A 144,179-nucleotide genomic window follows, 5' to 3' on the forward strand; every position below is an offset into this window, starting at 1 on the left:
TAACTTCATGTAAAGTTAGTCAGACAATACCATGAACAATAAGAAAATTCCACCGCTGTTAGTAAAACGGGCACATGTGACATAAACTCTAAACCGAGAATTTAATGTCGAAAGAAATGAAATTGAAAAATATCTACTTTTTTTGCGGTAACTTCATACTTTATCCACGTAGGAAAAAATAAAACTAATGACAGATATATACGTACAAATTACAAAATTTTTGATGTCACATGCGCCCATTGACTTACACTTATATGGACGTCGGGTCCGCGCTAAAAAGTCCGAACTTATAGGGCGTTAAAATCGTATACAGAGCGTCAAACACGCTTTAGTCTTCGTTTGTTCGACTGACAGCGAAGCAAGCAGAATTAGACAGTACTGCGATGACATTACAATTTAAATTCAACGTTTTAGCTTTTTCATATTCCTTTACATGTCACTACGTTTAAATAGGTTGACTTGAGACATTTTTTTCGTGGTTTCTGTATTAGACCCGTCGTCCATTTATTTGTAAGTCAATGCATGCGCCCATTAAACTAACGGTGGCAGAATTACTCTACGTTTCGCTGCTTATTTCCTGTGTAGGTGTAATCAAAAATTCTTGTTTAACTGACAAAATCTTTGATTTTTGGTGTTTCACAATTTTCATTATCTAATTGGTAAATGATATACAATATTATAGCTTCGAAGAATTCAAAACAAGGCAGAAAAATTTACTGAAGCGTTTGAAAGGCAGTGTTAAAAAGCGCGAATAAAGGCAAACAGCTGCGGGTATCTCCGATTTAACTCCACCGTGTATTCTTCAATTATACATACGGCATTTTTAGTACCAAAAAGGCGCTTTCAGTTTACCTAAAATCCCTTTCTGATGTAATTTCGCGTTCGCAAATTCGCCTCCAACAAAGCTGTTTATGTAAATTACTCTTTGTTAATTGCTGTGCACGTAAATCTTTAGTAAACGAGATTATCCTTCGGACATTGCTATGCCGGACGCAATTTTATAATTTCACCAAAATGCCTTATTTGTGATTGAAACATTTTTCATCCACTTTGTAGGAAGAAACCACGGACTTGTTATCATTTTCATTTTATTCATTGCGCGGTCCGGAAAACATCCTTAACATTCCAGATTCCTGAAAGAATTTCATCTAATATTTATTCTATAGTTCGAATATTTAGAACACAGAAGGCATTTTCTTCTCACGTTGACAGACTACTCCCTTTGCAGATCTGATTTCAAGGCCCACGATTTGTACTATCATACTGGAAATTAATTCCTTTGAACTCTTGACCTGATGTTTGAACTCTAAACATCAGTTTTTACTATAGATTTTACTTATTATTTCACAGTTTTGTTGCCAAACTTATAAATTTCTATATTTTTCTATGATAATTGTAGACGTAATAAACATATGTAGCTTACTTTTTCTTCTAATCTGCAATTTATAGATTCCCAATCAGAATTTTGATGCTCGTTCGCCTTACGAATTTGTCTATCCATTCTTAATCTTGACTCAGAGTTTATCTGACTTCAATTGATCTGAAAATACGAAATCTTACCTTTCTAGTACCTTTCACACGTCACACTTGCGCATTGGCGTGATATCGAGAACGTCTACTACGCCACGCTAGACCTGTTTTTCGTCATTACGCTCTTTCTACTGGGACGTTTACCTTACCTGTATGAGAAGTTGTGATATGAAATCCATTGGAGTGTATGTGTAATTACGCGCGTGACACGCGCAACCGGACTGACGACGACGCCCAAGATATTACAGAATGCCACCTCTGAGTACAACTTGCCACTACACTTGCTGCAACAACACCACCGCTTCATAGCCTCGCAGTCTCGCCAACAACTTCGTCGGCCTCTAGTACTGCACCTCTATCTTTGGCTTCTTACTCTCGAAGGCAGAGTCCTCCACTTATATCTCTCCACCTTCTCCTATCTTCACCTACACACTTTACCAATCATCCTCCTGCAACAATCCAGGTAGATATATTATTCATAAATGTATTGTTTTTGATCTTTGTTCTTTAAATGTACGACAAGTTGCATTTAATTTTTTCAAACTTGTCTTGCATAAAGAAGCAAGCAACATTTGCAACCCTTTAAAGAACAAACTCTGAATATTCCATTACACAAATCTACGAGTCTCAAGTTCCGGTTTCATAATTCAACACAATGGTCTTAATGGTTTTACGTACCTACTTAACTGGCAAATGGTCTTACCCATTCGACTGGTAATAAGTACTTTAAATTATATTTACGACATGGCTGATCTTGGAGTTTTACAAGAAATTACTTCTAGTGACATCGTTTTACAGAAATTCTCATATCAGTAAGTATTTTCAATAAAATACTTGTGATAGTAATTTAACACATACTACGTTGTTGCATGCAATAACAGAACATAAACAATAAAAGAAAATTGCTGAAGTTTTATTTACGTTTAGTCTGAGTGTTTATGTTGTAGACTCAACATTTTACATTTCTATTGTGTTATTGATTTTATATAAGTTTGAAAAAAGGAACAACATGACAACTCCAATAGTGTTACGTGTTTTTATAATAATAACGTTTTTCGTAACGTTGTGTAAACAAAGTGAAGCAAGAATAATAAATCATCTTAACAATGTAATATCACAATTTGTACATCCCGGGTATAACTATGATGACTATGAAAGTAGCTCTGAAGAGCTCCAAGTCGTAACAAACAAAAGTGATGACATCGATAGACGAAAATCAATCGATTATAGTGAACAAAACACGTTCGTGTCGTGTGATTATGTCTTAGACGACGATTGCTACTTGTGGGAGTTTTCGTGAATAGAAGAATTTGAACATTGAACAAAAAATAAACTATTCTCTTTATTTTTAAAAATACATTAGTAACCAACCGTGTTTGTTCTACAATTTTGTTATTTTATTACAAACCATTTCGTGTTGAACGAAATAAAAATCTTTGCGTCGATCTTTTCATATCACGCACGTTCGATTACGTCACCCATTTTTTACATTATGCGTCATGTCAGTCGCCGGCGGCGCCGGAGTTGCTCTACAGACAGATTAATCTGTGACAATTAGTCCAAGCTTGATTTATGTCTGAATACAGTGGTGGCGGTTCATGGTACGTGTATTGAGATTACATTGACGGGTCTACTATTAAGTTATATCGTCGTCTCCATGTCCGTTGGAATCGTTCTCTGTGACGGAATGGATGTTGATTGTGCTTTTTGGAGCAGAATTGAGCTCAATCAGATATAATTTGTTAAAAAGTGTTTTATCTTTTATTTTTAATATTCATGTCACCAAAAAGAGCTGGTGTCATGAATTCTAATTCCGCATACCTATTGTTAATTTCTATTATTTATTTTTAAATATTTCTATTTTAATTATTTTCTAATTTTTTAACGGACTTCAAAAAAGATTCATTTTTATAAATAGCGCCTAGATTTTTTTATAAGGAGCAATTATTTTAATGGTTGATTTTGCTATTCTCCAATTCAAGGCGTTTTTCTCCCTCAATATACTTTGAGTAGTGAAAACCAATTTTTATTATCTCCTGTGTCAAGTCCCATATAATGGCGAACTAGGGGATGGATCCGAGTTTGCGGACTTTCCGGTAACCAATTTCAATAAAACTTGGAAAATAGATGTAATTCCACGTACTTTGGAGGTTTTTTTTTGTACTCTGTACTAAGATTGTTAAGTGTAATTTACTAACATAGTCCTAAGTATTCAATTATTACTAACAAAGTGGGTCAATCATCTTAAATAAATAAATAATTATTATTGTTACTATTTATTAAGACACGTTTAAGTTACGATAGCCAAGGAAAGCAGTACACCGAATTTTGGTAATTGATAAAGAAATATGCCTGCTGCTGCTCACGTTATTCGTATCAACGTGTCTTTGTGCATCATATTATTCTAAATTGAAATATGCAAAACACTTGTATAGAAATCGACTTACTAATTCTCACCCTAAGGACGAATTCAAACTAGCATGTAGCAATTTTATTATAACCCCAGCTTGTGTAAAATAGTAAACGGTCTGATTATCAAATATCCCACATTTTTAACCGACTTATAAAACGGAGGAGGTTCTCAATTCGACTGTATGTTCTTTTTTTTGTATGTATGTTACGCGATAACTCCGGTATTTGTGAACCGATTTTCGTGATTCTTTTTTGTTGGAAAGGGGGTACTTCCATAGTGGCTCCTCTTCATTTTGAAGAAAATCATCCACCTCTAAGGGTGGCTGCTCACACATGAAGTTTCATTTTTGTAAATAGCGCCTAAATTTGACTTAAGGAGCAATTATTTTAATGGTTGATTTTGCTATTTCTCCAATTCAAGGCGTTTTTCTCTCAATATATTTTGAGTAGTGAGAACCGATTATTATTATCTCCAGTGTCAAGTCCTGTATAGTGGCGAACTAGGGGATATTTCAATAAAACTTAGCAAATAGACGTAATTCTGTTGCGGTCGATTTTTTAGTACTCTGTACTGAGATTATTAAATAGAAGTTTTAATATATAATCGGGGATAGTGCAATTACGCTCAACTAGCATTGCATTACGAGTTTCCATTTCAATAATTTAATGGCCAATTGAAATTAACGTAATTTACGGGGATCTATTGTTACCAGTCCGTAGACAACATAAATTAATACTTACTGTGCAAGAATGAAGGGTAACAAAATAATAACGTTAAATCTCTCTCGTGTAAAATTTGGTCGCATACGCGCCCTTTACCAATACTACATATGCGGATTTGCACTATCCCCGACGATATGGAGGAAGGAAGAAAAAATATTGAGTATAGTTACTTAGACACACACTTGTTTTCCAAAGATTGTGAACAACTTTTGACATGCAGATCTCATCATCATGTTCTCCATCTCCTTTTGTATATGTTCATGCAGGCATCATTACTACTAAGTTTCAAGAGTACATAACTAGGAAATCAATGTTGTAAAATAAAATTAACCCGCTAATGGGCAGTAACGGCATGTACCGTACAATTAAATATCAGAATAGGATAGTACTATTTCGCTATGTGGATCTCAAAATAACCAACTATGGTCTCTACAGTGTGTTTTTCAAGTACTGTCTGTGTAATTTCCGCGTCTTGCTTTTTTTGTTGACGAATATCAACAACGTACTGACAAATTCAATTATTTACATTGAATATTTTATATTTAATCAATATAAACACTCAAAGAAATGCAGTGACATTTTTGTGTGCTGCAATATTTAAGTAAAGTCGAACTGGTTAAGAAATGCATGATGCAAAAGTACGAAAACGTTAAATATGCATTTTGAACGTGTGGTGGTCCATTGCGCATTCTCGTCAAATAAGACAAGGGCGCGTAGCGGTTTGATCATAGCAAAATGTAAGGGTACCTAACTATTTATATTTCGAATGTTTGTACTCTAACTACACAGGCAGGAAATGAAGAAGACCCTGGTAAAATGTCTTATTTTTCTGAATTCTGTTCGCTAACAAAGTATCCACACAAGTTGGTAGAAGCAATACACCGAAATGTCCACTTTGAGAATGCACATCTTTTCTACGACGTCTAGTTTTTACAAGGCAATATCTGCTATTGCATCCGAGTGCAGAATTTATTACAGTTACACGACCCACCGAGCTTCGTATTTATTTTCTGAGGCATAGAAGACCCCGACGTAGATAAAATTCTGCAGTGGGTTTATTGGAATAGAGATCTTGTTCAAATATTATATATGTAGTTGACATAACATGGTTAGTGTATGGCCTTTTGTTTTCTGTACATTAGATAGGTTTTCGAGTGAAGACGGACCAGATTCCAATGACCAGTTTGTTTTCGAATATCGTGACACATTACGGTACAATTTTGCTTGTTTAATATTATATACTGCAATGGTTTATATAATATATACAGAGACAATAATTTAATAACAAAAGTGGAAACATTTATTTAAAGAAGGATGGCGACATGCCGTGTATTTTGTGACACAGTGTTTTTGACGACGTGCATTAAGAGACCTATGACGACATGCATTAAGGAGACCTATCAATATGCGTGATTCATTATCAAAGCATCAAAAAAGCTAATAGAGTACAGAGCAAGAGTCTGTAGAAGCTGGGATTATAAAGTTGATATAGGTTATGTTTATAATATCCTCCTGTATTTCGCTTCAGATGTTTGTTTGTAGTAGCAAAAAACAATTTGTTGTCAGTTTGTTCCCAAAAATAATAAAGAACTTCCCGAATATTCCCAAATCTGCCACCTCAGCCACATTTAATATAACTTATCATGTTCTGCAGCAATGAAAATTAATAAAAATTAAATCTGCCCAAATGGCGGAAATCCGCCACAAATGGTCACACTGATCTCAATATCAATCTGACAGGATTCGCTCTAGGCATTTTGGAGGGAAAAGTGTCGTTTTTATTTTGACTTTCAATTATTTTGTGAAATCTAGTTTAAAGTGGAATAGGATAGTGCTATAGTGCCTTAATCGAAGATTAAAACGCGAAATTATACGAATCTAAACTAAAATACCCGTATCGGTCCGTTTTAAGGAATCCCGAGTCAATTCAAGCACGCCGCCGCCTCAAATTGCCCTCTTTGTGGCGGCCATATTTACAGAAACATAATTAAACTTCATGTTTAGGCTGATCGCTTTGCCAAAGCCTTAAAAAATTAAAAAAAAATCAATCTGACATTGACATTGGCAAGAGGTCTCTTGTCAAAACGTTCCTTTGCAACTTTCATTATCTTTCATTAAAATATTTTTGTCACATTGTGTTTTATTTTTTGCTTTATGCCATTACTGTTTAATTGATTATTTCATTAGGCATTTCATAGATTTGATGCTTTATGTGTGTACTATAAAATAACCAATACTTCAGGAAGGTGAACATTCAATCATGCTTAAAAATGAAACGTACGTACAAGAACGTTATCTAATCTATGGTCGAACAGAATCAATTGCGTTGTGTTCTTGCATCAACAATTGAATGATGAATGAAAAATACAATGTTTTACATTTTTTTATTCCCGACTTCTAAAAATATACAAAAATAGACTGACAAAATCATACTAGCAAAGCCCATGATCGGTTCCTTGTCGTTATTGGGGCAGCTTTCGTCATCCTTCTTTATTACTTCTTCTTGGGGTTCGTCTCCTTGCGAAGGTTGAACATGGTAATCTTGATTTTAAAGATTATCGCTCAAAAGAGCGTAATAGTACTGTAGTCGCTTGGTTATCGGGCGACTTTGCCTTTAGTGATAAGCTGGAGTAATTTGTACTTATTGGTTCCTCATAACGTGGCCGCAGTACGACATCTTCCTTGAATGGTGTTCATAAACTTCTCCTTTTTCTTTAGCTTATGGAGTACTTCTACATTTATAATACGGTCACACCATGATATTCTCAACGTACTACCAAGATACAACATCCCTCAATAAAATTTAAATAAAAAAAGATAGTTTTCGCGAAGATTACACATAGGAAATGAAACTATTTTTCCGGATCCGGATAACTGGTTAATGGTTTTACCACCTCAGTCAACCGTGACCATGGGACCTGTAAAGGGCCCGAAACAGTTCATTTCCTATAGATACTGTATATTACTATACTATTTAATTTACTACAGATTTTTGGACTTTCATATACATTATAAGATTACAGGTTTCTTGCTACGCATGACTTTTATCTTGAATATAAGGAGGGGCGTCAATAATAACTTCACACACACTCACAGCCACGCACTAGCGAAGCCCTGTTTCGCAGGTGCCATAGACGCACATATAAACAACCACAAATTACACCCAAACTCACGAGAAAAATATATGTAGGCCATACAATTTTCTCCCGACCTGGGAATCGAACCCGGGACCTCTGCGTGGCAACCCAGCATGGTACCCGTCCGGCCACGAAGGCAATTAAGATATATATATAGAAGAGAAAACAATATAACAGACTAGACACGATATGCCGCTCCACATTCAACCCGTGGAGTGTGTAACCGCCCTGAAATCGGATCAACGTTATTACTCAATAAGATAACTATTATGGAGTTTAGTTAATCTTCATTTTCACGTTAAATGACAAAACAAACAGGTTAATTTATTAACAGATAATTACTTTCACAAAATGTAATAAGAGCTAATATAACTTAGGCGACAGCTAAAAAAAAGAATCTTGCGAATGAAAGTTTTCGATCAAAACACACTGACACTGGATTAATGGAATAACCTTATACAGGGCTACGATGCAACAGGCAAACTTTTACCGTTATCTTCAAGAGGTGGTGCAATCAGTATTCTTCTTCCATAGCATCCAGCTCTAGCCACTCTTCAAACTTAAACAAGTACAGCAAAGTTGTCGCAAGACTGTACAACAAATATAGCAGTAAACAGGATTCGATGGATGTCCAAATAAAACGAACGCGGAACATTGTTTGTACACTGTTGCTTCTAGCTTTGGTGACAGTCAGTGGAATACGACGGGATCCTAATGTATCGATGGCTTCAAGACGATGGCGAAGGCGGGACTCTAAATTACGTGATATACAGCAGAAATCGACAATCCGTCTGGCCAAAGTCGTCAATGGACTAATTTATTAACAGATGTGACACGTCTGTAAAATCAGTCTTTTCCGCGCCCTAAATCTCTCAGAGGCATAGAGAATAGGCGTAATACCCTCTCCTTGTTTTATCAGATAATACACAGTTATTAATTTTGTCCACATAAGGCGATCTCCATCGCACTAAATCCGACAGCACTTCAAAAACTGTAATCACGAATGAAATTCTCGGTTAATGCAGCTAATTAAAATCGAGTCCGGAAAATTGATTTCTCCTATCAAGTTACAGCGTGAAATGACTAGTTCGGTCATTATTGCATTATAAGTTAACTACAGCATTGCTGCCACTAATGTTTTTATAAAATGACAGAGAGATGTCAACGGTTCCCCACATTAGAAAGTGCGCAATACTCTATCCTTATGATACGGACCTCAGGACCGCCTTTGCGTCTTACTATGCATACGCGTACTCTATATTATCGTATGGTGCCTTTTTGTGGGGGAATTAGATTAAATGAAATCCTGTCGACCTCACTTCGTTAAGAACCAAATATTGACACTTACCTCCATCAACATTCTTGTGTCTAAGTTCGTCAGAAAGTATCCACTATTCTATGCACCTCTAAATAATAATAAAAGAAACGACCGACATTTAAATAAACTTAGACTACCCTTCACCAAAATGGAATTAGTTGCGTCTGGGCCCCCAAACATGTTAACAAAAATTTAGAACCACATCCCAAACAGTACTAAAAACCTCGAAAGATCGACACAAATTTTGTAAAGTATTAAAGACATTCCTTATTGACAAACCTTATTATAATTTAAAAGAATTTTTGACGACTTCATAAAATTACTTTACCTTTATAAAACTTAATTAATAATTCGATTTAGAATACCTAAATGATATAATATTTTATTTATTACTATTTCAAAGACCTTTATTTGTGACGATTTGATAAAATGACTTTGTTTTGTAAAACAATGAACAACTATTTGAACGTATTATATTGGGTAAGGTATTTCGTATTCATTATAATTCAATATAGTATGTGTACATATGTGAGGAAAGTAAGAAAAGAACTCTGTCTTCAGCAGTTGCTATGCCCTTGCAGGGCGTCATGGGTTAACTGCCCAACACTGCAACGTCTAGAATTAGCAATATACGTGACATGCAATAAATAAATATGAAGCGTTTTGCTTCAACGTTTCTGAAGCGTGTGGCAAAGGTATGGATGGAATGCACAATTTGTGTGTTCACCACCCGGTGGTGATTGTTGTTGTTGATCGTGGAAATTTAACTTAAATTTCTAAACTTTATTGCCTAGGGCGGTCAGATTTGAGGGGCGGCCAATCGTGACAAAAAGTTCACTGATGATAAAAAAGAAATAACTCAAAGTACCTAAATATTCTAAAGGCTCACGCACATTATGGCGGGCCGCACTGCACCGCATCGCGTAACAATAGTCTTCCTAAAACACTTTCGTACATTTTATGGGTTTTATGGGTTTTACATATTTAGGTATGTTATATATCTGTAATGTAATGTATAATCACTACATCACTACATATTATCACTACCGCGTCTGTCTGTCTGATCGGATAAACTCAAAAACTACTGAAAGTGAATCGCGTATTTCAAACAAACCTTGTTTTGTTTGAAAAAACAAATATACGCGATTTAAATCCGGAACAACAGTTTCATTTTCATTTTCATTCTATGTGTAACAATCGCGAAAACCTAAGAACTCGATAACTACTGAAAGGATTTTCATGCGGTTTCCACCAATAGACAGAGTGATTCATGAGGAAGGTTCAAGTGTATAATTTATTCAGGGTTTGTCTAAGTTGGCTGAAATATGACGATAAATATTAAAGATATCGGAAAAAATCTTGCCGGCTGGGCAGTTTACTGGCGTGCGCACCGTAAACTAACACAGATATGTCAAATCAATGTTCAAGAAAAATATTAAATAGTAAGTTTTTGAATCGATTTTGATGGCTATAAACATTGACTTACAAATAAATGGACGACGGGTCTAATACAAAAAACACGAAAAAAATGTCCCAAGTCAACCTATTTAAACGTAGTGACATGTAAAGGAATATGAAAAAGCTAAAGCGTTGAATTTAAATTTTAATGTCATCGCAGTACTGTCTAATTTTGCTTGCTTCGCTGTCAGTCCAACAAAAGAAGACTAGAGCGTGAATGACGCTCTGTATACGATTTTAACGCCCTATAAGTTCGGACACTTTTTAGCGCGGACCCGACGTCCATATAATTGTAAGTCAATGGCTATAAAGTAAATTCATTATGAAGTCTACCAGTACATCATATATGATGAGTGCTGACAAAGGGGCGGCTGCTACTGACTACATGGCCTGGGGCCTTGGGCGGCCAAGACTGGAAATCCGCCGTCGGAGATCCCAATGTCCGGCAGTGGACTCCGATAGGTTATTTCTTGGCCTACGCGTATAATCGGCCACATTGTTGCTTAATATTAAGAGAGATTGTTACAAGCGTGTCTCTGTTGCCGGATAATGTATTCCATACCTTTGTCGCACGCGTCGTAAGTTTTCTGTGCAATGTAAAGGCAGGAAACTGTTTAACGTCCTAATCCAGTTAGAAGTTGGGTGAATAATTTACAGTTACTTTGAGTCTAGTTTCGCATTGCGAGACTGTGAGCGACTGGCGTTGAACGATTCACTTTTCCAATAACACAAATGTATTTGTGTGAAAGTGAATCGAAGTTTTTGTGTTTACAGAATGTATCGTTCGGACCTTCTGTAGAATAAAATTTTCTCCCTTATCCCTCGAGGGAGTGTGGACCTTGATTGTAGGCTTCTTTTTTTAACAAAGTTAACTTCAAAATAGTGTAAAACTTGTAAAATGATTAGAACGTACGAGCTGGTAGTAGCATTTATAAATTGAGAAGTCGTTGTTTGGAACCCTATAATTTCCAATCGGATGTTACGGCGCATGACTTTAATTTCTAAGTTACGTAGTTTAGCGAATACTTATTAGGAATTTCTCTCGAAAACGGCGAAGATAAATATTGTGGTGGAACCAGCATTTCGAAGACGTATCACAACACTTAGCATTGTATTAAATAAATGATATTTTTTTATATTTGATAATATTTTAATTGTTCCGTGTATATTAGTTGATGACACTATCATTATGTTTAAGCATACTAAATTAATATTTGCTGTTCAAAAATAATACTTGATCCTGTTTTTTATCAGTGGTCCTTTTTAACGTTTCTAACGTTTGTTGACATTTACAACCAGTATATCTTTTGATATTGATCTCCTGATAAATCTTGGTTGCTTGGTCGCACCCTTCATTCAATAGGTTAGGTTAAGTTAGGCTAACAAAAGGCTATAGCCTAAACTGTCCCCTTAGAGGATGCACGTGGCCAGCAGGTGGACGTACAATAGGAGAAAAAGTATCCAGACGACCAGATGTCGTCAATTCGTCATAATCCTTGTCGTTTGGAATTCTACGACGCTATAACAAACCGTACCGTAACGATAAAAGTCAACGTTGGGATCTAATTTGAATAATTCCAAGTTTCTACAAAAATGCCTATTTTAAGTAGTTTTTAATCGACTTCAAAAAAAAGGAGAGGCTATACGTTCGACTGTATGTACCTCAAATTGTAAATTTTAAAGACACTGCCATACCGATTTCTCCGTGAATTGTGGACCGATTTTGAAAATTCCCTTTATGTTTGAAAGGGTATACACTCGAGGTGGTCCTTGATACCAAATATGCTGTTCCGGCTATCACAAATCTAAAACATATTTTCCGCAAACAAAAGTTGACTTTTCACTTCACACGATACATGTAATCAACAAATCACCGTCACTATGACAAACAGAAAAGAGTATTAAATGTACAAAGGAGTCCAGTTGTCAGTCCCATTGTCACCAAGAAGTCAGAATCTGATGAGGGATCCCGTGGAAAGTATTATATATATAAATATTATTATATTATAATATAATATTATGTATATAAGTATTATTATATAGTAGAAGTATTTAAGTAGAACTATCAATGTCAAAACCAACAAGGTAAATAGCTAAAATCTTATAAAATTTAGTAAACAGTGTCTACTAAACAGTCTAATGTTTTTTTTTTACTTAAAGCCAGTATTTACAAATTGCCATTTTTCGTATGTCAAGCACGACGAATTTGTAGGATTTCTCACTAGGTACTTATTATTTAATTACCGACGTGTCAGTCGCCACACGATTTTTGCCACGAAAACGATTTTCCATTTCTTGATTTAGTCCATTCAAAAACCAGACATTAAATACAGCGCTTTTTGTTATAAATGTTTTTTTGTAATAGCAGTAGATCTTACCTATTTATGCCACCGAACAGTAATGTGAGCATTACTGAGTTTCGGTTCAAAAAGACAAGGGTGTTGATGAAATTACAGGCACATGGGACTTATCAACTTACGTCTCAGGGTCACGGGCGCAGTGGCAGTGTCCAGTTCCTTGCGACTTAAAGCTCTGAATGGCACTGCAACTGTTATGGATAGGGTGTCGCTTACCACCAGGCGCACAACTTATTCATTCCGTTACTTGGTATTATAAAAAAATGTCCATTAGTATTGCAGAAAAACAAAAAATCTTTTGAATAAATTCTAATAGTAAACCGGGAATATGTGTACACGGTCGCAACGTTATGTCGGAGCCATACTACCTTCTACGGGTGGAAAAATGTTCCGTAGCCGCTCGAACTAATGGGTTTCTTACTATCATTACTTCTTCATTCGACTCCACTACCCTTATTAAGTTTCGAAAATGTCATTCATTTGGTTATTAGATTTGCTCTTATATTTTTGTTTTTGTAGTCTCATGGTAAATATGGATACAGATGCAATATGATATAGTAGTACATTTTGTTACTGTACTCAATGATATCTCAGTTATCTAAAAATATGACATGGAATGCGAATTTCAACCTTATTAGTTTATAGTCAAATGTCGACCGTGTGGCCGCACAATGTTTTCCTGATTAAAAACTTTCGACTCCAAAAAGAAGCCGAATGAACGAAACAAGTTGTTTACTGTTACTGTTAAGTACTTACACACGGCGCCGCCGCGCTTAAATTCGGCGGCGGTGGCGACTGTGACTATGGAACGTATTCTTTAACACAAATCTAGTGCAGGAGCAGTAGTGGTCTGTGCCACATAAAATATTGTTTCTGCTGTCGTTTATAATTTATAATTGAAAATTCACCAGACATTGCTGCGGGCACTATTTACGTCTTAAAGGATATTATGACTGCATCGAATTTAAGAAGCCGTCCTGTAAAGTGCAAAAAGACGTACAACCTAGTGTAGTACAATACCGCGCGGTGCCGTGTGTGGCACACCTAACAATTCGTAAGTATCATTAGCATTTATTGACATGAACAATCTGGTTAGTTAAAACAGTTCTTTGTTTCAATATTTATCGAGTTTTTGAGTTTTGGTTTCCCTTTTTTTTAGACTTTTAATTTTAGTAAGTTTTATATAAATTGTGGAGTTGTCGAAATTCGTGCAGAAATTATTATAAATAATTGAAAATTGTCTTAAAGCCTGACTTAAAGTTATAGCAACTCTTTCTTCTCTAGAGTTTACTTTGATCTCAGTTTGTCGAGGCAAGAGATAAGTTCTCGTATGATCTTTTATGCGTATGCCAGTGACACATGAAAGCGCGAGCAGGCACGCAAGGGATTTTTAAGGCAAGTAATTATGGTCAGTCCCATATCATTCTACATAAGTGTTTTTGCTCGTAGTGCCCCTACCTTCAACTTCTTGGTTATGCGGGAAAGGCACTATAACCTGTGCGAGCTCGCACAGGAACATGTCTACCTCATCCTCTACTAGCGCTCCGGGCTAGTGCCGGAGATGCCAAGTGGCCATGTCCTGCGACAATGTCCGGACACCAACTTAAAGGGCAACTCACGTGCCCCGCGCGTCTCCTCGCCTCATGCCGTCAGATAGACCGCGAGACGAACGCCTCGGTCACACACTACCGGGGTAGACGAACGTGTTCGTCCCTGTAGCTAACCACAAACCCCGGCGAGTCCATACCCAAGTCCGGCTCCGCCAGAGACGCCCGTGAAAACTATAACTAGCGGAGGGCTTGGTCCGGACGCCCGCCGTACCCTGATCGGTAAGATCAGAAAACCGTCTCCGGAAAAGCCTATCTCTCGGATCGGTACATAGGGATATAGTAATTATGGTCAGTCAGTTTTTGGGTTTTCTTTAAACTAACCTTATTGGTGAAACGTTATACTCCTAGTCAAAAACCGTGGGTTAATTGTCATCATCGCTGCAGGTTCAATTTAGAATTATACTAAGCCATTATCCTTTGCCGAAATCATGTTCATTCTGCACCTTCGCGTTTATTGTGTGTAGTCATTTCGTTATTGTCTGGCAGGTAAACATTGTAGTTCAAGTGTTATATTAAAAGTTATAGAGTCGATAACACAGATTAACGACGTGTTATCGTCAACTGTATTGTTGTGGTGTAACTTTCACTTACAAGTTTAGTAGAGTTCCAAAACTAAATACTGCAAGTTGTACCTCCGTTTACTTACTCATAATATGTACTCATACTGTTTAAGGGCTGCATTAGGTCGAGGTTCTTCACAAACAACATATTACAATACTTATCACAGTTACGTTAGAATATGACTACTACATTTATATATTACGAAATCAATAAGATACCAGTTAGAAAGTATGCCTAAGTGGAAACGATATGATATTTTTAAACGTGCGTATGTAATGAATTTAGTAAATGATATTCGGGAAGTGTTTTGCCGTCGCGACTGTTTAGAGTAGCGAACTGTAGTGGAACAGGTTTCTACATAGATTAACGGAGTCGTTGCCGCAGACTTGTCTCCTGCCCTGCAAGAATTCGCTGTCGCACAACATCTGGTGTTCAATTTTGAACATTACAAGTCTCTTATGAACTGATAAAGTAAAGTAGGTGAGAATATTTAGGGAACACTTCAAAGTTTCTTGATACTCACATTTGTGTCTTTTTTCTGCACAAGAGACATGATGGTAATATTCAGATAGTTTGTAGAAAAGGCTTAGCTAAAAAGTCAGTATGTGCAAGTGGACCTTTCTAACCTGATGACGTAGTCTGTGGTAAGTTCGGAGAGCGGTCCACGCAGCAGCGCCACGGCGGCGCGCCAGCAGCGGCGGCAGCGGCTGGCAGCAAGGAGCCATCACAAACGCACGGCGGCCGCACCGCGCCGGACGTCTCCCGCCGCGCCGCACCCGCACCACTCACGAACTTTTGTTCGCTCCGACCAAATTGTTCATATCAATTTTTATATTTACAAAGTTCAAAGGTGCTCCACTGCCTTCTATGTGTGTCAAATTAGTGAATGTTAAGCAGTGCTAGTGTAGAGTTATAAAGCTTTTTGTACAAAATGAACGACATCGCCGTCAACGGAGACGCCGAAACGGGGATCACAGAAAGGATCGACAGGTTTGTAAAAGAACTTTGAACTTTTTTTCCTATTTAAACCGATCGCTGTCTAATACTAATTAATACGTTCACGTTAGTTGAGTTATACAAGTCATTACGACAGTTGAGCCGCGAGTTAATGAATAAGATTACCAAGTTCGTTAAAGTTTCTTTCTTTTCATTTAGCTTGATTAGCTCGCAGAAACTCGGGAGCACGGGCAATAGGTTCATTCCGGTGGCAATTATTGTAAACCGACATATCTAATAATTAATCACAAATTAGTGATAAAATGTAAAAGACTTAATCGACATAAAATTGTTTTCATTAATGTTGCGGCATTAACATACCTGCCTGCACAGAACAAATCACGCATACCAATATTATATCGATAAGTGCACCGTGAATAATGCGAAGAATTTAAATACTTTTTTTGCGTTTCTAGTTATTGGAATAAATTATTGGAACCATTTAATGTGTAAATTTTGTTTACGTTGCGTATTATTTTTAAAAGCTGAGTAAATAGTTATTCACATAGAGACGTAATTAAAATAGCGGGCGCCCGCGTTTTCGACACATCAATCGACGCAATGTTTGGAAACTCATCGGAAGTGAACGTTCCACGTCACCTATAGACGTTGCAGTGCAATAGCATGCATTAATGTCGTTCATGTAATCTAATTTTAATTGGTTCCGAAATACTTGGAATAAAGAAAAAAATTTTTCTTTCATTCACCACGAAAGTTAAAAAAAATTATCAAGAAAACTGATTTCAGATATTTACAAAGAAACATTTTCTGCCAATGCCATGCGAATATAAACTCTTCATACGTCCAGAACTTAAGGTCCAAAAAATTACGACAATGTCGAATATTTGTACAGAATAGGATCATTGTTAGGTCACAGACCGCTTCTCGAAAATTTCAATTGCGATCTTACCCTAGACCGGTCCTTGTATGCTTATTATCCATACTTAATTGCCCACCCCCGACGTCATCATAATATATCTCAATTCAAAATTATAATAACATAACGCGATAGAGTAGAGTCGATCGTGCGTCTTGTCTTGCATAAACTTATTTACAAATGCTATTTTAGAATCCCGTATCCACAATGTACACATAAAGGAACTTCAAATGGAAGGCCAAATAGCGTTGATTTATTAACATTTCCATCGCCATGTATACAGTCGATTCGTAAATTCGAGCGAGGTAGACAATGGCCCGAGGTGGGCTAACCTGCTTAACATTTCAAAGCGCATTCAGAACAGAATATCTACCCGTATGCTCTATATCTCATTGCTTATCGGGATAGCACAACAAATGCCGTAAATAATTTTGAAAATAAAATTATACCGTAGACTACAATTATTTATCTCCTTCAATAGCGACAGTAACGTGCTGAATAAACGAATATGTTTGCAAGTCTGTCTAATAGACTTTGTTTGACTATTTTAAAAGACCTAATAAAGAAAGGTGTCTCAAAAGCACCTCTCAATTCTATAGAAAATTTTTCAGACAGAATTGATTAAGTAAAACACTTAAATTTAACATTTTGGTGCGGTAACTTTTGTAAGTAGGGTTCTTTGAATACCAAGTTAGTTATTGTAACACTTGGGCTTGTAGCTAGAGCGCACCTTGCTTTGAAAAGCCAAATTTTATGCAAACGAGTATGAGACTTCATAAATAATGCTGTTATATTATATATATAGTAATTTATTTCCAAATCGTTTATTTCAATGTCTGTTATCAGTTATACAAAAACCCAACTTCGACTGTAGATATTTATCACAAATGGTTCTGGAACAATGAGTAGATATTGAAGTGAGCCGCATAATATTACAAATAGCACAAAGATAACCCAGAGATGAACTTTTACGTGACGCCTATGTCAACGTGTTATTATAATATTATAATTGTTGTGATTTGGCTGCGATGTATCTGCTGGCAAAGGTTGAATATCTCTGACAATGGTTGCGTAAACATTCAATTGAATAATTTATTCCTCGACGTTTTTTTCGAAATCTGTTACCTGTGTATTTTCGTATTCATCATTTATAAATATATTCGCAAATTTATTCATATTATTTAACTTAGTAAGAACTATTTGGCAATAAACAACTGTTGGTAACTCTAGCAAATATTTATTTGCTTATTCAACTGTAGACAAATTCAAACTAAAAGGACTGTACGTGAAGTACGATTTTGACCTGCAACCCGCCTCAATGTTTCTGTAATGTGTACATTTTAGTAGCTGTAGAAGTGGAAGAGTGAAAGAGTTCGTCCGTAGAAGTACAACCAGCTGACCTATTTCCGCCGCCAAGCAGTAACGTGAGCGTTACGGCGTTCCGGTTTTGAAGGTTAAGAAGGGTACTAGTGAAATTACAGGCACATGAGACTTGTCAACTTCTGGTCTCAGGATGACGGACGTAGGGGCCTCAGATGGGCCTCTGAGTGGCCCTGGGAATGCTATGGACAGGCGTGTCGCTTAGTACCTGTAAGAAAATATATAACGCACGGCGTGATCCCAGTAGTTTTGCTAGGTCAAATACGCAAAAGGCTAAAACGCGGCTGAATCCAAGTCGTGGCTTGAACTAATGGTAAGCTATCGCTAATTCCTTTAGAAAGGTTTCGGCTTCACGCACAGGTCATCTCATCCAGCGCCTACGTAGCTCCTTTTAAGCCGATGCCAACCTTGAGGACCCACGCGTGACTCGAACCGTCGATGTTAATGGTTCGCCCTAAGTAAGTAATCTTGTAGAACTAAATATCTGACATCGTATGAATGATGTAATAACACATGCTTCATTTATGTGTTTTGGAATTAAATTACTCGAAAAAATTAAAAACATATCGAGTTCTTAGGTTTGCGCGATTGTTACACATTGGAAATATAAATAAAATAAATAGACTTCATTCTTCAACACAACACGTACAACATTTACTATAAAACAATTGCTTAAGTATATGTCGCAGAAAAGGTAAAAGCCTTTAGCAATTTCCTGGCTTTTCAGGCTCTACCTGGCAAGTATTCACCGCTGAAAACGCCTTGGCATGTAGAGACGGGTATATTTTTGATTAAATATTTTACTACATTTGCTACAGAAATAACAAACCTTAAAACCTCAAGTGACATACCTACCGACTACCAACCTACAGTACAGTATGTACTGTAGCAGCAGAGAGTATTTTACTGGAACAACTTATTGTTCAGATTTAAATCGCGTATTTCTTTTTCAAACAAACTAACATTTCTAACCCTTTACAGGTCCCATAGTCACACCGTAAACATGTTTTTAAGACTGACTGGCAATCACCCGTGGAACCTGGTAAAAGGCCTCAAATTTTGTAAATCCGAAAAAATACTTTTATTTCCAAAATAAATAACACACATATTTTTATAACGAATTATAGAAAATATCGACCTCAAAATTTCGTGGAATTACATCTATTTGTCAAGTTTTATTGAAATCAGTTGACGGAAAGTGACCGAGGTACCCCCTTCCCAACAAAAAAGGAATCATCGAAACCTGTTCGCAAATGTTACATAATTTAACATGTAACATAATTGAACACACACAAAAAATGCATTCGCTTCTCAATGCGATCTATTTTTAAAGTCGAATAAAAAATGTTATTCGTCACAAACACATCGTAATCTGCGCAAGCACCATTTCCAGCTTCTTATTTGAAAGACAATATGCATTCAAATTTAAAAGTAAAAGGTACAACGTTCTCTCGTTCCCCAAATAACAATCCAATGAAGGAAACCAGACTCCTACAATAAGGCAAGAGATATCAAAATAATTGCTCATTCAATTCCAGGGAGACCGAGGAGAACGTCTAAAGATATGATAGTGTTTAAAAACGAATTATGAATCTCACGTTGTGTGGGATGCCATTAATTTTTTATTCGCTCACAAAGATGACATTGAAATTTTCGTTTTTAGTAACGAATTTTTACTAAAAACGATTTATTTAATTAAGGTAATATACAGGTAAGGTAAAAAAGACAATAAGAGCTTAACTACGACAAAGCAAAACTAGGATTTTTAAAAATTTTTAAATTATATGAATAAAATTGGGTCTCCGCGGTGCCCAAGCTGCTGGCAGCGTTCTCCCTTTGTATTGCTATGTCAATGCGTTGGGCAAAGTAGCTGCCGGCCCTTGGGTTTCCCAGACAGTCTATTAATTTTATCGATAAAATTTTGTACAGATGACGGCACTGGGACCCCACGGGCCAAGGGTTTGCTACTTGCTGTCGAAGTTGGAGATAATATTTACAAACCAGTATATACGAGTTTTTGTCAAAGCAAGGTGTTTGTAAGACTATGAAACCAATTTTCGAAATTACATTTATAATAATAAAATAACGCACACACTCAACGTAGCCCCGCACTATGGAAACCATTTATCGCGGGTACTATGTTAAGTTACGAGAGAAATAAATGTAGGCCATATAAATATTTCAATCCAGGTTTTGTAACCGTTCGGCCACGGGGGCATTTAAAAATATTACATACATAACGGATTGTTAATATAAAATAGTGTATTAACTCAAATATAGTATTTATTTCAATATACCGATGAAAAACGAATTACTCACTTCCCGTGAAAGATTATTAAAATGTTTGTACAGGTTAAAGTTTACTACAAACATCCAAACAATTATCTACTCGCCAAAAACATTTAAAAACAAAAGCGAAGAAATAATAATAATAACGCACATACCTATAGCCCCATACTAGGGAAAACCTGAGTCAGGGGTGCCGTGGACATACACATACAAAAAATGTTAAGCCATATATTTCTAAATATATTTAGACCAGCATGGTAACCGTTCGGCCACGGAGGCATTGAATATAATTTCATATTTTTTTAGTAACAACTGTTTTGTCCAGAAATTGAGCACAAAAGCTTTGTGTCATTTAGAGTTACGTGGATATCTTTTAATCTATGATAAGATAAATATCTCACAATATTCTAAAGACGGTTGTGTTGAGTGTAGAGGTTTAAATTTTGCGCGCAGAAACAGTATTATCTTGATTTTTTAAAGTTTTTTATTTCAATTTTTTTTTTTTTTTTTTTTTTATAAAATATAGGTGCGCATTTGACCTCCATCTCACCTGATGGAAAGTGACGATGAGGTCGACGATGGAGCATGCACACCTAAATAATGCCTATTCACTCTCGCCTTGAAAAGGTCCAAGTTATAACGTTCAGGGAACAAGTCTGCAGGCAGGGAATTCCACTCCATAGCCGTTCGCCATATAAATGTGGAAGCGTAACGCTTCGTGCGAATCTTTGGAATATCCACAACATAGGGGTGGAACCCAAGCCTACGCCTAGTCCCCCGGTGATGGAAAGGGGAAGGCGGAATTAAATCATGTAATTCCATCGCACACTCTCCGTGATATATCCTGTAAAATACCGATAAGCAGGCAACTTTACGGCGGTGTTCAAGGCTCTGCAGCTTCGCCTCCACTAATTCCGAGTCACCTATAAGTCTCTTGGCACGGTTGTCAATTGAATCCAAAGTGGCCAGTTGATATGTCGCAGAGCCATCCCAAAGGTGGCAGCAGTACTCCATGCACGATCGGACTTGTGCCTGGTACAGCTGGAGCAACTGTCCCGGTGTAAAGTACCGCCTCACCCTGGAAAGGATCCCAAGCTTCCTTGCTGCATTTTTGGCCGTGGATTCAATGTATCTGCCGAAGTTCAAATTGGACGACAGGTCCATTCCAAGTAGCTGGAGACAATCGGCTATCGGTATGGATATATCACGAAAAGTCGGAGTCAGCTCAAAGGGACTCCGTTTTGTGGAGAATAGACACGCCTGCGTTTTGGTAGCGTTAAATTTGACAAGATTGGCATTGCCCCAATCGGAGACTGCCTGGAGTGTCAAATCTAAACGGCTAACCATGGACTCTCGACAAGACTGGATTTCCTCTCCACTGACCCTTGCATTGGTCAAGTACCTATCTACAACTGTGCTGTCATCAGCATACGCAAAGGTACCTGGAATTAACATATCATTGATATGCAGCAGAAAGAGAGTTGCAGACAGTACGGAACCCTGAGGAACTCCGGCATCTATCGCCATATGTTCGGAAGAGTAGCCTTCTAAGACCACTCGAATCGAACGTTCGCTCAAGAAATCCGAGATCCAATTGCAAAGGTCAGTGGGAAGCCCATAAGAGGGAAGCTTGCTTAAAAGGCTTGCGTGCCAGACCCTGTCAAAGGCTTTAGAAATGTCCAAAGACACTGCAAGTGCTTCGCCTTGCTTTTCTATAGCCTCGCTCCATATGTGACAGGCATACACAAGAAGATCCCCAGTAGATCGCCCTCGTCGGAATCCGTACTGGCGATCACTGAGGAGATCGTTGTCTTCAAGGTACGATAGGAGACGGTTGTTGAGTACACGTTCCATAGTCTTGCAGAGTATGGAAGTGACTGAGATAGGTCTATAGTTGACAGGGTCAGCTCTGCTTCCCTTTTTTGGTACAGGTTGCACGTTTGCAAGCTTCCACGATCTGGGAACTACACCAGTCTCAAGTGAGAGGCGGTACAGGCGTGTGAGAACAGGAGACAACTCAGGTGCACAGTTACGAAGGACTATTGCTGGAATTCCATCTGGCCCGCTAGCTTTATTCACGTCTAGATTTCGCAGAGTTCTAAGTACCTCTTTTTGGCGTATGCGAACTGGCGCCATAGTGCAGCCAGCCTGAGGTAAAGTAGGTGGTAGGGTCCCTGCGGCATCTAGACGCGAATTTTCTGCAAAGAGTGAGGCAAAGAGATTCGCCTTCTCTTCCGCAGTATGAGCCAGCGAGCCATCCGGCCTCAGCAGAGGTGGCAAAGATGGGCGACAAAAGTTCGATTCGACCGCTTTGGCCAGGGACCAAAAGGATTTGCTGCCTGCTGGATAAGAGGCAAGCTTGGCTCCTATGCGGCGCACATGGTCGAACTTGGCCCTACGTAACATGCTTTTGCACTTCTTGGCGGCCTTATTAAAAGCTTTCTTCATGTTCTGAGTACTCGGAGTTTTGCGTAGTCGAGCATCTGCCCAAGCTTGGTACGCGGACTGTTTACGTGCTTCAGCACAACTACAATTAGCGTTAAACCATGGACGAGCTTGGGGTCCATTGGGTACATCAGAGTATGGAATGTAATACTCCATACCCAAACGCAAGACCTCGACTACAGCATCAGCACAGCTCGACGAGTCTCCTGAAGTAAAGCACGCCTGCCAGAGATATGACGCAAAGAAATGGCGCATTTCGTCCCAATCTGCTAACTTGTATCGCCACACCCGTCTCATACCACTAGGGCCCTGATCGGGTGGGGAGTATACGGATACAGTTTTCACCAGACAATGGTCGGAAGTACCCAGTGGGGCCTCCACAACCACAGAGTATCGGTCCGGATCAGTTGTCAGCAGAAGGTCCAAGCAATTAGCCGTATGAGATTCAACATCTGGTATCCTAGTGGCGCCACTGACAAGCTGGGATAAGCTTAGCGTTAACGCAAGTTTACGCGTCTCTCTCCCAGCGTGATCGGTCTTCTGGTATGGGAACAACCATTCTTGATGGTGTGCATTAAAGTCCCCCAGAATGACTAGTTGCGCCGCTGGGTACCTATGCTGAATCTCATCAGACGTCTCACTTAGATATTGGAACAGCTTGGTCGTCTCCTGATCTCCACTGTGCGATCGGTAAACACAGCAGTACACTATTTGTGTAACTCCTGTGTCAACAATAAATATGTCGTGATGTTTGACCGCCATGATATTCGATTGTTTTTGTAAAAATTACGTCACTAGTTTGTAATAATTATTAGTACGAACATTGAATCCTTAGAAAAAATTCCTTCGAGCCGGCTGGATTCGATCCAGCGTTTTCTAGCAATAGTGCCAGACGTAATGCCAACTAAGCAAAGTCTGGCATGGTTTGCAGGAAGACATTGGTTCGAATCCAACCGAATCGAGGGGAATTTTTTCTATATATTAAATTTGATTCTCCACACGTCAATAAAACCGTCGTTGGAATGTTGTAAGAAACAATTAAAATATAATATCTACTTAACTCAAAATGAGACAAACTTTTCGTGTGCTGGTTCTGGACAAAACAGTCCTTACTCAAAAATATTAAATTATGTTTTTCTTTTTATTTATAAATATATTTGGCAAGTATGAAATTATTTAGTTGTCTGTAATAAACTTTAACTTATACATACATTTTAATAACCTTTCACGAGAAGCGAGCCATTCGTTTTTCATCGATCCTAAAAAAAAATACACTTTTCGAGTTAATACACTATTGTATTAACAGTGTACAATTACATTGATATGAAATACAGTATTGTGTTTCCCGAAAACTGCAATTTGGGGCTATTCAAGGCTACAATGAATAGGCGTTTTTAAACAAACGCTTACAATTGTCGGTCACATCATTGCGATTGTGCCCAAACGTGTGTACATCTTACATAATAAAATAAATGTAATGTTGTAGATATGCACATTGTCACTATTGTTATATAGTTTTGTAGATATGTTAGAAAGTGTTTGAAAGCACTTTAGATACTTGATTTTTGATACTTACTTAGAATACAAAGATCTACAAACCGAGTCGAGCCTGGAGACCTTCTCCCGTTCTTCGTCCGACATCGTTTGAGACCGAACTAGAACAAAAAAGAGACCTACTAATTTCCGTAGTTTTACGCATTTATTAACATACAATAAGTTGAGGTACAATGAGTTAAGGTAAGCCTTAATATAAAAATGTATAATGGACAAAGGAGAAGCGATTAATGCTAAACATATTGCCTAACGACTTTATATGGAAACTATTTTCATGTGAAAATATGAAACAATGTAAAAACAGGTTAGAACACTTTTTATCTAACAATACTAGAATTAATTAGTCACAACGTAATATCAAATTTAAAAATCTCACTGGGAGTTGTTTACAATTTATTTTCATTAATTAAAAAGTTAATTCCCACACACACAAACACACACACTCCCTCACACACACACACACACGCGCAAACTCACAAACACACACTCTCTCACACACACTCACACACACACAACAAAATACTTGCCCTCTAGTCTTGAATTTTATTTATATTTATAATTTTTTGATTTGTATAAACTAAATTTTGGATTAACTTTCTCTCATAGCAATCATTCGTGACGCAGTCAATGTTTTATTGATACTTTATCCGCAGGCGGAGGCCTGGAGACCTATAGCAGAGGGTGTCCTAGTTTAGGCTCCAGCCTTCACAGACAACAAATGTTTTATTGCTTAAGGAAGTTTAATTATGGTTGAAATTGTGTGTGAAGGAAATAAATGTATTATTATTATTAATATTTTTTTCTAAAAAGAAAAAGCATTATGCGTAGGTCCTTTAAAGGAATTGCAGTATATAGGTAAGTAGTACCTATATAGTAGAACCACTGTAAGTTGTTTTGGCAAAAGACTGGTTCAAGGAATTTTTTTCACAAAAAATATATGAATATCGTGATTGTAAAACATCATAAACATAACTTCGTGTTTAATCGTTGCACCAGGGCCAAGACCCTTCCTGTTCGTTGTTCTGGGCAGGTGACAAGGTCACCAAAACGATAAAATGAAGTTACGCTCCCTAACTTGCTATTCTTAATAAGGACATAACTCTCAAACCGTTGCGTGGCATTATACCAGTTAGAAAAGGTTCTACTAAACTAAAAGAATAGTACTTCAGAATAAAAACTTATAACTCCTGAAAATCCAACTTGTTCGAAACTTTAGAGAGCAGTTTAAAAAGGGAAGAACTGCTCGGGTAGGTCTAAAAGTCGTAAACTGAGTAATAGCTCCGAGTTTGAAAATCGACTTTTCAAATATTCGCAAAGTATCCCAGGATTTAAAACTTATATATCCAAAACAGAAAGGCATTTTTTGTAAATACCGGGCTTTTAAGCATAATAGATTATGCCAAACTCCACCAATATAAGTATTGACTCGAAGAATACAGTGCACAGACGAAAGCTCTCAAACCGATCCATAATTGCCTTGGCATCAATTCAAGAATTGCCAATTTACAAAAGTTCAGTATGTATTGTACCATTTTACATACATTTTCTAGAATTATCTTACTAAGAAAGAAGTCTTATACGACGATATTTTTTATGATATCAAGCTTTAAATCGCAAAAATCTGCCATCGCCTTGAGACATAACAAGTTCCATATGCCTATAATTTCACCAGCACCCCTTCCCATCGAAACAGGAACACAACAATGCTATGCAATGCAACAAAGCATTACCTGCTTGGCGGCAGAAATAGGTAAGGTGGCAGGACTTTCCTGGACGAACTCTTTCACAAGGAGCTCTATTGTATGGACAACGGCATATCAGACTACCCATTTTGTTTCCAAAATCGCCTCCAGTGCAACGGAACAAGATACGTCAATGTGTAGCTTGATGTGCCCACGTGTACTTTCTGATCTGACACTGTACTAAAAGTGTTCCCCGGTTGCCCGTAGCTAGTGATTAATATTCCGATAAATATTCTATTGATTATCGACTGTATGTTATATAGTATGAAAGTAAGAAACTTAACGCCAGAACGCCTTAAATCTTGGTACCTCCGTGCCATATCAAAGCGTTAAACAGGACAGTTCCCAGTCATTAGCCGTATTGTAAAATGTGTTGCGACATGGTTCAGTTGGGTCTGATGCAATTGCCATGGACCTCATTAGACAGTGCTATTAGCACGTTCGTACATTTGCTTAACGGTAAACGATCACGTCCTATTGAACACCAAAAAGATAATACGTAGATTCTTTCTACGTGGCGCATTAAGAATTAAAAATGAAACCGTTCAGGGTTAACTTGGTGCTATAAAAACGTAACCTATTGCGTTAGCAGTTCTAAAATTCAAATTCAAAAGTTCAAACATGCTAATTCCTACGTTGTTCTGCAACATTCGAAACCGCCCAAATATTCGCTTGGTGGAATTCGTTATGACATTTGAAGCACAAGTCAGAGTTATCGTGTGCCAACCCTTATCACGTCACAGGCCTTCACCCTGTCCGAATTGTTTGCCCGACCGTCGTATGGCTTCCAGCCTTGAGCTATCACGCTCTTTTGCTTAATTGTTTTAACAATGCGTAAAGATACTGTTTCCATCTTCCGTACCATAACTGCGTTCATGAGTTTGTTATTCTCAAGGTTTCTTTTTTACTACATGTAATTTGAGCAGTGGAGCAATTTAATTTTTTTTTATTTCTGTGCCTGGACGCCTGCGTCAGTTTGCTGCCAGTGTTATTTTGGTTGAGCGATAAAAAACATTTCGTATGCATAACTGCTTACTACTCTCCCGTTTTTCTGTACTTTTTACACCTACAGAACAAAATTATTTTCTCCTTCTCGTCGTGTTTAAAGTTTATTTACAAAATTTTATTAACTCGCTCGTTTCCCCCGATTGGGTTGAGTAGCGTTAAAATGAACAGTAAAGATATAACCAAGAACAAATGGATAGCTACGCGCCAATGAATGAATTCAATGTAAGAGCAATGGGGACAATGAATTGCATTCATAACAACGGCGTATGAGTAAACGGCGTGTGGCGGCGTGACGGAGGCGACACGACTGACGGCCGTTGATGGAGCTCTGTCACGTCAACACAAGTGATGCGGTTGAGTGCCCTACTTGAAATGTACCCAGCACTTCGCTTCTAAAACACTTATTTTAAGATATAATATCTCTCTTGATACGTCTTGATGGATGTAATTCTTTATTATGTGTGTTTAAATAGAGTGCTTTGTGATATTTCTGGGTTCACTTTCCTGAATATATTATAAGTACGTAGTAGTCTCGGAGGCAGTACAAGATTTATGGAAATAAATCTTGTACTGCCTCCGGACCAACATTACCATTAATATAGAATACTACGAATCTTATATTACTTTATTTATTTCCAGTTAATTGACAATTCTATTTGATTATTATAGGAATAAGAATACTTAATAAAATACGTCATCATGAAAGCTTAACAAACACCGTCACAAATGTTAAGAGGGTTCTCAAAAGGGCTACTTATGGTAAGTTAAAAAAAATATTTACACAAATTTTTGCTTCAAACACCTTTCGGCATTTCTTTTGAATAGAATTGGTTTCATTTGTTCATAAACATTTGAACTTATTTCATAATAAATCACACTCTCACACAATCACCGTAAATCAAATTATTTCTTGTTCCGATTCTCATTTCTCCGAAACTCCATTTCATTAAAGTATTGGAAATTCAAAATTGGTGTAAAAATATACAAAAAGCATGCCACTAAAAAGCATGCCACTAAAAAGTAAACATGGAAGCTAGCAAGCAGGAAAGCACGCAAAAAAATACAGCAATTCAAAAAAGCAGCTACGCCACTAATTTCACACAGCTTTTTTTTACAAAAAACTAAGATTCAATCAAGACTCACTTAAAACAATTTTCTCCATTTCTTACAGTTAATTTTATCTAAGAATAATGACTTTGTCACGACGATAATTCTGTAATCTTAAATATTACAAAGAAAACAAACAGTTGGATAAATAGGAACAGACCAAAAAGCCTTGTGCCAAAACCATACATGCATATGCATAAGACACATTTCTAATAGTAATTTTTCAGACGAACTGTACGTATTTCGGCTGAAAGATATTTCGGTGTTACAAATGGATGCCAAAACAGTCGTCACACTAAATCAAAAAGTCAGTTTTCACAACAATGATATTCGGAGAAAATAATTCGGTGTTGTGTTATAACCTAACATTGGAATGTTAAAAATTCGACAAAATACAAAAATTAACACGCATCCGTATTTGAGCTAGGAATTAGAAGATCACAAATAGGCGTTTATACCGTAAATGCAAATGAACCACACCACAGACCAAATAAATGCTACACATTTAGATCTTTTTGTTACGATAATTTTAGTTTAAGTAATACCGTGTACATAAATGCTTAACAAGGTTAATGTCACAAGTCATCCTGAGCTTTTATGTAACGTTAATGGGCGTAGATGTACACAACGAGCGGAGTTTATTCCGGGCCGGTGTTTACCACTGCTTTGACCGATGCGATGTCCGTGATCCGCGGTTCGCGGTCCGCGATCACCTGACACGAATTACGGCTGGGTAACATGGTCTATATCATGGAATATCTGACCTAAAATTTCTCACACAAGCACTTTTTGTTTGCTTCTGAATTCTACTCAGACATCAATCTGAGTATATTAGAGGAAAAATATAAATTACTTACTACTTAACTTAATAGTTAAATTCTACAGAAAATGTTATATTTAAACCTTGGTACAGATCATATTACTTTTGAAATTGTGTTTTCCACCCGTATTATTTAAAATGTTAACATATCCTTGCTGCAAAGACGTTAGTGCTCTGGATCACCAGTCACCACGGTCTTTCCTGCCATCCCTTCTACAGGACACCAGCAAGAGGGCTGGCTCCGCGGCTGAGCTGCCGGAAATAATGAAAAGTAATAAATAGCCCGGCTCCGACCACCTCTTTACAGCATTTAAAGCCGAAACTCTTGTCCGTCCGTGGGGTCTCGGTGTTCTCCATCTGTACAAAATTTTATCCAAAAAAATTAATAGACTTTATTGGAAACCCAAGGGCCGGCAGCGACCTCGCCCAACGCATTAGCCGTCGAAAGCCAAACTCAATGCAAAAATCTATAACAGACACGTGGGCGAAATTCGTCGACTTAGTAACTCGACCTGTGGCTTAGTTGGTAAAGCAATGGGGACCGAATCCCGTGGTCACAGGTTCGAGTCAAGTCGAAGGATGTTTTCTTAGTGTTCAATCTTTGTGTTTAATAATTAAAACCATTGTTATCTTCATTACGCATGTGGAGGGCATAACAGAACTACTATTCATAGTTTATGAATTGACGGATGGCTTGCGTCTTCGCCAGACTACGACAGACATTATTGTGATAAATGGATGATACACCTGCGGAATGTTCTCAATACGCCGCTTTTCTCTCACCGAGTTTCACCTTTCAATTCAACGCGAAGTAAAAAAGTTATAACGAAACACATTTACACTAATCTTATAAACAGGAACAGCCTAAATAGATATTTTGATGCCCAAGACGGGTCCTGGCTTACAACTTTGAACATTATGCGAAGAGTAATGAAAAGTTATAGAAATAAATGAACATTATTGTCTCGTGCTCGCCACAACAAGCGCATCGTAAAGCAGACAACAAAACCTTACTGTTACATCGCATTGATGCGACAAACGAAGCCGCAGCTGCCACCGTTTCATGAATATGCAGAGGTACAAATCACAGGAGTACAAATCGACTCGGTTTATTCAATTCCCTAATATATTCCCTACATACACTGTTTGATTTCATTTATTTGGAGTTGATATATCCTCTATAGAAATTATTCTCTGGTGTTTATAGAAATGGACTCATTATCAAATCTCACAATCTTCATCTTTTATTTATACACTAGACTGATGTGTGGAATGTACGTACACAGACTATACCTACATTAAGGCGAGGTATTTTAGCGAGCCTAGATTTTAGGAGGCGAGGTATAGGGGGTCCTGCGAACATGTAAATTAATATGAATAAAATAAGAACAGACAGAGGAAATTTGACAGAGATTCGACATCGACAAGCGCCCAATGGCGACTGACGGGGCAGCAAGAGGCGCGGCGTCTCGTTGAACCGCTGAGCAATTTGGAAATTTTGGAATAAATGTGAATCTAATAACTATAAGGCTTCAGTTGGACTTCAAAATTCAGCAACTTCTCTGTCGTACCAAAAGAGAAATATTTCCATATAAAAATTATGTACCAAGTTAGATATTTATTCTTAAATAATACGTTTCACATGTTTATTTTAGCCTGCTTCAGGCTTTTATATGATCAGATAAAGTACCAATCGTGTAACGAAGAAGAACATTCTTTAGACAAAATCCTTAAGTGTATTTTCGTTATATTGTGTTATTTTTGTGAGACCGTTATTTATTAAACCTGAACCGTATTTGACCTAGCAAAACAGTTTTTCCCGCTTCACCTCCGGTGACTTGTCTATATGTTAAAATACCGACTTTAACATATAGACGAGTACCCGTCGGTCACTGAAAATTAAACTATAAAGCTGTTATGTTTGTGATGTGTACTTTCGTGTTTTCATTCGGTGTCCAGGTTTTTCTTCAGTTTAATAAGACTTCAATTATGGTTGGTAGCGTTAACCTGCAAGGTTTATAAGCGACAGATATATATATAATAAAAGGACTTATTCAAGACACAGTTTAGTATTCTGACGTACTTTGTACAAACGCATTTTGAGAAAATTACTTTTGCATACATTGAAATTTATACAGAACCGCGAGAAAACCCAAGATTTGCGTGTGAGGAAATTTTTTTCATAAGAATTACAGAATGAGCTTCTTAATCTGAAGCAAGCAAACAAGCGAAGAATATAATGGACACATTAGATAGTAACTATACTCCGTCGCACCATTTATTCAACTGTTGACATATGCATGCCTCCGAAGTTCGGTAATTATTGACACAAGACTAAAAAATGCAACACTTCCTGGACTTATATTTTTAAATTTTAGTGATGTGACTTGCTCTTTAGCTCCAATATTTATTGAGTCAACAGATTATGTAACGAAGATTATTCAAGTACACAAAATTTTGATAGTTTAGTTTTGGTGTCCAATGAAATGAAATAAATAATTATAATACATTTTTGTTCTTTATTATAATGAATCGTCGGATTCTTCTCCATATGAACAGGAGACAACTCTTGAATACTCATTAACATTAATTATTAATTCTTGAGTAAACAAATTGTCAAAGGCAACTTCACGTACCGATCAGACAATATCTTTTATTTGAACCCGCTCACATTCTCGATTTAAGCTTCTTCATAAATAAACTGGACTGTTATAAAAAATCGAATCGGAAACGCGTTAGAACATTACTAATTGATTAGAATTCGAGGTGTCAAAAGTCAAACAAATGGTTGGACGGCGTATAAACTATCAGAAAGTAAACCATCAGCGTAAAATGTTTGCTTAGTAAATTAAAAATGTACAAAGTTATTATCTCAGGCTGAATTCTATGAACGTAGAGCTAATGATGTTTATTCGGGACTCTCTGTGGCAAAAAAGAACACGGACACGTAGCACATGTACCCGTACGTCTGAATTAATTGTAATTTATTCCTTACTTTGTAAATGTAGGATACTATGTTCATACTTTAGTGCATATTTTACACATACGTGCATGCTTGGTATTTTTTTAGCCAGTATCTTTTCGCTAGACAAAGGCACCTCCCTCAGACTGTCAATTCTCTGTCTCAGCAACAATCCAGCCATTTAAATTATTTTTTTATTTGAACAAGTCGTGCGTCTGCGACATGCTTATCCATAATAGTAGTAGTTGCAGTCGCAGAGCTTCTAAGAGCTTATATCGCAAAAATCTTAAGGACACTTGTCACCCTGACATATAAGTTGACAAGTCCCATGTGCCTGTAATTTTAATATGCTTCAAACAGAGGCGGTGAAGTTTAATCAGAGAACTTAATTCTATTTGGCCTTAAATAAAAGCACGCAAATATATTACCTAAACATTTAGAAATTGAATGAACCGAATAAGATATATCATGACCTCGGTGGCTCAATGTTAGTGTGGGCGCTGGATGAGGTCTCGGGTTCAATTCCCGGTAGAACCAAATTGGAAAATGAACTTTTCTAAATTTGTTCTAGTGTGAGTATTGTGAGAGTGAGAGTGAATTCCGTAGCTTTAGTACTCATAGTACAGGCGATTTCCTAATTTAAGAGTTCGTCCAGGGAAATACCGCCGCTTTACCTATTTCTGCCGCCAAGCAAGTAATACTGCGTTCCGGTTTTGAAGAGTAAGGATTCTGGTAAAATTACAGGCACATGGGACTTGTCAATTTATGTCTCAGGATGACGGCGCACATAGACATACTATAATTAAAAGTTCAATACGTGTCTCGATTTGGGATCAGTCTGTCTGTTTATTATAGAAAAATCGTCGATCAAGTAGAAAAGTTTTTAAATTTGGCTAAAAAAGATGCGATATTTTATTTTATTTTTTAATCCACATATTGCGTAATAGTTTTCTTTAGAAACATTTCGTTTTAGGAATTATGCCTAGTACCACTTTGTTTGCGTTTCTTAGTCTTTTAACAGGCACGTCCTTCGCCAGAATATTTTTTCCTGATTTATCCAAATAAAACAAATATACCACGTTCGAGTATATTATATCGGAAAAAATGTCGCTCAATCGCCGCCTTCACCTCCATTTTTTAAAATTCTGACACCTACGAAATTTGTCTATAAATTATCTACCAAAACATGAATTATTATAGAAAGTACATAAATCCATTTAATGCTTCTCGGGGAGACGTGATGCCCAAACCTAAATTTTTCTATCGCGTAACGTTTAATGGAAATTCAATAGAATTTCCATGCTTATAATAAAATCCATAGGTATCGATTTTTAGGGTAACTGGTCTACGTTATAATTCAAAATAATATTATAAATGGAACAGTAACGCCAAAGCCGTTGAAACAAATTTGATGGATTTTGGTGTAGAGGTAGATTTTTTTTGATAACACCAATTGACGGGACGAACAAGTCATGCTTGATAGCAAGCTACACGCCTGTCCATAACAGTTGCAGTGCCACTCAGAGCTTTAAATCGCAATGATCAGAGGGGCACTGCCACTGCGCCCGTCACCCTGAGACATAAGTTGATAAGGCCCATGTGCCTACAATTCATCATGGGATGGAACCTAGGAGAAGGACATAAACTATCTTTGGTTTACCTTTTTAAGCGCTTCTGTGGCCGAACGGTTATCATGCTGGACTACCACGCTGAGGTCCCGGGTTCGATTCCCACCTTATAAATAATATTTATATGAAATATTTGTATGACCTACATTTATTTCTCTCGTGAGTTCAGGTGTCATTTGTGGTTGTCTATATGTATGCACCGCGGCACCCGCGACACAGGGTTTCCCTAGTGCGGGGCTATGCGTTATTATAAGTTGTTGTTATTTGTCACAGAAATAACTCTTAATGGGGTTGAAATAGGGAATGAAAGTTTTTATGAAGAACCAAGCACCTAAATAATTCAGAAGCTACTACTTATTCTACACAGACGAAGTTGCGGCCACCAGCTAGTAGTATAAAAAATAGTCAAGCATTTTTCACTTGCGTTTGTTGATAACTTTGATGGAATATCTGTAATGTACCGTCTTAGTTTACAAAACTTTGATTGATAGCCCAATTTATCTTCAAAAAGATTCTTTATGAATTTGTTTAACACGCGTGTACGAATAATTTACATCGACCGAAATAATTGACCACGTCATTCATCACTAGATGCAATTACCAAATGTAGAAAAATGATTATTAATAACATGAAATATTTATGTAGTTGTTTTCGTGTCCTTTTAAGAGAGGTGCTGCTAAGGGTGCTGGTGAAATTACAGGCACATGGGACTTGTCAACTTATGTCTCAGGGTGTCGGGCGCAGTGGCAGTGCCCCTCAGATCTTTATAATTTAAAGTTGAGCAATCCTGCAACTATTAAGGACAGGCGTGTCGCTTTCCACCAGGCACACGACTTGTTTGTCCCGTCATTTAATATTATAAAAAATAGAAGTCAATATTATTACTGATTGTACACAAATGTGTTAGAAACATAGAAATGTAAATAAATATAGGAATTAGAAACAGAAACAACGCTTATTTCTTCGATAACTGGTATCGCGACTTGTCCCTCACCCGCGCTCCCATTACCACATATACACATATCCAAACGTCATGAATTGCACATTATTTCAGTGCACACTAAGCGGGAAACACAAAGACGGGTCGGGCGCGAGTCGGTTCGGGACCGCGGCGGGTCTAATTCCGTGATTTATATGGACGACAACTCACCGAGCACAGGCGCGAGACGGGCGCACGTGAATGGGACCGACCCGACCCGCACCCGCTCTCTTTGTGTTTAGATTTTTATGATTAGAAAACAGTGGTGCCCGTATCTCTGTGGCGGCATATACCTACGACTTTGATTTCTATCTTACGTACATTTGTTAATGTTTAGTTTCGTAATACCACTCGCTGACTGTGGAAGAAAACAACGTGCGTACACGTCACGTCAAAGACGGGTCACAATCCTAGGGAAACATGTATAAAATGCCGAACATGGCTAAATAGTGGTCGAAGATATTATGATGAAATATGTCAGGTCAGCAAATTTTCTGTGCCATAATTATAATATCTTATTTGACCTGATGACCTCTTAGGAATGAAGCCCTGTGTAATACAGTGATGCCATAACTAACGATAATCTTAAGTTATGTTCCTGCTGCTTTAGAAATTGACCTCCCACTCTATAAATAAATTTGAAAGCTTTACCACCACGCATGTCTCTCATTGGGGTAGGCAGATTATGAACGTCTACCCGCTTTGGCCATACCTCTTTCTTTGTCCACTTGTATCAAAAACACTCGCCTGTTTTGCATTTTTTCTCTTTTTTTTACTTACAATTAATAATAACTCAACACACTCATAGCCCCGCACTAGGGAAACCCTGTACCGCAGGTGCCATGGATACACACATAGACAACCACAAAATACACCCAAACTCACGAGAGAAATAAATATAGACCATACAAATTTCTCCTCGCCCTGGAATCGAACCTCTTGCGTGGCAATCTAGCATGATAACCGCTCGGCCACGGAGGCAGTTACTTGTTAGTAAAGATACAGTTTTTCACGAATAACTGACACTGGTATAGATGTGGTAAGGTACTACAACACGAGGTCCTGCTTATGATCTTCACACACGCCAGGTCAAAACCGAAGTATCAAAATGATCCTTTAGATCCGGTTCGAAGGACCAAAACGTAGGGTGTACCCACATTAAATGATATTTGATAAATGATGCACTACATAATAAATGTACATAGATATTGATATAATGATTGATAACTGATTGAACTGAGTGTCCGATGCACACTGACCGAACTAGCTAGTAGGTTAATAACCATACAAAGTTGTTCGTTTGAGATATATTCCCACGTTTCACTCACATTCGACCTATTTTGTACTGTTGTTCTATTAACATTCATCCTTTCCATTTGCAATCTGCAATTCCTTAAAAGCTAACTTGCTCCTTAACTTTTATAACCTGATTCATGCCCACATATCAATTGAAATAAACGGTTAACAAACCAACGAGTATTTGCCTTAATTGTGCGCGTGTCACCGACAACATTGCGGCAGATCGTATTTAAACGCTGCGGCTTTAAGTGTAATTAAATAGTTGAATATAATATTGAAATAATTCATTGAGTTAACGAAATATTGAATCTAGTTGCAGTAGAGCTCAATTTTTTTCGCCAAAAGCAGTAATGTAAGCATTACTGTGTTTTTGAAGTGTTAGGGTGCTAGTGAAATTTCGGGCGCATGAGACTTGTCGACTTTATGTCTCAGGGTGATGAATTTTAAAGCTCTACGTGGCACTGTAAGTATCAAAGAAAAAGAACAAATAATGAGCTTGATGGTAGGCGACACGCCTGTCCATAATAGTTACAGCCACGCAGTGTTTGAAATCACAAGGATCTGTCACCCTGAGACATAAGTCGTCATCACCCTTATCCCTTCAAAACCAAAACATTGTAGTACTCGTATTACAGCTTGGCAGCATAAGTAGGTAAGGTGACAGTACTTCCCTGGACGAACTCTTTCACATGGTGCTACTAAAATATGTTCGTACTTAAATACATAACTTACCGTCAGAAACAACAGTTAAATGTCTGCAAATATATTTAACTGGCCATATATACATGGCACACGATGTATACATTTTGTTACTAATTACAACTTTCCAAATATTAATCGATCCCTCCTACGTAAAGAATCGTAAGCCTAAATTCCCAAATCCACATGCGACCGTTTTATTGTTTTGAAAGGACACGAACGAGCATAACATAAGCTATTTTCGAGATGGAGCAGCTATTGTAACGATATATCTCGAGACATATCTGCATATTATTTTTTATGTGTTCTAATTTTACTGCTGGGGGAATTTATTTATGAAAAGAACGTAAACCTATTGTAGCTTACGGCAGATTACGTAGAAGCAGTGAATTTGTACACCTTGTTATTATAGTAAAAGTGTTTAGAGACATACAAAATAATTTTTAAAAAACAACAAATAAAAATTTTAACAAATATCAATGTTAGGATTGAAGGAACAGAGCTATGTCAGAAGAGTGTTTGGTTGGGGGCATGACGCAATTCAATGCCTTTAGCCTAAAATATATTCACAAATAGTACAATAAAATAGCAAAATACTCGTATGATGAAATTCCCACTGGCGGTGAATTGAATATTTCAATCGGACGTAGCGTCATCCCCGTCAGCCATCAAATAGCATCAGCCTTTTGCAATGTTGAACTCGCAGTGTTTCGAAACAATCATCATGAGCCGATTGTTTGTGCATTTACGAAGTTGCTGTTCGTCTGTACAAAGTTAAATTGTATATCAATAATGTGTAAATGTAAATTATTTTGTATTGAAAACCACTGTGAGACTCAGCATATTAACTACAATAACGAACGACTAAGTCGAGTATTTAAGTCAAATTTTTGCTCGACATGTTTCGAACCAATTCGTGTCCTTAATCATGAGATTCTGCGGCGGTGACTCGACAGAATCTGCGCGTCAAAGCCCTTTCACTCAGTACGGCTGCGGGCGCAGGCGACGTCGGCAAGAAACTACCCTCGTTTGCTTCATTTTTATTAAAGTCATATGCAGGATTGCACCATGATTGCACACTACACTGACAACATCACTTTCTAAAGTCCCATCTACATTAACCTAAAACTGGTTTCGGTACCCCCCGTACCGACCACCCACTATCACGATTGATTTTTTAATTTTATATATCTCATGTAATCTATGTAATCTGCTTAGTAATGCCATAAGTTTGTGTGTGTCATACCCAAGAGCGAGGGCTTGGTGACTTGTAGTACAAGGTGGTAAGGCTTAAACGAGCAGAAGCACCTTCAAAATGCGAAAAGTGTCTTCAAATGTTTCATATTTATGAATTTTTCCTACTGTTTGTAATTGACGCTATGTTGAAAAATCTACTTTTTAAATCAATGCAGCAGGTGAAAAGAAACGCCAACAAAACGGTTGACTGGGGGTGCACTCCCGATCTCCATCCGACGTCCATCCGAAATGAGTAATGCTCGACCAAATTAAAAACGCATGATGCGAATGAAGCTTCACACTTGACATTGTCTTTTGTTTTGGTCGAGTGTTACTTATGATATGACTGTAAGGCTGCCTTTCCACCAGAGATGTGCGAGGTAGCCAGGCGGTGCGAGGATGCTTTACGAACTTTTTTCAGCTATGCGCGGGCGGGGTACGATGTTGTAGTGATATTTTAGTGTCAGTTAGTGTCATACTTTCGGTAGCTCTAGTTTCCTACACCGTTTTGCACACATTCCTCGCCCGCATCACTCGCACACATTCCTCGCCCGCAGCCCTCGCACCCAATCCTCGTACACATCTCTCGCTATTTTGTAAGTACAAATACTTAGCCCCGCTAACCCTTTTCCACTGGAACTGTGCTAACCGAAGCTAGGAAAATGAAGTAATCCTATTGGTGGATTTTTTCCTCGCACACTGCTTCGCTACGTCACACATCTCTGGTGGTAAAATAGCCTAATTGTTTCGGACGAACGTCGGCCAGAGAACGGGACCCCTTGGTTAGACCTGAATAAAAGATTGAAATTGTCATATCAATCCATTAAACATCCCACATCTAGGCACAGATTTCCTCATTTCAGTGCGAGGTCGTGAACTTAACGCATTTTCTCGTGGGCTGTCAACCTCATGATATCCCGGCATTTCCTTCCACAGTTAGCGGGAGGTATTGCTTCCAAACATTCACACATGTAAGCAGTTGGAAATCAAAGTCGTAGGTAATTGCCGCCACAAGGATTCGAACAGTTAGTTGTCTTCTGAATTACACTACGTTCACACCGCTTACATTATGTTCAATAGAAAACGGAAACAAGTAGGTGGACACGGTGAAAATAATTTTATTATAATGTAAAGCGCGGTTGTGTATGGTGTTTGAAGACTAATTTGTTTGGAATACAATAAGCGATAATTCAGTGAGTAAGCGCTTTGAGGCACGACAATGGTCACAAAGGCGCGCTTGCGTGAGCCGAGCTGGGCTCGTGTTTACTCACCGGCATTACTGAAACAAACACGACGTGTCTACTCACAAATAAGATAAAAACATTTTCACTTACGTCAGTACATAATGACTGACACCTACTAAGACAGACACTATTGAAAAACTTAACATTGGAAATGAAACAATTTTTTCATACATAAATCGCGTATATTTGTATAGATGCGACCCTTTACGGGTCCCATGGTCATGGTTATAGTCAAGGACTTTAGGAAATTTATTGATAAACAAATTTTGTATTTAATATTCTACTGTTCATTTTACATACTTTTACGGTAGGTGTGAACATAATTTTCCAGGTCATTACGGTCCTGCCCCAAATGAATGATTGATTGAATGATTCTATCAGTGACGTTCTAAACAAATTGGCCGTGTGTTTTATTGCACTATTCAGTGATATCATCACCACCAATAAACACGATTCCAGACGACTCATTAATCACGTTATTCCTACCACCAGGGACGAACTTGGAAGTACTCGTAATTGAGAAGAAAAATAGGAAACTATCAAACATGAGCGACAACAAAGACTGTTAATTAAACACAACAGATGTTAAGTCACTTTCTGACCAATAACTATAATAAAGAAAAAATAATTCTGTCTCTGCTTTTATTTGAATGCGTCCTTTAGTAAAAATAAAAAATATCGGGAAATTAATGGAGCAAGAGTCTGCGATTCAATTAGTTTGGATATTTCATAGGGTAATTAGCTAACGAGCCTCTGAACCATGTACTTTGGCGTACAAAGCTTATTTGTACGCTGTGAATCAACTTAATTGAACTCGTGTCTATATTAACGCATTAGTGGTACTGCCTACCTTTCCTATAGCCAAGCCTAATGTCAGCATTATTGCGTTCCGGTTTAGAAGCGTAAGGGTGCTGGTGATATTACAGGCACATGAGACTTGTCAACTTATGTCTCTGGGTGACATATCTTTGCAATTTAACTTACTTACTCTAACTAAGCTCTGAGTGGCTCTGTAACTGTTATGGACAGGCGTGTAGCTTACCATCAGGTGCACGACTTGTTCGTCCCGTCACTTGATGTTATAAAAAATCACCTTACTCGTGGAAATACAAACTATTTATAGTCCACTTGGACGGTGTGGAAGCACTTAACTAAATGTAAACAATCTTGATACATCTTTTTATTGAAACATATACTTTACAAATTAATAGGTATAAAAATAAGTATGCAATTTCATATGAAGCTAAATTATTTGAAGGTAAGTAAAAATCATTTTATAAATGTATATTTCATTAAATAGACATCTCAAAATTGTTTACATTTAATTAAGTACCTAAACAAATGGACTATAGTCAACAGATTTTCATTATTGTTCGAATACGTCGTTGGACATTTATCTAGAAAAACCTGCAAAACTAAAAATAATCTAGAATTTTGATTTAATAATCACTATTTACGTGAGACTTAGCGCGTTTACGCACTGCATCCGATTTGTTCCGAATCCCAGATATACGTAATCTCGTATCTAGAAAACTTGGATCCACTTCGGATGTCGTTTGTTCATTAAGTCCGAGAAAATGTGATTATCGCTGTATTTCGGACACCTGTGTAATTTCGGATCGTCATTTCTCGGATTCGGAACTGGTATGAATCGGACGTAGTGCACAAACGCTCTAAGTTGTTAATGTGTGTTATTCCATTGTTTCGTTTTTTGAAGTAAAAACCCAATCTGCACGTGATCATGTCGCAAAAGCAAATTATGCTTAGTTTTTCCACATTATTGGTTAAATAGTATTTTTTTACAGTTCAAAGTTTGTCTCTGTTCGCATATGTTAACCGAGGGGCCTAATAAAGTTATGATGTAAGCACGTAGGCAGTTGTCGCGCGACAGCGCATCGTTGTTTTAGGTTATTGGGACAATGTTAAGTATTTCGTCAACCGGACGATTTGTTTACGATGAAACGACGTCAACGTTAATAGAATCGTGAGAATAGTTATTGACGCACTTCTTTGCGTTAAAGATCCTTGGCTAGTTAGCGTCCTGTAACGAATTACATTAACGAGCGGAAAATTGATTATGTTCAAGTTTAATCTAGAACAGAAGTTAGCAAACTTTTTTTTTGTCGTAAGACACGTGCGATGTCTTTGTGTTTTGCGTAGACCAGACAGGGGCCTTTCTGACATTTATTTTTTTACAAATTCATTTACTTCAAGTATGTTTATGACAACTGTCACAATGCTTCTCGCTTTGATAAGTTTGACAGTACCCATATGGTACCCATATATTAAATTTTATATAAAAACACACGTCAATTTTTATACATCCATCTGACTGAATATCTTATTGTTCTGAAGTGTTTACTACTTGTAATTTATATGTCTATTATGAGAAAGACTTATATGTGCTCAGAGGTCGATCTGTGTAATGTGGATTATTCCATTTATGGAAGTGGGCTCCACTATCGTGGACACCCATTAAAGTCTCATGAACCCTTACTTTTTTTATTCGCTGACATAGACCCCACGTAAATTAGAGTGGACCCCAGTGGGGCTGGAAGCGCAAGACATTACTAATCTCCATGCAAGAATAGCATTATCTCGCGCTGTATGTCTTCCTCGCACAAGTCGCGCTATGTCGTGCTAGCCCACTGGAGGTCCATATTGACACTTTGGCAATCATCGGTCTACAACAATGCCTAATGTTAATAACGTTGAATGTAAAGGAACATAAACAAGCAGATATGAAAACCTTACTAATGTAAATATATTCTATTATGCTTATACAGTAACCCAGCCTTTGCCAAAGTGCGCGATAACGCCCCCTTGTGGGCGCTGCAGGCCTAATTCCTAGATAGGTAATTTTCGTACATAATAGACCGCGGGCAATCATGTTTCACCAAGTTTTTGTTAAATAACCCGATTTGTGCATTTCTGTATCAATCGGCTGGTTTATAGAATCCTTGTTCTTACTTGTTGAGTACGATTGAGCGTCGAATGAGATAAACGAGTTTATGCATATTTGTCTTATTCCTGGCGATGCGTGCTGCTTATGCAATCCTGTATAAACAACGTAATATTTATTTTATTTTCATTTGCGGTTTTGCGCGTAATAGATAAGCAGTACTTAAGTTCAACACTTACTTACGTATTTCTCAAAACAAAACAATATACACATATATATTAAATTCGGATTCATTGAAAATCCCACAAACCCATCGTCGCCTTTGTGGCTTCTATGTCTAAAAACATTTTCGAATGAAGCAATAAAGTCTTCAAGACTGCAAGATCATTTGAATAAAATGCATCCAGATAAGAAAGACAAGAATGTAGCATATTTTCAAGACCTAGAGAAGAAGCATAATACTCAGCCAAGTGTAGCAAAACTCTTTTCGGCGGCTGCTAAGCAAGATGACGACGGACTTCGAGCTTCGTACAATATCTCTTTGTTAATTGCTCAAAAGGGCAAACCATACAACATCGGAGAAGAGTTAATTTTGCCAGCAATAAAGTAAGTAATAACTAATGTGCTGCATAAACCGGCCGATATTATGCGAAAAATTCCTTTGAGTATTAATTCTGTGCAAAGACGAATTGATGAAATGGCTGAAAACATTGAAGAATCATTGTGCAATCGTCTGAGGACTAGTCAATTCTCAATTCAGCTCGATGACTCCACTTTACCAACTAATGAAGCATTGTTGCTGTCTTACGTGAGGTTTATTAAAGATGAGAAAATATGTGAAGAACTATTGTTTGCTAGAAATTTAGAGACCGATACAAAAGGCGAAACCATTATATTCAATACATTGGAAAAGTTTTGTGATGAGAAAGAGATTCCCTTGAAAAATATTATATCAGTTGCTACGGATGGCGCTCCGGCTATGGCAGGTTGGCATAAAGGCTTCATAACGTACTTAAAAAATAAAATTCCAGATGTCCTTGCTGTACATTGCGTTATTCATAGACAACATTTGGTTGCTAGAAATTTAAGTGAGCGACCATTTCAATCACGGCAATATTTCATCAAAGCAGACAATAAAATCCGTAACAGCTCTTTGAATGATAGATTATTTCATCAGCTTTGTGTTACTAATGACGAAGATTTCAACCCTTTGTTGTTTCATACTGAAGTTCGTTAGCTATCAAGAGGCAATTGTCTGACTCGATTTTAAAACCTGTTTGAATCTGTGATAGAGTTCTTGGAAACTAAAGATACAGAATTGCGCAACAAGCTCATTACATCAAAAAATGATATAGCTTACATGACAGACCTATATAAATTGTTCAACGACATGAATCTCCAACTGCAAGGCGATGAACTAAATTTAATTTAAAAAAAAAAGGCCGTTGCTGCTTTCGCAGCCAAACTGCTTCTACACAAAAAGAATATGGGCAGACGTGAGTTTCACAATTTTATCAGTATCCTGCAGTAACGACGACTTGTTTGCCTACTGCCAACATTTGGAAAACCTCCACATTGACTTCGCCGAACGATACCACCACGATACACCGCGACATTTTGAACTTGGAAATACCAGACTGGGTGTTGGATCCGTTTTCAAATGTCAACACAGCAATATCATCTCAGCTGGAGGAAGAACTTATAGAATTGACAACGAACGAGAAAATAAAAATCAAGTACAAAGATGGCTATCAAGAATTTTGGCTACAAAAACCGATCCCGCAATTGTAACCTGGATTGTAGTCAATCGTTCAACGATTCTTGATAGCATTCCCATCGTCATATTTGTGTGAAGGTGGTTTTAGTGCTGTGACAACGCTGCTTACTAAAAAGAAAAATCGTTTGCTTGTTACCGAACATGGTGACTTGCGGCTGTTCTTGAGTAAATTTGAACCTGGTATCAACAAACTTATTAAACAGCATCAGGTTCATCCTTCACATTAGTTTTTATATTAGACTCGATTGTTTGTTTTATTTTGAATAAAAGATACTCTGTCTGAATACTATAAAGTTGCGTTTCAATAATCATTCTCATTGGCAGGTGTAGCCCGTAAGAGTTAACTTGAGACCTTAGCGCCGTTGTGTACTACCTACTGCGCTCAGGTCCCAAGTTAACTCTTGCGGGTTATAGCAAAAGTCTCGTTTAGAATGAATGTTTAATCTCCGCTAATATAACTCACAATAATTAATTTAATTTGAAGTTATAGTGGTTTTTAATTAGGTGAAAAAATGGGGGCGCTAAAAAATCATTTATTCTCAAAGTGGGGATTAGACAAAATAAGTTTGGGAACCCCTGCCGTAACCGGTCTAACAAACGAAGCAATTAGCCGCTTTTGAGCTACGTGTATTAATAGACAGTAAGCAGTTTTATTTGCTAATTTTCGACCGGTCCAATCCAAGGCCGGTCATGGCTGACTTGCAATAGATCAAGATTTACAACAATTTTGTCCACCAACTCATTGCACAACAATACATAACTTACCTATGTATTGATGTAACCACGAGTTGACCTTTAGTTTTGTTGCTTATTTTGTCATCTATAAATAATGTATCGAAAGCGTCTAAATTAAAGTAAATACATAATTTTAAAACCACCTACTTAAGTTTCCAAGGAATTACCATAGGAATTTGTAATGAAAAACTTTGAAATATGGAATAACAAGAATTTATAAATAACACGAAATATAGATAGATACTTCTGGCGGCGAATAATTTTCCATTAGCATGTTTGTTTCTCATAATAACCGGTTGTACAGTTTAAAGCAGTGGAGTTATTATTTTGATTATTTATGTGTCCAACTTGATTGTTATCCTGCTTTTGCTATTATGTTATCCAAACACGCGAATTCAATGCTGTTATTTATATGAAAGTTTTATTCTTGTCTCAAGGCGATTAAAAGCTATTCCAAGTTTATCGGCTGAGCGTCACATCTAGAGACTATTACTAGTATTTTTGGAGTTAATCTCATCAAATTATTTATACATTTGAATCTAAACCTTTAATAAAGGCATACTTGTAATGTAACCTGCTGGAATTGTTGTCAACAGTGCTTTGCAGTTTATACTTACAATTTAAATTCAACTCTATCTCACTCACGGTAACAATGCATTCGGATTGTTATTGACAGTGCCTACTTACAGCAACAACAGCCACATTCGTGGTTAAGTTTAACTGAATTACTTTTTTTATATATACCAAGTGATGGGATAAATAAGTCGAGACTGGTGGTAAGCGACACGCCTGTCTATAACAGTTGCAGTTCTAGTCAGAGCTTTAAATCGCAACAATCTGAGGCGCACTGCCACTGCGCCCGTCACCCTGAGACATAAGTTGACAAGTCCCATATGCCTGTAATTTCACCAGCACCCTAGGTAGTAAATGGTAGTAACATATCATGATATTCTTCATGAAACTTTTTCCCTCCACCCGCTTCGCGCCCACCACTTTTATTTTCTCCATTCCCATAAAGCTTTCAAAAAGTTCATTTGTTCAAGTTACTTCTGATCTGGCCTTTTTAGGGACACCCTGAATCTGTTTTTTTTTTATAATCTCAAGTTGAGATCTGGTTGAGATATGTTCACACGTGTCCCTCCACATCCGCTCTATACATTTATGTTCTATTCTACTAATTAACATCCATCTGTTTTTACCCCAGTCATCACATCGTCTTTTACACCACACCATGCTCTTATTGTCAAAGTTAGGCATGTGCTTGTTATCAAATGTAGTATATTTACCTAAATTTCAGGGACACGGAGTTCATAATACCTCCCTCTGAAATTCCGAAATTATTAAAGATAAAAGGCAAAAAATCATATATATTTTATTCATTGGCAGATCGCAAATGCCGTTAAAAGAGCCGAGCAAAATAAACAAGACCAAAAAAACTGATTTAAATTTTGTAGAACAACACATGCAAAACCATAGACGATGAGTAATCGTTCTGTGTAACACGTTTTTGGTCACGTGGTGGGAAGCAGAGCGTATGAGAGAATGAACCCATAAATGAGAGTTTATGGTCACTCGCTATGTGATTTCACTGTTCGCTTCCCGAAACTTTATGATTATCTCTCGATTTGTAGTATCCTCTTCGTCACGTCATATTGAGTAAGTAATATAAACCCTTATAAGTACTTAATATCAATGAAAGAAAGCAGAAACATCTGGAACAATTTTCAATAGAAAAGACGACATACTGGCCGTCGACTTCGTATGAAAGGCAACCATGGCTAAGGACCACCGAGAACAAGTTTCATAAAACTCCATGTCTACCAGAAAAAGCTATACAGAGGACAGAAAGACGTTATTACATCAGCAAGAGCTCTAAAATATGCGAGGGAGAATTGAGAACTAGGTGTAAATATCAGGCGACAACAGTGGACTAAACATACAAAACACGCAAGTTTATATGTTTGTGTACGCGTTTACAAAAACTTTACATATTATTATAGGATAAATACTTATAACCAAATTAGTCATTGGTTTCCATGCATTTTTGGTTTATATATTTCTATTAAAAATCAGTCTTTGTACAACAATTAGAAAACAAACGAAGCCTAAATATCATAAATAATTCTACATAAGATACACATAGCACGCATATCGACACATCACTAGAACATTCGTCTTGTATTGTAGTATAATTGTTATATTGTAAGAAAATTTCATAAAACGTCTTAGCTATCTTTGTAAACATCAACAGCAATAACGTACGTAGTTAAAAACAAACGAGCAGAATCTGCTGTGAAATACAAAGTACACAAGACGAGTAAATAAACAAGCCAACAACGTATACACATTTGAAGCAGATGTTGCTTGTCCACCAGTCAACTTTAGTAAACAACAAACACAATACACATCCTACACAAGATTAATTTGGTCTTAACAGACTGTCTCATAAAGGGGCACGACACTTGAAAGCTAGTTATAAAGGCACATCATGTTTAGAAATTGTACACAATAAACAGAAAATGTAGACCCGATTGTACACCACACGTACACAGTATATAATATAAACCAACAGCGCCGTTCAGCCTTGTGTACCTTCCAACAAAACTAGCCATATGTCAGTTGGTCCTTCTTGAATTCTTAACAATTTATTTATTACACATTACTTGAATGAATTTTGCATCTGAAATACGGACGTTTTACAAATATTGTTCTCGTACAGAATAGTAAAAAAACCGACTTCAAAAGTTCGTGGAACTACATCCACTTTGCAAGTTTTATTGAAATTAGATGCCGGATTCATCTCCTAGTCTGCCAGCCATAGAGGTGGAATGTTTTCTTCAAATTTAAATGGAACCAATACTTTCCAAAAAAAATCACCAAAATCGGTTCACAAATTATCGGCCGGACTTTTAGCGTAACATACATACAAAAAAACAGTCGAATTGTGAACCTCCTCCTTGTTTTAGAAGTTTCTTTTTGACACAATACATTCACTGACAATTTTTGTAATTTGATACGATTATCGCAAAGTTTTATTTCTGAACTGAAACATTAATTTTATACAAAACTAATTGACATAAACAATTCAGTAAAACAGCCCCAATAGACTGTCGTTGTACATCAACACCGGTGACGTCACCTTCACAGGCGGTTAAACAATTTGTTCCGAGCGGGTTCGCAAATTGAAACGACAGCTTGTAGGCAGCTTCAGATAAGCGGTCTTAGCGCTACTGGAGCTTTGCGATCTCTAGTGGAGGGTAAAAATTGGCGCGGTTACGATTCAGTGGTTATTTACACGTACTTTTTAGGAATCATGTTGCGAAAACGACGCAACAGTATTTTTATTGGCACATTTAGCGATTTGTGCGCTGGCGTTTGAGATCAAATTTTTTTTACGGCTGCGTATGTAGTGCGAGTATTATGAGAATTAATGAATTCGACATCATCGTCGACTTTTATACGTCTCTCTGCGGGGATAGCAGAGGCCTCAGACCAGGGCAAAATTTTTAAACTTTAAAATTGAAGTAATCGCTGCAGTGTTTCGAAGCGTAGGTCAATAGGTAAGTCATGGGTAATTAGGAAATAATCATTTTCCCACTTGGTTACCACTGGCCTGATGTAATGAATGAAATAAATTAACACGTATCGAGTTGTTTGGTTTTCGCGATTGTTATATACAGGAAATGAAACCATTTTTCCGGATGTAAATCGCGTACCTATATTTGTTTTTTGTAACAAATCAAGGTTCAACCTATAAATTAATATGTTTTTATTTTTATTTATTCAGAAGCCGTGGTAGCGTAATGGTAGTGATTGGTGGGTTACAATCCGAGCTCGCACGTGTTAGTTTCTCGGAATCCATGTGCGAAATTATATTTGAAATTTATGAAAACTGCAAGTCGAAGAAGGTTCACAGCTCTCGGTAAACGTAAGAAGTTCCCAACCCGCAGTGGCCCACTATGGCGGACTATGGGCAAAACCCTCGCCTTAAACGCCATCCGTGCCCAGCAGTTGGACCTATTAATGGGTTGGTGACCGTGATAACTATAATTATTAATACAAAGATCGAACACTCAGAGAAAAATCCTTCGATCCGACCGGATTCGAAAATAATTGAATATCAATTCAATGAATATTTGAATACAATGAATAGCGACATCTCTAGCCGGGGCTGGTAGCTGTAAAGGTATCTAACTGGGTGCCAAAATATCATAGATTTCTCATAGATGGCGCTACGGCTAAAAAGTCATTGAAAAACCAAATACAAAGATACGACGCAAGCACATAGAAAAATTCGTGATGTCCGCTAGTTCGTTCCGTGGCTTAGTTGTTATAGCGTCTGGCACAGTATGCTAGAAGACGTCGGTTCGAACCCGGTCGGAACGAAGGAATTTGTTCTGAGCGCTCGATCTTTGTATTTATAAATTATAATCAACTAGCGGAGTAAGGTCACAAAAAATTTGGACTGTGATAATTTTTATTTTATTTAATATCATATTTTCATTACCATGATATCATTGACTTACAATTATATGGACGTCGGGTCCGCGCTAAAAAGTGTCCGCACTTGTAAGGCGCTAAAATCGTATACAGAGCGCGACACTCCGCTTTAGTCTTCATTTGTTCTACGGACAGCGCGATACTGCGATGACATTACAATTTAAATTTCGAATAGGTTGACTTGGGACATTTTTTTCGTGGTTTTTGTATTAGACCCGTCGTCCATTTATTTATAAGTCAATGCATGATATACATATTTTTTGCGAAAATACTCCACACCATTTTGTTCCTTCCTCAAATTCAAAAATTCCTCGACTCGAATCTACAGACCGAGTGAGATGCGGTCTCACGATAAAATGGGTGTATATACGCATTTATTTAGCCATAAAATGGAAACATGTTTCCCATATTTTAAACTGCTCATTGCTCATTGGCACCACGCCCCGCCAGAGTAAATCTGACCCGGACAATGCCGGATATACCAGGGGGCATAGTTTAAGGGAATGACACGCCCAGGATTGTGGAGAGGAAGACTAACCAGCCGCAATCGTTGGCCAGATTCCTGCAGGCTAGTCAGGGTAGTAACGGTCAGTTTTTGAGTAGGTGGTTAGGAATGAGCGTTGATAGCGTCGGCCTTCGTGCTACCGTAGTAGTTCATATATCCCATATTTTAATTCGCATATAGTTATTCGAAAAAGGTTTGCCCGAAATGAGAAAATATTCAAGTTATTTAAGTACGGAGATCGTAAGGATTGATACGGGCTAGAAGGTACCTGGGACAAAATAGGCTACGCGCCGTAATAACTTGTCCCAGCGATGCCTTTGACCGACAGATTACCAGATAAAGTTATTACCAGGGATCAAAATAGGCAGTGTAAATTTACCCAAACTTCAAATTATACATAGAGTGGATAATACGTCTTTGTGAAATTCCGGAATTATCAAAAAGATTTTTGCGTACAGTTATAAAACATGTTACGACAGAAAAGCCGTTTATTACAAGCTCGTAAGATCTGCTGACTCGGCCTGTAGCTCAGTTGGTAGAAGCGGCAGCCACGGTGAGGCAACAGACGCTGGTTCGTGTTTGTTCGTGGTTTAGTCGGATCCAAGGAATCTTTCTTTGTTTTTATTCGATCTTTTTTATTTATTTAAAATGCAAGTCTTGACAGTACACATTCCATTAGGTAAGTATTTATTGCTACGATACCTCGTATACTTAGTCGCTATTTTCACACATTGCAAAATATAATAATAAAAATACAATTTAGATTAAAATAATATATCATAAGAACGTAATTTAATCAAACAACTACTTAAGTTTGTCAATATAAAATTCATTTAAGTTATAAGAGCACGTGTCAATTAAAAATACTTCAATATTTCCAGTGAAATTTCGGTAATTTGTCTCATTTCTTAGGTACTCGGGACTATTCTGATAGACGGATATAGTACATTCTTATATCTAGACGGTTTTAACGAAGTGGGTACAGCAGTATTGAATTTTCATCAATAATAAAATATATTCATTATTGCACCAAATAAATACAACAGAAATATTACTTCATCAGAAGGTGAACAAAGGTGGACTTGTCTCTAAAAGACATCTCTTCCACTAACCCAGGGCTGTAAGAGCTAAGGTTATAAGCGGGCAACGGTGTGCAAGAAAGAATGAGAAAGAAATATAATAAACTACATTAATGGAATAACAAAAAATTGCCGTTACTTATAATAAACCATAACAAATAGTACACATACACAAATAAATTTGTAAAAAAATAACTTGATTCGAAAGAGAGCAAGAAAGTGCGCTGGCAACCTTTTCTTGAAAGAAGCGATAGACGAGCTGGACTGGGTGTGGGAAGGGAGTCCGTTCGACAACTGCCTGAGAAGAAAGAGTTAAAAAAGAAATTTGTTCTACAGCAGGACGAACGGCGAGGGGGAGGGGGTAGCAGCTGGAACCAGAGACGAATGTATGCAGGGAAGTTAGCTTCATAAAGTATGTTAAAATGGGTGGACAGGATATGCACATCACGGCGAAGGCGAATTGGGAGCCATTTTAACCGAGCGCGAAGTTAGAAGCTAATGGAGTATTTTTACTGAAATATATGAATATTATGGTAGTAAAAACCATTACGACATTCAGTAAAACAAATCTTTTAAATACACTGTCAGAGTAAAATAATAATAACGTCCCAAACAAATACACCAATTTCCTAGTCTCAAAATGTGATATGTATTATGAGTATCGGAACAACGGAATTTACTCCGGGGCACTAACTAAAAAAAGTTCATTTTAAAAATTGGTCCTACCGGGAATCGAAGCCAGAACCTCCTCGTCAAGCATCCACAGAACATACCATTGGGACACGGAGGTCATCAAAAGTAATTGCCAGTTTTTCGTATTAATAGTATAAAACATATTACTAAAGGTATCCACTCTTTGTGTATTACTTGCTTGAAGTTTAGATAAGTCTACTCGACCTGTTCCGATCTCTGCTGATTACGCTCACATTACTGTGGGATTAATTTATCTAGGCAACAGAATAAATAAGGAAAATAATATTCCAAAACAAAGATAATAAAGAAGTCATTCAAATATCATATTTTAAATTCTATAATTGACAAAGAAAAGACATAAAAACACAATGTTACAAAGGACACATACAAATAATCTAGAAGACATCTAAAAGAGATCTCTTTCAGTTAACTCTAGATGAGGTGAAGACAGACACTAGAAGAATAAAAAATGAAACTATCTTATAGGTGTCACGACCGGCTGAAACTTTGGTTTTTGGTAAAAAAAAGAAATAAAAGCGATTTAGGTCGGAAAAATTGTTTCATTTCCTGTACAACAATCGCGGAAAAACTAAGAACTCTATATTGTACAACAAATTTGTCAAGATAAAACATAAATGATAGATTGTAAATTCGAGTGACATACATAAACAAATTATATTTATAATTATTAATACAAAGATCGTACAATTAGAAAAAATTCCTTGGATCCGGCTGGATTCGAATCGACGTCTTCTAGCAAACTTCGAGCAAACAAATGGAGTGATTTCACAAAAAATAATTGAATATCGTAGTTGTAAAACAGCCTGACATTCAATAAAGACTTGATTAATTACATCTACTTTAAGAGCGGCTGCCGCGGTAATGCAACAGACGCTGCTTCAAGTACAGTCAGATCGAAGGAATTTTTCTTTCTGTTGTTCGATCTTTGTATGATTATAATAACAATATAAAATTTAATCTAAACAAATGATTAGTTTATACACATATTTTATTAGTGCCACAGATTAACTAACTGTCACTTTCGACAAGAAACGTTATTTTTATTTGCGTTTGAATGACGCTACCGACGGACTGTCGCATTCCGCATACGAGCTGCACAAACGGCAACAGAATTGTGGACAAATCTAGAATTGGATTGAGGAAATAGAAATACCCTACACATGCGATACAAACCGTTTTCAAAAGTGGATGCCAAAATATCTTGAGATCCTCATTTTTTTCTAAGTGTGGAAAAAGTGTGGAAAATAAAATTTAAATACTTTAATAAATATAAATACAGCCAATTCGGGTAACTTTGAATCGTGGTGTAACTTTGAACGTAGTTGCGTAAAAGATTTAAAAATTTATTTTATGTATGGCAATGTTTTATTTTTAGTATTGAAACTGTGTAAATTGGAACAAAATTGTTAAACTAAAGTTATGAAAGAAAAAAGTAATGTTAAATTGTATTTTTTTAAACTTTCGCGGTATTTTCTTGGCGAAAGTAGTTTGGTGTGATTTGTTGCTCAGTTTTAGAAATGGAATTAAATATATAAATCTGAATATGGACTGGTAAGTTTTGGTTTCCACACTTAAGTAGAGGTTTATATATCGCTTTTTTAAAGAATAATTTAATTTGGTTTTGTATTTACGCGTAAAACGAATTAAATTTTGACGACGTTACCAAACAGAGAAATTTGGGTAACTTTGAATGTGTTTGACTGTGTTTTTAGAGAAGAGGGTAGTCTGTTTCCAGGGAGAGTTCTAAAAGTTACTCCGTTGGAAATTACTGTCTCAGTGCTCCAAAAATGCTTTTTAGGAGGTTGGTCTTGGCCCTCTAACGTTGAGATATGTCAAGTTAATAAAGCCGATATTGTTAATATTATAAAAGAGCAACAGCTATCTAGAAAAGGCGGCCGTATTTATATTGATGACGACATTTTATTCAAGGAGTGGGTGAATAGATTTTTGTTATGTATTTACTTTGCCTAAAATAATTGTTATAGGTGATTCATTTTGATCTCGTTTGATAGCTAAATAAGCGTAGAATTTATTATTAAACAGAAAATTTTCATTTTTATTCGCATTAATTAAAAAATCTAGAAAAAAAACAAGTTTTCATTTCAACTAAATTAGTTCGTCTTGTTTTATTATGGCAATACCAAGTCAAATGTCGTTTTTGAACGCACTGTCAGGAATATTTGGACAGATTCACATCTAAAAAATATGAATATGTCGTATAATCTTACACAAACTGTAAAATATCTAGAAAATATACGGTATCCATATCGAAGGCTAATCTTATTCAAAGTTATCCAAAATTCAAGGCAACTTTGAATGTGACTTTTGGAGCAAATCTAGAACAGTTTTGTTGAATAATTACTAAATTCCTTCTATAAGAACGAGAAAAGAGCTTAAAAGAACACTATTCGGTTAATAAAGTAATTGTTAAGAAACATAATTAAATTTGAAATTATTAGAAAAACGCAAAAAATGTTCAAAGTTACCCGAATTGACTGTACTTATAATAAACAAGGAAAAAAAAAAACAAAATATAACTTTAAACCCGTTAAAGTCCACAGTCGGCATTTCTAGAGTAGTCGCTTGTGCTTCAATAGCTTTGATATGTAAAGAATATCAAAAATAAAGGACAACATGTACCAAAACTTTTTCATATCATTGTTTTACAATACCAAGTGACGGGACGAACGAGTCGTGCGCCTGGCGGTAAGCGACACGCCTATCCATAACAGTTGCAGTGCCACTCAGAGTTTTCAATCACAAAGGTATCAGGGGCAGTGCCACTGCGTCCATCACACTAAGACATAAGTCGACAAGTCCCATGTGCCTGTAATTTCACCAGCACCAAACCGGAACGCAGTAATGCTCACATTACTGCCTGGCGGTAGTCCAATCCAGTATCAATGGTGAAGCTTTCAAATCACTATCTCTGTAAATACATTAGCGTCCATTTGTCAAATGCTTTTGACTTGCAATCAAAATGTTAATAAAATGGTTTTGGTTTTCGAACGAAGATTGACATATCACACGCTCTAACGACTTTTGACAATAAATTATGCATTTTTATATTCACTGACATTTTTGTTGACCAAATAAATATTTATACTTTAAAAAAATGACAACTTGCGAATTAGGTTGACCTTTCTTCATTCAAGTTGAGAAATAAATTATAATATCATACGTAAAAAACTTTGTAACAATGTCGTTAGCAAGATGATCTTCGATATTTGTTGTAATCTTTTTTTCTGTTTTTTTTTATTATAATATTATTTATTTGAGAACACGATGTAACATTTATTAAAAGCTTCATCTCATTTATGCGTAGACGTAATTTCTTAAAAATGTTTATATATATGTAAAAGATAAGTGCTCATTTGACCTCCATCTCACGTGTTGGAAAGCGTTAATGAGTCGACGTTGGAGCATGCACTCGTAAACAATAACTAAGTCAGGTCAGCGAATAAGGCTGCAGGGAATTCCACTCCATAGCCATTCGCTATTTAAATGTGGAAGCGTAACACTTCGTGCGAATCTTTGGAATATACACATGGGGATGGAACCCCAGCCTACGTGGGCGGGGCGGGGACGGCGGAATTAAATCGTGTAATTCAATCGCACACTTCAGTTTTCATGTACGCTTAGCTGCAAACACGTAGGTGCTTTCATAAGTATTCTATATCCTACTGCATAACAAAGAGCTCAGTGCAGCAAACAATCCTTACCTTTTAAAGATTAAGATGAATTTTAGAAGAAAAACCATCCTCGCTTTTTGTGTCATAACGCCACTAGTTCATGTGAGCCTTGAGCCTTTGTCGGCGCCTCATTATCCGGTACTAAGCCACCAAAACTTGTTATCTCGACTTAACTCATGCGAAGCACAATACCCATTATAACTTCGGAGATCGTCAAATATCGACGTGTATCAGACTCCAGAACATTCCTTAATATTACGGTCAATTTTGACAAGCGCCGCGTTGAATTATTCAAGAGCCAAGACATTGCCGAGTTGGCTCTCTAAGTGAAATGTAAACAACTTTTGGTACATGTACACGTATACAAGAAGTGCTCACGTGGAATATGCTATGAAGTTTCAGTTAGTAATATATTAATAATAGTCCTGACATATAGAACAAGGTACAAGCGACCTGCATAAATGATTCTAGTACCGTAGTTAATAAAACAAATATGGTAACTCCGTACAAATGTATCAACGCTGCTGTAAAGACGCACACATTCGAAAATCTCGCAGTGCACCCGCGCTGCATAACACTAGTCGTCGCACGCAGCTTTCATTATTATGCGAATCATTAGTGCGCGTACATACAAGCCGCGCTGTTATATTAGTATGAAGTTACCATACTTGTCTTATGTTACTATGCCAGTACCTACCAAGGCGTATGGGTGAAATAAGACATAAAGGGACTCTTCATATGAAAATAAAGTTTAAATATGGTTTAAACTCTCGCCGGAGAAGTCAAAGTTTATTTAATTTTCAACAACATTTATATGTGACCTGACATAAAACGTAATAACATAATATTTAAAAGTCCGAAAACAGTAAATGTGTGCAGAAGTTTAATTTCAAAGGAAATTTAATTTAATTATACATATATTTTGGACATTACCCATCAAGTTCAGATACGTTTTAGAGTTAAACATCGTAACATCGGTTTACTTACTTGCTCGTACTTTAGCAATTGTAATGAATATTTATAGTGTGTACTAAACACTTGCCTAAGTCGTACGTAACTCAATTATAGGAATCAATTGTTACATTCGACCGGCGTCGCGTCTCACGCCGATCAGCCGCCGGCGCCGGGGCCGCCCCAGGCCAGTTTCGACAACGCGGGCAAGTGTAACCCTCGATACTCGATGGCTTGCTCTGGAATTGTTTAGAGTGTCCTTAAGTACTTAATTAAATATTCCATTAATGAATTGGGCTGACCACTTTTGCAACTTTTACGAGTACCTCGATGTAGGTAATGTACCGTCGCAGAAACCGAGAGGCGCTGTTTCTTGTTGATAGGTTTACTAGATTTTCTTTGAATGTGTAGTATCATGCAACCAAATGATAACTTTAGAAACGATTACTTTCAAAGACATTTTACAAATCGAGGCTGTAAGTTATGGATTCAAGTAAGAATGACATATTTGTATTTCGTTTGTTATCGGTGTTTCGCTTCGGATGTGAGCAGTGAGCGGCTTGCCATAGGCAAACCGGGTGCTTGCTTATCTTATCGCGCAGTCATGCTGCTGTGATTTTATTAAATGCCCATTATTGGCTAGTGCACTCTCCTCCACGCGCCCGTCGGAGATTGAATTTTATTATTAACTTCTTAAAATTAGTTTTCATATTCAAAAACTTAAAATACACACTAGTTTGTTATAATCATTAAACAAAGATGGAACACTTGGAAAACATTCACTTCGATCCGACCGGCTTCGAACCAACATCTCCTAGGAGCGAATAAACTGAACTCACGAATTTTTCCAAGTGCTTGTTGCAGATTTTTGTTTTGGTTTGCCGTAGCGCCATCTATGAGAGAGCTATGAAAGTTTTTCCTCACTCAGAGAGGTAGGTACCTTTACACTAACCAGCCGCTGACTAGAGATGTCACTTTAATAATTGTAATTAAGTTTTATTAAATTTCAGAATGTTTCACCACCACGACATTAGTTATTTTTTGAGAAATTGCTCGACTAGTTTGTATAATTATTAAACAAAGGTGGAACACTTAGAAAAAAATAACTTGGATATTTATTTACTAATTATAACAGTGGCGTTAATTCACAAAAATCTTTTTTAATACAGTTGCTCAAAATGTGGTATTTTTCGTACTACAAATCGTGCCGAAAGTTGGATTTTTCGTGTACTAGTGCTTTTTACTTTTCCATTTTTTTTATTTACTGTTGTTTCAAGTCTTAAATATAGAACTAAAGAGATTGTATATTGTACCCGTAAGTCGTCATTAAACCTTATATTTACTTACAAACATCTTATTTGTTTAAATTGCAAAGGTTTTTTATAAAACAACGGGTTACATTTAAAAATACCAAAATATTTTCCATGAAGATGGCTGATTGAGTATTAACAATGACCGGAGGTGAGTATTACGCGAAACCGCTGCGCGCCGCGCCACTAAAATAGTAATTTTAATGTGGCTGAATATTGGCAACAGTTGCCATTGTACTCTGAAATTTTATCAGACAAAGAAACAAAATGAGTTTTATTTTTAAATACTGTTTTATTATATTTTCAATGTAGTTTTTTCGCAAATGTATTAAAAAACGTCGTTTCATACACGTGCGGATTTGTCTTGACCCTCGCCTCGAGACTCGTGAATAATGACTAACTTTCCGCACTTGTATCAAAAATAACTATTAATATCATCGTGAAAACATCCTGACATTCAATAAAACATAATTAAGATAAGATAAGATAAGATAAATTTATTTCAATATGAATTAAAAATCAAATAATGTGTGAAAACGTGAAAGTTGAAATCAAAGTATATTATCAATGTTTTATAATATTATTGCACTATGACATTTATCACTGATGCTCTCAGGAGAGCTTTTGCTTGACGATTTGACACGTGGTTGAAGAGCTTTTGTGCAACTTTTCCAGCAGGTATTATTGTAGAGAGAGACAGGGAGGTACTTAATTATTTCTTTAACCTAATCAATAACGCTATAAGTAAATTGACAGCAACTTTGTATAAAATCACCAATGTTGGGTGTTTATAATAGGTGTGAACGTTAAACCAGTTTTTCCAGTGGCTTCTCTGACCTCCGATCCTCGCAACCTTCACCGCCACCACGTGAGGTGGAGCGCGGTGACACACGCACGGCTCTCCTAGCTTAAACCATATTGTTCTTATTTTATGATGTATTACTACTTTTTGTGAAAATACTCCACCAGTTTTCTGTTATTATTAACACAAAGAAAAATTCTCTCGAACCAACGACTTTTTTCGGCAAACCGGAGCTGTCGCTTATTGTTGTAGACATAAATTATAATAATTAACTGCCTCCTGGGTTCGGTTCTCGGGAAATATTTGTATGCTGTTTGTTTATTTATTGTTTGTTATTTCTCTCGTGAGTTTGGGTGCAATTTGTGGTTGTCTATGGTACCCGCGATACAGGGTTTCCATAGTTCGGGGCTAGGAGTGTAAAAAGAAATTATAGGAAATTAATAATATAGCTGTCCTACATCGAGTTCTTAAGTTTTCGCGATTGCTAAACATTGGAAATGCCACCTTTTTTTTATTTATTTAAATAGCCCTGCTGTTTTTTTCCGAAACGAACCTTCCATGCAGGTCCTATGGTCACGGCTGACTCAGATGGTATTGAATCTGAAACACTTTCAATTCCAATATTTGTCCAAAGTTTTTAAAGAAACTTCTTTTCATAAACCATAAAATTTCAAAAGCATGTCAAGCTTGACATTTCGCACTTTAGTTCTTATCGAATTGCTTGACTGTTAGACGGCCAATGTTAGGGTCCTAATTCGAGTGTTCAAATTTTTGCTTTTAACTTTAATTTGAAATTTACGTGCTACATAACTTTCTTTAGGCTTTAGCGAAGGGCAATAAATGGAATTGAGCTCGAAATACGTAATTTTATATTTAAAACGTAACATGACGCCGACAACTCTCGCCTAAAAATACGGTTAAGTATTGAAAATTAGTCTTACGCTTCAAAAACATTCCGTATCGATCATCACAATATGAGAATAACAAAGAAATGGATGACCTTTACCGTACATTCCTCACGACAACAAGTCAAGATCGATCGAATTCCCATCGAACTTTTAAAGTAATTTAATACTCTGCAACTAATGGATCGCTAATAGATAAATGAAGCGGTGCAGTATCAACAAAGATTGATGGCCATTTACTGGATCCGGGTGGATCGATAGATAATTAGAGGAAGCGAACTATTGTGTGCGGAAACTAGAACAAACATGGTGGAATACACTAATATGCCACTCTGTTTGCTCATGTCCTGTGTTGACAACCATGTTTAGGCTAACTGTGCCCGTAGCATGGAAGAATATGTGTTATAAACCTCCCCGTGATAATATTTAATTCGGTTGATAAATCTAAGTTTGCTTATTTGATAATGAACTATTGTTATACATTTTGAAGAACAAGGTCAACGATATTAAATTGCGTATATAGCTATGTTTAATCATCGTCGCGAAAACCATGAAATAAAAAATGTCTTTTCATCTCGTTTGTCGCACCTAATTTTTACGTTGATAAAATTACTGCGTAAATATTTTAAAATCAGCTGTAACCTTGCAGCCATGTTTGGCACTGTGTTAATCTTTTGCAGTCATTGGTCGCCGGCGCTCGCGATGACATAAAAATGTGACGATACGGTGCTCGCCATGTTCACTATTGTGATAAAAATTAAAATACCGGTTTATCACTCGAATTTGATAGCTAAATGTGGATATAATAGCATTATCGAGGCGGCATACTACGGGAGCAGGTGATGCTTTATGAAGGGCGAACCGACGTTATGTTTTTTTATTTGCAATACGCGCTTCTTATTGATGATCATAAATTGTCACTACCTTAACACAATATGTTAACGCAGAATATTGACTCTTTTTATATCTATTCAAAAGGTTTTTAGAGTGTTTATTTTAGTGTGTATATATTATTTAATTTAAATGTTGCATTATCATCTGAAGTTAATATTTCATAGTTAAGTACAAATTTCATTCGACCCTCGCTTAACTTTAAATCTCATTGTCCTTAGACGTAATTTAGACATAAATCTCCAATAATAAGCTCTTGGAGTCCTGCCACCCTAATATAACAGGAACCAGAAATCGAAGAAGAAAGAAGGGAGAGGGGTAGGCCGATAGCAATTTTCTACTTAATTGGTTTTCAATCTGTCCCGTCCCGCAAGACGAGTTCACTGTCTAAGCAATTTACGAGGAAACAAGTATACGTCTCACAATGTGTTTAGCTGAAGAATAGTTCAATAGTTCAAAATGACTATAAATTGAACCTCTACGATATTGCACTGATTTCTCCAAAAGTTTCTGTAGTCTATTGTTATAGCAAAAATCTGCCACTTTTGCGGCTCTTACTTAATATAGTCCCAAAGATTTGGACGCAGTTTGCTCTTGAAACTTCTTTTTGAATTCTGCGGGTGTTGCAGAGTTTGTTACGAAAGCAATACATTTTTCAATGACGATACGTTGCTCTATTTTAGCCTGTAAGGTGTGGGTGTCGTGTGTACATTGGGCGCAGTGATCTTACTTGCTTAACGCGAGTCGAGTAAAGCTCGATGGCTATCCAGCCACATCTCGTGGCGGAACATTTGATTGAACCCCATTAAATGTCCTCTATTTGGAATTAACATTTATATAACTTAAAGTTACTTTGATTGAGGATTTCATTCTAAATTTCTCTATTGAAATTCAGCTCTTTAAGAGGATGATAAGTACTTACCGATGAAAAAAAATAGAATGCGTACGATGGAAATTCTTTACGAAGCATCGTAAAATAGCGGCAATATTTTAAGGTATTCGGATATTTCAACATTTTGAAATGATTTGAGACACTTGAAAAGAATTGTGTAAATGTATTTCAGATACGCGCCTTTCTAAATAAAAAATAATAAACGCTAGGTAAAGCGCTCACATTCCTACACCGTATGTGGCTTAGCTAGAATTTAATTAATTAGGATTGTCAGACTAATAGAACTATGTTCTAGACGCAATTACGTCGACGCAAACAAAACCAACGCGCTGCTTGCGGTGTAAACCTAATTAAATAAAGGTTTGTTCGGTTGTAAATATACTTAGAGGTATACATTGAAGGTGTAAATAAGAAAGAATTTTGAAATTAAGCTCTGTTTTTAGAATTACAGAGATTTAAATGAGGTACGATTTTACTTAACTAAGGTTACATACACTAGATGCAAACAACACAAGACAGATCGTTGTACCGTTCTTTGAGGAGGCCTATGTTCAGCAGTGGACGTGTTTCGGCTACAATGACGATGATGATGAACCTAAGCCATTTATAAATAAAAACATGAAACATGAAAAACAAATACCTTTGTATTGAACGTTTTTATATTATAGCATTATAAATTACCAAATTTTTTAACTGTAGTGTGTGTGTGTGTGTGTTGTATCTTTTAATTAGTTAATTTTGATTAATTGGTGTAAATTTCATTAGAGCGAATTTCGTTTTAATGAAGTTTATAAGTACTTCAGTTACTTTTCATTTTATCATATTTTGACTTGAAAATTCTGATATTCATTTTTCACATTATATATTTGACATAATGTTAAATTATAATATTTCTTTGTTGGTATTTTGATGAATTTGTAGTTTGTGTATATCAAAATGATACACCCTTTTGAAAAACTTTGAGTAATCAAAGTTAGCGTACTCAACCTACAATGATTTATTAACATCGGAATCTGGAGGCCACATTCATGTCCCCGACAATCCATGTAAACTTCGTACTAATCTCCCCAACCACACCAGCTCGTCTACGCATTAGTATCGTCACACCTACGTGTGTATGTTGGTATTAATTCTCACTGATTTCAAGCATTTAATTTCTTTTTTCCTTACACACGCCGCATATTTACGTTTTGCTGAAACCATAACCCAGTTTTAGAAAATTTAAATTGTTTAATAGTATTCTTGCCGTACACCATTAAGGTAAATTCCGATGTGTCGGACACATTAACTAACTTTAACTGGTTTTAAAAAGATGTCGTGAAAATTTACATATACAGTAGAGGTATAACAATTTGTGAAGAGTGTGGTTTTGTAAGAGTGTTCTATTTGTAATGCAGTTTTTTTACGTTGGCACCGTACAGAGAATTTCCAAGTTATGGCTGTGTTAATTTGGCAGATTACATGACTAAATTGCTAATTAAATAAAACAAATCAGGTAAAGGCTAAAATATAGAGGGAACCGTTGATAAATAATGTTGTGTTGATTACCGAGTGAACCAATATCAGATTGTAAATAAACATTCAAAATGCAATCAGCCGCGCGTACACAAAACATAGAGAAGCGTAAATTGAATGAGATACCTATAGCCATTTCGCCATTGCAACTGAAAAGTTCAGCTATTAAATTCTAGGAATTAATTTTGTATATTTCGTGCTTTTATTAGGAAAAGGTTATTTCTGAAGACTCTCTATTGCACGGTGCTTTAATCTAAATTGGCTCTTTAATAAGACTTGACATGAGAGGTAACTCACGGTTTCTTAGCAAACCAGGTTGAAGGGAAAAATAACAATCGTTATTTTGGCGTATGACCGGACCGACGTGAAATCTAAAGCAAATAAACGTACTTAGACATTTACTTTGAAGAAAAATTCGCCATTAACTGTTACATTTTACTTCTTTTCCCTACAGACTAATAAAAACAATTTCCTTTCTCGAAGCGCGATGGAATACGGAAATTTAGTGATGTCAGTTTTATGTAGTCTAGACGCGCGTCAGTACTTTCCACGATTTTACTATCTGTTTTGTTCTAAAAACGCCAAATTAACTAAGTACCTCATGTGGTTAAATATTGAAAATAACTATTCAAAATAAATAACTAGGACAGTTGATTAATCACTCCAATTGAAAAAAGAGCAAATATTCTTATTTTTGACAGTCCACGTACTACCTACAACGTAGGTAAATAGGTAAAACTTACATGATTAAATACTGTGGAAAAGTCTTTACGCCAAGTAATGACTGACCAATCTGTCGCAAAAACAAGAGCCGACGGCAGGTGTTCTTGTCTAACTCACTTTGCAAAGTTCAATATCTACAAAGAGAAACTGTAGTTTATTACTCGTAAAATCCAAGAAACAAATTAAGACCTTGATGTATTCAAGACGCGATTTATTGAATTACTTTTTAAATTACTTGAGCAGACGAATAAGGTTCTAGACATACGGGTAAAAATGTTCGTATGTGTTGTAAACGTTGGGTAAAAGTTCGGTTGCACGGTGTATTCGAAATTGAAATGCGAGTACGCTTGTGGTAAACCTTGCTCATTGAACATTGTGCGTCGTCCAAAAGAAACGTCGTTAATTCAGATTAACATTCTAACGTTTTCCTTGTTTGTACAGAACCTTTCAACCTCAAAACCCAAATGTATACACACTTTACCTTATTTAAGTCTCAAAAGGGACCACAAATGTATAACTTTAGAAGATTTCGCTCACGTTGCTCAAGGCGGTTACAACTCTCTCAAGCATAAGCCAAAGCCAATTTTGCTTGCCATATCTGTCGTCTTGTTGCAAAGGTGTTAATAATTTTAATCCGAACTGGAAATAATGTTCCGAAAGGGAAATTGGCCTTTATAAAGTTTACAACCAAATTAGTGAGTAGACGATGACGTGATAAATTTATGGTATTGCTGCTGGATTGCTTAAGAGAAATTGTTTCTCTCGTCTTTACTGGATTTTAGTAAGTAATTAAAACTATTTGTTGCCTTAATCATTACAAGGAGTTAGGGAGTTTCTAGTGAAGGACAAGATCAAAACTGTTTGGCTGACCGCGTTTTGCTGCGTTTGGAGATTTTTTTTTATATTACCAATTGACGGGACGAACAAATCGTGAGTCTGATGGTAAATGACCCGCCTGTCCGTAACAGTTACAGTGCCACTCAAGACTTTAAATCGCAGAGATCTGAGGGGCACAGCCACTGCGCCCGTCACTCTGAGTCGTAAGTTGACAAGTGCCTGTAATTTCACTAGCACCCTTACACTTCAAAACCGGAACGCAGTAGTGTTCACATTACTACTTGGCGGCAGAAATAATATAAGGTACTACCTGGACAAGTTCTTTCACAAAGAGCTCTACCGAAACTGAAGGAAACGAGAAATGTCTCATGCGCTTTTTATTGCCATAATTGTTGTCTTCCACCCTTACTTGCTAGAATAGAAACATAATCATTTGTGAATATTTTTACTCTGTGCAAGGAAATAAACCAGATAAAATTAATGTCCATTTGAAAGCATTGCAATGTAAGAGGAACTAGTCCCTCCCCGACTCGCTTGTTTCGCTGTGATTTCGAACACTCCCGGGATTCAGGGAGAAAGCCGATTAATAAAAAGCAGCCTCTCCCCAAAGGCTGTGTAGTTTTGCCTTGTTTCGACATGCGAGCTCTATTTGGGATAAACATGGCCAGAAAACATGAAATGTATAGAAAACAACCACTATTAAGAAAAACACGTTAATTAGAAATCCATATTTGTATCTTTATCTTCAGAGAAATCGAAAATGAAGGTTAATTAATCACAAAGCGTTTCAAATTTGTTACCATTATTCTGAATTGGAAAGCGATAGTGGGCCAATAAGTAAGACGGTTCCTTCCCAATTTAAATTCAGATTTTAATTTCTAAATTACGTATATTTGTTAATGTTTAATAACAGTTGATGAACCTCCATGTAGAAGAAGATTTCACGACCCCTAGAAATAGTGTAAAGTCTCCGACCCACATTGAACCAGGCAGCGAGGCGGACTGTGGCCTAAACCTAGCTGAGGGATGTATAATAAAGTTAATAATATTGATGTTGGTTCCAATCCAATAAAAACAAATTATTGAGTATTGAACATTGAAATAATTATGTTACACCTACCAACTAATAGGGGTTAAAGTATGAAATTGCCGATTTGTACTGAAAATCTAAATTGTTTCTTTTTTAAATTTTTAACAAATTTATTTAATCAAAATAGTTGCCATTATTATCTATACATTGCTGCCATCTAATGGGAAGGTTATTAATGCCTTTGCGATAGAACTCCGACGATCTAGACTGCACAAACTGTGTGAAAGCATTTTGTACTGCCTCCTGGGAAGAAAACTTCTTGTCACGTAGATAATTGTCCAAATCACGAAAAAAATGGTAGTCCGTTGGAGCAAGGTCTGGTGAATACGGAGGATGACGAATGGTTTCTAACTGCAGTTCCTGAAGGGTCAAAATGGTTTCTCGTGCTGTGTGAGGTCTCGCGTTGTCGTGGAGCAATAATGGTGAAGATCGATTCATGAGTCGGGGCTGTTTTACTGCTAGTTTTGTATTGAACGCAGCAATAGAATTCCCTCCATTATGTTTGACAGCTCATGTCTATATGTGCTCTCTGCGTTTTGTTAACTGAATATACCTAATACACGTGTTTCCATCTATTTTATTACCAAGCCAAAACCCTTCCAATTGCGCACTTTTTGTCAACATGGTTCGGTGTTCGGCACAATAGACATCTGCCGTTATTGCTTGACCAGATCGGAGAAAACTATAGTGAATAACACCATGCTGAGACCACCAAACAGTTACCATTACCTTTTTATTGGTAAGTTTTGCTTTAGGACACTGTTGTGGCATTTGACCTGGGGTCAGCCATTGCATTTTTCTTTTCCGGTTATCATAAAGAATCCACTTTTCATCACATGTTACAATTCGATCCAATATTCCTTCATTTCTGTACCGGTTCAACAAAGCAACACAAGTTTCAACACGCGTTTCTTTCTGCAGATCAGTCAAATCATGAGGCACCCATTTTTCGTATTTTTTTATTTTATTGATTTGACGCAAGTGAGTCAATATTGTGGGTATGGTAACGTTAAACCATGCCGCTAATTCCTGGGTAGTTTGACTAGGATCGGCTTCCACTATCTCTCTTAATTCATCGTTATTCACCTGTGTGGGCGGTCTTCCTCGTGGCTTGTTCTTTAAGTCGAAATTTCCATCACGAAAGCGTTTAAACCAAAATCGCACGGTGCGTTCATTAGTAGACCCCTCTCCAAACGCAGCATTGATATTGCGGGCTGTTTCTGCCGCGTTAGTTCCGCGTCGGAACTCGTATTCAAAAATCACTCGAATTTTCGCAGTATCCATCTTTCTTGTCTAAATTGAATAACAAAAACAATTGAAAGTCGATATTCAAATGTTTCACATTTAAAAAAAAAAATCACAGAAACCATTTGAAAAAAGTTTCATTCGAAAACCTCAAACCATGAAGATTCTATGAAAATTCAAAGAACCTATTGCAATAAAACGGCAATTTCATACTTTAACCCCTAATATTTACAACCAAAACGCTATGTACTACAAAACGCCCGGATAGATATAGACGTTTTGCATTCGTTCCGTAATGTTTTCAAAACAACATCCTCGAATCGCTTCACCGGTAATTCCATAAGTTCCATAAGTTAAGTTGTTGCTTATAAATTAAATGCTGTATACGCCTGTAATAGGTAGATATATGTACAAAACTAATGTAAAATCACACTGTTATCTAAGAGTTTATGTGCTGTTGATGTAACCTTAACCATAAAACAAATGCATAAATACGAAATCCAAAACTAAAAAGACTGTGTTCTTCTTGTCTTTTGAAAATTTTACTACATTTGAGACAAATGATAGTAAGCCCGCCAAAGCATCAGCTCTAAGTCAGTTTGGTGGCCACAACGTAAGTGGTCACGACACTGTGACCACAGTGATTACCGTCAGTGACGTCAGCGCAAAGTGTTGTGCCTTGTAATTTGGCCCACAGCGGGTGATACCAGCAATAAACTCAAAATGATAGCCTCCTTGTAAGAATCCGCCGACATGACGCGTACCGCTAATGTTATGAGACAACGTGACCGCAGTGTCGTCATCTGAAGGCTCAAGGCGTCGTACCGTGAAATATTTTCACAAGCACGCTTCCATGGACGCCTGTCACTCAGGTTCTGAGAAGCCTGTAATATAAACTGATCTCTTAGTTATTATCATGCTATTTGTAACATGATATGTCTCAAAATGAAGGGACCTCATTCACGTAGACGTAAGATGTGTTATTATTGTAGGTGGTAGGTATATTCATACGTGTTTATGCCGCCGAATAGTAAATGTGAGCGTGGAACTACGGGCATGTTGGACTTGTCAACTTTGCGTTTCAAGATGTCGCCGCAGTGGCATTGCCCCACTCTGATTGGCATCGCAACTGTTACGGGTGTTGCTTGCCACCAGACTCACGACTCGTTCGTCAAAAAAATTTCGTGTATTCACGATGGCTCCAGGTTTCACTTGAATATTCGTCACAGCATTTGAATATTCGTCACAGCACACAGCAGGGCGCATTCTTACCTAAGCACCTTATGTCTTACCATAAGCGTCATAGTGTTTTAAAATAAATTTTTGGCTTTCGTACAAAACAGTATCACCCAAAAAGCATTAACACCAACGGAAAATAAAATTATTACCAACATTAAAGTTTTGAGCCATTAAAAGTTTCCTTTTACAGCGAACGGTGGTTATACGAATTCCCGGCAGATTGTTCTAAAACATTGTTTCAAAGGTTTCAATGTTGCGGATTTTACTTTTCCAATAAAAATATTCCAGAATAATACTTCGCGACCTTCCAAAAGGTAGACTATTTTGGGGAGAAATACAATATAAATAAACACGCATTTTATTTTTGTGTGAATTGAGAGTTTGAAGCGAAGCGGGTGAGACATTGAGCTAAGGGAATGCATATTCATGAGTGGCGTTTGCCCGCGCGGCGAATCAGTGGAAACAACCGCCCGACAAGTCGGTGCTTTCCCGATCCACTCAACTTACGCAAACCGTAACACATTTCTGGCCGAACTGTGAACCGTCTGAACAGAAAACAAATGTATGAACAAACAGTGCGGATATCCAACCAAATGTTCGATATATTAAATATAAAATGCTACTTCATTCATTTCACCACATGGCACCCTCGGTTGCGGGTGTGAGCGAACAGACACAACTACACGTACGCTTACAGCTATTCTCACTCGTGTATTCACAACACGTGCATTTACATGTCAAATAGCTTATCTTAGATGCACTATGTGTATATAACTTGACTCATTGTCGTTTCTTATATGTTTAATCATCAATAACTGTAACATTTAGTCTCGCTTGTCAGCCCTGAATGAAGAGCAGCCCCTTAACCGCTATGGCAAAATCGCACGTTTAAAACAATACCGCCATTAAACGAAAATCTCGCTTTTACAAGTGTATATTTGTTTTCATAAACTTTGAACAAAATTTTCCGAAAGTAGACATTTTCTTTTAGGTTCATTTGAACGTGCGAAATGATTTTGATTTTAATATTTAATCTGCATTCATGTCATATTAGTGAAAATAAACTGTTTATTTATTTATCTATCTAGCTTCAGCGTGTCTGGCCTGTAAACGCTAAATAAATCCTGCCACAAGTAATAACACCCGTACTGTCTCATGGGATTAGATTCATTAAATGCGGCGATAGCGTTTTAAATGTACTGTATTTATTTATACCCCTTTTATACGATTAGGTCATTGACTTACAAATAAATGGACGACGGGTCTAATACAAAAACCACGAAAAAAATGTCCCAAGTCAACCTATTTAAACGTAGTGACAAGTAAAGGAATATGAAAAAGCTAAAACGTTTAGTTTAAATTGTAATGTCATCGCAGTACTGTCTAATTTTGCTTGCTTCGCTGTCAGTCGAACAAACGAAGACTAGAGCGTGAATGACGCTCTGTATACGATTTTAACGCCCTATAAGTTCGGACACTTTTTAGCGCGGACCCGACGCGACGTCCATATGATTGTAAGTCAATGGATAAGGTACAAAATAGTGCTTGTTCAGTCGCATATGTACGAAATGAATAATGAATTATGTTATAGTTATTTTAGTGCCCATACAGAATTCATGTGCTGGAACGGTTTTTTTTTTATCCACACGAAACAATGAATAAATGAATTATGAATCATTTAGTCGCAAAGCCATGTGTTTGGTTTACTTTTCAATTGGGATGCGAACAAAGCCGTGATTAAGATCTAGTCTGTACTGTATCAACAAGTAAATTGACGTCCCTGTGATGAACACGGGTTTCAAATTTCACGGACTTGTGAAGTGCCTTATTAAGCTAAGTATGGCAGGGTGCGATAAATAACAATACAGACGAAGATATGGCAGTGGCGCACGACACTACACAATAAACTCAATTTACAGCCGCTGCGCAGGCGAGCTCTGATTCTGTGGCGCAATACACGGTGTTAAAGTGAAAAGCCTAATTTCGTACCCTTAGTATAATAAAACCACATAAAAATATATAACACCAACTAAATTTTTTTTATAACGTCAAGTGACGCGACATGATTTAAGCTAAACTGCCTCTGTGGCCGAACGGTTGTCATGCTGGACTGCCATGCAGAGATCCCGGGTTTGATTCCCGGGCCGGGAGAAATATTTGTACGGCCTACATTTGTTTCTGTCGTGAGTTTGAGTGGAATTTGTGGTTATCTAAGTGTGTGTCCATGGCACCCACGACACAGGGTTTCTCTAATTAGTGTGTGCCAAAAGAACAAGCACAAAATGTTTTGTAGAGTCTTTCAATCTCTGTCCTGAGAAGTTGTCATTTTGCATACGTGGCCTTATTAGACCAGGGGTCCAAATTGTAGATAAGTCCAATACTAACAGAACAGACGATCGTGTGAAAAAAAACTTTGAAAAATGATTATACCTACTTAAATGAAAATCGGAGAGAAGTATTTTAGCTTTATCAAATGATATTAAGACGTTTGGAAGAAGCGACCATTTAATATGACATGCAAGTACGCATATGTAAGAAATGTTACCTTACCGGTTATTATTCAATTTAGGGGCGCGTGTGTTTGCGTTGTGTCATGGCAGCTCATGACCAAATAGGTTTATTTGGGCTTAGCACATTTTGATATTAGGCAAGGTGCGTCAGTCCAGCCGATCAGCCTTGAAGGCTAATGGTAAGCACATACAACACGTGCGTCTTACCTTTGAATCTGACCGGGAAGTTTTTCCTCTAGTACGAGAGTGGTTGCTTCTCGATTAGTCGGTCGAAAGTCCCTGTGACGTCATGTACCTATGACTAATTCCTAGATTATGTACATTTGTTTAATAACAACACTTTTTTGAATTTGCACTTCTAAGAAGGCTCACAACCCGTATCAAGTCCCCTAAACCCTCTCTTCAGAGGAGACCTTTGCCCAACAGTGGAACGTACGATGGGTTGACCATAATGATAATAATGATAATAGTAAATAATGAAAATTAAAATAACGCATTTGCAACTTTTGTGTATATAGTTTAAAATAGGGTGGTTTGGTACCAAAACCATAAACCACCTCCTTTTTGTGTTCTACCAATCATATTTCATAAATTTAGACTTACTTATTGTTACTTTAAGGCAACACAATTGACGGACGTAACCAGCTTCCTATAGATACCCTGGTTTGGGAGCTGGACACATTTCTGTACCTATTTTTCTGTATTTTGCAATAAAGTTATTAACTTTCCCATATTAATGCACATAATTATTTGGATGTTGACTTTACCGTCTCAGTCGGCCGTTTGTTGGTTTGAAAAAACAAATATACACGCCGTTTAGATCCAAACTTGTAGACAAAGACAATATTTATATGATACATAGTGAAGAGATCAACGAGCCGTGCGCCTGGTGGTAAGGGACCTGTTCATAACAGTTGCAGTGCCACACAGAGCTTTAAATTGCAAAGATATGAGGGGCATTGCCACTGCGCCCGCCACTCTGAGACGTCCCAGTTAACAAGTCCCGTGTGCATGTAATTTCACCGGCGGCCTTACCCTTCATAATCGGACCGCAGTAATGTTTACATTACTGCTTGGCGGCAGGAATAGGTAAGGTGGCAGTACTACCCTGGACGAGCTCTTTCACAAGGAGCGCTACTGCTAGTACACACTAGTGTAGTAGCAATTAATGACACGACTTGAGTTCGTCTTATGAAAGTATAGTCTGAAATCCCCCGATACCTTATTATATTATAATGTATTATTAAAACAGCATTGTAATTCCATCGACTAACACTAAATTTCCTCCGCCACGTCTCCTGAACAAATACCATCTTGCTCGAGAAATTTAATACACTCACAATTTTTCCTGCGCGAGGGGAATATTAAAATAAGCTTACACGTTCACGAGAAAAATTAGGACACAGACTAACCAATATCGGTAAATTGTTTAATCAAGGATAAATTATGTTGTCATGTTGATATTGTTTTGTTCTAGAATATCACTTCTAAGTACAACAGAGACTGGTGTGATTGGGTCCTACTGTTTCATAATACAGAGAAATATATCGTAGGTGCGAAAACCGTTTCGAAGAATTTTCTTCCCTTGATGTTTGTTAGGTACTTTTCATTCCTTTTGCACTAGTGCTCAGCAAAAAGTCGCCCGTAACACGTTGCGTACCTTTGAGAATACAAAAACACCGAAATAAGTGAGCAAGAGTATCGTGCGATAAGGGTGTTTGCATGTAAAGAGCAAAATTTGCCCCTGAACCCTGACTTCAAAATATACGGAGTACAATTTTGCTATCCGAATTTCTGCATACAAAGCCAACCGCTAAAGGTTGAATAATATAGCACAAAATTAGCTTAAGAGAGCATGTTCTGGAATCGGCTTACCTAGTGTTGTAGTTGTAGTGTTGAGTAACTATACAAATTAAAATTCATTTATTTCAGACAGATACAGTTCATATTATTATAATAGTTACACAATTATGTATGTAGTCCCATCAGGATCTACCAATATTCAAAAACAAAGAAGACAAATCCTTAAATTGAATGCGAATGCAGTCTCATACAATGAAGCATGATCGGGCAGTGAACCCTATCAGCCACAACGCAAAGAACGTCATTTGACCTGCCACGGATACGGATTAGCAACGAGGCAGCTCTCTTTCTAAGAATAGCATGAAAGCCATCCGTCTGGGCTTCTGCGAACATGCCTGATGCGCTGCAGTACCGCGGCAACCCCAGCAACACTCTAAATGTATTGTTGTACTGAATGCGCAGGGCGTTAATTGTCTTCTGCGGACAGTTGACCCACAGATTACACGTATAAAAAGTTTGGCAGAATGCTTTGAAAAGTATCACTTTAACAGGTACTACTGTACACCGTGCAAATCTGCGAGCCAACATATTGCTTCTAACGGCCAACGCCCTGCGCTCTCTCTCAATGTCCTCATTATCCGTGAGGTTCTCCGAAATCCAGTGGCCCAGATACTTAAATCGCGAAACTCTATTTGATTCAACACAATTCAAATAGAATGGGTGATCCTGTGACCACGAGACTGAAACATCATGAGTTCACTTTTTTTTACATTATATGTAAGGCCATGGGCCCCAGCGTAATCCTCACATATCTTCAGTAGTTTCCTCAAGGCACTTATCGAGGGAGCCAGCAAAACCATATCGTCTGCATAATTGATGTTATTTATAAGTTTACCATCTATGGAGCAGCCGACCTGAGCCCTGCCGAGTTCCTCGTTAAGTCCTTTAACATACAAGTTAAAGAGGTGAGGTGAGGTTAATCCTCCTTGTCGCACTCCGCACCTCATCCTGTACGCGTCAGATACGACTCCCGCCCACTTTACAACGTTTATTTGGTTTTTATATCAATAATCAAAAATGTTTATTACTTCACCTGGAACACTGATATCGGTCCTCATTTTACTCCAGAGCAACTCATAGGACACCAGATCGAAGGCTTTCGACAGGTCCAGAAAATAGGCATGTTTTTCTACCTGTATAGAAGCGAACAGTTTGCTTTAGACACAGTATAGCAGTCTCTGTAGACAGTTCAGACCTGAATCCAAACTGCATCTTTCAACTTCAGATTACTGCCTAAAGTGCGATGAAGCTGACTGTCCAGTACTTTCGCCACGATGGTAGCTAATGAAATGAGCATATAGTTGCTATATGAGCATATAGTTGCTATAGTTGCAGAAGGATCTCCAGTCTTATTTTTGATTATTGGCACAACCACCGTTTTCATACAATCCAAAGGCAGGTACGAGTGATGCACACAAAACGTAAAAAACATTGAAAGAGCTCTAGGTAAATGCACACCCGCATACCACAGGTGCTCAACACTAAGTCCATCGTGCCCAGGGGACTTTCCCTGTTCAATTTTTTTAATTATAAAGGCAACTTCTTTTGCTGTGAACTTAGTTAGTGAACAATATTTCTCGTCCGACCTATCTAGGTCTTGAATCTTCAAGCACCGGCGCCATACAAGTTTGAGGTGAGGATTCTACCTGAAAATGATTTTTAAAAGAGTTCGCAATCTTATGGGGCAGCCATCACACCATCCACATTGAGTAAATAGTAGGCCTCGGGTTTAACTTCCTTGTCCTTTTCCAGAAATTTTAAAAATTCTTTTCATTATGTTGCGACGCCAATATATCCATTCTTAACTGCTCCTTGTTATTTTGGCACCACTTTAATTTTAATTTAAAAATACGATGAGAATCAGGTCCGCTCTTCGGACTACCGTTGCAACGCCAATTTTGAAAATGTGACCGTGGCCTTAGCATGAGCAGCCTGAACATGCATACTCCAACCCACAACAACACCATCCTTAGAATTATAACATTTATTTGCAGTTTGCACACACAAAATATGTACTATATCTTTATATAATTTATCTATAACTCAACGATGCTCTACGTTATGACATATATCATCACAGCACTGTGACAGCTCCGACGGAAAATTAATCTGGCGGAACTGATCATTACATAATTTAGTACACCTGAAAGGATTGTAACCCTAACTAGCCGTGAACAGGTTCACATCAATGAAATGGGAAACTTCCGGTCCACAAAATTTATTAAAGAAGTAAAGTTTAAAGAAAGGGCTGTAACCATAAAAAGGTAAATGTAAAAAACAGGTACAACAGTATAACACACTCCCTATACTTTATTATTAAGGCACTTACCCCTAAATGGGCCGAGTAACTGAATTACAGATATAGGTACATGAAGGCTGCAGACTTATAAATTATTACACACGATTTAGCTTATTCAATAATTATAAACGTAGTAAAGAATCAAAATTAGGGATTATTCGCGATGGAATTTGGAGCAGCTCCGACCGTTGTGGCGGTTGAGCTGGGAGTGACCGTGGTACGAAAACAAAATGAGAAAGTGAAGGAAGATGGAACAATTCAAATTTAAATTGTAAAATAACAAATGATAGGACACAAGCGGAGAGAGGCGATACAAAGAGGTGAGATAACGGCGTAAGGAGGTCACACCGTCACAATACCCGGGGGGCCGGAGAAAAAAAAATCATTCAGGATTTTTTTGAAGTATAATGGCAAAGTGAAAGAATAATAAAAAAAGAATAAAGTAACAATAGTGGTAGAGAAGGGATTAGGCAAGTGTAAAAGTAAGTGTAAGTAAAGGAAGGAAGTGTGTTGTAAAGTTTATTTATTTATTTATTTAAACTTTATTGTACAATACACTGACGACGACGAAAAGCAGAGATGTGGTCATACTTCCGCAGACCAAAAATAAACCTAATGCAGTTGTTAAGAAGACGATCTAATCAATTCAAAGAGACTTGAGAGATGTTACTGTAACACACGTCAGCATAATCGATCACAGGCAACACTAGAGCTTGAACAAGGAGAGTTTTGGTTTTAATTGGAAGAAAGTTCTTAAACCTATATAGAGCTCTTAGTGTGTCTGTAACCCTACGACAAACGTCACACACCTGGGAATCCCACGTAAGGCCTGTGTCAATAATAAGCCCCGGGTTCTTTACCTGATTTGACAGAGGAATCACTACGTTCTCAAACATTATTGGTGGCACGCACGACAGATCACAAGACGAAAAAAGGCGTGAGCTTCCAAGGATGACGGCATGACACTTGGAAGGGTTAACATTGATACCAAACCTTTGGGACCAAACCGAGACGCGATGAAGGTCATCATTAATTAATACATTTAATTAAAAACTCAAAAAAATAAAGTTGACTTAGAGGACTTCGTCACATGTTATGTGCTTTTAATTAGAGGAAAATAATTAATAAGGACGGTTATGATGGGTTCATAAGAGACGGAGAAACCGAAAAAAGAAGTTTGTGAAATAAATACTAAATTAAAGTATGTGATCAATTTAAGAAAACATATGTGTGATATTGACAAAAGTGTCAGAAATAGCTTACAGTAGTAAATTTAAGTAACTGGGCACTAATATTTTAGTAAATATTAGCCGAAACTCTTTCAGGAATCAGAAAAAGTAAGGGTGTTTACTAGAAACGTATGATGAGAGATGAAAATAATAGGGGTCCGTAGTTTCACACTACATTATCCCCATGACCTCAGAAAATTTTGGAAGACTGTTCAAGAGGTAACCAGGAAAACACAGCTTCACACATACATACATCAACAAACAACCAGGTATACCTCCTCATACATGCTGTCATCTGCATTCTGATAAGATTGGGGTCATATTCTAGGACTACCACTTCTAGAAGGGTGTTTTCAAATGACGACGAGGCTTCTTTGAGGAGTTGTCAGCCACTCCTAAAGTGGAAAAAGAAAAAAGAATGAATCGACTGAGGGCTCATTTAAAGAGTCGTCTGCCGCTCTTGAAGAAGAATAAAAATTAATGGATGGACCAAAGGCTTATTTTAAGAGTCGTCTGCCGCTCTATGAGAATAAAGATTAAGAGAGGTAGACTTCAAAGTAAATACTACAAGCGTTAGGGCTCGAAGCGAAGATACGCCTAAGAGCGGAAAGGCTCGGGGCAAAAGTAAAGGCTAGGAGCGGTGGGGAGTTTTATATGTTTTGTTTTATAACTTGGTAAAGAATCAAAAATAAGACTTTAGTAAATGGAATTTGGAACAGCTCCGACTGTTGTGGCGGTCGAGCTGGGAGTGACCGTGGTACGAAAACAAAATGAGAAAGTGAAGGAAGATGGAACAATTCAAATTAAAAATTTAAATACATGTAAAATAACAAATGATAGGAGACAAACGGAGAGAGGCGATACAAAGAGGTGAGATGACGGTGTAAGGAGGTCACACCGTCACATACCTTTGTATTTGTTCCCCATTTCTTTCTCCTCATACAACTCTATTATAATAATTTTCCGCCAAAACACGCTGAGACTTCGAAATACTTAAATTAATCTTTGTTTCTAGAGGTATATGATCAGCATATCATCATCATATATCATACACAATGGTCTAGCCAACTCAAGCTGCCATGTGCGTCACTATTAAATGTGAAAGTGTCACTGCCTATCTCTAATTTTCTTATGTCTGCACAAATCCAGCTTTGCTTATTATAAAACTTTAGAAGTTCTCTACCGAATAAATCACTGGGATTGGCATTAAAGTCTCCTAAAATAAACACAGATGCAACCTCACTGTTGTCAATTATTGCACTTAATTCGCTAAGTACATCTGTAAATTCCATACCGTAAAGATTAGAAAAGAGCGATCACACACACTAACTCTAACCGCCGCAAGACGCACACTACTGCTTGGAATGATTGTCACTGAATTAAACTAAGACACACAAAGCAAGCCGGGGTCGTGTAAGGCCCAGAAGGAGATACCGTGACGAGTTAGATGTTCATATAAAGTCTTGTCCTGATCGGCGTAAATCGCGACGAGTGGAAGAAGGAAAGGGAGGTCTTTGCTCTGGTGTGGGATAGTAACAGCTGAATAAAAAAACGAAATTGTCTGTTATTAAAGAAATAATAACGGCTTAGAGGTGGCAAACGTTGGATGTGCTATGCACAACGGGAAGTGAGCGTGCCAACAGCTGCGGTGCCTGTCTGGAACATAGGGAGGGTTCTGTCCGTGCACCCGAGACCGCTCTCCCGAAGCACTAGCCCTTTGAGAACCGGATGAAGTCCGTGACAACGGTCTGTGACAACCCTGTATACGGGCTTATCTGGGTTCAGGACCCTTCTCTTATAACCAAGAGGTTTTGATAGAGAGAATCACTATAAACAAAACTTAAGTAGAAAGGTACGGGACTGTTACTAAAGAATAAAAACAAAATGCTTCTATTGTAGAATGCACTTAAAGTTCATCGACGTTGATAATAGAACTTGGAAATAAGATAGTCAGATGGAGTTTCAAAGGAAATTACTTATAACCCGTTCGCTGCTCCTATTAAAGATTCCTTTACAAATTCTCAAGACGTGTAGCTGAAGTTCAACATTACGCAATGAAGAACTTTGAATTTTGCCAAAGTTTTACATTTCAGATGGCAAAGGTAATTTGCAATTTGGTAGGTACTCAGGTATACTCATTTGGTGGTTGTACACTTGTTCAGGTGGCGAGCGTACAGGCACATGGTGTCATAAAAAAACATAAATCGATTCCGAAGATTTCTGTACCAACCCGTATAAGTTTTATTATTTAGGCGCGTCATTTGTTTTACACAGAGTCACCGTAGTATCTGAACATTAAAAACATAAAAAGCTAAAAATAAAAACATGAAGATCAGTAACTATGCGCTTGTATAATAAGATTTCGGTTGACATTCAATTTTGCTATTTACGAGTTTTAAAACTAGTCTTTATAAAGCTTTTTATACAGCTTCCATTATATGGACCCGTTTAGCTCTTTCAGATTACTGACATGAAATTTGAAATAAGGTATTGTAAATGATAAACGTGTTTTCTATTTACAAAGACCAAGCTCTAGAGTTAATTATGTAATTTTGTCAGGGGATTCTCTCTTACCAATGAGCAGTAGATTTTAATTTTCGTGACAATGATTAATATGGATATATTTGAGAAGTATTTGCAACGAATGATTAGCACTTTTAATTATTCTTTCATAATTCTTATTTACACTAGGTGGTATAAAATGTACTGTCATAATAAACTGTAATTTACGTTATTTACATAGATGAAAAGAGGACACAAAGTGTAATGGGCCGGAGCGTCTCAAGTGTGTAGCCAATATTTATGTACACTAATAACGCTGTGCGGCTATGGACATCCGATATTCATTGCTGTAACATACTTGACATCTAACTGGAGATAAAATATCGATAAACTAATTCGAGTATACGATTTATAATATAAAATATACTACCATATTTGCAAGTCAATGGTACCATTGAAATAGAACAATTTTCTTCAATACGACTTTTGTAATTTATTTAAATGTTTTTGCACTGTCATGGAAGCCATCATTGCCTCTCTTGAGTGTGTAAAATTACATATGGCAATCACGTCTTAATCCGTAATGTGTGTTTACTATTAATGAATTGTTTTTATACGTATGTACCTATATGCCGTTTCTTTTTTTAACTGAGACAGTATGGGGAAACCTGAAACCATAGGAGATACAGGAAACCTGTTTCAGAAACCATTGAATCTTTTTTTGTAAAGATTACCTTGGCATAGTAAATTTCTTAATCAAGTGTGGGTTGTCCATAAAAATGCTTGTTGTTTTTGGGGAATTAATAGTAATAAATCACAACAATTGATCATTCCTAACTTTACTCCTAAGGTGACAACAAAAGTTTTAATTTTATAAATAAATTTTGGAACAAACTATCAAAAACGATGAAAAAATTGTTAGATGTCATTTTCGCAAAACTATGGCCATGTTGGTTGACAAGTTTTTGCTTAGCAGCATCCAAAAAAGAACAACTTCAATCGATTTTATATTTCTATTAAACTTTCTAGTACACGTGGCCGTGGTTCATTATGATTCAAGTTGTTCTCAACATTTCTCTACATATGTCCATAAAGGCTATTACTTTTACGCCTAGTGGACAATGTTCGCTCTACCAAGCTGTACACGATCGTACGTGAACAGTTGCCACAGAAATGTCAAATGCGATAGTTACTGATGAGTTATTCCAAATGAATTTGGATTTAATCAGAATTGACAAAATACTCGGAATTGACGATCATTGGATTTGGCGTATCCTCCGAATTGAAATTTTACCTGGAATTGGAACTTTTGCCCTGACTTGAGCCCAATCTGATATGACCCAGCGAAGACGAGGCTCAATGCCTATATACTAATTAATGAACTGTTAGACTTGGCGTATGCCTATTTTATCCATAAAGAAAAAGATAAATTCACCATGACTTGGCTGTACGGTGTTAAACCTTTGCCTTTTCCTTTGAAGGAATGGAAAAAACAATAACCATAAATTTAAACTGAAAAAGGTATGCGAATTTCAGAAAAGCCTTAATAATTGTTTAAATATGTGTAATATGTTAAAAAAACCATGAGATCTAAAACAGCCCGAAACGTTGGTTTGTTTGATAAAATTAATATACGCTATTTTGATCTGAAAAACAATTTAATTTTCATTCAATTTCATCGTATAGTGATTATAATAGTAATAATAACGCAACACACTCATACCTAGGGAAACCCTGTGTCTCGGGTGCCATGGTGTGTCCATGGCATAGACAACCACAAATAACACCCAAATTCGCGACAGAAATAAATGTAGGCCATACGCATACTTCTCCCGGCCTGGGAATTGAACCCAGGACCTCTGCGTGGCAGTCCGGCATGGTAACCGTTGGGCCACAGAGACGGTTAAAGTTAAGAGAAAACGAGAACATTGCATTTCTTTTCCATGTTCCCTTGGTTCACTCCGGTTAAGGTTCGAAATACAAACAAATTGATCCGAAAATAATCCACCGCGAGTGTAAAAACAGTACTTGTCAACATGCAAGAACACTATTAAGTCCAATTCAGTTTTGTCACTAATTCAATTCCAATATCAAATTGCTTTGGATCTTTCACCTTCACCTTTAACAATTATCGATGTCATTTTCTATTTTATTGTATTAGGTACGTGTTGAAACAAAGTAGAGTCATTCATATATTTGACTAGTTATAAACTGGTTAAGTAGAACTGATATTATGGATTGATTTTATTAAATCACATGACCTTTTACTATTATGATATTCATACATTTGTTTTAAATAACTCCACTGGTTTGTTATAATTATTAATACAAAAGTCGAATACAAAGATGTCGTCGGTGTTTTGCAGAAAGAGCGTAATCGAAATTTCGTAGATTTATCAGGGGAGAATGTTGTGACTGACTGAATGACTTTAACGGCTGTTTTAAAATGTTTACATTCCGTTTTATAATGTGATTTTGGTTTTAATTAAGTTGAAGTTTTAAAATTGAATGAATAAATGTTTTAAAATATACATATTGTGATAAAGGTGCGGTGAGAAGGTCATTCAAAAATCACTCACTAGATGTCACTAGCGGCGACCCATGCCGATAGCCAGTACACATAGGAGAATTTCGACGATTCGGTTAGTGGACCCGCGGCTCAGTTGGCAAAGAGCAATGCTCGAGTTCGGTCTTTGTATTTAAATTCATAACAAATCTAGTGGAGTCATTTTACAAAAAAAATGTCGAGAAATATATTTTAAAACAGTCTTTAAAACGTAAAATATGCTCCCCTGAAACATCTACGAAATGTCCCTTACACCCTTTCTACAAAACACTGACGATGACATGTAGTAAAACATGATGATATTCAATAAAATCTATATTACAATATTATATAGATTTTAAGGCTTTCGTGGTTATTCACTAAATGATTATCACTAATTTCAGGTACGACTTCTTTTTATTTTCCCGATATTTCGGAACGGTTGCACGCTCCACGGTCACGGGTTGACTGAACGGCAACAGACGACAGCTTTAAGAGCAGACATATCTGTCTACCCTCTTGCTAAAATTATAAATAGTAAAAATCTAATATCGGGAAAATAAAAGGAAGTCATACCGTGGTAAGAAACCTGAAATTAGTGATAATGAAATTATGTAATGTAATGAAATTAGAGATACTGCTATTCTCGCATAGAGATCTGGTAGCTGTAAAGGTACCGGCTGAGCGCCCACAGGCGTCGCTTACGGCGATAAAAGCCAGAAAACCCACTACAAAAATCTATAACACACTTTGTTACCTCGATCTGCAGGAATTTTTCTTTGTGTTCCATCTTTGTATTTATAATTATGATGATGTTATAGTAGCTCCACCTAGAAAGGAAGAACAGAACCCTTCAGCTCGCATCGCAGTTTGCCACCAAAACTGAGTGTTATGGAAAAATATGGCGCGTGCAATTGTTCTGCCGACACGTTTTCGCTTGTAATCTTTTGTAGTGTGAACTAAATACTTGTTATGATCGCTTATAGACTAATAAATATCTTCATATCTTCATTGTCACAATCCGCCACGTTCTGGCCTAGTGGGAGTTGGGGACTTCACACGTTCACCTGCAGGTCTCATCACCTTTAGCGAGAGGTATTGTTTGTAAAAATTCCTAAATGTATGTATGGATGGAAAAAAAAATTGGAAACAAATAAATTGGCATTTATTTTTAATTTTTTTATAATAATAAGTGACGGGACGAACGAGTCGAGCGCCTGATGTTAAGCTTACACGCCTGTCTATAGCATTTACAGTCACACAAAGCTTTAACTCGCAAAGATCTGAGGGGCACTCCCGCTGCGCCCGTCACCCTGAGACATTAGTTGACAAGTCCCATGTGCCTGTAACTTCACCAGCACCCTTATCCTTCAAAACCGGAACACTGTAATGCTGACATTACTGCTTGGCGGCAGAATAGGTAAGGTGGCAGTACTTAGCTGGACAAACTCTTTCACAAGGAGCTTTACTGCTACCAAAACTTACTGTTAAATTTATTACTTAGCGGTATCAAATATTCAATAGACGATTGTCACTAAACACCGTAAAATGTGGCTTGATTATAATGACAGTTTGGCAAAATTAAGCTACAAATTGAACCTACCTTTTTATGCATCACAAAATTAATAATAATTTTACATATTTACTTTACCATTTAGAATTATAATACATTAATGAATGTTTTTTTTTACTTCCACTTTCTGAATGTTGACAGTAAAAATTAATTAGAACTTAATCCTATTCAACCTTAAACAAAAGCATGCGATATAATAATAAACAATGGGCTATGTGTGACAATTTCGAGAAATAATATAAACGTAATATTAATGTTTATTTTCACACAAAACACGACGAAGGTACGGACGGAGAAAAAATTGCGATGAGACACATCTAAGATATAGAATTAGTCAACTCACCTAGTCGAGAAATATTTAGGCGGTAACTTTTAAAACGTTATGTGTTTTGCTTTGTGTTATATTTTTGGCTAAATTGTGTATTCTTTGGTGAGTTTTTTACCAATGTGTACCCTTATATTATTATTTAGGCGTGGTTGGTTACATTTACGAAAATTAGTTTCAAAAGTAACAGATACTGATGCCCCTCTTCACCTTTATTTGTCGGCGGGCCCTATTAATGAGTAATATGAATTAATTTCAGTTATTGCCATTGACTTACAATAAGTCAATGGTTATTGCCATGCAATTAATAATTTTAATATGTCATCCGTCAGTCCATATATTTTAAATTTGGTTCTTGACTTCGTTTATAATGTCCCGTCACTGTTTTTTGTAGTCTGACATGAGTCATTGTAATCAAACTAAATTTTACAGAGTTGATATGGAGTTCTTAGGTTTTCGCAATTGTTACACATAGGAAATGAAACCATTTTTCCGGATTTAAATCGCGTATATTTGTTTTTTCAAACAAACCGACGTTTCGGGCCCTTTACACTTCCCATGGATCCATGACCGTGGGACCTGTAAAGGACCCGAAACGTCTAAAAATAGTTTCATTTCCTATTTACAGAGTTTAATTAAACATTTCTTACGATGTTTGTAACGTTGTTTGGGGAATTTATTGCTCCCCTAACAAACAATAAAACGGCCTCATGAACTTTGTGAATTATACTTATAATTATAATTATTTTGTTTCGAGGTTTTTACAGGATTGTATCAAATCGAGCAAACAATTTGCGATCGCCGACATGACAATATATGTAATAAAAAACTGTCAAACATTTACGGCAAGTGTGACACTCTCCTTGGCGACTCTCGTCCAAAGAGACTGCCACAGCCAGCCGGTGATAATAGGCGGCGTCTAAAGCCGCCACAGTTGTATTCTTCGCTCCATATTTTTGTAGCAGTAAAGCTTCTTGTGAAACAGTTCGTCCAGGGAAATACTGCCACCTTATCAGACGTAACTTTGGCATTAGCTACTTAGAAATCCATTTTCCTATATAATACTAAAATCTCATCAGTTTTCGCTAATCGTACAAAAAATATCGAATTGTGCATAACGTCATCACAAACATTTCTCACAATAAACCTAATTCAAACAACTGAGGCAAAAGTTTTCACAAAAAAGCCATACTTTGCTAGGGGTATTAGATCGGACCTACAAATCAGTATCTTAATGATATCAGTACAGAGTACTAAAAAAACCGACCTCAAAAGTACGTGGAATTACGTCTATTTGCTAAGTTTTATTGAAATATCTCCTAGTTCGCCATTATACAGGACTTGACACTGGAGATAATAAAAATCGGTTCTCACTACTCAAAGTATATGCAGAGAAACACGGCTTGAATTGGAGAAATAGCAAAATCAACCATTAAAGTAATTGCTCCTAAATTAAAGTTAGGCGCTATTTATAAAAATGAATCTTCATGCGTGAACAGCCACCCTTCGAGGTGGATGATTTTCTTCAAAATGAAATGGGACCACTATGGAAGTACCCCCTTTCAAAACAAAAAGTGAATCATGAAAATCGGTTCACAAATACTGGAGTTATCGCGTAACATACGTGCAAAAAAATCATACAGACGAATTGAGAACCTCCTCTTTTTTTGGAGTCGGTTAAATAAGGTCCATCCATCATACCCACGACACTTTCAATACGAGTGCCACCTTGTAATCTTGTTCACTTCCTATGCACTTTAACATAAATAATGCATAACGATAATGCACTCCTATTGTACCGTAATAGCGTAGAGGAAATAATCTAATAATTATCATAGACTGCAGGCCCTTGCGCTCGCCCGGCGCTTGTTGCGTGTCCTTATGGTCTGGCTAATAACAGCTCGGGACAAGGTTTATTGCTAAATAATGCACGTGATTATGCTTCAGTTTAACATGGTTAAAGAAGGGAAGCTTAAGAGGTAAAGGTCGGACGTATAATTAAATAGCAAGCAAGTGTCTTACTGCCTTTTAAATTACTCACTGAAATGCATTTAATACTGTTATGATCTTTTCTGTCGCCGGCCGACCAACTAGTCGACCACTCAATGGACTGATCTGACAAAGATTTAATATTGTTAAGACTTTACATTGTACTTATTATATGATGATGATATACAACATACAGTCGATAATCGATAGAATATTTATCGGCTGCAATCACTAGCTTCGCACTACTTCGTACTACTTGTATTCGCCCACATACTCATAACGGAATACTTAGATTTTTGTGCATCAAGTCAAACCGTACAATCTACGAACGCGAATTACCGGTCGAGGTCATCATCACATCTGATGTATATGACTTTTGGCACGACTATATACAAGTAGCAGTTTCAGTAGCAGAAGACATCCTTGTGAAAGAGTCCGTCCATGGACGTGACAGTACTTCCCTGGACGAACTCTTTCACAAGAATCTTTTTATTCTCCTTACCTATTTCTGCCGCCAAGTAGCGATGTCAGCATTACTGTGTTCCGGTTTTGAAGGGTAAGGGTGCTGGTAAAATTACAGGCACATGTTACTTGTCAACTTTTGTATCGGGGTGACGGGCGCAGTGGCAGTGCCCCTAAAATCTTTGCAATTTAAAGCTCTGAGTGGCACTGCTTACTGACAGCTACACTTATGGACAGGCGTGTCGCTTACCACCAAGCACACGACTTGTTCATCTTAGTATTATAAAAAAGAAATACGAATTTGTATTGGTCATAGAGAAACCCAAATTAGAATTTCGGTCTGTGTGTGAAAAACTGTGAAAAAAAAAACAAGAAAGACGCTTCGACATGGTATCGATATTCCGGCTAGTCAGTAGTTCCAAGTACTTATAAGTAGTTACTGAATTAGAATAGAAGCCGTACCGTGATAAACTAATAATTAGAGATCATCTTTTATCATCCTGAGCCTCATACATATGTAGTCCACTGCTGGATTTTCGCGGTGTTCTCCTTCGGCGTAAGCAACTCATAATTGGTACGAGGTAATTAAAACTAAATTACAAGTTTAAAAAAAGTAGTTTATGTGACGGTTACATAAAGCCATTAAAACATCTCACGAGTGTTTTAATGCCTAATTATGTACAGTTACATACACTGCTTTAACTACACACTTATTATAAGCTCTCTATGATGTGTTCAAGAACCGCATGTTACGACTGGCGAAATGTATCACGAACACTTCAGCATGTTTTACTTGATTGAAATTTTTATTTAATATTCACAACGCGTTCAAAAGAAAAAGTTAACGTATTATTTACTATTTGAAAATTGGAAAATCTCTTTGTGAACGTAGGAAAGTAGAAATATGCGGTAGTTATTTTCGAGGAATGTAAATAGACGGCTGCTAGAGCGAATACGAGCATAGAAATTTGTAACGGCATAATGCATTTTATGAAGCGGCACGTTTTATAACTTTAGGCATATTATGTCACTTTGTCAAAGTATGTACCTACACAATAATGTTGGCAATAAAAATGATTGAATTTGCACACTTTTGAAGACAATTCTTTTTTTTATTGATTGCTGTATGTTGATTACAACAGCTATTACATGTTAGCAGCAGTAGAGGTCCTTGAGAAATAGTTCTTTCAGGGAAGTACTGCCACCTTACCTATTTCTGCCGCCAAGCAGTAATGTACCGCTCAACTCACACTGGCGCAGAGTCGAAGCGTCGCAACGCGTCATGTTTTTCGCCTATAGCATATTCATCTCTATTTTCCCATTATTAAGGTACAAATTTGTGTTATGCAAATATGCAAACGCGCGTCGAAGCTTGGTTGAAGTCGAGCGCTTTCGCGCGGCGCCGCGCGTTACTTGGGCGTAGTGAGGCGTCAGACGCCGACCACACAGCGATCCGGGCGCACTAATACAAGCGTCATCAGGCGTTGTAGTTGAAAAACACGACGCGACGTTTCGACTCTGCGCCAGTGTGAGTTGAGCCTTAGCATTGTTGTGTTCCAGTTTCGGTGCTGGTGAAATTATAGGCTCATGGGACTTGTGTCTCAGGGTGACGCGCGCAGTGGCAGTGCCTCACATCTTTGCGATTTTTAGCTCTGAGTGTCACTGCAACTGTTATGGACAGGCGTGTAGCTTAACATCAGGGTCACTTGATGTTATAAAAAAAAAGCTATTACGCGGACTGAAGTCGGCCGAAGCAAGGAGAGCATGCAGGACGGAGAGCGCATGTATTTGTGGTGTCTCTCCCCAGACTACTGCGCGTCGTCTGTCTTGTCCTGCGTGCTCGTACACCTGCACACGCGGGAACCTGTACAACGCCACTTATAACGCTGTGTCAGTCGCTGAGTACTAGTCCTCACAAATATAAACATCAGAGTCGACACGCGAAGAAGAAGACAACAGCTACTAACCAACAACTACGAAAATAAAGGTGTTATCTATCTATCTATCTATCTATGTATCTATCTTACGCTCGGCCGTGTAGCAAATATGCTTACATTGTTTGAGAAAGCTTACGTTGAGTCTATTGAACAGCTGCAGTAGATTTCCTTGTCAAAGTGCCTGCTCGTAACCACGTAACACGTTAAGTCACTCAAGGTGAAGTACTTCCTCAACACCTTCTCAATGTAAGTTAATCCTCACTTATCCCTTATAGTGTAGGCCATTTACGCCGAGACCGGGCGATGGCTGTGGCCGCGGCCATTTGTCCAAGGCGCAGCTGTTAACAGGACCCGCTGAGCAATGAGGTCAAGTGTGCTCTATGCACTACCCCAGTGCCCTGTATTACAGTAGAAACAATGGATGTAACATATTACTGACTTTAAAAAACGTTTTCAAACTGGTATCAAGTGCATTTCCGAACAAAAAATACAGCTTCCCAGAATTATTATATGGAACTTTTTTAAATCAACTTTTTTTTAGATTTAAGCCCTAAGCTCTTATCGATCTGATAAACGCCATTATGTCGTCAGCAAGGCGTTTTCTTCGACGTCTTACTACGATGTGGTAATCACTTCTCCTTAAAGTTGGTTATAGTAACTTATTCTCAGTTATTTTCGTTGCTGACTTTCGACTTCTTCTTCCATAAGCTTTTTAATAAAATATATATATGTCGGAGTGCTGTCACCGCAGCGACACCATATGTGATTTTTGACTTAATTATTTTAATTTAATTTAATTACAACGCCATCAAGGTTACATTACAAGGTTCGTCTAGGGAAGTACTGCCACCTTACCTATTTCTACCGCCAAGCAGTAATGGTCACATTACTGTGTTCCGGTTGTGAAGGGTAAGGGTGCTGGTGAAATTACAGGCACATGAGACTTGTCAACTTATGTCTCAGGGTGACGGGCGCAGAGGCAGTGCCCCCAAGATCTTTGTAATTTAAAGCTCTTGGTGGCACTGCAACTGTTATGGGCATGCGTGTAGCTTACCACCAGGCTCACGACTTGTTCGTCCCGTCACTTGGTATTATATAAAATATAAAAAAATATCTAGATTTATCGATTGTAAACGCCAAGCAGTAGGCTTGGGTAAGGTCAATACAGAGTTGGCTTGGATGAAAAGAAGTCCAAGCACGCCACGTGGTGGCGGGGAGAGGAACCTTTTTTGACGTTGGAAAAACGAGCGTGGAGGTGTGCCATTCTGTGTCGAACTTGCCGCGTTTGCAGTTTAGATCTTTCGATATCGAGTTAATCTAAGAAGATAATTGTGTTAAATTAATTGTAATCACACAATACATTGTTATACTGTTTGCAAGTGTTATTATTTCGGAAATCCGCTATGTCTGACTCGCAAAATTACGAACCGCCGAAAACCCCTATTGAACATGTTCCGTTATATATAATATATACGATCAAGCCTATCTTCCACTGGACTAGGTAGAGATCTTGAATGTCCACTCGCTTCTCCTTACAAACAAACCTGTTCGCCTCCTCCACTCGCATCAGTCCCTTTATACAAGCTCAATTAATTTATCTTCCATCGTATTGTAAATGTGCAGACGAGAAGAGCCTCAGTCTACCAAGTAAGCAGTCTGTAAGCCTTAAAAATAATAAAAAACCACAAAGGTGTGCGTTAAGGAAATGAGACAGCCTTATAATGGATCAAAGTACACACAGCAGTATAACACTGTGACGGACTGGGACCTTTCGATCCCCGCCTTAGGCATTTACGATCGCCGAACCTTTACGCGGAAAAATTAGTTAACAATAGCTTAGCGCTCTCGGAAAGGTGATACAAGATTTAGGGTTATTGACTGTCATCATTTCAAAGCAGACGATGAAACGAGAACTGGAAAGCGTGTGTCTTTTACACCAAACCTACGTATATCGTTTTATTGACTTCACTAAATTGTAACATTTATTCAATGAACTGTAAACACGTGTTGTCAACCAATCCCATCTGCTTACAAGAATATAGAAAAGACCAGGATAGGGCATCGTTTTGAAGAAAAAGTTACGATTAGGACCTTTCAACACATCATCATTCCTCAATATTGTCATATTAAGTAAAATCATTGCTACATGCGGCCATAGGGATTCGAAGCATGGATCTCTAAGTTGAGAAGTAACCGCTCTACTATCGTCATCGTTATTTCTCTTAGGAAATACCTAGTAAACGTCTGTGAATTATTAAAATTTGTTTATCTCAACCCTAACGCACTGGCGCCGGCGGCGGCGGTGTTTATTCATTGAATAGACTGCCAGGCCGTGGGTCGTTCCGTCTCAGTGCCTCTAAAGGGCTAAAATTAACCCGCTTTTGCTTGGTATGCGCTGAACGATAATAAGCAGGTAATATTTTTATACCACATTCACATAATATTGAACTTTAGTTGCACTACTTATAGCGGAACTTACCCCCTTCCAGATAACGGTACCTAGACGTCTTTTTCAAAGATAAGATCACTTTATCCAGGAAACTGATGGAACACTAAACTTGAAATACTGACATGAAATTTCTCACGATTTGTAAATAGAGCGATGCAGGAAATAGTACTAGGAAATTAGCTGAGTATATGCTCTACTTAAATCAATCAAAATGTTTAAACGAATTTGAAGTTTTCCTTTACCTTTTTACAACTTTATGATTTAATTAACAGTAGTAATTAGTAATTATAAAAATTCGCATTTTAACACGAAAAATGTCGTTGACATGGTCGTGGAGAAAAATTACATTTACTGATATGTGGTCTGTATTAATTATTCAGACAACTACTTGAATAAACATAACGCTAATCGCATTGTGTATAAGTCGCATAAAATAAATTTACACACTAATCACACTTCTATTTACTTTTATTAACAGAAAATTGTTATTGATTATTGAAATCATTAAGAACTATGTTAAATTACATTAAGTTTAAGGTAGAATCAAGAATTAAAACATCATGTTTCTATAAGATATATTCTTATACAAACAAGGATTAAAATTTTAAGCTTTGACTTTAGATATGTACGGAACAAAAATTTGTCGTATGTTGATGAACATGTACATAAACATTAAGTGCATCGCTTTTTTTAAGTAATGATGAATTATTTCAAACAATATAATTTAAAAAAACTAGGTTCCAGACCCACAGAAAAACATATATACTATAAATAAAAAATACATACATACATAACATAATTGTAACTATTTCATCGAAAAAAAGACCTCCCTCAAAAGTTTGCCTAACGGCTTTTGTTGGTTTCCATGGGATCCCCTCATCAGATTCTGACTTCTTGGTGACAATGGGACTATTACGGACTCTTTGTACATTTTACACTTTTTTTCTGGTCGTCTTGGTGACGGTGATTTGTAGATTGCATGAATTGTGTCAAGTGAAAAGTCGACTTTTACTTGCGAAAAATATTTTTTTTAATTTGTGATAGCCGAAACGGACCCGGAACCGCATCGTCGGCATCAGGGACCATCTCGAGAGCGGACCGATTTTGAAAATTCTTATATGTTAGAAAACAACTTCACACAAAAAAGAATTTTGAAAATCGGATGAAGAAATCGGTAGGTAAAATAGTATATAATAAGACGATTTCCTCGATTTCCATGAATCCCTTCTTCAGATTCTGACTTGGTGACAATGGGAATACTACGAGAGTGCACCCTTTCAAACAAAAAAAGAATTTTCAAAGTTGGTCTACAACTGACGGAGAAATCTGAAAACATAGGTACATACAACCGAACGTATAATCTCCTTATTTTTTATAAAAAATTTGACGATCGTGTTTAATTCTGTTGTCAAACGCTGACAACCAGTGTGCGTGTAGTGAGATAGAGGTAGTATATATGTTTTACCATTGACTTACAATTATATGGACGTCGGGTCCGCGCTAAAAAGTGTCCGCACTTGTAAGGCGCTAAAATCGTATACAGAGCGCGACACTCCGCTTTAGTCTTCATTTGTTCTACTGACAGCGCGATACTGCGATGACATTACAATTTAAATTTCGAATAGGTTGACTTGGGACATTTTTTTTCGTGGTTTTTGTATTAGACCCGTCGTCCATTTATTTGTAAGTCAATGTGTTTTACAATCTTTTTACTAGTTTAGTTACTCTTCATTTTATTTAACTTTAGGTACTGTTACGAAATATTTACACATAATTTATTGTAAATATTAATATAATTTATATTTTACGGAAATATTCTGTTGAAAATATATTAACAAAAAAGCCGGTACTTCGTATAATAAAATTCATTTTCGTCGCGCCGATTTTACGCCAATCTAATTCATCAGCGACATTTGGCTCGTCGCACATAAAATATCTACATCATCCCATTCTACCTTATCTATAACAAAACGTAGTTTTATAACCGGAAACAAGAGTCATATAGTGCTGAAAAGCTCTATTTACTTTTAAGTCTGTTTATCGTGTACATAAGTTGTTGTTGGTGCATAAACCGGGAGTGGTTTATGGATTTGCATTGAGCATTATTAGGGTTTAAGAGGATCAAACTGTTAGCAAATTAGTTGTACCTATCGATGTACCGACATACTGTGGGATCTAGAGGGCTTACAAGATTAACATATGTTGGAAACTTGCATAACCAATGTACTTAAAGTTTGACGACGGATAAATTATCGTGCGTGTAATTTGTATCTGGATATTTTTAAGTTGTGATAAAGAAAACTTAGTATTAGTAAAAAGTATTACTTAGGTACTGATAGAATACATAACGCTGGCCGTCAGCACTTTTCATGTCAAACGGCTGTCGCTGTCTCTAGCACTTGTTGGGTTTTAGAGGATGTAAAAGTTTTTCCTCCAGAAACACATGCAAAAAATATTGTTTTTTTTAATAATGTTACTCACTGTATTTTTAAAGTTTAAAAGGTACTAAGCAAATACCTAAGTAGGTATCTAAATATTTATTCTTTTACTTAAAAGTATACCAATTATAAGACCGTCTAAGCAAAATTTAAACTCGTCATTACCTCAAAAACAAAGTTGTGCTTATTTTACAGCACAGAACACGGATTTAACCTCACACATTTCTTTTTTAATAAGGTTAAGTTTCAATTGTTACAGGCATTCTGCTGTCGACGTGGTAGGCGACACCAAAAGAGAGGACACAAGGTGGCCAGGCAACGATGGTACCAGGTAAACCACACCTAGTGTCGCATTCCAGAACTCTACTCAATACTCAAGTCAGGACTTGAGTATTGCAGTGAGCACTGAAAATCATACTCAAGGCCTTGCCATTAGAGTCGTATTTCCAGTGCTTGAATCATTCTCAAGTCTGCTCAAATCCTGACTTGAGCATTGAGTAGAGTTCTGGAATACGAGCATTAGTGTTATTTGCTTAAAAAAGCCACGTGTGACAGGGTTTTAAGTGACAATTCACCAGTCCATGATTTATTACACGAAGACATGATAACTTAATAGGAGCCTCGTTTAAAGTGTAATTTCGAAACAATTTGCATTTAGAACAGCTCGCAAATTAACCTGCCTAAACAATAATCATTATCGAATAAATGGAGCCACCTTGTAACAGAAAATATTTACTATTTTATTTTCTCTCGAGCCTTTCGTTGACAAGAAATAGAGCTGCGGCCTTTAAGAGTATTACCGGAAATTATATTCTTGGTAAAGCCTAACCTAACCGAGTATTTTGTAAGACAAACTTCGTTATTCATTGGATTGGATAATTTCACTCAATTGGGCAAAGGGCGGAGGAGCTCACGGTTCATTTGGCACTAAAAGATTCAGAGAATTCTAATACGAACTTTAGTCACAGACCACGGCGCATGAAAACGAATACATTTGCTTTATGCAATATAATAATCCAAACGCTTTCATTCCGGGAATATAGATGTCGAAACTTTCGTGAGTCTCGACGATTTTTTAAACCTTTTCAAGACTCAACTGGTGTTTTCACTCCCGAGAATATCGATACTTATTTAATAAAATCAACAGACTTTATTTATTTTGGACACGGACATGGTGACACTGTAAAATGCAGCTTAGCTGGAATCTGTAGAAATCGAAGGAAAATTGTAGTAAAATTGTAGTTAAACGCCCTTTGTTTCTTGTGTGCTCAGCTCACTGTAGACAAGAAAAATAACTTTCGTAAATAATTTTCGTAAATTATTTTATAATTTGAGTTAATAAAGAACTTGATTAAAATATCGTGTTTTGACTGCCTAAATGCTTAATCGTAAGTATGGTAACCTACTTTAGAAAAAGTCTCGTCTTACCCCGGACTTTGAGGCCATATAACATTCAAATTCACAGAGTGACATGTTTCAATTTTATTTATTTTTAAGTTACGTCATTGACTGTTATTACGCTAATCACGCGATGTCAAAATTGCGACAAATTTGTCGCTGCGAATTGTATGTTCGGGATGAATGTGATTGGTATCTCTAGGCCGTCCACATACTCACTTGCGAGCGGAGACAGATCAGCGCTACTACGTTCGCATGCCGCGAAATCAGCGGAGTGCACAGCGGGAGCGGGGTCGCCGCGCGCGCGCCGCCTGCCGCGCGAGTCACGCCGCGTCTCCCTGGCACAGGCGCCGGGCTACGTGCAGCTGAACCAGTACCGGCTGCTGGAGCCCATCGGACAGGTAAACACGTCATAACCATCACTTCTACGAAATTATCGAATAATGAGTTATATGTACGAAACGGTTCCCAAAATCTAACCTCTTAGATCAGCAAAAAAAATCCAACACATAAACATAAATAAATATCTCTGGAGTTACATGACGTTATAGGTGTTGAAAATAAAACAAGAGTGAGAAACACTGTACGACTTCAAACTGTCGTGTCTCGAAAGTGACTGGATGTGCATTGGATCCTTTTTAACAACGTCCAAATGATCTTTGTGGCTCCTCAAACACTTAACGATAAATGACAAGCAAAGAATAATGTTGGTGATTTGTTTGCGTTCCAGGGTTCATACGGTATCGTTAAGTTAGCGTACAATGAAGAAGATGATACACATTATGTAAGTAATACTCGTAACCTAAAAAATTTAATTTTCAATTTACAATAATTAGACTACAACGTGGATTGTTTAATTACAACTTTTTTATTACTTCCTTACAAACTCCGTAATGAATTTTTCGTAACAGGCGATGAAAATCCTCTCAAAGAGAAAGTTGATGCGGAGAGCGGGCCTTTTCGGGCGGGCGCCGCCCAGAAGGCCTGGCCCTGGACCGCCGCCCGATCCCTTGCAGAGAGTCTACAGAGAGATCGCCGTGCTCAAAAAATTAGACCACCCTAACGTCGTCAAACTGGTTGAGGTACCTCAGATTTCTTCAATTAAAACTTGTAATGGTTTCCCCCTCAGGTGGTCATGAATAATTCAGCGCAAAAAAAATGGCGACGTCATAATGAAGGCTCCCCCAAAATAAAAAAAACACCTACTGTAATGAAAAAAGTTTGAACGTACGCAGCAAAGTTCAAAAATAATATCACGCCTGCATGCAAAACCTTAAGTAAAACTTCTATCTCAGTTTTCATATCTAAAGTCTTAATCTCGCTTTCAATTTGTGGCGTGGGGTCGTTTAATCACGCTGAAGCGCGAACTTGTCGACGAGACAAATAAAATTTTGTTAATCACGCCGTCCCATCTAATCTTTTCGGCTCGACGCCGGTCGGTGACGCTGTCAGAAATAAGTGAACTTATCTTCTGAGCCACAATTGCTTTTTGGTCTTCCGTAATTATGTTCGATTTTAGTGATTTAGAAAACAAATCGTAGCGGAATAATTGGTCTAAAATGTGAAGAGCTCAATTTAAGTACAATTAAGTAAATACGTTTTAGGCATGGGGTCTGACACATTAGAGTTTAGGCGAAAACGAAATCAATTAATACATTACAGTAAGATTTTTGGAAATGATATAGATAGCTCAGTAGTACTTCAATCTGTTCGTTTGTTTGTCCCTTGTATTTGACGCCGACTTTAACTGTTTGCGTACCCAGACGGTGTTCGCACGAACCGCGCCCGCAACTGCCCCACGCCTTGCTCAATACTCTCCTGGACGAGACCCGTTATGCCGATCTGCTTACCGACAAGTTACCGAAACTAATATATAATTTTATCATTTTTTTGAATACTACTTGCCATGATCATAGAGTGTAGTACTTAACATTATTGATTAATATTATTTCATTGTTTTATTTTCTTTCTGTCTTATTGTTTATTATTTTATGTATTGACTTATACTTATGACTAGCATTGTGAGTGCTTTGGGTGACATTGTAAACTCTCAATGTATATTTTTAAATAAATAAATAATAAATGTGTTTCCAAAAATGTGATACTCTGTTGGCAGGTGTTGGACGATCCTGCAGAAGATCACCTATATTTAGTGTTTCAACTGCTAGAAGGTGGGCCCGTCATAGACATCCCCACCGACAGCCCTCATTCGGAAGAATTGTCCAGGAAGTACTTCAGAGACGCGCTTTTGGGAGTAGAGTACTGTGAGCAAAATTTTTCTCTAACATCCGTTTTGAAGAAAATACAATCACGATACTTAAATTGCCAAATTGTTTTGTAACCTTCAGTGCACTACCAGAGGATAGCGCACAGAGACATCAAGCCGGCGAACCTGCTGCTGGGCGAGGGCCGCGTGCAGGTGGCGGACCTGGGCGCGTGTGGCGAGCTGGCGGGCGCCGGGAAGCTGGCCGGCGCGGTCGGGACGCCTGCCTTCCGCGCCCCGGAGGCTATGGCCTCGCCTGACAATTACAAAGGAGAGGTTAGTACCTACTGTTGTAGAGCGCATTTAAACCCACCCTCACCCCGTGGTGAGGGTGGATTTAAAAGTGGGCTTAAAGGAAGAAGAAGGCAGAAGTCACGTCACGCACGGGCGTGACGTGACTTCTACCTTCTTCTTCCTGATTTTACCTCTTCCCATTGAATGGCGCATAGTTTACGGAATGTTCTCATATCAGTAAACCATTTGCGAACTTTCTCTATGAAATTCATTTAGTTTTTATTAGCCAAGGCGAATATGTAATATAGTCAACTAATACAGCATGTCTTCCTCCAGCCTGCAGATATCTGGTCTTTGGGCGTGACTCTGTACGCGATGTTGACGGGTCGAGTGCCGTGGACGGCGAGCTCGCCCGCCGACCTGCAGCGGAAAGTACAGAATGAGCCACTGCTATACCCCGCAAAGCCTGTGATCTCTCGTAGTGTAAAACACTTACTGGGAAGAATGCTCGACAAGGACCCTAGCACCAGGGCTACTATGCAGGAAATTAAGGTTAGCCTTCATTTTTTTGGTTTCCCGGAAAAAGTTCATAGGCACAGAAGCTGGCAAATTTACAGTACTACCTCTAGAATATTACTTATCCGAGACTCTGGCTCAAACGCTTCTAATATAAAAAAATTATCAAACCCGGCAACTTGTTGCAGGAGCACGAATGGGTAACGGCAGGCGGTACCGACCCGCTGCCGTCGGAGCAGGAGAACTGTCGGCTGGTGGAAGTGACGGACGAGGACATGGCGCAAGTCGTCACGTCCATACCGAACCTTTCCACCCTCATACTCATCAAGACCATGCTCAAGAAACATAGCTTCCAGGTACTCGCAAATGTTCTCTACAATTCCTTTCCGGTTTCTTCTGACCTTTTCCTTTTGACGATTTCGATTCGCTCGTTCGTCGTTCGATACTTAGGCCCAAGTTCATATTACATTATGCTCGGTTAAAAAAAAGGTGGAATTTTTCGGAATCAGTTTTTTTCTAAAACGAGAGGGCAACGAAACGAACGGTCATTCAACGGACCGACGCTCGCGGCGGGGCTGCCCTGGACCGCGTCCGATCGGGTCGGTGCCCCGAGCCGGCGGTAAAGGCGCGTGCGCTGTTGGCAGAACCCGTTCCTGCGCAGCCGCGAGGGCAGCACGGCGCGGCGCGAGCCCGCGGACAAGGGCGCGGGCGGCGCGCGGCGCGGGGGGCTGGCGCGCGCCGGCCGCTCGCTCTCCGCGCCCGGCAACTGCCTCGGCGACAGGTGAGGCCGCGGCTCGCGGCGCCTCGGCCGCCGCACGGGGCGGCGATGTGCATTGTACAGTACACGGGATACTTGGCTCGAAGAAGACATTCTTCCGTTTTCAATAATAAATAAGGACCTGACTACCGCTCGCCTCGGCCGGGAGTCGAACCCGCCGAATGTTAAAAAGAATACAGTTGTATTATTGCGATGCCCGTCGAAAGAATCCATTCAAAGTCAAAGTCAAAGATTATTTATTCCATAGGTAAAATAAATTTACACTTGAAAACGTCACATTTAAGCTACTGCTCGTTCACTACGCTGACCTCCCTGAGAAGAACGAGCAAGAAACTCTAGGGATTGCTCTTTTCAAATAAACTTAAATGCTATGGAATACACTTTGAATCAAATTTGTGTGGATTCTGGAGCCATGTCGTCTTTCCATATATCTTTATCTAACACGTAGTCTTCAATTTTGTAATATGATTTTTCGATCAACATATTTTTAATGTAGTTTTTAAACTTAGGAAATGATAAACTTAATATATGCTCCGGAATCTTATTGTAAAAACGTATACAGTTCCCCATAAAAGAGTTGTTTACCTTGGTTAAACGAAATCGTGGTACCATGAGTTTGGACTTAGCTCTAAGGTTAATGTTATGGATATCTTCTTTCTTATTGAAATTATGTATATTTTTACGGGCATATAAAATATTTGAGTAAATGTACTGCGATGCCACAGTCATGATACCAGTCTCCTTAAATTTTTCTCTGAGAGATACCCGAGAGCCTAGACGGTACACAGAACGAATCGCTCGTTTTTGCAATACAAATATGGTTTGAATATCTGCCGCTTTACCCCACATGAGAATCCCGTAGGACATTATACTATGGAAGTAACTAAAGTAAACTAGTCTAGCAGTACTAACATCGGTAAGCTCACGTATTCTGCGGACTGCGTATGCAGCGGAGCTTAATCATTATAGGGATTAACTCCATTTACGTAAACGTAAAATCTTAAATTAAAAAAATACCTATTCGAATGTAAACGCGTTTATTCCGGTTTTCAAATGTTAGTTAGTTAAAAGTATCTGAGACGGTATTTATCAAATAACGGATCATTTGTGAAATTATCAAAATACGATCCGTCTTCGTGTAGGCAAATTCAAAATCTTTGGTAGATATTTTTTATCTTATTATGGTAAATTTTCGAAACAATACCCGAATCCCGTTCTTCACTCGCACATTGTCAAATTAATTCTTGTGTATTAAACCTTTCACAAATACCCAGAAATCGAAATCTAAGAGTGTCAGGTCTGAGGGTCTCGAAAACGATCATTAAGAGACTGGCTGTTTATGTTATGAATCGAAGCCCTATCTTGAAGTATGAATACCGAAAGTAAAATGCGTTGTAATTAATTTTCCTGATTTATAAAATTCACAGTGTCCCTTTAATTCAACATACTATTTATTTAAAAGGTGGTGACGCTATATCTGAAAAAGTTTTGGATTCGCCTTTAATAGCTAGGATACGTGACCTCGCATGTAAAAGGAAAGGGAGACCGTGCTAACACCAACCTTCAGATCAGATGTCCAAAGCTCGACGTCCACACTTGCGGACGGGACACAAATAACGCCGCCACGAATTGCGTATCGCGGTTCAGAGGCGCGGGTAGATGATAAAAGTTGCGGAGAAAACACTGTTTTTTTACGTCATTGCGTCATTGCGGCTGGTGCGGCTTTGGCGTAACACAGATTGGTGTTTGGGAAGGTGCACGAAAATTAATTTGTGAGCTCAAACGTAAACTGTAGCCTGATGAAGTGAAGATAAATGTATGACGTTACCAAAAGGAATTAATACTTATAGATAGACAGCTGAACACTTTGTTCACTAATATGACATAAATACAGATTAAACACAAAAGTGAAAACATAACATTATGGTCGTAGCTGTGAAAGGGCGCTGACTCAGCATATGTCAACGTTTCCTAATGCGCTGGCTTTCGGTCAGGACCAACGAGACGGATTAAGTTATTTGTAAGCAAAAATATAACTATGAGCAAAGTTATGCGTTGAAATAATATACATAATAAAGTGTAGTAAATTGTGATTGTAAATAGGTTTTAGTGTTGTATAATGTATTTACTTTAGTCTATACAATATGAATAATTCATAGTAAAGATTTTGCACAAATTTTACACAGATTTTTGAAGTGATATAATTGACCCTTTCTGTTGGCATCATAAAAATGCAGTGTATTTTTTTCACATTTGGTGATTTTTATTCTCAGGCATAAGCAGGTCAGGCAAGCAACTTTTTCAAAAACATTGAACGCTGTATAACTATCTTTTGAAAATAAAATAATGTCTTCATTAAGCAGAACATCCAATCTACAATATTTAAAGTACTTTCCTTCCGTGTGGCATAGCCGTGGAACAGCCTGCATATTTGTATGTACACTTTTTGGCAAAATCAAAGCTAAATTCAAAATCCTTACCGCTTGAGGGGGAAGGTTCGTTAACATAAACAATATTTGTAGAGGAGACGTCATATGAAGCAGAATTTACAAGTTTGATATATTTTAACAGACAAGCGTCATTCGACATCAACCTGGAGTCGGTGCAAGAGTCGCGCGACCAGAGCATAGACTTGAAAGAAAAAGATAAGGAGAACGGGGTGGAGCGAGTCTCGTCAGCGCGGTGATACGACAAGCCGGGCTTGGCCTGGCTGCTCTGCGTCCGGACCAAGCCCGCTTCCCGCACTGCGATTTGAAACTGAACCTGTGGTATTTACTATAAAACGTTGTCTAAATTTAATACTTATACAAGCCCGCTTACGCCTATTAGAGGTAGGTTGATCTCTCGGACGCCACGTCTCATTGTCAGTCTCACCGCGTCAATCGCCGACGCGCGCAAGTAATGAAGCATGTGTTGGAGCATTGGCTAACTTTAGACAATTTTCTAGTGAGACCTTGTAGTTCTTAATCACTTCTGTGTTCTACGTACAACTTTCATGGTCAAAGACTTTCAGCTTTCGAAGCGGGCAATGTCTGATTGCTCTGTACAATCGATAGGCATCTGACCTTTACTTGTAAAATTTCTTATAGTTAGTGATTTGCTATAAATACAATTTGGTGCATAAGGTGATATTCAAGTTTTCGCATGGCCAAGCCATTGACTAAAGTCTGGGAACGTCGTTGTATAAAAATATTCATGTGAACTTGACCGTTTGTCGTTTAGTAAATAGTTTGTCCTCTGGGGGGTTTATTTTTCACCATATTTTGTAAATTTCAATTAACTCCTGCACAAAAACAATTAAGTGGGGATACGATTCAGCCGTGAAAACTAAAAAGTAATTGCTTCTATTAACTGGGCTGCAAAAAAAAATATTAAAAAATATTAAATTATAACATCGGGGACGGCAGATAATAATATGATTTGATTTTATTGCTTTTAATTGATTGTTGATTTTCAAAACGTTAAATTATATTCTTCTTATGTACATAATGTAGTACTTTCTGAGATGATTTTAAAAGCTTTTAACTGTATTAGCACACTTTTTTGTCGTGGCTGCTAGCGGTAAATGCTGTCGAAACCGATTTAAGTGCATTTGTACTTAAATCCGTTTCGGTTGAAATCGGTTTGCGAAGTGGCTAGTTGTGCCTGAAATTCCTTCAGAAATCGAATTGAGACCAAAACTGATGACCAGTAAAGAATCTTTTTGGATAAGAATCACTTTGGTTCATCCATTCGAGAGCTTTTATACCGCAAGCACCAGGAAGACACACAAACAATGATGTCAAACTTGAATCATCCATCGGGGGTTTGAAAACGCCAAACCAAATAAAAAGTACTGTTTGTTAAAATTTCCAAAAAACTTTGTCTTCTAATTTTAGGGACTGGTAAAAAGGAGTAGGGTTTATGTATTAAAGCTTTTGGGAATTGAAAGAATATAACTTAAATTTAGTGGTCGGTGTCATCAAGCGACGATTTCTTTAGTCGATAACTCCGATAAGTTTGTTTTATAAAAGTCAATTTAATTTTAAGCAGCAGGGAAAGGTCTGACTTAAGTGTAATATTTACGTAGTATTAGAGTAAAAAATAGGTGAGGTAGAATAAATAACGTACCTTGGTGACATAAAGTGAGTTCTAGCGTGATGCACTAAATGATATTTTTATATTTTCGCCTATAGTTAGATTTTATAAAATTAACGTTTTAATATTTTCCATTCCTCGACTAGTCGTCAAGTCGTTTATGATATTGTACATAAGTGATTTTAAATAAAAAATTTTGCCCTTTTTACTAGATTAAAAATGTTTCTGCACTTGGCAAGTTTTCCTCTTCTTCTTTCGGTTATAGAGTTGGTCTAATGTTATTCTATCAGAGTTCTTTATTTTATTAAGGCGTTATCGTCTAAGAACACCATTATACAGTGCCTTGTGTTCAACCACATGTATTGGACCTTCTTTGACTTTTTCAACAATATTCAAATAGCTGCACACCTCCTTCGCGTTTTATCTGTTATTAGCAAATAACTATGTGTTGTTAAATTCAATTGAATTGCTCAATCTCAAATCGAAAATCATGTATCATACGCATTTTCAGGTTTTGTTATTGTGAATCATTATTTGTTTTTCCAATTCTCTCCACGTCTAACACCACCCTACCAATTAAGTGATGACCAATTTTTATTGTCAAATTAGCTTTATTTATATGTATTTCTACGTATAATGTACTTAGTTTTAGAATTCGTGCAATTCCATTTTAACGTGTCTTTGTAAGTAAAACTCAAATTTGAATGAGCGTTCATAATTCTAGTTTCATAGCACGTACGAACTTTGATATCCCTTTTACTTTCGTAGGTACTTAATTTCGATTGTAATAAAATTTACAGCAAATAACTGAGTAAGTGCCTCAACAATAAATACGTGTAATATTTCGTTGACGGTATTCTATCCTGCTACATTAATGTAACTATTTATTTCGAATTAGAACATTTTCACATAGGTACTTTAGCATAACGTGCAGGGTCCCTACTCATCAGTCATTTAGGGGAATAATGGATTATTCCACTAAACCCTTAACGTCAACAAACAATTTAATACTCCAAGTCCAAGCAACTGTTTGAAACAATAAGTCTTTAGTTTCCTGCAAAGAAAATCATATCTCGTTAATATAAAAGGACCATAGTCCTTAAAATTATCTAGTTGGTTTAAACTGGCAGATAATGGCAGTTGTAGGGCCTATTGAGCTTGGATGAATAACTGTCAACGTTAAGGATATTATAAATTATAAAAAACTTGTCCAAGCTTAGCATAGCGCAATTTTGTAAGTTCAAGTTTATCTGTTGCAAGCGAATGGTCCAAATGTTACATTGCCTTTAAATGTTGTGATAGACGAATAGGAATCGAATGCTTTTAAATATAAACATTAATATTGATTGTAAATATTGTAAATCAAATTTTATCCAGTCACTGGTTTTGTAAACGTAAAGTTTTATTCAATGTAATTTTAAGAGAAGATATCGTCGTGTCGAATTTTTAAATGTTCTTTCTTAATGACTGAAAAAGAGTCTGTAAATTGATGACAGCTAAAAATCCTAAAGAGCTTTTAGTTTTATTGCGAATTCAAATAAACACGACTATTTCTTGGCTTGAAGCTACCTAAATAAATACACTTGTAATTATCGAACTTAATTTTATTTCTAGTTAATTTTCCAACCAAATACTTACACGTCATGATTTCATCACGCAATCAGCACTGCAGTCCTTCAGTCATAAGTTCATGGTTGATTTGTTTAAATCGAAAAGAATTATTATGTAATAAAGTTTTATCAAATCTAATTGTTTCTTTTACTTCGTAGAATCAATTCGGAATCCTTTCCTGGATAACGGTAATGCTGTCGCAGATAAACATGGATGTATTAATGACTTGAGGCTAACTTAGAAACGTTAACCTCTTGAATGGTAAAAACAGGGGCTTTTGTCACCCACGTGGCCACAGCCTCGTCTTATGCGGGGTATAGGAATACCCGGAGGTTTTTAGTGTAGATATGTTTTTGTGAGTAAGAGTCTCACATAACAACCGCGCCTCCCCGTGACGCAGTGATATCCATGACGGATTTTCCCTAAAATAGTTAAAAAACAGGAACGTTAACCTATCACAAAAACGAACTTCTTTTTTCCGAAATCTCATTATTCATTCGTGCGACAACTGTTTTGGTATACCTACATTGGTAAAACAAATAACTTACAGCAGAAGTATCGTTTATCCGAAAAACTATTATTAGAACTTTGGTCAATTCATGTTCATATAATTGCTGAATATTCGTTTCAACAAAATTATTATTCTTAGATAAAATAATACAGACATAGCAAATGAATCCAAAAGTACAATCCCAGGGCACATGTAAGGCGGAGTTGAGAATCGGGAAACGAATAACTTCGCAATGTGCTAAAATATTGAAGCAACATGGTCTAATGAAAAAAATCTTATCGAGTCCTTAGGTTTTCGCGACTGTTACACATAGGAAATGAAACTATTTTTCCGGATTTAAATCCCGTATATTTGCTTTTTCGAACAAACCGACGTTTCGGGCCCTTTACAGCTCCCATGGTCACGGTTGACTGAAAAAAAATCTTGTAATGAGTTTTCTGTGTTTTTGAAAAATAAAACAAAATCTATTCAATAAAAGCCGAAAGGCTTTCGGAGAAACAAAATAAAGTAAACCATATTTCTAGCTTGTGGTAAGTAACCCCTTAAAACATTGGTGTAATCAACTTCTGACACATGTAAGCGACTCTAAAAACCTCTCTCTGTTGAGAATTATAAACGGAAGATCGAACGTTATAGTGTTAAAAATATGGTATATCTGTGGCTGAGTATACGGTGTACTCGGAACATTATACCATTCCCGAATTTACATCAGGCTACATTGTGTAACCCACGGGAAATCAGCGGAACATGAGCACGATGCGGAACACGCCGGGGACTAATGTCGGGCTCCGTCGCGACGAAGTATCAAATGGGCTATATATTTAGAACTTATAACATGTCATCCGATCCGCGAAACTAGGAATCGGATGGCGCCAACCCACACGGTTGGAAACTTCACTATGTATACGCTCTGCAAATTCTTACAAGGATTATAAGAGTATTTTGTTTATAAGGATTAAAAGAGCGGTGGTGACCCAGTAGGAGAACGGTTCGAAAACGATTTAGAGCACATGAAACTTAACACTTGAGACAAATTCAACTCTACACCTCTTTAAGTTTATAAAGTTTAGGAAACGTGTCTCTCTAGCCCGCATTGTGCCTGAGTGGTGGAATAATGTCTAAATCTCCTTAAATCCTAGCTCAGCAGTGAAACCAATAACGCGTTGACGACGCTGTTGCTGATGTACAAGAATAAAGAACCTAAGTAATGATGGTGTTCCAACAGGTGTACATGGCTGTGATGTTTATCGTCTTGGAACGTTCCATATTCGATCTTACTAGCTAATGTTGTATTTATAAGATATTCTCCTTATGCTCTGAATAACGTAATGTGACACGGGCAGCGTTAATGGAGTAGCTGAGCACTCGAGGGGAGTACTCTCTCTTGAAATTGTCAACGAGACCATTACCGGCTTCACTTTCAAAATCAAACACCTTACACATATTGACGTGTTCCCTCTAAGTATGTACTTTTTATACATAAAGTACTTCTAACAATTTTTAAAAGAAAATTATCAAAGGTTCCGAAAAACAAATTAGCCACATAGAAGTAAAACTAACTGTAACACTAACAAAGCTGCGTCAAAATGAGTTACTGAAAAATAAACACAGAACATTCGGAAAAAATAATCAATATCACATTTAGCAAAACAGACGGACGCTTTTTGAAATTACAATTCTACGCAAAAGAAACAACTGTACTTTCGAAAAAAATACTAACAAAAAATACATATACTTCTATAAAAACGTTTTTACCACACTGTACGAACCAACTTAGTTTATGTTATTGGTTATAGATTTAGTTTTTGACTCTAAATTTAGTGAAAATGAATACGCATCGGCGACCTCGCGCGACTTTGAATCCATTTTGAAACGCGACGCCACTTTGTCAATTTTTTATCGAGTTATCACTTTCAAAATTGTATATAAACGGGGAAGTCTTTTTGGATAGAAACAAATATGATCGATATAGGTTAGAAGTCTAAGCCTAAGTTTTCGTAGTTAGTCTTTCTGGACAGACATTCATTTCCTTCACCTCTTCTCATTTCCCAAGCACTAATGGAGGGGTCCATTATATCACATTATATCACTTTTAATTTTTTAAATTTATTTATTTAAACTTTACTGCACACAAAATAGTACAAAAGACGGACTTAATGCCATTAGACATTCTTTACCAGTCAACGATTAAGTAATTATAACACGTTATTAAATATACTTACATACAAATATTGTAATATAATAGCCATACTACAATCCATCTATATGTACACAATACATACACTATATATGAATAAATGGTTCGAATAATAATTTATTTTTTTTCAATACAATAATAATTGATTAGAAGTATGTTTTGATATCTGTTAGGAGTTCTCATGTTATCACTCATAATAATATTTCTGTACGATGTGACAAGCACCAAAGTTTATGAAATTTACAAGGTCGCTTTTAAATGTACATGGTGATTTACGATAAAAATGGTTAACAATAGTTTTCAGTAAAATATAAATGAAGTTGGCAGAGTAGCACTGCGTCAGCAAGATTTTTTTAATCACTTCCGTATTTCATTCGATTGTTTCCGTATTTTTATTTTCACAAAAGTTTTCGGTTGTCAAATAAATAACGCAGTAATATTCATATTTTCAGTAAACTAATTTATAATTTTCTTTTCGAAGCTTTTATTTCTACCGTTTTCGAATGTGATATGACCGCGCAGTCGTATGCCGGATATGATATGAACATAGTAGAACGTAGAACGTTCCTGGTGAAAATTTTGATAGAATTTTGGATATTATAGATAGAAACTTTTATTCCGGTTTGCATATTTTTCCATTATCTTCGTTTAAGTTTTATTACGTAAACTTAAACATTCAATGCACACATTGATTGGGGTTCGTATAAACAAAAATATCTGTTTATTTATTAATATAAATAAATTAAATAGTAAATTGATAAATTAAGCATCAACTACCTCTATAGATTCCTCTCTCGGATAAGTCTCGTCATTATCACTAATTTTCTTTTCCGTTTCCTCTTCTTTTTTGTCGGAATTTTCCTCTTTATCTTTCAGCGAATACAGCACAATATTTGGTTCAAGTTGTGATTGCACAATAAATGGTATATTACCAGCAGAGTTCAGAGCAACCAGCTTATTAGGCTGATTATTATTAACCGCAACCATATTATTTGGTTGGTTATTCAAAACAACAAAATTATTCGGCTGATTGCTCACAGTTAACATATTATTACGCTGATTATTGTTAACAGCAATCACATTGTTGGGCAGGTTGAAACGGACTAAATTATTTGGTTGGTTGCTAACATATTGGTTCCCTTGGTTGTTTAAAGGAATAAAATCGGTCGATTGACTGCTCAAAGTCACGTAATTAGGTTGGCTCATCAATGGTACGTAATTATTCGGCTGATTGATATGTAACTGTTGGTTAACAAAGTTGGCTGGTTGGTTGGTGATAACATTGCTACCTAAATTATTAATGGGTACCAGTGTATAAATTTGCGAAGATGTCTGTGTCTGAAGACCATTGTTAAGGGGTAAACCTTGAGTGTTGCTTACTAAGTAATATGAATTTGGTATATTATTTAAAATAGCATTATTGGATATAGTTGCATAGTTGTAAGCATTAGGTTGTTCATTATTGTTGACTGGATTTTGAAGAATAGTTAAAGGAACAGCTTGAGGCTCTGAACGGCGAAAATCGTCGTTGGCATTTGCAGCCTCGTTGTTGTGAACGACTAGACTAGGCGCTGAATAACCATTACTCGCAGGATTATTTGACGCTACTGGATTGAAAGCAGGTGACACCTGATTCAAAGGTTGAATGCTGATTGCAGGCACAATCATATTACCAACAGGTAGAGCAATAGTGTCCAACTGTCCTGTATTTAAGGGAACAACAACATGATCTGTGCTTTTAGAAAGCTTATCACTCGCGTCACTTGCTTCTGGTTTCTCATTGTCTTCGTGATTCTCATCTCTTATTGATGTTTCGTCAATTATTTTTGCATTTTCCTCGGAACTTGCATCAATTTCTTTTTTACGAGATTCATTATTATTTTTGATGGTATCTTCTTCAGGCGACTGGGGGAATGGTTCGGGAACCTTAGTACTAGTAGTGCTATCGGTGAACTGTTCTGTAGTAGTTGCTTCAGTTGTAGGTTTGTGATCATTGTAATGATAATGGTGATGTTGATCATTATTTGGTTTTGATTTATGCCATCCGAAGAAATTGTCATAAAAATTGTCATAGTCAAAGTCGCCAGGATAATGTGGTGTGAACATTCCAGAGAACAGCGAGTAACGTCGGGGCAGTCTTACAGGGTTTCTGTTGTATTCATCATTGGTTTCCAATACTTGGCTTTCGGATATAAAAGTGCAAAAGCACAGGATAATTATCTGAAAATAAATGTTATTGTTTTATATCCATTACAAACAGTGGTAGTTTAGTAATTGCAATAATTTCACTGCGAAAAATTGGTACGCTACGTCACAGACTTTTTTCATTAATTTCAAAATCTATAAGCCGATGTATCTTGTATTCTTGATGTTTGCAGTGCTCGTTTCTAACGAAAATTTTCTAAAGACACGATAGAAATAAACTTACATTTACAGGTTGTAACCTAGATCGATTCAATTTAAACACTGAAACTGGTGAAAATTTCTCAGAAAATAATGAAAACATTATAAATGTATAGACATGACGTCTGACTAAACCTTTAAAACGTCAAACTATATGCAGTTTCTCGGTTTGCGAATTAGGTAGATAAGGGCTACGTCCATTGGTTTAATCGTTCTAAGTTAAAACCTATAAACTGATTATAACTATAAGATGTAAACGGATTATTTAATCAAATAAATAATAAGGAGAATATTTAGACATTAGTGTGCTGCGGAAAGTTTGAGGGCGCGCCCAATCGCGCTGATCGCTCAACAGAGTTTAAATAATGTGAAGTTTGTTGAGGTTAATCAATAATAAAAATGAAAATAGTCACCTGTGTCAGTAGCCCCATGTCGAATCAAAAACTGAGCAGGCAATTAGGAATAATCTGCTTTAAAAGTAACAAAATTTTGGGAAGTCCATCGGCTCCAAATTATACTACCCGGAATCGTCACGTGGGAGCAATTAATTGCCTTTTAATTAATATAATCATTAAGTTATGGGTAAGTACCTATTGTCATTAATGACATTAATATTCCGTCTCTTTGTCATAGTGTTTTGTTTTTTTTCTACTGCGTACATGAAACATTGATACAACATTCCACTGACATTATTCAATTAATACCTACACTTCCGTAGTATACGGCAGTTTAACTGCTTAACGTTGAGTTTATAATATGTGATCACGACAGTACTCGATATGTATTTTAGTGAAGCACTTTACTGAATATATACGTGGTAATTTATGTATTTTAATTTCTACATACCAGTTAAATTGGAGCACAGTACTAGCACCAAAAACGCACTAAAACTTGCTTTACATAAAATATAATAAATATATATCGTAATCATAATCGTATAAAGGTCGGTCGCGACATTACAGTCGTAACCTTGTGTTAGGGGATAACTAATCATTGTACAATACTCTTAGGCCTGAAATTTTGAAGATTTTGCAACAGTATATGCAAACAAATTTAAATTAATTACTGTTTTTGTAACAAGGAAAGCGATAGGGTTGTTTAAGTGTTTCGAACATGTAGAGAGGATGAATTACATAATGACGGAACAGATTTATATGTAACGCGAGTGTGACGGTGAGAATCGACCAAGATTGAGGTCAGGTCAAAAGTATCTTTAAACTCAAATCGGAGACACTACAAAACGAATGCATATAGGAATGGAAGCATACGCTGCGGATCCGTTTCTTATGAATGTTTACGATGCCAAATAAATGCTACTACTATTTCTAACGTGTTTTTTTTTTTCAGAACAAACTGACTTACGATTAAGTAAACTAGTAACTAACAAAACAAGCTGATTTCAAACGAGATTATATAGTCCACGACATAAAAACACTTGTTGCTTAATTTATATCAAACTACAGGTTCATCAAACCAGACAGCTGTACATTATCAAAACTTCAATGCATACGTTAAGTATCTTAGTAATTAAAGCCTTTAAACCTTGTTCATTGAAATAGAAATGCAGTGAAGTGCAGGTTAGCCCGTTTGCCAACAACTCCAGTTCGTGCATTTCAGTAAATCATTACCTTTCTTTTTTGCTTTTGCTGCAGCTGAGTCGAAGCTGTCTAGACTAGAGTGGTGGTATTTCTATGTGCTTTTTATTACGTATTATAAAGATAAGACCTTATGTAAAACAAAATCGTTTTCGTATTGGGTTGTTGCATATGAAGGGCAATTCAAGGTGCATGAGAGCGGCGGGGCGGAGTCCGCTCCTTGCTCCCATGCCCAAGCAAGGGACCAAATTCGGTGTAATGACAATTGGGCCCGCCTCTATAAAACCAGATACATAATGAATACAGAGTTACAAATACTATTTATTTTATTTTGATAAAAATTCGATGATAGATAGAGTAAGTAATTCGGGCATTGATATTTTATAAACATCTTATTTGACTTTGGCCTTCGCTTCCGCTAACGCCTCTGCAACCTTCAGGGATTGTGCCATCTCCTATTCCTCCAGGTCACATCCCGCCTGCTGTTGGCCCAGATCCCCCCGAGTTCACATTTCCAGCTCCTCCTGAACTGTCGGCGGTAAGGCCAGGAATACCGGGCATTATAATTTTGCCCATTTGGCCCAAGAACTCTCCCATTTTGGAGGCGCCTTCGTTTAACGAGTCTTGCCATGAACATTGGACCGCCGCAAAGCACAAGCTCGCTATTAAAATCTGAAATGTGAAGAAATTTTTTTTTGGCAAAGAGTATAAATAAAATATTCAACAAACACAAAAACAAAATTATACGAATTCTATCCTTTCTAAGATACATTGATATTTTTTTTATAATATCAAATGACGGGACGAACGAGGTGTGCGACTGGTGGTAAGTGACACGTCTATTCATAATAGTTGCAGTGACACTTAGAGCTTTAAATCGCAACGATGTGAAGGACACTGCCACTGCGCCCGTCATCTGACATCTGTAGGTAAGGTACTTCCCTGGACGAAATCTGTCACCAGGCTGCTACTACATAATTGAATATTAAAAATGGACTGATTTTCTGGTGACTACTGTTTTTACCTGAGTGAACCACGCCATGTCGACAAGGGAGCAAAGACTGTAGTGCTGGTTCATCAATTAACAAGTTTAATTTATAACAACAGCGTATCGAAATGACTGGGAGGAAAATTACTAACTAATAGACAGTACCTATTAAATAAAACTATGAAGTAATATATTGCTATTTAGGCAGATTGATATGTAATACCTTTAAATGCCAATGAATTAGTGTTAATGGTTTTGAACAAGTCGTCCATATCAATTGTGGTTTCTTACGAGCATTACTGTATGAAATCGTAATCAAATATGATGAGTATATAACAGGTGCGTTGGCCACAAACAGAAACATACAATGTAGCAGAATTCTTCCTTAATAAATTGAAGTTATTGTCAATTCGTCAAATAATTAAATTGGACTTTTCGTCATGTACGAAACGTGCCTGAAGACCCGTCTCTTCAACCAATGTGTCCGACTGAAACATGGACTCTTGCTAAAGAAACTGCACCGAGTCCAAATCGCACCAAGGGCCATGGGGCGCACCATGCTCAGCATCACACTCCTCGATAATACGGAAATCCGACGTCAGACGCAAGTTCAAGACGTTGATGACCTGTTATACACTTTAACTGGAGTCGGGCAGGACACCTGGTTAGACGTAGCGATGGCTAATGGAATAAAGCCTTAACGGAGTGCTGGCCGAAGAATTGGACGACCCGTCTAAAGATGCGCTGGGTCAATGACAATGGTCAATAGTTTCGGGCAAAGCCTGGACCAGAGACGCACAGAACCGGAAACTTTTGCAGGAGTAAAAATGGCCTGCACCCAGCAGTGGGAGATACATGGCAGAAATTAATTAATAAATTTGAAACGTTCGAACGTTACAGTTCAAAAATGGTACAGTTGCTATTTACAAGGGGATACGAATTTGATTCGGGATGTGAGTCTCGTTGTCTTGTCCTAAAAGGGATTGCAGCAGCAACACTACAATTGATTACACAGTCATTGAACATTCTGTAGATGTATTAAAGAACGATCTTGTGTTTAAAGAACGTTTATAATGTTATAATTTTCACGACTATTACTATATAACTCCGGTGTATTTAAAACTAGAATAACATATTATAATAATAATAGTTTATCGTTTTAATGATTTAGATATGACAACAACAAGCTCCCATATCTTTCTACGTTAGTTTTGATTATAGTGACCCTGCCTACCTACCCTTAGGGCGTACGAGAAGGGCACTATAACCTGTGCGCGCACAGGTACCTTATAAGTTCAGGTTCATGTGACAACAACAGTATGGTACGGTGGTTTTAATAGCAGTAGAGATCCTTGTAGTAAAGTTCGTCCAGGAAAGTACTGCCACCTTACTTATTTCTGCCGCCAAGCAGTACTGTCATAAGCACTGTGCTACGGTTTGGGAGGCTAAAAGCTCAGATTTCAAAACAATATGCAGATGGAGCATACGCAACGAACGATGTGAAGCCACTTTTCATTTACTGTGTGCGTGACAGCTAGGAACCTGGTCACTGTAGGGACATGCGCATTTTTTTTAATTAATAATTTTGGCTTGGATACAAGTCCTTTGAGCCATGTCTTCGTTTAATTATGTATCTGTAAATATGGCCGCCACAAAGAGGATAGGCAATTTGAGGCGGCGTGCTTGGATTGACTCGGGATGCCTTAAAACGGGCCGATACGGGTATTTTAGTTCGAGATTCGTATAATTTCGCGTTTTAATCTTCGATTAAGGCACGATAGCACTATCCTATTCCACTTTAAACTAGATTTCACAAAATAATTGAAAGTCAAAATAAAAATGACACTTTTCCCTCCAAAAGGCCCAGAGCGAATCTCGACTTGCGCATTTGTGTGCGTGTAAGATTGCCAGATGCAGCGTACTCCCGCATTTTTTTCTGTTGTACTTATAAAATTGTACTTGTTGTTGTTGTAATTATAAAACTTATGTAATATTAGGATATCAAACAAATTATATGCAATATAAGTTAATATTTATTTGATTCACATCATACAAAGGAAAAATGTTTTATTAAGATGGTTTAAAATTGAATAACTTATCAAAATATTTATTACAATCACCGTTCTTAACATCCTTTATTTTGTACACATTTTCTAAATTACTACCACTTTGCGTCTACACATCGAGCATTTGTTTCTAATTTTGATATGTACCGCAATCTCACCATCAAATACTTTTCTATTAATGTTTTTATTAAATTACCTTGTTATCAATTCCATAGCATTGACGATCATCTTTTAATTTGACAAAAATTGTTTTGTTCCCAAATGAAATTCTTAAGAACCTGTGAAGTTACGTATATTGTACTATAAAAAATTATTTATTATAGTACAATGTACATAGTAATCAATTTTTGATTTTATTGACACGTTTTCTTTCAAAATCGCTCTGTTTACATTTATGACACGTGCACATAACAATGAAAGTTCTTTATATCTATAGGGCTAACATTTTAACTGTTTTTGAACATTTCCTTTTAGTGTACCATGGTTTGAGAACAATTTAGGTAAATCTGAGTTACCTAAAAAACAATTTTGGAACGCTGTAAATTTACCATCCTGTATGTGTATGCATGCATTATTTAATTCCTATACAAAAGTATCACCTATGCATATTTACCTAATTTAAGGCAACTCATTTCGATATAAACTGGCAACATATACGAATTTATGTCGAGGTTTTGAGTTCCTTGTGAATCTCAAAAAATATCGAGTAAATAAATGACAAAACAGTTAAATAATCAATATTATTTCCCTGTGAAAAGATATTCCATCCTATTTTTTTGTTTTTGGGAACAACAATGGTTAAAGACACGAGATAGCATTTTTAAACATAAAATAACGAATCACTCGTGACGAACAAACAGTACGACGCTGTGCTTAGTACTGACTAGATATGTGTCGATCGAGTTGGATCGAATCAAAATGATTCCAACAGCATGTGTGACCTTAGAGTTTCATGGGTCATGCGCGCAATATTCATTTGTCACTATAATTTTCAAGATTATTCAACAATTCACAATGTTATTGTTGTCTCGTTCACTCTCACGTGAAATCACCACTCACGACACGATTCGCTTTCTCATTCTTCATTTGGGTCGAACATTTGTTCGATAGAGTACTCGTTCGGTAGAACCTTCGTTAGATCGAACTAAAAGGTCGAGAAATCGATCGATTAGCGGATCAATGAGTCTAATCAATCATTCATCCTAATTGCTCCGTGGCGTAGTGTCCATTACGTGGTAATTTTGTAAGTTTAATCTGTTTTTCGGTATGTTGTGTGCAGAGTGCACTGGCTATTATTAAAATATTAATGAATAATAAATTAGTAATTTTAAATGTTCATAAGTTTTTTGTTTTGTAACACCGTTACTTTTCCTAAAAAGAAATTTTAGTGTCCTAAGTATGGTTTATTAGTGATGCATTTAACTATAGATACATTGCCTATCAGCAGAAAAGAATAAAAGCTAATTGAATAATTTGACACTTTTAAACGCCATGTGGAAGTATCATGAATTTAGCGGGATATTTTAGCGGGTCACCCGTCCACACTACGCTTGGGTCATGGGTCATGGGATCGATCCGGGTTATCAAAAATAATCTACCGACACAGGTCTAGTACTGACGCGAGATTGTATTCGCTTTTGAATTTGTATTTGCGTGAGTGGCTTCATCTGCCTAATGTTTTGTATTCTGAGCGTAAAAGTGCTGGTGAAATTACAGGCACATGGGACTTGTCAACTTATGTCTCAAGATCAGAGCCCCTCACATATTTGCGATTTAAAGCTCTGAGTGGCACAAGCGTGTAGCTCACCATCAGGCTCACGACTTGTTCGTTCAGTCACTTGATATTATAAAAGAAATGCTGGCGTCCGCAGCTCGACGTCGTGGCGTCTATGTTGAGTGGGATGGGTGCAGGAATTCAGGAATTTCAGCGTCTTCCTGAATATGCAGACGACTTTGGGATGCGAGCTCGACATTCCATTGTCTGCAATAACAGTAATAAGACCCCCTTCTAAACATAGCATTGCCTGCGATAGCATCTATAACCATAGCTTCGTAATGTTTTATACTTAATCTTAATAGTCGTGTAAACATTTCTGATTCTCAATAACGTGTTACAGACATATAATTTTTTTGAATGTATTGTATGAATACTGTGTCTATGCCGCTAGTGCAATGTAATTTATTGTGTATATTGTGATTAATATTTAATGTTTTAACTTACAATGTAAGTGTATAAGAGAGCGTGAGTGTACTGTTGAGAAAATATTATTATATGCATCGGCGAAGTGTCTCAACTTCCTCAAATTTAAGGATATATACATACATTATAAAGGTCGAATTATGATGACAACGTTCATATGAACCACTGGGTACATACACCAGAACGTTTTATTTGAAAAAAAAAGTTCAACCGATTTCAAAAACCACAAAAAGTCACTACACTACAAAGTAAAAAATAACTAAGTACAGATTTAATCCAAACGTTTTCGTTTGGATTAAACAAAGCACGTAATACTTTAAATTTATTTTTGTCTTATTTCGTTGTGTACACAGTATTACAATCACTTATTAATTAATCTATCTACATTTATGGTTTATTTATATAATTACAACATAAAAAAAAGCTGAAAGGTTTCACGGGTGGCTTCCCCGCTACTTGGGCCCCCAACTTCCCACAGTCGGCCAGCGGTGCACCATGCTTCGGATTTTCAGGCCCGACCTGCTAATGGCAAGCCCCAAATACGAGTCGGAACACGGTAAAAACCATTTGACGACTCGACTGCGTCGGTAGGGTGGTGATTAGCCGCGGCCGAAGCCTACCATCAGTAGTTGTTGCTCTTTAGCACCAACCGGGGGTCACTCGTATTGTCTCGAGGGTAAACCTACGGAAGCGAGCCACATCAACCCCCTAGCTTTGCGCGGAGGGGATTACGAGTGTCGAAGAATTACGCGCAACTACTCAAACGCTTTTTGCCTCCTGATTGGTTAAATTGGCCTAAAAGTCTTGCAACCGGGCCATAAACCTTTCTAAAAAAATATTGGTTAAAATCATAAAGGATGAAAAAAATTAAATATTAGCGGTACTTGGCGTATTTTATTCCATCCCTTTGGTTTTTTGTTTTATAGTTGTTTTGTAGCGTTTCTTTGGCTGTCGTTCGAGTTTGTTGGCATGGATTGTTAACAAAATATACATTAAAATATTGCTTGTGTTTTACTATTTTATTTGCTCGTAGAAAAGGTATTGTATGCAATCATTGCTTAATTAGGTCTTAAAATCTTGTACGTATTACTCAGGCCGCTCGGCAAAGCCACGTGGTACTCAACTCTAAGAACCCTCAAATTCAAATTCAAATTCAAAATAATCTTTATTTCATAGGTAAGCATTATTACACTTGAAATCGTCACAATGGTTAAACTCTACCGCTCATTCGTAAGGCAGATTCCCCTGAGAAGAATGAGCAAGAAACTCTAGGGGTTGCTCTTTGTAAATAACATTTACAATATTTTTTTTTTTATTTGAAACATCAGAGATCGAGACTACCTCCATGAGCTAAACGGGTTACTACCACGGATTTTTGTCATCCAAGTACGCAGAAGTTGTATAATAACCTTTAGTATAAAGTTTTTGTTTCACTATAGTTTTAAACCTCGTGAAAGGCAAATTTTGTATATCAACCGGAATCTTGTTATAGAAGCGTATACATTGCCCCTTAAATGATTGTTTGACTTTGTGAAGACGACTATCAAGAAAAGCTAGTTTATTTTTATTCCTCGTATTAATGTTATGTCTGTCACTATTTTTCATAAAGAAATTACTATTCCTTTTAACATAAATTATATTTTCATAAATGTATTCTGAGGCTAGTGTAAGAATGTTAATTTCCTTAAACTTATCTCTCAAAGATACTTTGGGGCCCAGATTGTAAATTGCCCTAACTGCACGTTTCTGCAGGACAAAGATTCTATTGATATCGGCGGCATTACCCCAAAGCAAAATGCCGTATGTCATTAGACTGTGAAAGTAGCTGAAGTAAACCAATCTAGCGGTTTCGACGTCTGAAAGTTTCCTTATTTTTTTAATCGCGTACACTGCAGAGCTGAGCCGTTTTGACAACTTACCTATATGGGGACCCCATTGCAATTTAGCATCTAACGTTATACCTAGAAATACAACTGTATCCACAAGATTCAATTTTTCGTTTCTAACTACAATGTTTGTAACCGTCTCTCTAACATTGGGTAATGTAAATTTCACACAATTTGTTTTTTTCTCATTAAGAAGTAGGTTATTAACAGCAAACCAATCAACTACTTTAGATATAGCATTGTTCACATCGTCATAGGAACATTGGTGCCTTTTAACTTTAAATAATAAGGAAGTATCATCAGCAAACAATACTATCTCATGTTTTATACCCTCCATAAGGCTAGGTAAATCATTAATATAAACTAAAAACAAAGTTATGTAAAGAATGCATAAAATACTATAAGCGCAGAGTCGGTTCTAAGGACGTAGATATAACTATAATTAATGCACATAAAAATGAAACAAACAACCAAGAATAGCACTAACAAGTAGGCACTGTGAATTTTATTACTGCAATTGTAGTTTCAGAAGAAACGTCGTTCAACCCTCGGTCTCTGGATTTTTATCTTCTTCGAGACGACGCTGCGGTATTTGAGGATCGTGGACCTCCGCACCTTCCGGCTGGTAGACTTCCTCCATAGCGCCCCCTTGAGGTGACGCTGAGGGACTCCCTTCAGCGTCTTCGCTGAACATGCCGTACGGGTACGGAATTCCCATCCAGCCCATGCCCATGCCTGGCTGTCCCATGCCCATGCCTAGCTGTCCCATGCCCATGCCTGGCTGTCCCATGCCCATGCCTGGCTGTCCCATGCCCATGCCCATGCCCACGCCAGGGTGATAGTGGCTTAGCGCCTGCGATATGCATATCAGCGACAGGCACACAACCAATGTCTGAAATATTTTTTTATATTAGTCAAGAAAAAAGTGATGATAGTCTGGTGGGAGAACAATTGCTTCTCGATGGAGACATTGAATGTCTGTGGTAGCACGTACCTCCGACTTTAATGTCTAAGTTACGTGCATTTGTGAACGTGATGAAGTGACGTGAGACCCTCTAGTTAGAGGTGCGCAACACGTATATCGAGTTGACGATGATAAAACACAGTTCTTCTAAAATGGAGTACACAAATATTTTTTTTTTAATTAAAAGAATGCTTGGGGCAATGGCTGTGAAAATTACTAGATTACCAAAATAGAGTTCTTAGGTTTTCGCGATTGTTACACATAGGAAATGAAACTATTTTTCCGGATTTCAACAAGTCTGCAGTCTGCGAGCATATCATGGATAAACCTACACATTCAATGAAGTTTGACAAACCCCAGGTCCTTGCAAAAGAAGTCCGTTATCTACCCAGGATGGTGCGAGAGGCCATTGAAATTAAAAAAACATCCTAATTTCAACAGGGAAGATGGTTTCTCCGTGCCACCAGTTTGGGATCCAGTATTTCCTCTAATGAAAAATCCCACACAGGCATAAGACTGCAGTACTAATTAATATGTTTTAGTTTATTCTAATTTCTATTATTAATTAATAATAAATTGAACTTAATAAAAATTCATTCAATAAAATAATTTGTAAAACTTAATGTAGCGTAAATTGGAATGTTTCTTAGTAAAATTAAAAATAAGGTATTTAATAATAACTATTGTAACTATAGTGAAAAAAAATAGGGTGATTTGCATTAATATTAGACATAACTGGTTGAAGACTGTACCACTTCAGTCACCATGACCATGGAACCTGTAAAGGGCCCGAAACGTCGCCGTCGGTTTGTTTGAAAAAACAAATATACGCGATTTAAATCCGGAAAAATAGTTTCATTTCCTACCAAAATAGAATCAAACTTTTTTTGTGTGAGCCTACTCGCAGGACTGTCCATTTAAAGTTAAATATACGAGCCATATGCACAAAATACGCACTATTTCCTTCGGGATTCTAATTTATGTTTCAGAACTCACCTTGGTCAGAAACGTCATTTTGGTGCCGAGCGGTCGCACAATGAATGTCGTTTTATTTCGGCTTCTGCTTTTATAAGCACTTAGCACACTTCATTTTAGGCAGTTAGAAAAAACCGCAAATGAATACAACATTATCTTAATGGATAACAATTTATTTGGTTTCCAGAAATCATTTACCTGCTAATTGAAAAGCTTGTTTAGAAAATTAAGTTAATACCAACATTGATCTTTAGAGTTCCAAAATAATTTACTGACCGACGACGACAAATGCCAGGTTTCTGAATCGCTTTTTATTCTTCTCCCGATGCGAGGTCACGGGTTGAGTCAAAGTCACAGCGTGGTAAGAATCTTGGAACTGGTAATAATCGTTAACGAATATCAAATTTAAATTAAAGATTTCCCGCTCTGCGCAGTGCGAACAGCCACACATAAGCAATTTTCCTGCGTGTCTTCCTTTATGCCAACGACGTAACGTTAAATAGGTATTAAATATTTATATCAGTGTCCATAATACAAACTGTAGACAAATACAACCAAAATAAAATTTCAATTGGGCGTAAAATAAATATAAGTAAAATAAATGTGCCTCATGCTAAGATTTATAGTTGTAATTATAGAGGCGTGTAAATGTCTTCCTTCTTGAGTAGTCTGTAGCCAACATGCTGGATGCTATCCTCAGTGATGGGCATGCGGAGACCTGAGGCTCTTGCGTATCTCTTTTCGAATCCGAGGCCATGTCTGCCTATTCGGCTGTCGTAATAAACATCATGTTCTGGCGCGTAGTACTCGTTCACCCGCTCGGCGTCTTGGTACTCTTTCCCCCTGGGAAACATCTCTACGGGCCAAATGTATGAATCTTGGGCAACTAGATCTTTCCCCCAGCAAGCTATAAGCAAGGAAGCCAGTACCTGCAGTGGCAAATAAGGGAACTTAACTGTAGGCAGTTTTTGATTCATATTTATATTTTTTTAATAGTAATATCAATTAATAATTAACGAACGTTTTTTATGTACACAACTGATTAGATGAACATTATTTTCAACACAGACATATGAAGTTCTTACTCCGTATTAGGTAAACGTGAACTAACTCTCTTTTTAGAGGAGACCTTGGACCCAGCAGCTGGACGTATACAAAGGATGTACATGCAGTACAGTACAGATAATATTTTGTTCTAAAAATTAATATAAAACAACAAATCATGACTAACATCTCTTGTTTCATACGTCAACACAAGACATATTATGATTTCGTGAAAATTATTAATTGTCTAGTAAGTGTATAGAGCAAAATGGGCTCACCAAGCAGCACTTCATGATGATGATGCGATCTCTATCGTTTACACAGGGGCAAAGGTGCATGTGCGCGGGCGCATGTGTTTATAACAATATCACGGTAATTGGGCTTACGTGTAACATGCAATAACTTCAATCCAACATTCAGTCCGGATTATTTAGAGCTTTGCTTTTTAACTTACTCTTTGTTTTTATAACAAATAAGTTATATTTAGTTGTAACAAGAACGAAGGTCCATGAGGAAGGAGTTCGAATAACGAACTTAAAATGAAGCTGGGCAGAACGTATTGCGAGACGCGGTCAAGACAAATGGAGTAAAGCAACAACCTGTAGTGAGATGAGTGGACGATATCGTCAAAGTTGCAAGTCATAGATGGGTGAGACTAGCACAGGATCGCGGTGAATGGCACAAAATACAGGAGGCCTATACCCAGCAGTGGCTGAAGTCGGGCTATTGATGATTCCGAATATCGCATAAAAACCACGGAACTCATCGCAGATTATTCAATGACAATAACATTATGCTAACGCCTTTCTGTGTGAGACCTGTACTCAGCCGTAGAACACAAAATTGACTGAGGTCTAGATAGCGATGTCTTTATGGTCTTGTTATTGCGTTTAAATAGATTGTGACAAAAAGTACTGGTTTCTTATTCGATAAGTTCTTAATAAACATACGGTTTAGATAATGTTCGGGCAACAGCATACTAAGCTTTACGCTTTGAACCATTCATTCTATTAAGTGTCCTAAGACATTTGAAATTCTGAAATCTGTGGTGTAAAGTCGAGGGTTGAAATAAAACAAATTATTTGTAGAAAGGTTTGATATTTATTCAGTCTCATGAAAAGTTTTTTATATGTACATATCTACAGTTATAGCTAGTTGACCCGTTATCCTAATTAATAAAATTTTATTGCGATTAAGCACCTCGAATGCAGAACTAATACTTTATAATTGCTTACATAATAACATGCAATTATAACTTAAACACGCTATGTTAAAACTACAGAGTAAATTAAATATAAATCGAAATCCATTTAGCATAGCCTAAATCTGTCCAAAAAAACATCGAATTTATGTAATACAGTAAATAAATAAGTATATAAAGATTTACATACTTAGTTGCATTTCAATCATAGATGGATAATGTATGTGTTGTTTATATAAATATCATTATTGTAGATAGTTTAATTATTACTTTTCCGTGTAATACACATGGACACATAAAATATGTTTATAAAAATGCTCATTTAGAAAGAAGACACTAGGAAACTATGATGGTGTTAGAAAACAAGGACCGTCTACTGATTCAATGGTACAAAATGTCCTTTGCATTGAGAGCATGGTTGGGCGTAATAAGGTTTTCGTATTAGAGCATCTATGTCAAGAAGGCTGTAAGTCTCCTGGCAACCACAAGAGCGCTTAGCAAGTTGCGTGGCGTCCCCTGAAGTAGCCTGAGCCATTGAGACATGTACAGAGGACGGAGTCCATCTATGGCAGAAAATGCGCAACATTATTATGCTTTTTGGTTACGACAATCTTAGGGGAAACATTGAGACGGTCTGGGCAACACGATAGAATTTTGGAATTTGTAGAATTTTGGAAGTTACTTTCCAAGTTTCCACTTAACGGCTTTTAATTTTTCTGCCTGTATACAAGACGACCAAACTTTACGGCCCTAATTAAACAGGAATTTATAACCGTACAATAGATTGAAGAAACAATTAATTTTAGCGCGATAATGAAGAAATGATTTCTGAATTAGTATTAGTGATGCTTCCCCCTCAATTCAGAGTATGTGCCGGTGATGAACCTACTTCTTCGGCTGACCTCTTAGTCGGGTGGCGTCGGTGAAGCGGATTCTGCACTCGCGGGTGGCCATGTTGGCGGTGACGAAGTCAGAAAGCGAGTTGACGCCTTGGCGGCCTACTCGGTCGAACGGGTAGCCCATCGCGCGCTTGTCGGGGTAACGGCGGTCGCGAATGCCGCAATAAGACGACGCATCATTGCATGCACCCACAAGGTCTTGGTCGATCTGCAACACAAATTCGATATGAAGCACGAAAACAGTCTGCATACCAACCTAGGGCAGATGCTCGACTACGCAAACACGGGACAGATGTTTCAGCTGTACCAAGCACAAATCCGGTCGTGTATGGAGTACTGCTGCCACTAATGGGATGGCTCTGCTAAATACCAACTGGCCACCTTGGCTTCAATAGACAAGCGTGCTAAGAGGCTTATAGGTGACTCGGAACTAGTAGAGGCGAAGCTGCAGAGCCTTGAACATCGCCGTACAGTTGCCAGCTTATCGGTATTCGACAGGATATGTCACGGAGAGTGTGCGATGGAATTGCATAATTTGATTTCGCCTTCCCCTTTCCATCATCGATAGACTAGACGTGGGCAGGGGGGGTTCCACCCCTATGTTGTGGATATTCCCCGGATTCGCTCGAAGCGTTTCGCTTGCACATTTGTATGGCGAGGAGCTGGGTAGTGGAATTCCCTGCCTGGAAACTTGTTCACCGAACACTATAACTTGGACCTTTTCAAGGCGAGAGTGAATAGGCATTATTTAGGTGTGCATGCTTCCTCGACCTCATCGTCACTTTCCATGAGGCGAGATGAAGGTCAAATGCACACTTATTTTTTTATAAAAAAACAGACCGTCAGATTTGACCAGACTATTTTTTCTTCCCTGGACGAACTCTTCCAAAGGGAGCACTACTGCTGCTAAAAATACACTAATTGTTATATATAATTCATTAAAGATATTAACGCTAAAACATACTTATGGGCAAGTATTATGAATCAAAATAAAATTGAATTCTAAGTGGGTTCTAACTTTAATAATAGTTCCTTGAAACTTCATACCTATCTAACGATGTTATTATTTTTAAGAAATATCTAGACAATTTGTATAGATTGTGTATAAAGAGCAATTATTGCTAACTTAGTTATTACGAATCATGTATTTTTACTTGGTAATGCTATTTAAAAATTTTACCGTGTCATTAAAATGGTAATTGCAACTAATACTCTACGTATTACAAATGAATGTTTTATGCCGTACGTATCGCACGTATGAACAACATGGAAAAAATCACAATTTGATCTTACTTTAATGAATTCCCGTGCACTTACCCTCGTAGTTACACTTTATCAAACATGTAGATTTTGAGTTACGAAAAGTCGTAAATAACTTGAAATTGTTCATGTATAATAATACAAATATTGTAGTAGTGTGTGTAAACAAATATTACATGAAAAAGGATATTCGCGTTTTGTGAAGCAGGTAAATTTCACTTTTCCCACCTTGTCCTGATCGTAATTGGAGACCATACAGAAGAGCACAACAGGATATCCCCTCTGAGTGCCCTTCGGTATGAGCATGTGCTGGGGCCAGCCGCAGCCGCAGAAGTCAAACTCGGCCGCCTGCGCCGAACCGGGGTCGCCCTGCCGGTCCGCCTGATTTCGGAATGTGCGCTCGTACGGGATGGTCACGGACGAGTCCACGGATCGGCGACGGATTGTATTGTTACCAGGCCTTACTGCGATTCGGACATATCCAATTTATGTTAAGAAGTCAACACAAGGGACCAATAGCAAACAGAATTACTAAAAAGAAATTGATAAGCAGAGCACAACTATGAGGAACGGTGTGCAAATTGGATTTACTTAAAAATTATTGTAATTTCAATTAAAATGGTTGAGATAACTTACATAGGTAATTTGATAATTTTGAGTTCGTTACAGCGAATGTTTGAGCGACATATGTACGAGATATTGTAGCCTGTCACTACTAAGTACTTTGATTGTACTCACATCCCTGCTGGAACTTGTCGAGCTCTATCATGAGGCGGCGTTGCTCCTCGAAGGCTAGCGGTTGGCCACGCTCGTCGGTCGTAGGCGCCATGAAAATACGGAACATGCCCGTCACCGATTGTCCGTTGTTGTTGCTCACTTCGATTCTGTTTATGAAAACATTTCCGTCACTCGCAGAATCGTTTCACTTTGAATTCTTAAATTTAATTCACGAATTATATTCTCAAATTAATTTCATTACCAGACTAATAAGGCGTACATAACCTTCCCGGCTCTGCAATGGAGTTGTTGCTCCAGAATAGCAATACAGTAGACAACTATTAACTCGATGCATGAAATGCATACTAACACATAGTCAAACTCATCATGCTGCAGATGAGTGAATCGCGCGAGCACTGATCCTCGCGGCGTGAAGTCGAGTCCGCGGCTCAGCTCGACGGTGCTCTGCTCCCACTGCGTCCCGAATTGATTCGCCCCGGCCGACCCTTCAACGCCGAGCGATGACACGCGGATGCCTGGGAAATCCAGCTGCAAGCAAGCAAAATAACGTCCTCAAACTGATTGGTACACGTGAACTGGTGTCCACTGCTTAGTAAAATAAAGCACCTGTCCGGCAGAGTAGGGCGTAAGTTTCTTCTTGTGCAAGACGAAAATGTCGTCAACGTAGGCGTGCCAGCGGTAGAAGACGGGATCACGCATCGCCGTAGCCGAGTCGCCCATCACGCCGAATTGCTCCTGCAAATACACACAAACTCTGTTACCACTTCTGATCTGCAAGACCCGGATTAGAATAATCTTAATAAGTAATTTTTCGGAACTGTCATTCAGTGTTAACTGGCAATCAATAGAGTGAGCCAAAGCATTCGAGAAAACCCCCCTCTTGAATCACTTCAGGACCTTACCAAATGGCGATTATCGGGATCGTGGGAGTACGAGATGGCGACGTGTCCCATGTTGTGCAAGTCGCCGTAGTAACCCTGGTTGCGGCTAATTATAGAGGCCTCCATCAGGTTACCAAGGATGTCAATGCCACGGTTTTCGTCCAAAGGCATTGTGCGGTTGTCCGGCTGCAAACAGTATAAGGTATTAACATATTATTATAAACGACTCAAACGACACTGTACTCTTGATTTTCGCAATGTCGTAAGCCAGCTCGCAGGCTCTTACAAGGTTCAAGTGCAGGCTGGGGATGCAAGTTGTGTTGGATATTCCGCATTAGGAAATATTCTCGGACATATTGCGAGAATATTTGTGAAATTGCGAAATTTACGTAAAGAGTTGATTTTTTATTACAAAATCATTTTTTTTTTCAGATATGACGAAATATTCTATTCGTAGCGTAGCTTGCTTAATACATTTTATTGATAGTCAATACCAGGGAAACCCATTTTGGTGAAAATATCTTCAAATTTCTTAATTTCTTTCCAGAACTTTTATTAGAAAGTTTTCAGAATGTATTATGGTAATATATCTTAGTTTCTAGTTTTATCAACCATCACCAGCATTTCAACTGAAAAACGTCTGCATGATGATTATTTTGGTGATGATGGTGTTGATTGATGATAATCATGGTGATATTATGATGATGGTGGTAGTATTGGTGATGATGATGGTGATGGATGATAATATGTGCTAGTTTACTACATCGATAACCTAGTGAACCGGTAAACCAGTGAGTTCCCTATACTACTCGTATGAGAACCAAAGTAATGATATCACTATGAGAGTATCACCCAGAACACTCAGAAACTAATTCAGATAAGTTCATTTCCCAAATTGGTCTCACCGGAAATCGGACCTGGGACCTTATACTTTAAGGATGTCGAAGAGCTATGTTTCAGAATTAAATTTGTTTTTTTACTGATTCAAGATGTCGCCCTCGTAACTATTACATTAACTAATACATAATAATATTACCGCATAGAAATAGTAAAATCTATAACATTGAATATTTGATATTATCAAATATTCTATTTGAGTCGTTCTGCTGATGCATAGACATTTCCAGGAAACTTTCCATGCAATTTACGGAAATTTAAGGAAACATGAAAAATTATTCATTTTTTCAAAAACAGTTTGGTTTTACAACAATGCGATAGAACTATGTGATACGTAAAAATAAGCAGGTAAATATGTAAATCTCTAAAATTTCCTATTTTGGGAATATTTTAAGAAGTAGTAGACCTCCTTGTGAAGGTGTTTGTCCAGGGTAGTACTACCTATTTCTAGCGCCAAGTAGTAATGCTCACATTACTGCGTTCCGGTTTTAAAGGATAAGGGGTGGTGAAATTGCACTTGGGACAAGACAACGTCTCAGGGTGACAGGCGCAATGGCTGTGCCCGTCAGATCTTTTCAATATATAGCTCTGAGTAGCACTGCAACTGTTATGGACCAACGTGTAGCACCACCAGGCGCACTTGATATTATAAAATGAAAAAATCCGAAATATTTCAGGAAACTTTCCGACCGGAATTACGTTTTTAAGTCAAATTATAGAAAATCTGTATTTATACAAACGCACAAAGTACTTAACATATAGACTAATATTATCACTTTCTTACTAGCAGAATGGCCCCATTCTCAATAGCCTCGAGAAAACGCTCGCGCCAGGTCTCCAGTGTAGATATATCGAGTTTGATCGCGTCCACCGGACGGTCGATATCTTTTATCGTGGTCTCGGCAAACCTGCAAACCGCATATTTGCAATATAAAATAGATATCCGAAATATTAATAACAAATAAACTAACAAAACAATAACACTACGACCAAGCTTTACGAATGGGTTCATTAAAACCAGTAGGTAGATATTTATTGTCATTCTTCAATCACTTAACCACTTTGCAGATGGTCAAGGTAAGGAACACTGCTGACAAAGATGAAACAACTATACATATTTATATTGTATTAGCAAGGATACCTATCAAAAAAAGTTTTATAAAAGAGCCGATTGTGTAAGTGTACGCACCTAGGAGGCCATGAACGGCTGGCCACTTGCGAGTCGAGCTTGGGGAAGTAACCTTCTAAGATTGGAGTGCGGAAATCATTGAAGCGCACGATACGGCCCAGGGCATTGCATAGACGCTCGGTTTGATATCTGAGAACAGAATACTTTCTAAATTTTAAAAGTTTCTTAACGTGGATTATTAGTAACTGAATAATGATAGTTTCTAGATGCTTCTTAAAGAGAGCACCAGTTCAGTCGTGCACGGGGTATTGCTGTGTCGCCTGGGAATGCTCTGTCCGATACCAGTTAACAACTATATAATCGGCTGAGCTTAAGCAAAGTGACTAATTGGCAACGACTCTCTTGTGGAATCGAAATTTGCAATCACCGCAGAAACGAGGCCAGCTTGTCGATTTTCTGTCGAACACATTTCGGAGAGTGTGTGCAGGAACTTTACAATTTAATTCCACGCTCATACTCCGTTCCTCCATCGGTCTAATATAAAGTCCGGAAAACTCCATCATTAGGTCACTGACTCACCACTTTGTTTCATCCTTCCTTATGTGTACGACAAAAGAATGGAACACACTGCCGGTTTCAAAATTTCCCGAAAGCTGAAATTTAGGGCTGCCCAAGATTAGAGAAAATAAGCATTTACTAGACAAACTCTTGTTGCACTATCACAGCTATACAACATTTTTTTGACCCAATTTTATTTACTTAATCTGGCTCCCTAATATTCAAGCTATTTATATCATATGTTATTTCGATTCTTGTACAAACAAGTAATACCGTCGGCATCATGTATCTAACCTAGCAATGATTTGTTGGTGCATGTAGTAGAACAGCTCGCCACGACGGTCCTTATTGACAATTGCACGGTCAGAGGCATCGAAAGGATACACCAGATGCCAGTGCCAGTGATGCAGGTTGATCCCGATGTCTTCGCGGAAGTAAGCCACGCGCTGTTCCGGCTCGGCGTCTGATGCAGTGTAGTTTTGCGGGATTGTGATTGGCATCTGAAAATATGATCTCATTACAGCGGAACCATGTGGATCAGTCGTGAAAACACTTACGCTGGAGAACTCATCGAAGTTCATAATAAGTACTCATAGATGTTATCATAATGGGGAGTAACAGCACAGACGCATCAATCCTTCCTCCAATTTACTCTTCAAAAAAAACTTGTAAGAATTCTGGAAAATGTAAAACAGACCGACAGTTGCACTAGCACACCCAGCAACCGTTCTTCCAACTGGACAAAATTATCACTTTACCGTGTTTATGTAGGGGAAAGTCCCCTAACGCCGGACGGCACCTAACGTCGGACACTCGTACTATCTTGATATCTCGCAATGTGTTCGATCAAAAGTGGGTGAAAAGGGCGCGGGAGAACATATCGATACAGGATCGCGAGACAAATTTGCTAGTGACGCGCGAGACCATGATTCAAGGCACTGAGTGAGTATTACTTCTATTTAAGTGTTCATGGTAATTGTTATTATACGTAGTGTTCTATAAGTATTCGAAGTTTGTAAAAGTTACTGTAAATTTTTAAAGAACTTTTGCTATAAAATACGAAATTATAGGAATTTTCTGTCCCCTAGTACCTGACACGCAGTAGTTTTTTCACTAGTGTATCCTTTAACACCGGACACACATGTGTTTTTCTCATAAATATTTATTTGTTTTTTATAATATTTGTTGTATATTGTTTTAGAGAATAGAAGAACAGAGGGAACTCGAAATGGAAGACACGAAAAAAAATAGGATCAATCGCCATACCAAATTGCTGTTGAAGAAAAAGAGAATGGAAAACATGTTAGGGACAAAAAGAAAGAATTGGGTAGGAAGTTCAGAACGGCAACAAGAGAAAAAAGAGAAGCAGACCAAAGGAGTAAAGACCTAAGGAAAGAGTGGATACAAAGCAAAGAAAATAGAACCTTAACGGTTCTTAAATATCTAACACAGAAACTACTTTTTTTATGCAAAAATAAAATTTTTACCTCCAGCTCACCTGATGGAAGATGAATGTCGATGATGTAATGCATGCAAACATAAATAATACCTATTCACTCTCGCCTCGATAAGGTTCAAGTTATAGCGTTCGGTGTTCGGGGAATAAGTCCAACTACTTGCTATGAGAACCAAGACGAAGACTGGATACAGTGCTCCAGTTGCTGTGAGTGGGCTCACGAAGTAAGTGCAGACATTCCTGAATGTTCCGAAATCTACATTTGCAATCGGTGCACGATGTTTTAAAGACATCTGGCCCTGGAAGATTGAAATTAAGACTACCCGGTCATAGGTGCCACATGCAGTTATAGCCGTTTTTGTTACCAAATTTTGATTTGTGTTTTAAGTACGTTTATGGAGAGGTTGTATTTTGTTCGTGTATTTTGGATTCTAAAATTTGTTGACATTGTTAATTGATAGATAAAATTATATTTCTAGAACCAGTTCTTTTCTTCAATGTCTTATAACTTTACATTTCCGCCACTAGGAGACTTCACCCTATATCCAAGAACTATGTAACTTCGTCCAAAAAAAATCTATTTAATTACTAAACGCGAAAATATTCCGACTAAATATTCCTGACGACACTAAAGGTCGTATTCTAGAACTCTACTCAATGCTCAAGTTAGGATTTGAGTATGGTTTGAAGCACTCGAAATCATACTCAAGTCCCTGCCATTAGGGTCGTATTTCCAGTGCTTGTGTTTCCATAGCAATCCTGACTTGAGCATTGAATAGTTCTAGAATACGACCCTAAGACAGATTATACCACCAGACTCGCGATTAACATTGCATTCGTCTAGTCCTTACCAGAAGGTTTTAGTTCATTATGTCAATTAAAATGTATAAAAACATAATTAGTGGCTAATAGTTACTATACACTACATGAGTACTTAGATGTTAGGAATATGATGTCCAATTAATAATAATATACTTGATATAATGTGAAATTAATTATTATTTATAAAATCATAATTAATATAAATTAACGCACACAGTCATAGCTCCGCACTAGGGAGACCCTGTATCGTGGGTGCGTCGTAATATATCTCCCGACCCGGGACCTCTGCGTGGCAGACCAAAATTATAACCGCTCGGCCACCGAAGCAGTTTCATAATAAATAATAAATGATTATTGTGTTATTAATTTTTTTTCTCAACAAACATCTACACAATGAGCAATAATATATACCAGTAATAATCTAAAAGGTTCACTAAATAGAATAGGATTAGGATTTTCATTCATTCAGATTTTTGTTTGCGTATTTGCTGAGCCCTTATTATTAGAATGGCTTCATTCAGGGCCTATGTATCCCCTTATCACTGTGACCACCGACTGATCTATTGTGATCACCACTAATTACAGTGCAGAGCCAAGGCTGACAGCATTGAAGAACTGAAGGACTTTCCTGGCTCCGACAGATTTAATGTCCTCTGGTTCTGGCATGTGCCTTTCCAGTATAGAACTTGCTGTGCCCTTACAGAGTCGATAATGATCTTAATTTATGTTACCTACCACCTTGTATATAACATTATGGTATTTATTTATTTATATAAAACCAACAGCTTCTTACATTTAATAAAAACAGGAATATAAAAATAAAGCCAATTACAGGTTCCCACCTATAGCTTCAAGCAAATCATACACGAGCATTAAACAAACGAACAATAAACAGTATTTCTTAACATCATGCACTTACATAAATATAATAACCCAATACCTGCGCTAATCACAATTTATTTAATAAACTTAGGTAAATAGAATGTCCGTGAGTTTACGCTTTAGCGCATCAACATTATAATTGAATATATCAACTTCAAGGTCATGATTGTTCAGCACACTATCCAAGCTCTTACTAGCTTACATAGAAAACTATTTTGTCTATAGTTAGTCCGCGCTAAGGGAAGTGCAATAAGGTGATAGTGTCTCATAGAACGAGTAGGAACAATAAACGAAATATCACCCAATAAGTCAAAGCAAAGCAGTCAACATTACCATTTATAATGTTTAGAATATACGCAATATCAAAGATTTTTCGGCGAATATTTAGAGGTAATAGATTCAGATCATTGCAGAGACGTGGGTAGTCGCATGAATTATAAGACTTACTCATTTTATAGCATAAGAATTTAATAAATTTCATTTGGACTCGTTCAGGTCTGTCTAAATACACTTGGTATCTCGGACTCCATATTTGGGGAGCATATGACAACTTAATACAAACATATGCCCAACATAATATTCGTAAAGTTCTTGGCCTTGAGAAACAGACAGTTACGCAATAATGATCCAAGAGATTTAGTAGCCTTGAAGATAACACCATCAATATGAGCATCAAAGACCGGCTTTGAGTCATGGATGACACCCAGATCCCTCATGACTGTCTTTCGTGCTAGACACCGTTTTTTCAAACTATAAGAAGTAAAAATAGTTTTGACTTTGCGTGAAAAAGTCATTAAAAAACATTTGGAGGGGCCAAGATCTAATTTATTGTTCAGACAGTAGTCATCCAGCCACGATAGATTAGATTGCAGAGCAATAGCATCATCCACGGACGTAATTTTAGTATAAATTTTCATATCATCAGCAAAGCTGAGTAAATAGCAAAAACGGAAGCAATTACTAATGTCATTAACAAATATATTGAAAAGGAGTGGCCCTAACAATGAACCTTGAGGAACACCGCTAGATATGCTAACCCAACTGGATATATAATTGTTTGCTACCACTGCTTGAGATCTGTTGCTTATGTATGAAGAAAACCACCTAAGAAAGTCGCCTCTGATACCATTCACAGCGAGTTTAGTCATAAGGATATTATGGTCAATTTTATCAAAAGTCTTACTATAATCTGTATAGATTATAGATGACATCTACTTGATGACCACTGTCCATAGATTGTGAGACAAATTCGTTCAATAATATAAGATTAGATACTGTAGACCTAGGCGGAAGGAAATCATGTTGGGTGTGACTAAAGGAATTATATACTTATAATATTATATTATAATTTTATAGGCATTATAGACTTGGGTATAAAAAATCTTTCCCAATACTTTCGATAAAATGCACAATTTAGAAATTGGTCTGTAATTGGTTACGTGGGTTTTAGGAGAATTCTTTAAGACAGCGGTAGCAAACGCGCGTTTCCACAGTACCGGCACGTAGCGTTCAGTAAACGAAAGTTGAATAATTAATGACTGGTTTAGTGATGCAATCAGCACAATTATATAAAAATACGTACACGCCGGTAAGTGATCTGGACCAGCTGACTTGCTCAGATCCAGTTTAAATAATGATCTGGTAAGCAAGTTAGAATCCATTTTGATACTTGCAATACCAGAAACTGTCTGATAATCAGTACCAACATCAAATTCTTCCGAAACATCGCATGATGAGGTGTCCAAAAAAGTAGTTCCAGTACTAACCATAACATTACCACATCTCAGACTACTAGGAATACAGTGAGAATCAGAACGAGATTTAACAAACGACCAAAACTGTTTCGGATGTTTTTCAATATTATTTTCTATTGATTCTGTGTAGTTCAATAAGCATTGTTTTTCTAACAATTTAACGCGATCCCTTTGAAATTTTAAATACATTATCTCACACTTATCGCTGTACAATTTATATCTGCGGTGATATTTATTTTTTGTCTGATAGCCTTCTTGTATCTGTATGTTCATGTATCTAAAGTTACAAATTTACTCGGAAAATACTGGTCTCTAATTTGTCTAAACTTAGTGTAAAAGAATTCAACGAATTGATCTAACGTACGGTGTGAAAATTCCTTATCCCAGTCGAGACTTAAGAGCTCAGCATTAATGAGGCTCGTAATTAGCCCTATTATAAAAATATTTTGTATTTGGGGCTGATTTGAAACGAGTTAAAGGGATAAATCGTATAGATATAATTAAAGCTTTATGGTAAGGGTCAGGCGGCACCAGTGGTTCCAAGTATTCCGAAACCGTTACGGTGTCATTACACAAGACAAGGTCCAAAATTCTGCCATATTGGTTGACAATGCCATTATATTGTTTTAGATTTTGAGTACTCAATTCAACCACGAGAGCACACTCATCATGGGTAGAATAATCAGACGGTACATAAAAATTTTGGCTCACAATTCAATAAATATCACCTAAATTAAAATCACCGATAATGAAGAGTTTGTCTCCAGCGTTACTCAGTCCAACCTCACCAAGTTTGTCTAAAAAATTTTGCAGATGCAGAGAAAAGAGTAACCTTTATTTTGGTTACATAAGTATAAAATACACATATGTAACATAGTAGTTCCATTGCCAGGACTTTTTAATGACAAAGTCAGCCACAAATGTTCCGCAGAGGATTGATAGGTAGGTTGAAGAGTAACTATCAAATCCCGGCGGATAGCGATAATAATGCCACCGCCAAAATTTTGACCCGTTTGTGATAGATCTCGATCACGCCGCCATACCATAAACCTACTATCAAATAATTCCGAGTCACAAATTCCATCAACTAGCCACGTCTCCGTCAGTACAATGATATCGAAAGAATATCTAAGTAAATTACAATAAAAGCCTATTGTTTTTGTACGAAGTCCTCTCACATTTTGATAATAAATAGTAGGAAAGTATGAGTTATCTGTAGAATTAATCATTGGTGAAAGCAATTGACGAAATTAAGTAGTAGCAGTATATAAATGTATAAGAATCTGCAAGGAACAGCACCGCTATAGATAAATAACTGTATTTATTTTTTGATTTTAACCAAAAAGTAACACTATTCAGCAAACACATACGTACATACATTTAAATGAATAAAGTCATAATACGACTTAACCAGAACCTCATAAGCGAGAGACACCGTGAATATATGCTTAGCAGGAAAGAGACAATCGTAAGTTGCACTAGATGCAATATAAGTGAATCATAGTGGTTAGCGCAGGTAAAGAAATTAACAATGGGACAAAATAAGAAACAATAGAACGGGTTTAGCAGAGCAGAGGCACTCAAACTTTTACGATTTCTAATTAATGGAAAACAAACCAAATTGGTAAACTATAACAAAACAAAAAATTACTACTAGTAACGCGATAAGTTACAAAAGCAAGTATAACTTAGCACAAAAATAAACAAATTAGTAACTAGTTTAGATAAACAACACTCTATTACAACTTGTTTAAATCACTTTCATTGTTAATAATATAAATCTTCGAAGTGTCATTTTTACGCACATGTATTGTACCAAATTTCATAGATATATTGATAACATTTAGGTTTTAAAGAGGATTTAGTAGAAGTTGGTAACCGTTTGCACTCAGGGGTCAGATGATCGTTAAGAAAGACATTCTGAGAGCAATCGCTGAAACTTATCTCACTTGCCAATAGCTTCTTTTTAGAACGAGCGAACGCTAAAAAAATCTTTAATATAGCGATTGGTATGCAATAATAATAAATAAAATTTACTAATTTCACGGGGTGGTGAGTAATGCTGTATGTAGTGCGTACCTTTCACGCGAGAGAAGTTTGCTTGCCGTTCATATATCAAAATTAAACAGCAATATCGAGTTCTTATGTTTTCGGGATTGTTACACATAAGAAATAAAACAAACCAACGTTTCGGCTAAATTGCAATTTTAGATCACTTACCCTGCTGCCCGATTGCACGGTGGTGGTGACTTCTCTGGCCTTGCGGAACACCTTGGGGTCCATGAACTTATCGGGGAAGGACTCCACAAACGTCGGTATATTCAATCCCTTCGTGTCAGGTCTGAAACATTTGTGTTAAACACTCTACGTTCTATGTCCTCACGTAAAAAATAGAAACGTTTAAACCTAGATTCTATTTAAAAAGCTGGTTTCCTAAATTGATTCCAGGATGATTCCTAGATTGACTCCAGGAATACAACCTGGAACTCTATTCATGTACCTGTGCAGAATAGCAACGGAGAGGCAGTAGTTGAACATGTAAGGATTGATGCGCAGCTGGCAGTAGGAGCACAGAGAGATTAGATCTTCCACGTCGCGCATGCCTGGACAAAACATCATCATCATACATATATACTTCATCAGTGCTTGCCTATATGCTTAGCCCAGCATTATCATTGTACAGATGGTTCCAGTTGCATATTGTCAATCATCTAAATTTAAAAGTTTTTACACACTTTAATCGCTTTCCATGATATCGTAACAACAGGCATTTAGGAAGGTCTTGTTCAAGAACAGGGTCCACACGACACAGTTATGTAATGCTGATATTCGTATTCATGACTATACCACAATTTGAAATATCTGTTATAAACTGCCACATAAATAGAAATTTAAGATCAAACTCCACTTTTAAAAACGGTAGAAGAGTCTTACTCATGAACACATCGATAAGTTTCCCAGACATACGGCGGTGCTTGGGTACAAACAGGGAGAACTGGTCGTTGTATGGCAGCTCCATGGGCAGCTGCAGATTAGGCACAGCGATGTTTCGCACGGCGATGGTGCGGCCATCGTCAGTATTGAAACGGTTGCCCAGAGACGATGCGGCATGCTTGTACTTATCCGGCTGATTGCAAAAAGTATATGTTAATAGACGTATATTACGACCAGCATGAAATGCGCTGATGGTGCTGTTGATACTTACGTAGTAGTTTTCGGGTAACTGGAAGACAGACTTGTCATCGCCCTTCTGCATGAAGCATGGCTCCGTGGGCCGGTCGAAAAACAGCAGCAGTTGGTTCTTATTATTGCTCATGTTGACTCACTGGAATTGAACGGTTTTGTTTGAATACTTCCACATACTTACTGTTGTGTTATTGACTACCTATTTATTTTCCTGCCTAATTATTGTGTTCATTATTGATTAATCTATCTATGAACAAAGTAAGAATGTTTAGGGTATCACAGTTCGGGGAAACCAAGTTTACACTCTCGATGACCCCGACCCGACATGGAAGCGATTGAAACGGATAATTAAAAGGAGTTACCCTTTTAATTATTATCCTTTTCAATCTTGCCGAATACTAAATAAATTAATTACACTTCTCTCTGTCTTAAAGCCGATCTACCGACCCGAGGGATTGGGAGTTCCGGGAATACTACGGGCTCCTTGATAAAATCAGGGTACGGCGGACGTCCGGGCCAAGTTCTTCGCCGGTGGTATGCCTTCACGGATGTGTCTGGTGGACTCTGGGTATAGGCTTGTGAAGCTTGTGGTAGCTGCAGAGACGGACATGTTCGTCTGCTCCAGTGGCGTGTAACCGGGACGTCTGTCTCGTGCGCAGCTAGCGTGTCTTAGTAGCGGTTTCGACTAGGGCCTATGGCGAGGCGACGCGCGGGGTATGTGAAGTGCCTTTTAAATTGGAAGCTATGTCCAGACATTGTCCCAGGACACTGCGATCGATATCCTCGGTACTAGCCCAGAGAGCTAGTAGAGGATGAGCTATATATATGAGCATGATATTTTTCGGTCGGGAAGTGAGCATGCCCACAGCTCCGCCACCAAAAAGAAGATTATGTAGTGAACTTTAGAGTCAACGGCACAACTAACGGTTGCCATTGCTAAACCGTTAGTTGTGCAATGCACAACGGGAAGTGAGCGTGCCAACAGCTCCGGTACCTATCTGGAAAATAGGGAGGGTACTGTACGTATACCCGGGGCGGCTCACCCGAGGCACTAGCTTCTTGAGAACGGGATGAAGGCAGTGAGCACGGTCTGTGACAACCCTGTACACTGACTGATTGGGGGTCGGCCCTGTACGTAGAAGGTTGAACCAAGATATTGAAAGGATGGGTCACTATAATCAAAACATACGACGAAGATACGGGAACTATCTTAAAGCAAAATATCAGTTTGCTTGTTCTGGATGTTTTTTTTTCTTGAAAAAAAACCAATGTTAAGGGCTCTTCACAGGTCCCAGAATCACGGCTGACTGTGAAATTCGATTCGCTTTTTCAATGATAACAGGGACTATCGTCTAAGTGACATGGAAAACTAATTGGAGAAAATATTACATTTAACAATATGCATCAGTATTATTATTTAAGATAAGATAAATCAAATAATAACGCAAAAAAAAAGATTCCGTTCTTTTGTTGTGCCCTTTCATCGTCCATAATGATTTTAATATAATTTGTCTACTTTATACCTATAGCATAATGACATGTAACAAAAGTATTCAGCATTAGGCAAGTAATTCCCACAACGTACGCTTGAAACTTCAGATGGAACCTTCGTCATAGAGACCATGATAGATGAAAACATCAAAAACCCTATCTTAATTAAATATATTAACAAACTATTGGAGTAATTTCACAAAAATCATATTGGTCAAACATCGTGACATTCAATAAACTTAAAAGAACTTACCTTATTTTTTTCTTTTTCAAAGTTCAAAAATACAAAGTAGTCGGTAAATAACACTATGTACAGTTTAGTTACCCTAATAACCTAGTAGGGTACCCAAAGAAATTGTAAGACTTTCAGTTGGCCGTAACACCACGGCTCGACTGCTGGCTCTGGTGTCCTGGGGAACTTTTATAGGAGCCCTAAACAGCGCCTCGTGTGCAGCATTGTGCGCACGAAAATTTGGGGAGTTGTCGATCGTGGTACAATGTTGCTGATAGGAAATGAGGATGTGGTCACTGTTAGCGTATCGTGATTCGAATGTTTTGTTGAATTGTGGGAACGTGAACTTGCTTCTCAAATAGATACCTAGTGCCTCAACACAAACTATAAAAAAATAAAACACGGCTGGCTTGACCTTTAATAGGAAATTACCTAATCCTATTAATTAAAAACAAGCTTGTAAAAAGGGGCACGCGTTTAGAATAACTAACTAAGCTTTTATATTTGTATTAGGTGTATTTTTATTTAAAAATTTAAGTTCCTCGTATAAATTGGTAGTTGATTGACGGAAGATTCCACAATTTTTCTTTGTCTCCACAGAATACCAACAGCGCGGTAGTCGGGCAGTCTTGCATTGCAAAACCAGGCAAATGCTAAATGGAGACCATTGTGGTTCTTCTTATATAATAAAAACTTTTTTAAACAAGTAGATTCCTACTATTACAGAATTACCTGTCTGAATAATAAATTCTAATGCTAAATGCTCCGTTTTGGTACGTCCCGGGTGGGATCGACTTTGCATAGTTCCTGGGCAAAGTTCGTAAACATCACTTTTATTAGATTTTTGGGGCTTTGTAACGTTTTTGACCATATCAACACTGCCACATCACATCAAATTTTGGTGAGATTAATAACTATAAACCGGATGTAAAACATTAAGGCGCTGTCGTATAGTTCCCAAGAAAGAAAAGGACCACTAGAAAACTTTTCATGAATTTTGGCCATAGGAATTTTAAATTTGGAAACGTAGGGATTTGACCGTTGCAACTTCCTATCTGGATATTACCAACATTATGACCGATCTCTGCAGCCCGCCAAATGTAACGATTGTGCACTTCCGCATATTTATAATCTCATAGTGGTCAAGAGTAAGTACATTTTAAATTTTAAATTTAAAAGAAAGCTTTTTAAAGTGGGCTACTTGGTCCCTCGTAACATTTGACAAAGCATTCTCATTCCCTTGTAGATATGAAAGGGAATATAATATTCTGTTTTACCTATTTCTTTTACTTTGCTATCTGTTCTTATTAAATTGAAGGATTTCCATTGTTCCATAGGCTAAGTAATACAGAAATCTAAATAATTCCTATTTATTTAGATTATACGGTTAAATAGCATAAAAATTTGTAGCAGTAGAGCTCCTTGTGAAATAGTGCGTCCAGGGAAGTACTGCCACCTTACCTATCTCTGCAGCCAAGCAGTAATATGAGCATTACTGCGTTCCGGTTTTGAAGTGCACCTATAAGAGTGCTGGTGCAATTCCATGCACATGGGACCGCAACTTACCTCTCAGGATAACGGGCGGAGTGGCAGTGGCCCTCAGATATTTGCGATTTAAAACTCTTAGAGGTACTACAACTGTTATGGACAGGCGTGTCGCTTACCACCAGGCGCATGACTCGTTCGTCCTGTCACTTGGTAACACAAATACATATATATAATGCTTATTGCAAGTGCACTTGACGATGACGTTGACGAAGGAGCATAAACAATTGCACACCTATAATGTGTAATGCCTATCTACTTTTGCCGGAAAGGCCCAAGTTATAGCGTTCAGACCAAATCTGCAGACAGGGAATTCCACGCCACTATTATAATCAATCATGTTTTAGAAATTGAACACTATGACATGAATACAAAGAACAAAGGATAGGTATTTATATACGTGCTAATATCTTAATATAATATCTTAATTAATTCAATACGGCGGCATTTAGCGCTCCAAAGGATCCGCTGCAATTAACATATTACACCTATTACGAACAGCACAAGCTGCGTGTGCTTTATGAACGTATAAAAACGCTATATTGCAGACAAGGCCGAGTAAATACATTACTTAATTTGTCTTCATGGAATTGATTTTACGCAGTGGTGCGCCAAAAATTGCAAAACCTATATACATTCGCACATAACGCACACACTCAACATAGCCCCGCACTAGGGAAACCCTGTGTCGCGGGTGCCATGGACACACACATAGACAACCACAAATTACACCCAAACTCACGAGAGAAATAAGTGTAGGTCATACAAATATTTCGCCCGGCCCGGGAATCGAACCTGGGACCTCTGCGTGGCAGTCCGGCATGGTAACCGTTCGGCCACTGAGGCAGTTGCTCGTCTGACTGATAGCTTGTCACACGTCTCTCTTATGGGGGGCAAGCTATACCCATGTTGTCCAAACGTAGACTAGGTTCTAGTCGTACGTAGGTACTGTAACTGGGACGTAGCTCGGGATTACGTTGCCAGAGGTACTTTTATGAATTTAAACTGGAATAATCTTCAAAACATTGTTTATTGTACTTTTTTACATATATTCAGCGCTCGGTTACATTTCGTTCTCTCAAGATGCTCTATTCTTTTCTTACTTCCTTTTTTATAACACATTGTAATTACAAAACTATTCATTCAGCCAGTGATTCTACTCATAGAGTAGAGGCTAGACTACAGTACCTAGTCTATGGTCAAACCCTTTGCAGTATAAGTGTGAAATATCTAGGCACTATGAAACTAAATTTGGGTCTCTAGTCCCAGCTTACAAAGTCTGCATTTGATAGTTTTTAATGGTACAGCGTGTGGTACACTATAATTGGTATAGGCCCCCATTCCCAACTAACAGTATTATCAGTACCCTGTTGTTTTTTTCGATACCCTGTTTAGAACCGAACTGGTGACACTAAAGAAGGCTCTGTAATTCAATTAACGATGTTATATTGAGTTAATTAAGATTGTGAGACCGGCCCGTTACACCGTCATCATCATCTTCATCATATCAGCCGGAAGACGTCCAGTGCTGAACATAGGCCTCCCCCAAAGATTTCCGGACCAGCCGATCGGATGCGACACCATACTGTACCATAAATGAGATTTAAAATATGTCTTTTAACGATTTAATAAATCATTTAAAAAAGCAAAGAAAAATCAACTCATTTTAAGGGTGGTGTGAATTCACGAGGCAATCAAAGCAATTTTGCATAAATTTATATAAATTGGAAATATGACTTCATAAGTTGAAACACGACCACAAATTGACTAGTACATATACCTACTTATATGCATAGTTGGTTGAAACAAGGATCAAACTGACAACTTCTTATAAAGTTATCCCAATTCAGCCTTTTGTTATTCTTTTCTATACAGTACCTTGGCTAATAATTTATTTGTTGCTCAACACAAAAATGTGCTAAGTGTCACTCGGTAGTTTTGAATGATACAGCGCAGCGTGTAGTACACTATTATTGGGGTTTCAATAAAGCAACTCTTATACAACATGATGTAGGATGTCCCAAAATTATAGCCTATATTAAAAAAAATTATGCCTCTTCCAATAGTTTAGAATTATAAATTCTGCATTCATAACGGACATTTAATTTGCTATGTCCGTTACGAATGCAAGATCCATTTTATGTAACGTTGAATGTAATGTTCAAACCATGTTCGAACTGTGGCATTTACAATACAAAAACTACGCATTTTTAGTCAATTGATTACCATTACCCGTGAAACTACTGAAGTTAGAGCTCAAGTACTTTTGACGGGAATTAAAAAAAACGCTATAAATTTTTTGAATAACTTTTAAAAGCATGTTTTTCTTAGTTGTACTCGCATGTTGTTTTGCAGCCATTTCAAAATATTATAAACTTCGATAGACATTGGACGCTAATGGGTATGTAATTATTTGAAGTGGTGATAATCAATCAATCTATATAATAATAATACTTGAAAATCATTACTGGTTGATAAGTAATCATGACATGTGGTTAGGGTAACAACAAATAATGAATTTAAAATCATACAATAACGTTTAAAATACTAGACCTCATAAAGTAGGGAAACTAAAGCCTCTCTACGAAGAATGTCATATTCAATGTATGGGAGCGTATGACGTTACAATTTTGGTTATTTATAGTTGTATTTATAAAAAGTTATTGATGTTTTACTCATCAGTAGGTAACGAATTGTCGATAGCAGTTTAAAGGCGCGTTCAAATTAGCCGCTGTTAGCCGCGCTGCAGCAGCGCTGCAGCCGCGCGGCGGCCGCGCGACCATCGCGCGATTCTCACTTTTCATACAATTTCTAGAAGCGCTGCAGCAGCGCGACTGTCGCGCGGCCACCGCGCGGTTCAGCGCTTCTAGAAATTGTATGAAAAGTGAGAATCGCGCGATGGTCGCGCGGCCGCCGCGCGGCTGCAGCACTGCTGCAGCGCGGCTAACAGCGGCTAATTTGAACGCGCCCTTAAGGTTTTTATATCTCTTATATTTACGGTTTAATCGCCTGGACACACTCTTAACGATTACACCTGTATAATATTGTGCCAGCCTGTAGCAATTTCTTTTCTATGAGCAGTAGTGATAAAATAACAATCGATGCTTGTGTAGTTTGATGAAATAAACCGTTTATTCCCGTCCCGTCCAGTAGTTCTATGTAGTTCAGATCTTTGTGATAATTTTGTTTTTAAACCAAAGCTTTATCATGTAAGTCTTAAATGTTTTCATTTCTTTATTTCCTGGCATTTTACATTTTATATACGCCCATGCATTCGCCAAATAAGATTTTGGCGCAAGTGGTCAGGCAGCACACAATGCCCCAATCCTTTCCTTTCCTTTCGATTTTGTAAGGCCTAATTTGCACGCTTTCTTCCACGCGTTATTAGTAAAATGGTAGTAGCAACCTTTTACTTCGTAAATGGGGAATTGTCTGCGAATGGCGTTTATCGCTGGGATCTCAAAGTAAACTTATTAGGTTGGAAATTTGGTACACGCGTCTTGAAGGATTAGTCGACATAGGACCATAGGTATTCTCCAATATCTATGCATAGGACCTATTCGCAAAACGGCATACTCTTGAAAAAGTGTCCTATTCGCCAAATGACCTATTCTTAAATCGGCCTGTTTGTAGAATGACGTATTCTTATAATGGCCTGTTAGTAGAATGACTTATTCTTAAAACACCCTGTTCGTAGAATGACTCATTCTTAAAAAGACCTGCAGCTCGATTTTGATTGCCTCTCCCGATCGAAAAGTGCGTCTTTTCAGAGTCGAAGCGTGTAAAATTGCGGATGGGCTGCCGGATCGGATCGACTCCGATTTGAATTAATATCAGGGCCCTGTTTGCCAAATGCCTTCTTTTTTAGTAGTGTAGCTAATTAGTGCACCATATTATTCAAAATTTTATTATATAAAATATCGAACACCTATTTCAATTTCAACAGCACTTCAATGTACGTATAATGTGATAAGCAATGGTCGGAAAAGGGGGTTCCACATGTATAGATACATATAGATGACCTCAAAAGTTCGTGGAATTACATTTATTTGCCAAGTTTTATTGAAATCGGTTACCGGAAAGTGCGCGAAAACGAATTCAACCCCTAGTTTAAATGGGACCTTTACCGAGGTACTCTTCCCAACAAAAAAGAATCGTCAAAATCGGTTCACAAATGCTAGTTAGGTATACATACAATAACATACACACGAAAAGAGCAGTCGATTAGGGAAAACATGTTTTGCCGTAGTACATTCAATGGATTGAGGGCAAAAACAAAAATTCCACAGTACCGTTATTGGGACAATGGCAAAAAAAAAATGCCTCTGTACCATCAATGGGACTGTCTAATGGTACAGAACCACCTCCTGTTAAGTCGGTTAAAAAGTAACGAAAATGGTCACTCTCTGTGTAGTAATTTTGAAAGAAATAAAGAAGACATTGAATTAAGATTTTATCTAAGAAGCTTGTTTTTTAATTCTTAGTTTACTTACTCCTTAAAAAATTCCGAAAATCGTTTATTAGGTCATTCCCCGAACAGTAATTTTCTCAAGAATAAGTCGTTTTGAGAGTAGGTCATATATTGACTAGTCCCCAAGTTCCCTATTAAAATCAATAATTCAAAGCACCAGTGGAGAGAGCTTGTGAAAGAGTTCGACCAGAGAGTACTGCCACCTTACCTATTTCTGCCGCCAAGCAGTAATGTTAGCATTACTGCGTTCCGGCTTAGAAGAGTAAGGGTGCTGGTGAAATTACAGGTACATGGGACTTGTCAACTTATATCTCAGGGTGACGGGCGCAGTGGCATGTTTGCGATTTAAACCTCTGAGTGGCACTGCAATTGTTATGGACAGGCGTGTTAGTACCCCGTGCTTCACTCAGGTGAACCCAGGTGCAGCACAGGTCCGCAGCCAGTTCACAAGGATCTCCTGGGAGACTGGCTAGGGGATCCTGGTGGACAAAACGGTAAATGTGTACCAAAACGTAAAATCGGTCATTGAATTTAGAATTTCTACTTATAGAACAATCTTGAAGCAAGTCTTACTGATACCTGCATTATTGTTCTTCCTCAACATATATAGACTATTACTATTAAGGATAATAGGCATGGCAGCCAAGTGGCAAGAGCAGGTAATAGGTGCCCACAGGTTTGTTGCAGCAGGCATGTCTCTCAAAGTACCTCATGAAAACAAAAGGGAATACGGTTTGTAAGAAAGTTTAATAATAGAAGTATTGAAAATATCTCCAGTGAATGTATCAACAAAGAAAATTAAACAATAAATTTTGTTAGGTACTAACATATGACTTTTACGCTATGCTAGGTAATAAAGTCTAGGAATATTAACTAAAATTTTCTTTAATATAAATACACTAGAAGTGAATGTTACCAAGTCATATCGAACCTTAAAGTATAGCTAACACAGTACAAACATACATCGAGTGCGCCGGGTACTAAGAAGTGAAGGGCGACGCGGAAATGTCCAGCATCTCTAATCAAACGGGTGAAGAGGCTCGTGCCAGAGCTGCCTGTCGCATTCACGCACACACTCACTCACGCCATAAATACACCTGGAATGCCGCCCCCGCCGCGTCGCTGCCCCCGCAGCAGGCGCTGCCCCTGGCAGGGCCCGCTGCGGCGACGGCGCGCGGCCGGCTTCAGAGAGCTCTGGAGGCGGACGAGACTGTAAACCCGATAATACTGCCGCAGCTAACAACACAAAATTTAGAGCGAGAGGTATGTAGCGC

The 144,179-nt window shown here is 37.5% G+C and overlaps 6 protein-coding genes across 9 annotated transcripts in view; 1 reads left to right on the forward strand and 5 right to left on the reverse strand.

Annotated features, from left to right (window-relative positions):
* Nucleotides 1-15,849: 15,849 nt before the first annotated feature.
* LOC113225398 (calcium/calmodulin-dependent protein kinase kinase 1) lies at nt 15,850-100,478 on the forward strand. 3 transcript variants are annotated; one of them, XM_026457701.1, is made up of 11 exons: nt 15,850-16,096; nt 92,057-92,128; nt 93,398-93,596; nt 93,926-93,979; nt 94,107-94,277; nt 95,312-95,459; nt 95,544-95,734; nt 96,029-96,244; nt 96,397-96,564; nt 96,853-96,989; nt 99,558-100,478. In XM_026457701.1, the coding sequence occupies exons 1-11, from the start codon at nt 16,038-16,040 to the stop codon at nt 99,670-99,672; spliced, it is 1,530 nt and encodes a 509-aa protein (XP_026313486.1). In that variant the 5' UTR covers nt 15,850-16,037; the 3' UTR covers nt 99,673-100,478. The 3 variants fall into 3 exon arrangements, with proteins under 3 accessions (XP_026313486.1, XP_026313488.1, XP_026313487.1); XM_026457702.1 differs by lacking the exon at nt 15,850-16,096 and adding an exon at nt 57,095-57,159; XM_026457703.1 differs by lacking the exon at nt 96,853-96,989 and having other exon boundaries at nt 99,558-100,476.
* Nucleotides 100,479-106,144: 5,666 nt separating this feature from the next.
* LOC113225484 (putative uncharacterized protein DDB_G0282133) lies at nt 106,145-108,294 on the reverse strand. Its single transcript, XM_026457804.1, has 2 exons — nt 108,199-108,294; nt 106,145-107,602 (listed from the first exon to the last, which is right to left on the reverse strand). The coding sequence occupies exons 1-2, from the start codon at nt 108,214-108,216 to the stop codon at nt 106,145-106,147; spliced, it is 1,476 nt and encodes a 491-aa protein (XP_026313589.1). The 5' UTR covers nt 108,217-108,294.
* Nucleotides 108,295-117,004: 8,710 nt separating this feature from the next.
* On the reverse strand, nt 117,005-118,511 carry LOC113225410 (polyadenylate-binding protein, cytoplasmic and nuclear-like). Its single transcript, XM_026457717.1, has 2 exons — nt 118,481-118,511; nt 117,005-117,412 (listed from the first exon to the last, which is right to left on the reverse strand). Exons 1-2 carry the CDS (start codon nt 118,496-118,498, stop codon nt 117,062-117,064), a joined length of 369 nt encoding a protein of 122 aa, XP_026313502.1. The 5' UTR covers nt 118,499-118,511; the 3' UTR covers nt 117,005-117,061.
* Nucleotides 118,512-118,719: 208 nt separating this feature from the next.
* On the reverse strand, nt 118,720-119,894 carry LOC113225411. Its single transcript, XM_026457718.1, has 2 exons — nt 119,782-119,894; nt 118,720-119,388 (listed from the first exon to the last, which is right to left on the reverse strand). The coding sequence occupies exons 1-2, from the start codon at nt 119,839-119,841 to the stop codon at nt 119,092-119,094; spliced, it is 357 nt and encodes a 118-aa protein (XP_026313503.1). The 5' UTR covers nt 119,842-119,894; the 3' UTR covers nt 118,720-119,091.
* A 1,459-nt stretch (nt 119,895-121,353) lies between these two features.
* LOC113225409 (phenoloxidase subunit 1) lies at nt 121,354-137,049 on the reverse strand. The gene is made up of 14 exons (XM_026457715.1): nt 136,911-137,049; nt 135,186-135,305; nt 134,915-135,107; nt 134,481-134,583; nt 134,201-134,321; nt 127,361-127,566; nt 126,569-126,697; nt 126,164-126,287; nt 124,504-124,668; nt 124,208-124,336; nt 123,951-124,129; nt 123,602-123,747; nt 123,092-123,327; nt 121,354-121,811 (listed from the first exon to the last, which is right to left on the reverse strand). Exons 2-14 carry the CDS (start codon nt 135,294-135,296, stop codon nt 121,590-121,592), a joined length of 2,064 nt encoding a protein of 687 aa, XP_026313500.1. The 5' UTR covers nt 135,297-135,305; nt 136,911-137,049; the 3' UTR covers nt 121,354-121,589.
* Nucleotides 137,050-143,942: 6,893 nt separating this feature from the next.
* Nucleotides 143,943-144,179, reverse strand: part of LOC113240684 (dynein light chain 2, cytoplasmic) — a 1,693-nt gene continuing 1,456 nt past the window's right edge. For both annotated transcript variants that reach the window (XM_026478064.1, XM_026478063.1), the window contains exon 3: nt 143,943-144,179. This exon is cut by the window's right edge and continues 162 nt beyond it. The gene's annotated coding sequence lies outside the window, so the exon portion shown is untranslated.

This window comes from Hyposmocoma kahamanoa, unplaced genomic scaffold (genome assembly GCF_003589595.1).
Source record: "Hyposmocoma kahamanoa isolate Upper Pololo Valley unplaced genomic scaffold, ASM358959v1 160, whole genome shotgun sequence".
In the NCBI taxonomy this organism is placed as follows: Eukaryota; Metazoa; Arthropoda; class Insecta; order Lepidoptera; family Cosmopterigidae; genus Hyposmocoma; species Hyposmocoma kahamanoa.

Bases quoted from the DNA above. Each gene is read 5' to 3' on its own strand.
- LOC113225398 (XM_026457701.1), top strand. From the start codon at position 16,038: ATGAACGACATCGCCGTCAACGGAGACGCCGAAACGGGGATCACAGAA. The intron at 96,245-96,396 runs GTTAGCCTTCAT...AACTTGTTGCAG, and splicing joins CTACTATGCAGGAAATTAAG to GAGCACGAATGGGTAACGGC. The intron at 96,565-96,852 runs GTACTCGCAAAT...CGCTGTTGGCAG, and splicing joins TCAAGAAACATAGCTTCCAG to AACCCGTTCCTGCGCAGCCG.
- LOC113225411 (XM_026457718.1), bottom strand. From the start codon at position 119,841: ATGCACCTTTGCCCCTGTGTAAACGATAGAGATCGCATCATCATCATG. The intron at 119,389-119,781 runs GTGAGCCCATTT...TTGCCACTGCAG, and splicing joins TCATCATGAAGTGCTGCTTG to GTACTGGCTTCCTTGCTTAT.
- LOC113225409 (XM_026457715.1), bottom strand. From the start codon at position 135,296: ATGAGCAATAATAAGAACCAACTGCTGCTGTTTTTCGACCGGCCCACG. The intron at 135,108-135,185 runs GTAAGTATCAAC...TTTTGCAATCAG, and splicing joins AGTTACCCGAAAACTACTAC to CCGGATAAGTACAAGCATGC. The intron at 134,584-134,914 runs GTAAGACTCTTC...TGTTTTGTCCAG, and splicing joins ACTTATCGATGTGTTCATGA to GCATGCGCGACGTGGAAGAT.